Source organism: Anabrus simplex, chromosome 1, assembly GCF_040414725.1.
Source record: "Anabrus simplex isolate iqAnaSimp1 chromosome 1, ASM4041472v1, whole genome shotgun sequence".
Taxonomy (NCBI): Eukaryota; Metazoa; Arthropoda; class Insecta; order Orthoptera; family Tettigoniidae; genus Anabrus; species Anabrus simplex.
Genome location: NC_090265.1, coordinates 865,945,686 through 866,089,864, shown reverse-complemented (window position 1 = coordinate 866,089,864; position 144,179 = coordinate 865,945,686). Strand labels below are relative to the sequence as shown.

The 144,179-nt window shown below is 39.3% G+C and overlaps 1 protein-coding gene across 1 annotated transcript; it reads right to left on the bottom strand.

Moving 5' to 3' along the window:
* Nucleotides 1-31,960: 31,960 nt before the first annotated feature.
* On the bottom strand, nt 31,961-98,856 carry LOC136857659 (zinc finger protein 836). The gene is made up of 4 exons (XM_067136484.2): nt 98,556-98,856; nt 77,432-77,701; nt 44,734-45,001; nt 31,961-33,753 (listed from the first exon to the last, which is right to left on the bottom strand). Exons 2-4 carry the CDS (start codon nt 77,692-77,694, stop codon nt 32,254-32,256), a joined length of 2,031 nt encoding a protein of 676 aa, XP_066992585.2. The 5' UTR covers nt 77,695-77,701; nt 98,556-98,856; the 3' UTR covers nt 31,961-32,253.
* Nucleotides 98,857-144,179: the final 45,323 nt, after the last annotated feature.

Sequence of the window (144,179 nt, the reverse complement as noted above, 5' to 3'; positions counted from 1 at the left end):
TCTTGACATTCATAATCTCAGGGCTGTTTCTCCTGGAGATCGCAACATGATCAATTTGGAACTCTCCGAGAGCTTGGACGGGAGAACGCCAAGTCATTTGCTTTCTGGGTAGATGGCGAAAGTGGGTCGAGATGACCTGCAGGTTGTGATTTTCGAAAATGGTCACCAGTCTTTTGCCGTTGGGATTGGTTCTTTTGTGAGCCTTTAACTTTCTTGTACTTCTGCTCACGACCTAGTTGGGCATTGAAGTCACCCAAAAGAAGCTTGACATGGTGTTTGGGGATTTTGTTCAATTTTTCATCCAGTAGGTCCCAGAAATTATCAACTTCGTCTGGATCAGACTTGTTCTTATCGTTTGTAGGAGCATGTGCGTTAACTAGGGCGTAGGTTTTGTTCGCGCATTTAATTGTGAGTATAGACAATCTGTCATTCACAGGTTCGAAATTTGCAACCGATTTAAGGATCTTGGTTCTAACAGCAAACGCGGTTCCAAGCATCACAGCTCCATTGAGGATTCCTCTTTGCGCATTGCTCTTGAAAAATCGGTAGCCTTCAGATTCAAAAATCTCTTCATCTGGGGACCTTGTTTCCTGTAGGGCCACTATGGATATCTCATTTTCGTGAAGAGCTTTGGTGAGGGTTTTCAGCTTGCCAGTTTGTGTAAGTGAATTTATGTTGAAAATTCTAGAAAGGTTTTAGATTTTGGCCTGAGTTTTTGACTCTTCGGGGTACACCGAGACGCTCCGACTCGTCTCTTGCATGATGTCGAGTCTCCCCCAGAATCCGAACGAGACTCGTGCGCCGTGGCGTTCACGGCGAGGGATTTATCCGAAGATTTACCCCCTGGGGTATGTTTCTTGAAATGTTGTGCCATCATGCTTTTTGACTTGACTTTGCTATGGACAGGTACCCATCCTTTTACAACTAGGGTTGTTAGCCCTAGAGGTTGCCTCAAGATGTTTTCTGGCTTCTGGTCATTTACCAGTCTTCGCCGTAACCCTGGCAAGGGACCAGTTTTTTTTTCACGGTGGTATTTTATTTCCCGACTATCCTCTGACTCTGCTGGCGGCAGAGCCAGCGAGCTTCCCCAATTCCAATGGGGCACGCCCGATGGAGGTAACCGGTAAATCCCCACACGGGATTATTATTATTATTATTATTATTATTATTATTATTATTATTATTATTATTATTATTATTGAATATCCAAAGCAGTTTGGAACCCTATTTTACAAAGTATACTAGGGTTATAGTAAAAATGCATATTCAGTTTTACAGTAAAAATGAATTCATGTATCTAATCAGCAGAAAATAGTGTGGATGAAGTTAATAAAATATTTGTAACAGCATGGCTTCTTAAACAAATGATACAGGGGTTTTGATAATTCAGTGTTGCAATAGTTGAAATGAGAGTTCAAGTCATGCCTTCTTTCAAATGCAGCACGTTAGTAATGTTATTGTCTAAACAGGAATGTTTTCTAATGGATTTTGGCAGTTGATTGATCTAAAGTGATCTAATGCCTCCAATGTAATAGATTTTATAGTTTCGAAACATTTCCAAGCACTCAGTCAAATTATCCCACAAGTTCATAAAGATGTTAATGTTGGAATCAGGTGTTCGATGTACAGACATGTATAAGCAGCAAGTGTTTGCTCAAATGAAAAGTATAATTAAACCAAGTGATAAAATCAGTGAATATAAAAAGGTACAGTATTACGTGAATGAATTAGACTCAAGGTACCATGTGTCGATGGTGAAATACTTAAACTTGTGTTTATACACAAAACAAGTTAAAGGCATTATCTTCATTATAGCTGTTACGCCTTTTAGCATTCAGTCTGCAAGCCTCTGCGAATTTACTAAATACCACCACAATCCTCTATTTGTAACAAGCTCTGCGGCATTGTTTTGTTCTATACCTTTTCCCTTTAAATGATTAGAAACTGAGGCTAACCATCATCGTCTTGGTCCCCCTCAAGGTCTCTTACCCTCCATAGCCAAGTACATTATTCTCATAGGTAACTTATCCTTCTCTATTCACCTCACATGACCCCACCAGAAAAGCAGGTTAATATGTAAAGTTTCATCAGTTAAGTTCATTCTGAATAACCTCATGCCATTGTTTCCACCTGTTTGATCCTGTGATTATTCTCCCTACTTTCATGTCTGTTACTTCTGACTTATGAATAAAACATCCTGAACCAACCCATCTTTCACTTCCATAAAACAAAGGTGGTCTGAAAACCGATCGCTGTAAAGGTAGTTATGTCCAGGAGCTGATTTCTTTCTTATAGAATACTGTTGATAGCAACTGCAAGCTCCATGCATTAGCTTTGCTGCACCGTGAATCAATCTTACTTACCATACTACCATCGTAAAAACTTGAAATGATCTACCTGTTACAGCTTTGTATTCCTAACCTGACATTCAATTCTCTTAGATTTCTTACCTGCTGCCATTACTTTAGTCTTAGAAAGACTTATTTTCATATCATACTCATTGCATCTATACAACATAAGCCAAACTACATTACCACCTAACTGAATCCATCCCTGCAACTTTACACCTTTCAGTAGATAATCCATGTAAACTATGAACAACAAAGGTGAAAGATTGCAGCCCTTATCTAAACTCCACAGGTACCCTGAAACAAGAGCTCATTCACCATCAATTCTCACTGCAGCCCAATTGTCAACATAAATGCCTTTGATTTATTTTAATAATCTACTCTTAATTCCATAGTCCCCCAATAAGGCTAACATCTTCTCCCTCGGTACTCTACCATCTGCCTTCCCCAGATCTATGGAACATAAACAAAACTCCCTATTCCTCTCATAGCATTTTTCAATTACTGTACCTGACTGCTTTCATCCAACCAGCAGTTATCTTACTAACATTCCATGCTAATCTTATTAATCTATGAAACCATTTCATCCATACCTCCCCATTACATTTCATCATTTCAGGTCTAGTTTCATCTATTTCTGCTGCTTTATGACAGTAGAGTTTATTTACCATCCTTTCCACTTCCTCAAGTGTAAATTCACCAACATCATTGTTCTCCTCCCCATCAGCTAGCTCGGTTGTTTGCGATGTCACCAGGAAGGTTTCCTTTTATGACGAGATTTTAAAAATATTCCTTCCACGTGTCAAGACCTATTATAAGTTCACCTGATTTACCCAAAACACTTATTCATTTCCTTTTTCCTTTTCTTTCTAAGAAGTTCTTTATTGTTTGACAACTTTTCCAGGTTATTACCAAAATCTTCCCAAGACTTCTTGAATTCAATAACTATGTGTTTTGCTCCATTTCTTTTGTCTATGTACATTTCCCTGTCCGCATCAGTCCATGTTTGGAGCCTTTTCTGATATGCATTCCTTTTACGTTTACAAGCTGCCCTCACTTCATTATTCCACCAAGATGTTAACTTTTTCCCATCTTTACAAACCGTCTTTCCTAGGTATTACCTTGCTATTTTTAGGACAGCATCCCTCTATGCTACCCATTCTCTTTCTGTATCATGAACCTTCTTACTGTCTATGGTTTGGTACTTTACACTGACCATATCCATGTGTTTCTGTCAAATTTCCTCATCCTGGAGATTTTCTAATTTATCTAGGCCTAAAGGTACTTGGTTCACTCCATATCAGATAGTGGTCTGTTTCATCAAAAAATTTCCAGAATACCAACACATTCCTAACATATTTCCTGAATTCACATTTGATTCTGATATAGTCTATTATGGATCTGTTGTCCCTATTGTCCTATGTGCAGCAGTGAATAGCCTTATGTTCGAAGAATTTATTCGTAACTGCTAATCTCATACTAGCACAAAAGTTCAGTAAATGCTTCCCATTCCTATAAGCTTCCATAACTTCCAAATATTTACCCATCACCTTCTCATACTTTTCAGTCCTTTTTCCAACTCTCATATTGAAATCGGCCATTAGCACTATCTTATCCTTGCTGTTGACCCTGACTACATCTGGTCCCATGGCTAAATGGTTAGCACGCTGGCCTTTGGTCACAGGGTTCCTGGGTTCGATTCCCAGCAGGGTTGAAAATTTTAACCATCATTGGTTAATTTCACTGGCATTGGGGCTGGGTGTATGTGTCGTCTTCATCATCATTTCATCCTCATCCCGACGTGCAGGTCGCCTATGGAAGTCAAATCAAAAGACCTGCACCTGGCGAGCCGAATATGTCTTCAGACACTCCCAGCACTAAAAGCCATATGCCCTGACTATGAGGTCATTCAATGCTTCAGAAATCTTGTCAGCTTCATCTGCACACTCACATGGTGGAACACCAAGACAGTTCTCATTCTAATTCCTCCAATTCTCCCCATATTATTTAAGTACCTAACAGAAAACTATGTTGTGTGCAATAGTATTTCTGATGAATATTACTACACCACACTTGGCGTTTCTCTTGTTTGCTAAGTTAAGAATACTTTATATTCTCCAATCTCTTTCACGTTACCTCCCCTTACCCGAATATCATTAACTCCTAACACATTGTCTTTGCTGACTCAGCCTGTTCTACTTCTTTTCTTCCATAAGCCCCATTAACACTCAGAGCTCCCCACTGAATTACATTTTGTTCTGCAAATTGTTGTCAAGGAGTCCCTTGCCTGTCAAATGGAAGTGAGACTCTGTTACTCTCATAGATCTGAAGCTTGCACAAAATGTTCTGAGCTTGGTAAATTCTGTGCTGCAGGATACTACCTTACTTACACATAGTCCCAGTGAGGATCTCTCTTCTAATGAGTTAGGGAACACAGTGGATTGTAGTCCTAGCCACCTGGACGCAAGGAGGGCCATGCTCTATTGGTGAAAAATATGTAATTCCCTCCATGGGAATTTAGAATTTTCCGTGACTCAGAATATGTCGAAGATGGCCACTCCTATTCCATAGCAACTGGTATCCCAACTCTTGGGGCCACTTACTACACCACTCTACTATTGCCCATAGTTCACAGACTAGGACATGACTATGGTAACCCACACCACGAACCATGCATTTTACATGTTGTCCCATCAAAATTGTGCTTTCCACGTAAATAATAATGTTTCTTCTAATAGCCAGTGTCATTCCTACAATACGTGTTATTTTCAAGAGATTGGTGAGGACAGATTCAGATTTATTCAGCCAGGTGTTGTGGCAAACTCGAGTCATTTTGTTTTATTTTGTTTTATCTGTCATGGACAACAAAATGTTTTTGAATAGGCAATTTTGGAAGATGCGAGATCACGTGATATACTGTCCTGGCTCAAGGCTAAACTTGTATCTATTGAGTGTGCACGATGTGGAACATTCTCTGAAGCAAGTGAACCAATTACGGGAAGTAATTTTGTACTAAAAATGCCAATCATAATGTTCTAAAAGCTGATATTTAACGCTAGTGACACCGTCTAAACCTTCCCTTTTTATTCGAGACATTCTTGAAATATTCATCTGGGTGAGCCAAATTAAGTTTCGCTTGAAACATAAGAGATTTATTCTGGTCTGGCTCAGACTTTATGTAATTCTCATTTGTCAGTTTCAGCTTATACTCACTTTATTCGGAAAAGGACTACAGACCCAGGATCGAACGACAGTACCAGCTTTACAGTCATCGTCATCATCATTGGTTTGCCTTTCCAGCGAGCCGGGCAGGGTGTTTGAAAACGAGCGCCTTCCAAAATTGCCTATTCAAAAACATTTTGCTGTCCATGGCAGATTCCCAATTTCATCCTCTTCTCTCCACGTCTTCCTTCAGTTGATCCATCCATCTTTTTCTTGGTCTTCAAGCTGGTCTTCTACCTGTTATTCTCTTTTCCAAATAAGCGCATGGTAACCTTGTGCTATTCATTTGTTTAACATGCCCAAACCATTTAAGTCTGAATGACCTAAGTCTTTCCTCCATCGATTCATTTAGACTTGGGTTAGATCGGATCTCATCATTTTTCACGTGATTAAGTCGTATCTTTTGGAGGGCAGTTCTAAGAAATTTCATTTCACAGGCTTGAATTGTACTACAATCCTTTGATGTTAAGTGTGCAGGTTTCCAGAGAATATGTAAGGATGGGAATGAAATATGACTTGTACAGGGTCATTTTTGTTCTTTGTGGGACCTTCACATCCCATAGTAGGTGTCGAACGATACTGTAAAAGTTAGAGCCTTTGGTCACTCTGTTTGTTATTTCTTTCTCAGCTCTATTATTCCTAGCCATTACGCTTCCTAAATATCTGAATTGGTGTACTACTTCAACTTGGTGGTCCTGTATTTTTATGTTGCATTCTGCTGATTTTCAATGCTGGGTTTATTTTCATTCCATAATCATCAAACTTCTTACACCATGCATTCAGATTATTTTGCACCCCCTCCTCTGTTTCATCCCATGTTGCCACATAGTCTGCAAACACCAGATCCTGAAGATCTTTATTACCCTTTTGTTGTGTGTCCTCCACCTGGGAGCTCCGCAACCCGCTCCCGCATGGAGTCTTCTAGATGCTACAAGGTGTGGACAGCAGTGCGCTGACGTAATTGTGTGTGACGTCAGCCAGCATGTATATATTTGGGCGACGTCTTCACCGCTCCAGGCATTCAGCTGTGTCCAGCGATCAGACTACACCGTATGTCAGACACGGAGGTACCTTGTTAAAAACGTGTACTAAACAGGTGGACTAACTCTGGTCAGGAGGTTTCACCTCAGGACATCTACGCCTCAAGATACCCACCTCCTGTATAACTGACATACACCTGCCTAGCATTATGCTAACACAAACTTTGCTCCAAGTTCCCTGTAAATTTCTCAAACTACAGATAGCCATCTGCTATCGCGAGCATTCACTCCTTTGGACATCCTATATCATCAAGATAGATCTTGTTGTACATATAGGCTGTACATATATAGTCTGTACATATATTCCTTTCGACACACTGTCACCTAACTTATGTGTTATCTAGCGTGTACAGCATTCCAAGCAGCAAGTCTAAATTCCTTTCATTTTGTACATACTGTATGAAAGACTGCAAACTAATAAACTTTTATGTTGTGTTTTGTATATAGTGCGTCTTGTATACAACACAACAAAATGGCGATGAGGAAAAGTCAGAACTTCATCATTCATGACAGTATGACGAGAACAAGTAACATATTCGCCACTGTGCCACATTATGTTCCCTCAGCTCACTAGGACGAAATTACATCGCCAACACTTCCGCATTTGTGCAGTGACATTATTCCAGTCCTACAAATTTCACGAGTTTATTCCAAGTGTGTGCGCCCAGTTGAACAGCGAACACCAGGCAACATTTCACGTCAATGACACAGCACTTGTTTCTCCTGTGCATTCATTCTCCGCCCAGGCACTCCCCCTGCGCCCGCTGAAGGTCACACGTACAGCTCATTCTACTACACCCTGCTTGATAAGTTGTGCCAACTGTGTCATACGTCTTATACGTAAGCATGGCGAATACAGAACAATTAACAGCTATACTGCAGGCTTTGCAACAGCAGCAATCAGTATTGATTACAGCCCTTCAGGCTCTCTCTACATCCCCACAGACCACTGCCATTCCTGCCTTTGACCCAGAGAAAGAAGAATGGTCAGTATATTTTGCTCCCCAACAACAGCACTTCATCTGTCATGCCATTACAGACGAGAAGTGCCAACGAGCTCTCTTCCTCAGTTCTGTAGGAAATGCAACCTGCGAATTACTACAGAAATTAAGCCCAGAAGAGCAGATATCGGAAGTTCCTTTCGCTCATCTCCTAGCTCGCCTTGATGAGCACTATTCTAAGGATCCCCACATTGTAGCAGCTCGCTATAAATTTTTTCAGTGCCGAATGAAACTGCACCAGACTCACACAGAATGGATTGCGGAATTACATTGTCTCGCCAAGAGCTGCAAGTTTGTCTGTTCTAAGGATGGTTGTGGCACGCCCTACACTGATTCGCTCATTCGGGGCATGGTCATTCTACATACGCTCCAAGACAAGGTCCGTTTCGACGCTGTCAAAAGCAGTAACCCTTCTTTAGAAGAAGTACAGCGTATTGCCATAATCTATGAAATGACTACTAAGACTGCAGCTGAGATAGCTCCCAAATATGAAGTCGCTCAGGTGTCTCATATGGCCAGTCAGCATTCTGCTCCTTCGAAATACCAGGTCAGCTCGCTCGCTTCGAAGCGCTCCCGCCAGGTTCATTCTCGCTCTTCTCCAAAGACACACATCCATAAGCAAGCTCCTCAGCTCCTGCCTTCCTGCAGAGGATGTTTTAAGCATCACAAACGCCGTGACTGCCACTTCTTCAAGTCCACCTGTGATCGCTGCCATACAATAGGGCATATCAAGACTGTCTGTCAGAGTAAGTCCCGCCCTGATCGTCCTCCTTCTGTGAAGAAAACTCCTCAGAAGACACGACAGGACATGGAAGTTGATCAAATCAACCTCATTCTACCTACAAGCAATTCTAGTAAGATCATCATTCCGATCACTTTCCCGGATCACTCGACTGATTTTCAGTTGGACACTGGATCGCCTGTCTCCATTATCAATCTTGCTACCTACCACAGCTTAGGATCACCGTCATTCTTTCCCGCTGATGTCCAGCTTGTTACTTTAAACAAGAAGAAAATTGACACTAAAGGCAAAATCACTGTTACCGCGCGTTATAAGGATATTCATAAAGTAGTGACCTTACTGGTTGTCAATAACTACACTGCATCCAACATTCTTGGCATGGATCTCTTCAATCTATTTGGATTTCAGATACATGAAACGTCAATGTCGTTTCCGCCTTGCAACCTACCTCTGATGTCACTAATCTACTAGAGCAATTTCCGGAAGTTTTCGACTCCACCCTAGGCACAGCCAAAGGCTACACAGCTCATCTCCAGCTAAAATCAGGAGCCAAGCCTCGTTTTTTTTAAGGCACGTCCAGTCCCACTTGCACTTCAGGATCAAGTTACACAGGAACTACAGAGATGGCTCGCAGCTGGTATTGTAGCTCCAGTTAACTCCAGTAAATGGGCCGCACCGCTCGTCGTAGTTAAGAAGGCAAATGGTAGTATCCGCATTTGTGGTGATTTTCGCTCTACAATCAACTCTCAAATTGAAACCGACATTTGTCCGATTCCCCGTCCTGAAGACTTATTTCGCCGCTTAGCCAGTGAACAGTTCCTCTCTAAAGTGGACCTGAAAGAAGCTTATCTACAGCTACTCTTAGATGAAGAATCTAAACAGTGCCTCACACTGAATACCCCTCTTGGTCTTCTACAGCTCCAGCGCCTACCTTTCGGTGTATCTTCCTCCGCTGCGATTTTCCAGCAATATTTAGAACAACTTCAGCCTCCATTCCCGGTTGTGCTAATTATCTTGATGACATTATTGTGACAGAAAAAGATCATCAAGATCATCTGAATAATCTATGCCTGCTTCTCACCAAATTGAAAGAAAATGGCCTGCGTGCTAATCTTGTTAAGCGCACCTTCTTTCAACCTCAAGTTCAATACCTAGGTCGTATCATAGATAAACAAGGCATCCGGCCCAGCGACCAGAACGTCTCTGCCATTACCAACATGCCCGCACCGCAGAATATCAAGCAACTACAATCCTTCATCGGAAAAGCTAACTACTATAGCAAGTTCATTCCGCACTTTGCTTCGGTAGTAGCTCCTCTGAATGCCTTACGCAAGAAAAGGTGCTAAATTTCATTGGTCTCAGCAATGTCAGCATGCCTGGCAGACCATCAACAAGACCCTTGTCCACGCTGTCAAGCTTACTCATTTTCAGCCCGGTAAGCTACTCACCCTGCATCGGATTATGGACTCGGCACCGTTCTCTCCCAGAAGGATCGCCATGGACAAGAACGTCCTATAGCCTTCGCTTCCAAGACAGTCAAAGAACAACAACGTTACTACTCTCAGACAGAGAAAGGAGCCTTAGCTATTTATCCTTGGCATTCGCCGCTTCAATGAATATCTGTATGGTAACCATTTCCTTATCATCACTGATCACAAGCCTCTTGTTCACTTATTCCATCCTGGTAATAAGATCCCTGAACATTCTCTACGGAAACTTCAGAGATGGTCAATATTTCTCTCTGACTACTCCTAACAGATTGCATATCGTAGCACATCCCAGCATTGTAATGGTGATGCTCTCTCTCGCCTACCTGCCGGTCCTGATACTACTTTCGATACTCAAGAATCTGAATGTCTTCAGTTAGACATTGAACTTGAAGGCAACGTCTCCAGTTTTCCGATTGACGCCACTTGCATCGCCCAAGCAACTGATAAGGATAGTACACTAGCTACCATTCGTACTTATATCCGCACTGGTTGGTCGCTTCAGCATAAACTTCCTACCAGCCTTGCCCTTTATCATCGTCTTCAGCAGTCTCGCAGTTCGTGCCGAAGTAATCCTATTAGAAACAGAAACAGGCACCCTATTCCGAGTGGTTATCCCACTTAGTCTGCGCAAGCAAATTCTCAGCTTGTTACGTGAAGGTCATTGGGGAGTATCACGCACCAAGCAACTTACCCGTCAACACTGTTATGGGCCTGGTATTAATGCTGACATCAAGAAACTCATCCGCCACTGTGAACCTTGTCAAGTACATCAGAACGCACCGTCGTCTGACCTCGCTCCATGGCCTCCCGCTACTTCTCCGTGGGAACGAGTACACATAGACTTTGCAGGACCCTTTCTCAACTCTATGTGGCTCATCGTGATAGACTCACTATCTAATTTTCCTTATGTCGTGGAAATTCATTCTACCATTCGAGCACTTCAGAAGATTTTCACTGAAGGTTTACCTCAAGTATTAATTTCAGACAATGGACCTCAATTTACTGCCACTAAATTCCAGGACTTTTGCACCCATAATGGCATTAGACATATTTTGGCACCTCCTTTTCATCCACAATCCAATGGTGAAGCTGAACGTTTTGTCCAGACTTTCATGAAGAAAACCGTATCTTCAGGTGTAACCAAGGATCAAGCATTATTACAACTACTAGGAAGATATAGGACTATGCCTGGTACTGACAACCTCACTCCAGCTCACAAGCTACATGGACACCCTCATCGAACTTTGCTTTCTTTGTCGCAGCCTCTTCCTGCCCAGCCGCATCGCTCGCAACCAAAGTTCAACACTGCAGACAATGTATATGTCCGGACTTTCAAGTCCAATCCGCCCTGGATACCTGGTGTCATCTGCTGTACCTTGGGACATCGTCTCTACGACATCCAGACCGCCGAGAAACGCATCTGCCGCCACCAGGACCAGATCCGCCTCCGCTATCGTCCATCTCCCAATGTTGATTCCCTTATCTCACCTCAGAAATCCATCGCAGAAAGAGCTCTGGACCATTTAATCACAATGGGTTCTTTTCAGGACGATTCTACGCTCCACCGCCCGGACCAGGCTACAGACACCACAACAAACACGGCCGACTCTCCAGCCCAGCATCGCTGTCACCACCAGCGCCGTCGCCGTTTCATGCCGTACCGGCACAATTAGGAGGGGAGGGTGTTGTGTGTCCTCCGCCTGTGAGCTCCGCGACTTGCTCCCACATGGAATCTTCTAGATGCTACGAGGTGTGGACAGCAGTGCGTTGACGTAATTGTGTGTGACGTCAGCCAGCATGTATATATTGGGGCGACGTCTTCACCGCTCCAGGCATTCAGCTGTGTCCAGCGATCAGACTACACCGTATGTCAGGTACGGAGGTACCCTCTTAAAAACATGTACTGAACAGGTGGACTAACTCTGGTCGGGAGGTTTCACCTCAGGACATCTACGCCTCAAGATACCCGCCTCCCGTATAACCGACATACACCTGCCTAGCATTCTGCTAACACAAACTTTGTTCCAAGTTCCCTGTAAATTTCTCAAACTACAGATAGCCATCTGCTATCATGAGCATTCACTCCTTTGGACATCCTATCTCATCAAGATAGATCTCGTTGTACATATAGAAGTCAGGCTGTAGATATATATACCTTTCGACACACTGTCACCTAACTTATGTGTTATCTAGCATGTACAGCATTCCAAGCAGCAAGTCTAAATTCCTTTCATTTTGTACATACTGTATGAAAGACTGCAAACTAATAAACTTTTATGTTGTGTTTTGTATATGTATATAGTGCTTCTTGTATACAACACTTTTCCTTTTAGTTCCTTTATAATGGTATGGATAGAAGAGGTGATAAGACACTTCCCTGTTGTACTCCTTTGGTTGTATTGAACCATTCAGAGTGATCATCTCCAATACTGACACAGTTTTTGCAATTAGTATATAGCATTTGGATCTTCCTAATAAGGTACTCCAGTACACCATGTTTTCTAAGACTTTTCCAAATAGTTGATCTAGGAACAGTGTCATCTATAATTCCAAGAGGACCACTTCAGTCAATGTGGAATTCATCACCAACTACAAACATGTGGCACTAAACATGTGCTGCCAGCATCGAAGGAAGGACATGAGGAGCAAGGAACTTAGCATAGCACAGACAGAAATCGAGTTTCATCACTAAATACAAGTACAATTTTTTAATATTATCTGTCCATCTGTTTAGAAAATTTAACGATCTTCTTCATTAGAACTGTAGTTCTATTTGTTACGAGTAGTTTTGAAATATTTTCTTACTTTTTTTTAAAACCCAGGTACAGGTAGATTTGAGAGTGAACATGTGTTTATTGGGTTCTATTAGACTAGAAGTACAGTAGTTTGTCTTCTGAAATATTACCACCTCAGTGTAATTTCTAAAAATAAGACGTTAATAACACTAGCCTGCAAAATAAAACTTTTTTGTGCGGTAAAAACGAAACTAGGTGGGTTTTATGAATTTCCTAACGCAGAATTCGAGAAAAAAATTAGTTTTGGCAAATCACGTCTGGTTTGGTGGCAATTTTACAAAATATTATTTTGTTCTTACATAAAATTGTTGATACTTAGTATTGATTAAATTTGATGTATTTATGTAAATTTCAGCTTGCAAAACGTAATCATATTTTGCATGCATTGAATACACATAAATGCTGCTTTGTAAGCAAGTAGATAGTATGTATTATGTTTTTAATGTATATTGAAATTCGTGAAAGTGAAGCATAAAGCGCCTATTTAGTTTCGACTGTACAGTTGCTTTTAAATTAATATAACCGTACCTTGAATAAAAATTACATGATTAAACATACATAGTTTTGTTACTTACATTATGTGCAGGTTAGATTCACACCTCCGTCTTTTCCCGTTTTCCGTGGAATTTCCGGGTTTTTGAAGTTCTTGAATGATCTCTAGAAGGGTCGTCTCGTGCAATCGACCAACAGTAATCGTCGTAATCTATAATCTTCATTTCCGTATTGACGAATTGCACAATTAAAAATAGGAGAGGATTTCCACCAATCAATACTTATTTATTGCATATATTAAACTACAGGACCGGTTTCGACCTCATATACAAGGTCATCTTCAGCTGAACCATACATACATATTTATATAATGAAGCTTTGATTAAGATTGTGTTGTTAAAGGAATGCATATGATGATGATGTACATTTAGTCACATACAAATGGGGCACGTCTTAGCGTGAACTGGCGTATATGTCATTCTGTACAATATTGCAACTATATGTCTAAAATATCATGTTGAAGGTCTTAAAATTAGTGTATAAAATATGTCTTTACTTAAACTAACTTATATATATATATATGTACAAGATAAATACAATATATAAAAACACTTCATGCATATGAACATTCGTTCTTGCTTGTTGGTCAATACATCGACTAACTTCCGTATTTAAGTCTTATTTAGTTGTACACTTCAGCATTCTTGGAGTTTGTAAAATTCCATGGGTAAAAAAATTTTTTGTCTTCCTGTGTATATGAGGGATAAAACACTTTCAATTTTTAAAAAAAAGGTGCCAAATGTATGGATGAAATTCAACTAAAATATGTTCAGCTCTGCTGTGTGTGTTGCCCTTTTATTGGAACCAATTCATGTTGTCCTGTGGCATCCATAAATTTGGATGACATTGGGTTCAAAGTAGTGGCTCCTTTCCCATTTGTAGCTGTGCAATGATGTTATGTTTATCTGTGGAAGATAAGATTGAATTATAAGTGATATCGTGTTGGAGGATAAGGGTTATGTGTGTGAATTGGAATATGTACTTACTGTTGTTGGTGTAGCTGAGTTGTGTTTGACATGCGAGCCTGTAATGTACTACTTCGTGTTCTTCTTGGGCTCATACTAGCTGCTGTGAAGGGAAGGGAAGGAGGGGTAGGGAGAGTTGTTGTTGTTGTTGTTGTTGTGGGGGTAGGGGTGGAGCTGGGTGTGTTGTTTGGTGTTTTTCTGTTGCGTGTCGCGTTCTGTTTATCGATTAACTTAAGGTAAGGGTTTTTTAGGGCGGGGATAACTGTATTGAAGATGATGTTAGTTTTTTCTGTGATTTCATTTATGTTGTAATTTGGATTGGTGTACTGATCTAGAGTGATGTAAAATTCTTCTGTTATGTTGAGCAGGGGGCCTTTGGGGTTTATGTTTAGGATTTGCATATCGTTATCGATGTTTGTAAAACTGTGTTTATAGTCTGCGACATGTTGTCCTATTGAGGAAAAATGATTGTGTTTCACTGCGTTTATGTGTTCGTTATATCGGGTTAGGAAGTTTCTACCGGTACGTCCGATATAGCTTGTCTCACAGTTATTACACTTGATACGGTATACATCATCATCATCATATGCATTCCTTTAACAACACAATCTTAATCAAAGCTTCATTATATAAATACGTATGTATGGTTCAGCTGAAGATGACCTTGTATATGAGGTCGAAACCGGTCCTGTAGTTTAATATATGCAATAAATAAGTATTGATTGGTGGAAATCCTCTCCTATTTTTAATTTTCAACAGTAATCGGCCATCATATTCGCATCCCAATGTCCCTGATAGCGTCGTTCTGCATCTTTGAGATCCTGGTGAAACCTTTCTCCTTGTTCTTCACTGACAGCTCCTAAATTTAGAGGGAAATAATCCAGATGTGAAGCTAAGAAATGAAGCTTAAGGCTCATATTACAACAGAGTTCCTTAAACTTTACCAACATTTTCCTTACAATTTCTTTGTATTGAGGGTCCTTAATGTTGCCAAGGAATTTAGTCACTACATCTTTGAATGCGTTCCATGCCTCTTTCTCAATTTTGGTCATCGTGTCTGTGAAAATTTTATCCTTCATCTGTTTACGAATCTGTGGTCCATCAAATACGCCTTCTTTGATTTTTGCATCTAATAATGAGGGAAATTTAGTGGATAAATATTGGAAGCATAGGCTACTTTTATCTAATGCCTCGACATACAGTTTCATCAATCCAAATTTAATGTGCAAGGGTGGAAGTAGAATTTTTTCACGGTCAATAAGACTTACATTCAAGACATTTTTGGATTCTAGTTGTAGTTGTTTCCTTTCTGTCCAATTCACTGTATCCCAATGTTTATCCCGTGCCCTGCTATCCCATTCGCATAGGAAATAGGGAAATTTTGTATAGCCTTTTTGTTGTCCCAGCAACAATCCAGTGATCTTCAAATCACCGCAAATTTGCCACCCATGCTGATGATATTTAATTTTTTCAAGCACCAACTTTAAGATCTCGTATGTTTCAGATATTTTTGTGGAGTGTGCAAGTGGACAGATGCCAGAACATTTGTATTATGAAGCAAAACAGCCTTTAAACTTATTTTGGAAGAGTCAATAAAAACACGCCAGTTACTAGGATCATACTCTTTCTCTCCCAATCGACGTAGAGTATTTGAAACATCCGTACAAAATACAACTTCATCTTCTTGAGTATAATACTTTCGGACTGTTATCTTTGAAAGGAAACTGCTTCATCAGTCCATCATAAACATTGCATAAGGGCTGGGGCTTTTAACACGTCTGTTTATTCAAGTGGTCTAACAAACTCTCAACTGCCTTATCTTCAATCCTACATACCTCGCAGTCTATTGCATATCTGGGTGAGTTTGTTACGAATTTACCAGGAAATCCCCAACTACAAAATGAAAATTTCGACAGCAATAAACCTATAATAAAATGCAAATAATAACAAATCAAATCACATAATTGTATTCTAAAAAAGGTTGCGCGAGAACATCTCTCAACATTACATCTCATGAATTCATGCAGATACTAAAACACCGAATTGCGTCAAAACTAGACATGATAGGAAAAAAAAATAGCATCATTTTCGGAATCAGGGCAGCAATTTCCATAAGAATTACATATTTTCTATGTTACCGCAAAATCATGTTGGCTAGTGTAATTTATTACCCTCTCAGATAAATGAGAATTTAGGGAATCATTTCTGAATTTCATGAAACATTGTGGGATAAATTCTAGGTTGTACTTCATTCACTCATTGCCAAGCGATATTGCGAATTGTGTCATCTTCTAGAAATGTTCATTTTAGACGTCTATGGTAGATTTAAAAATCAATGATGATAAAAATAAAATAATTGGAAGTCGGGTTAAATGGAAACATAAAGGTCGTGAGTGATAAATGAAATGAGATTTGCTCATGTGGAATAAGTGAAGTTGTGCTCAGCTGTAGATGTATTTACCTGAAAAATGGTATGCCTGCAGGCAATTGAATAATTTTTGGAAGAATTAGTAATGGGACACAATGCGTTCTGATAAAAGTGGAGCACGTGTTGAAAGGTTTTTCATAATTCGAATAGTAATTTTGACACACTCAATGGCCATGTGGTAGAGTAGAATCAATTTTAACCCAGGTGTTATGCATAGTTACTGTTTCTACCCCGTCTTCTGAACAATAAAATGATTTTGAAATATATCATCGTAATGTTAGAGTAAGATTTGATTAAGTGATAATTCATGTTCAGTCACAAGTCATGTCAGGTGTTGGAAGTATTGAATTCAATAGAAGGTCATCAGTCGATGCAATCCAACTTTCTTTTCCCCTTTAAAGTCACGAATAAAAAAATAAAGCCTAAGATTCGAATATAACTTTGTAAATAAAGTTTGAGTATCTTGAGTGCAAAGAATGAATGTGATTGTAGTTAGAAATATTTTTCAGTGTCATTTATTTGAAATGTGGTTCCTAATCTGACCTCGTTTTCATCACGGTGGGCCAGATTATTCCAGCATTGTCAGTGCTTTTGTTCTTTCATTGTGGACTATTGTTTAGTTTTTAAGACAAAGATTAGTGACAGAATTAATCCAGTTATAAAATTAATTAATTTAAACCGAATAAGATCGATCGATTTTCTAAAAATGAGCAAGTACCAACAAAGAAAATTATTACAATGTAAATAACGTTTTGTAATTCTTATTTAAAGTCATAGTTGACTCTAAATATTCAGATAATAATTTCTCAAGGATATTATGACTCAAATAATAATTCTAATTGGTAATCCAAACTTGTGTCAGTTGAAAGACTATCTTCATTTAAAGAATTTTATCTTGATGCTTTGATGATAAAATTTAGGCCTAGAAAATCGTTGACGATGCAAGCATATGTTTCTCTGTAATAGTGTACAAATTAAGTTCAGGGATAGGATAGTCATCAACCACGTGCACAAAGTTGAACATTTAATTTCTTTTGCAAAGTAATGGAGCTGGTATTATGTTTAAAAATGTCACAATGATCATTCATGGATATTATCAGGCTAGATCAATTATCCAAGGATAGGAAGGAGTTCTTCCATTTATTAATTTTGCACAGTCACAAGATAAGGCTAATTTTTATTATTTATTCTTTTGCAGAACATTCCAGATATGTCATTATCAGCAAAAATCCAGCGATGTGAATATATAAAACATTTATTTTTGAAATTGTAAATTTGTGAGTCATTCAGGCAACGTTCAGCAAGAGATGATTTTTGAATTTTGATTTTATATGTGCATATCTGAAATAAGTCTCAAGCCTGTTTTTATTCCCTTGTATAGTCATCAACCCTTGTCCTTTAAATGCCTCTAAAATTGGGACAGCTAGCAAACGAACGGTCCACCTTGGGATCTCTTGTATGCTCGCTGAGTTAGACGGTAAATAGGGGGCAATATGCATTGCAAATTTTCGTCAGTCTTGCAACAAATGATAGTTCATTTCTTGCTGTATTTCTCAAACGCTTTTATTACAGGACCATTTTGTTGTACACATAGCATTTGCTAATGTTTATTGAGTGTGTTCCTACTTTATTATCTATTGACGAAGTGCTCATGCACAGATTATTGAATAACTTAGGTGCAGTTCCCACCCACTGAATGCTTTTCAGTGGGTAGGGTAAGGCCATAGCAGATGTATCAGTATACAGCCTCATGTACATGCCTGGGGAAAGAAGAGATAGTTATGTCCTATCTATATTCGAGAGATCCATTTTGGTGAACTCTGACACCCGAATTACAGACTTTTTCAGTTAATTTTACAATTTATTAATTTCAAGTTCAAGGCAAAGTAGAATGTAAGTTACAAATGATGTCCAACAGTGATGTATCATTCATGACAAATTCTCATTAAAAAATATTATTTCTCCAACCATTTTTCATTGCAACCTATTTCTCTGGTCATTGATAAGCAAACCAGTATTTGAAAATATTATTTTCCTTGGAACTAATGTTACCTGTATGCAAATATATTTCCCAGCTGAAATATTGTGTTGGGTAGCAGCTCTCATTGTATGATGGATGATTGTCGGTCTGATGAGTATGCGATGTGTCTAATATGTTTGGTGTATGGTGCCATATTTGAGCAGCAACATGGTATAGATTCGTCCGCATGCACATAGCTCTTCAGAGACGTGGCAAGGAACACCACATGGCATGGAGTACATCATCGGCAGGGTAAACCCGCTGAGGCCAGCAGAATGTAGTCAGAGGTAGTGTCACAGTGCAATGGGGCAACTTGTGAACATCAAGTTCTGCTACAAATTGGTGAAGGAGATTCATGAAATATTGGTGCAAGTTTGCGGTAGGAAAGCCGAGAGCAGAAACTATGTTTACAAGTGATTCAAATGCAAAGGGAAGGGAATAACCAAAAATGAGCCATGTTTGGGTCAGTTGTCGTCAAACAGAACTCCAGATATGAAAGAGCGAGTGCGACAAACACTGGCACAAAATTGGCGACTGACCATATGATTGATGGTGGAGGAACTGGACAATGGCAAGGACACAGTGCACCTCATCGTCTGCAATGATTTGGGTAATCAGAAGATCTGTTCCCGATTTGTGCCACACAAGCTGACAGATGAGCAGAAATCAAAATGGATGGAAACTTCTGGAGATTTCATTACAATACATTCTTTCTGCGAACCACCATCACACGGGATGAGACCTGGTGCACCAGTTTGATCCAGTATCCAAGTCACTATCAAAGGGTAGAGAAAGGTCCCCCTATTCAATACCATTAGCTTAATATAGTGCCCTATATAATTGGTAATAGATTCGACCCTACATACACTGAGTCATCTTCAGCCATGATCTAATTGGAAACATATGTTTATATACAATCAATAATAAAGAATACAATTTGGTATGTCTTAATTTAAAATCTAAACCTAAAACACTGATGAAGTCAGACTACACATTTAGAATTGAAACTAAAATGACACATTGAAACTGTTGTGATTGGTGTTGAACTACACTGAAGAAAATGGAAATTGCAACACCCAGAAGGAGTGGTGCTACATTGCTGCAATTGAACATGCAAGACGAGTGTTCAGTTGTGATACGATGATTATACTTTCAGGTCCCTCTGACCGCAAGTTTGGACAACAATCAGTACAGGAGGTGCCCACCACGAGCTGCAATACATTGATGAATTCGTCGAGGCATGGAGTCAATAAGACCCTGGATCGCTTCCTGAGGAATTGTGGCCCATGCTTGCTGCACTGCACGGGTCAGTTGTTCCAGAGTTGTGGGTGGCTGAGGACGGTTGGCCAGTTATCGACCCATCATGTCCCACACATGCTCAATAGGACTGAGGTCCGGGGATCTGGCGGGCCATTCTAAGGTTGTGATATTGTGGAGAGCTTCTCTCGAGATGCGTGCAGTGTGAACCCAGGCATTGTCCTGCTGAAACATCCCATTAGCAATGTTCGCTGTCATAGGGACAACCACTGGATTGAGTACCCTATGAACGTACTGTCGAGCAGTCGTAGTGCCCTCAACAAGCACTAATTGTGATTTCACATTAAAGCCAATAGCTCCCCAGACAATAATGCTTGGTGTTGGCCCTGTGTGTCTCTTGACAGTAAGATCTGGGCAGTCCCTCTCCCCGGTACGTCGGCGCACATGATTCCGGCGATCACTGCGGGCAAGACAGAAGCGTGATTTATCACTAAAGACGACCCTGTGCCATTCGTCGACCCACGTCGATCTTTCTCGACACCAGACCAGACTTACACGTCGCTGTTGTGGGGTCAATGAAACACCTTCTGCATGGACACGGGCTTGTAAGTCAGCTGCACGCGGGCGATTACCAACTGTTTGTTGTGTAACGTGGGGTGCCACAGCTGCTCGAATTTGCACTGCTGTTGCATGGGGTTCCATCCAGGCCATCTGAATGGTGCGGCGATCCTCTCTCACAGTTGTCTCTCACGCTGGGCCTGTGCCAGGTCTATGAGTGTGGGTACCTTCATTTGACCACTGCTGCCATACACGTTGTACCGTAGATGCCTGTCGGCCAACACGTGCAGCGACAGTCCTTAGCGATAATCCAGCCTCACACAGCCCTATTATCCGAGCCCTCTCAAACGGCGACAGTTGTTGACAGCGTGCTCTTCTGTGTCATCAAGGCATGTTTGATGGGGAACACTTCACTGCACAGACTGCAAGTCAACTACGCTACACCAGAGTCCATATACTGGAGTTGATTCCTCCGCGCCCAATCATGTGGGGAGACCTGTAGCACCAATCCAATGGCTCTGAAACTATGATCGTTTACATATCTACGTGGCATCATTTCATATCTTGAAAATCAACACAAACGACCAATACCTTCATGGTGTTGCAATTTCCATTTTCTTAAGTGTATGTTAATGTCCTTATATTAACCAAGTGTTCTTGAGTCGATCTGGGAGTTGGTATTCTTTATCTGTATAATTGAGCCATTTAATTAATTATGTCTTGTTGAATAGTAACATGAGCAATGGTTTATATGTAGTTTGAAGGGGACATTTTCAACTTAAATAGGGCCTAAGTGTTCCTTTTCATCAGATGTAGTGATCTGTTGTTCAGTTCGGTTTGAAATAAATGTCCCTATGTTCCTCGCAAATTGTATGCACTTGGCACGGTCACTAACACCAGACTGACTGTTAAGAGGAAGCAGGGGTATAGCTATCAATAGTGATAAATTGTCAATACGGACCATAATGAAATTCATAACTTATCAGTATCTAAGCGAAATCAAAGAATGGCATTCACTATCTAACTTCCCTACGACCATTAAAAAGTTGTCTGCAAGAGTCCAAGGTCAAAATGCTGTTGATCGCCAATGTAGCAGTCATTGTGGCGGGTAGGTTGTTATAATTATTTACGAAAGATAAGAGGCGATCGTGGAAGCAACATATTCAAATGCTGGGCACTGAGAGGTATACCGTGGATGGTACAGTAGAAGGGATTAAACAGAAATAAGTACGAGTGGTTAAGAAAATATATAAGGACACTAAGGTCAGCAAGAAATGTCAACTACGAATGAACAAGATAGATGTATTCAACAGGAGACACAAGAAGTTAGAAATAGTACAGCACCAAAAACTATGGAAGATTAGAAAACATTTCACAACAGATTTTTACAGAGATCAATTACATAAATATAACTTGGATTATACAATCAATCAATCAATCAATCAATACTGACCTGCATTTAGGGCAGTCGCCCAAGTGGCAGATTCCCTATCTGTTGTTTTCCTAGCCTTTTCTTAAATGACTTCAATGACACTGGAAATTTATTGAACATCTCCCTTATTAAGTTATTCCAATCCCTAACTCCCCTTCCTATAAATGAATATTTTCCCCAATTTGTCCTCTTGTATTCCAACTTTATCTTCATACTGTGATCTTTCCTACTTTTAAAGACACCACTCAAACTTATTCGTCTACTGATGTCCTCCCACGCCATCTCTCCTCTGACAGCTCGGAACATACCATTTAATTGAGCAGCTCGTCTCCTTTCTCCCAAATCTTCCCAGATCAAACTTTCCAACATTTTTGTAACGCTACTCTTTTGTCGGAAATCACCCAGAACAAATCGAGCTGCTTTTCTTTGGATTTTTTCCAGTTCTTGAATCAAGTAATCCTGGTGAGGGTCCCATACACTGGAACCATACTCTAGTTGAGGTCTTACCAGAGACTTATAAGCCCTCTCCTTTACATCCTTGCTACAACCCCTAAACACCCTCATAACCATGTGCAGAGATCTGTTTCCTTTATTTACAATCCCATTTATGTGATTACCCCAATGAAGATCTTTCCTGATATTAACACCGAGACACTTACAGTAATCCTCATAAGGAACTTTAACTTCACCAACACGGCAATTAAAACTGAGAGGGCTTTTCCTATTTGTGAAACTCACAACCTGACTTTTAACCCCATTTATCATCATACCATTGCCTACTGTCCATCTCACATTATCGAGGTCATATTGCAGTTGCTCACAATCTTGTAATTTATTTACTCTGTAGAGAATAACATCATCCGCAAAAAACCTTACCTCTGATTCCACTCCTTTAGTCACATCATTTATAGCTATATATAAGAAAACATAAAGGTCCAATAATACTGCCTTGAGGAATTCCCCTCAATAGAATAGAATAGAATAAACAAACACAAACATGAAATTGGACATATTTTTCCCAATCAACTGTACGAGTAACAAGAATCATTAGGGAACTAGGACAAAAATAGAATAGGAGAATGAATTAAAGATCAGCATTTAAGTTACAAAGTCTGGACATACAGTAGGAATTCACCTGACTAGAAAATAGTGTGCTATTTCAAATAATTTCTAGAAAACACTGGATGTAACACTGAGCATTTAGCCCAACAGGACAAATGTAACAAATTCAAGATAAGACTTTTAAGCAGTACAAAAATGTAAACACATTTTTAAGTACCAGAAATTTTTGAGTATTGACGAATAGAAAGTTCATTTTTACATAAATTCCAACAGCATTCCGAATAAAGGAATTAGACATCCAGCTGCTCCCTTATGGATACATAATCGAGTACAACCACTCAAGAAGATAGTCATGCGAAGTTTACAATACCTCATGGTTGAATACTCAAGTCCCATACTGAGGTGAAAATATACACCAGCGTAACATAAAGATGTTCTCTCTCCAACAGTCAAAGAATGCCTCGAAGTAGCAGGCAAAGAGAGCTAGTTATATAGGCCAGTTGGAGAGGGGACATAGCACATGGCACTAAAAATGCCAAAAACATCCAGGAAGAGAGCAGAGTGTAGAGTTAGAGCTGATGATGTCATCAGAGTCTGATACAGGCGATCGACTGCTAGTAGTCCCATAGCTGTGGCAGTGTGCGGGGGTAACCCCGGAAAGAAAGCAGCGGAAAATTACAAATATGGCAGAGGTGAGTGGACAATGTTACACCATTCAAGATCGTGTGACAGCCATTCTGCAATTGCTTCCTAAAAAAGCCTTTGCTGACAGCTTTCAGAGGCTGTACGGTATTACCATTGCCAAACATGTGTTTTGGAATAGCAATTATTTTGAAGGGCAGTAAGGGAAGGGTTGTATCTTCTAGTTGGTTTGTTTTCTGATAGCATTCACCAATCTTATTACACACACCATATATATGATTCCCTAGAGTACTGCTGTATTTCCATTGTAGCATCTACTCTTAATATTATTACTAGGTTTGTGAATTTTTGTGTTTCTCTTATATTCAGAAAGCGTCTATTATACTTATTGCTGTTTGATATCCGGCCTACGTTCGGGGTAGTTAGCTCGAGAAACCCTTCACAAAGATTGTGAACATTTACCTGATAGGGTCACCATAGTTGTAATAAATATGTATCTAATACGTTTGTCAAAGGTGTAACCATTGAGCATTTAATGCCTTCTCAAGGATGTACGAGGACGGTTTGAAAAGTTCGCGGAATCACCTCTAGATGTCAGTGCTAGAGCAACGAGGTTCCCACGTAATAATCACACATCCTTTGTGAGTGAACATGTGGCGCGTCAGTGCTCTAGCTGCAGCAGTGTGGTAGTGACAACTCTTTGTTGTTGTTCCCGCATAGTGATTTGTGACAATGAAAATATCCGAGATTCGAGCAGTGATTAAATACTTTGTAAAGAAAGGTATGAAAGCAAAGGAAATTCATGCTGACTTTCAGAACACACTGGGGGACTCTGCTCCTTCATTTTCAACTGTTGCCAAGTGGACCAGCGAGTTTAAATTTGGTCGGGAGAGCGTGGATGATGATCCGCGTAGTGGACGGCCAAAAAGTGTTACGACCCTAGAATTTATCGCAAAAGTGCATAAAATGGTCATGGAGGATCGTTGACTGAAAGTGCGGGAGATTGCTGAAGCTGTAGGGATGTCTTCTGAACGGGTATATTATATTTTAACCGAAGAATTGGGTATGAAAAAATTATCCGCAAGATGGGTGCCACAGCTCTTGACATTAGACAATAAATGCACCAGATTGGAAATGTCCGAACAAAGTCTGGCCCATTTTCAGTGCAACCAACAAGATATTTTGCGCTGGTTTGTGACTACAGATGAAACTTGGGTCCACTCCTATACCCCAGACACAAAACAGCAGTCAAAGCAGTGGAAACATGCCGATTCACCACCATCAAAGAAAGCAAAGGGAGTGCGTTCGGCCGGAAAGGTGTATGTATGTATATGTATCTGATCGTGAGGGCTGGTCCCCTCATTCTTATCCCACTGTAGTTCTGAAAGTGTATACTGGTGTGATCTCCTTTAATTGTGAGTTGTTAGGATTTGATACCTTTAAGGGTGTTAAAGCTTTCAGTATTGTATAAAATGAAGCTTGGTGAGTTATTATTAAATAAAGTTTGGCATTTTCATTTAATGCGACTTATTATCCAGCCCCCTGGGCCGCCGCTTTCCTGCCCTTCCCCACTGCCCATTATTGTTTGGGTCATCAGTCCCTAGACTGGTTTGATGCAGCCCTCCTTACCACCCTATCCTGTGCTATACTTTTCATTTCTACACAACTACTACTTCTACTCTAATCTGTTTGTCATATTCATGCCTTTGTCTATCCCTGCCATTTTTACCACCTATACTTCCCTAAAAAACTAACTGAACAAAACCTGTGTGTAAAAGATGTGCCCTATTATTGTCTCTTACTCTAGTCAAGTTTCACCAAATCATTCTCCTCTCACCAGCTCGATTCAGTATCTCTTCATTTGTGATTCGATCTACCCATCTCACCTTTAGCATTCTTCCATAACACCACATTTCAAAATCTTCTATTTTCTTTCTTTCTGAGCTCCAGACGAAAGTATTCAAAAATGTCTTTCTAATTCCTGTATCAATGTTCGAAGTGAGCAAACTTTTTTTCTTCAAAAAGACCATCCTTACTTGTACTAGTCTGCATTGTATGTCATCCTTACTTCTGCCATCTTTAGTTATTTAATTAGGGTACCCAAGTAACAGGGGCTGCCTGGCCAAGGCGGTAAAGGCGTGCTCGGTTCGCATCCCCGTCGGATGTTGTAAAATTTAAGAAACGAGATTTCCACTTCCGGAGGTGCATATGGCCCTGAGGTTCACTCAGCCTACACCAAAAATGAGTACCAGGTTAATTCCTGGGGGCAAACGGCCAGGCATAGAGCCAACCACTCTACCCCATCACGTGCCGAGGTTAACAATGGTGGAAGCCTTTACCTTCCACTCCTCCAAGGGCCTTCATGGCCTGTACGGAGGTGAATTTGCTTTACCCAAGTAACAATATTCATCTACTTCCTTTAAAATTTTATTTCTTAACTTAATATTTCTGGCATCACCCGACTTCATTCAACTGCACTCCATTACCTTTGTTTTGAATTTATTTATTTTTGTCTTGTACTCCATCATGACTGTGTTCACATTATTCAGCAATTTCTCCAGATCTTCTGCACTCAGATAGAATAACAATATCATCAGCAAATCTCGGAGTTATGATTTCCTCTCCTTGGATTGTGATTCCCTTTCCAAATTTCTCTTTGATTTCCTTTATCGTCTTTTCTATGTAAACATTGAAAAGGAGAGGGGACAAACTTCAGCCTTGCCTCACTCCTTTCTGAACTGCTGCTGCTTTTTCATAGCCTTTGATTCTTAACACTGTAGACTGAATTTTGCACAGACTGTAGAAAATTCTTATTCCCAGTATCTAATACCTATCACCCTCAGAATCTAAAATAGCTTGGTCCAACTAACATTATCAAATGCTTTTTACGTAGCCTTGTCTTTCTTAATTCGATCCTCTAAGATCAGGCGTAAATTCAGGATAGTTTCACGTATTGCAACATTTCTTCTGAAGCCAAACTGATCTTCTCCCAACTCAGCTTCAACTTGTCTTTCTATTCTTGTGTAAAGAATGTGTGTTAAGATTATGCAAGCGTGAGATACTAAACTAATGGTGTGGTAATTTTCGCACTTGTCAGCAACGGCTTTCTCGGGAATAGGTATCTGTCTAAAATCGGATGGCACTTCTCCCATATCATACATCTTACACACTAAATGGAATAACCTAGCCAGGCTGATTTCTTCTAAGATGATCAGTAATTCTGAGGGTGTGTCATCCATTCCAAGTGCCTTGTTCCTGTTTAGGTCTCTCAAAGCTCTGACAAATTCTAACTTCAAAATTGAGTCGCCCATTTCATCAGTAGCCTCTTCTTGTTCCAGAACCACATCATCTACTTCTTTACCTTGAAACAACTGCTGGATATGCTCCTGCCACCTTTCTGCTTTGTCTTCTCTTCCTAGAAGTGGTTTCCCATCTGAGCTCTTAACATTTTGCATTTTTGTACTTTCGTCAGTCAGGTATCTCCTGCGTTATCCATTGATTCTTCGTTGATCTTTCCTTTCTTCCTAACTTTTCTTCAGCAGCCCTACTGATCTCATTCTTTCTCTATTGTGTTTCCTTCAGTCTTTTCATTTAGTCCATGTGCAACATGATCCTTGAAAGAATCCCTTACACGGTTTTCTTTCAACTTATCTAAATCCTATCTCCTTGCATTCTTTCTTTTCTTTAACTTCGTACATTTCCCATGTTTAATTTTGTGTTGATAGTTCTGTAGTTGTCTGATCAAAAATCCTGCTCTTCCTGCCAATGTACTTCACTTATACCAATTACATCTAATTTTAGTCTGTCCATTTCCCTCTTCAGATTCTCTAACCTACCACAACGATTCAAACACCTAACATTCCATGCTCTGACGCACAGAATGTCGCTATTCATCTTCCTGATGATTGCCTGCTCCTGTGTAGATGAAGAATAGAGGAATATAAGTGAAGACAAGTCTGCTTTTGTACCCACAAACATTATTCTTAATCATATATACACTAGATGTGTAGCTTATAGATAGTTGTGCTTGCAAGCTGTAATTACCATACGTAAACTGACAGAAAGCGTGTCTCTTATAGACACAGACACCAGTAATACAAGAAAAAGAAATACTGTCCTGATCATTTGTTAACATGTATTCAAGAAATATAAGAGGACAGTGAATGACCACATGATGCTAGCAATACCACTGCTAAGCCTTCGCGCTAAACAATGCAAACGGGTCAGAAGCTCGTGGAAGGAACATCCAAGGCTGTGTTGCGCTGGTCTTGTTAAAAATCTCAAAATCCGTTTTGTGCTTCCCATGCCTAGTATAGATTTTAATGTTAAGATTTTATTTACTTAACGGCATCCAAAGTGAGGTTAAGCAGGTACCCTGTAGATGGTGGCACAGAATACATCCACGGTATTCCCTGCCAGTTGTAAGAAAGGGGGACTCCCCACAGGTTCTCAACCTTGGAGCATGGGTTAGTGAAGTAAGCCAATTTATACTGTATGGACCCATGCCCCAATTTCTTTCTTTCTTCTGAGTTATTGTCCCAATGAGTTATTAGCAAATATTATCTGGACCAACTGTCTTACCAGTTTTCAACAGCTTTCACACTTCCAACTTCAACAGAAATAGGCCCAGACAACTACTTGTTCCTACAGACACACTGGTGTCAGTGGGTTTATGATTTTGTTGAGACTCTTTGCACGTATGATATCTACCATCCTGTTCACTATGGCATGTGGATTTTACCTATGTGCATGTGTTCTTGAGATTCTGCTAATAGACCCATGCTCTTTGTTTTTCTGCTCGACTTAAAAAAATCCATGCCTTCAACTGTTGCTTCCCACTTTTTTCACTTCCTGCTCAAGGAGCATTGCAATGACTTGAAGGGGTTGTCATTATTTCAATATTTTTCACACAATACCTTGCTTGCATTAGTCCCTCCTGTCGCCTTTAAGGATGTTTCATTTGACACCTACAATGATGGATTCTATGAAGTCACTTTAGTTACTGGCTGTTGCCTGTAGTTTCCTTGCAGCCAGTCTCATGACAACTTGTTTAGAGAATCCCACCAGGTTTGAATGGTTTAAAATCCACCTGGGTGAGGGCATGCAATTCACCAGAGCAATTTTCAGATCAGTTTCCTACAGGACTGATAATGTTGACAATTCAGGAAAACTGGACATAACAATATATGTGGTATACATAGGTTGACCAAGGTGATCTTCAGACATAATGTTAGGTCTGGGGTATAGATTTATTACTGATACGAAGATACCATTGTACAATGGTACAAGGGATATGAATTATTTGAAATATTAGTAAAATAGTACTATCTGGACTCTTAGTAGTGATATCTTCCCTGCATACCATTTTATATTGTCAGTACAGTCAAGATTGTGGAAATATGTTTTGTTCTTTTGTAAGATTACTGTCCAAGTGAAAGAGAGTGGTATAAGAATATCACTTGTTGTATCCAACCTGTTTCAGCAATGCCTTTTCAGAACAGTAATTATCACTGATAAACAAAGTACACTCAGAAAAAACTGGTAAATACAAGCCATCAGAAGACATTAGAACAAGATAGATCCATTAACATGTTATAGGGAAAAGAACATTCAGAAATTATAAACAAAAAAGTAAAATATGTTTAATTTTTAATACCAGCTGTACATTTTAAAATTATTTATTTACAACAATTTATTGTTCTTAAAATTCTGTCTCCTACGGATGAAACATTAATGGAAGAGGAAAATTGCAGTATATTAAAGCAAGTGGTTCATATAATGAAAACTTATCAAATAAAGGTTAAGTAAGGCAAAAAAAAAGTAGATGAACTTCATAAACTAGGATGTAAAAAAGAAATTTTCATTGAAGTGAGCAGAAGAGACCAAAGTGGTGTGAAACTGAGTCCATTTCTACATAAGAAAGAGACAAATACAGGGTTATTCATAAGCACCTCTAGGATTTAAAACATTGATAGAGCAATCACTGTGGCAGACACTGCAAAACAACTCATATCAGACAATAGAGAATCTTTCCAAGTTTCCATCCATAATTGGCTCCATGGCATGGTTGCTGATTTAGCTACTAGAGGGAAGTCAACAATTCACTAGTGAGAAAGTTTACCACATCTTAGAATTTGCTAAATGGGAATGGGCTGTGATGGTACAACAGGAATTTCATGCGAAATATCACACTGCAGCACCCATGGACACAACATATCAAGCATGGTTTCAATGCTGTACTTGCAGGTCACTGGATTAGATGTGCTACTTGAGATGAATTCTCTCTCGTATGGTTTCCATGGTCACCTGACTTAACTCCCATCTGATGATTTTGTATGGGATTACATCAAGAATCATGTGCATATCCCTGTATGCCATAAGATTGTGTAGAACTGTCAGACAGGATCACACATGCATTCGTTTGTATTGAATGTGGGATGCTGGGACATGGGTGGTAGGAACTGGAATCTGCCATGTTCCCAAGGATGCGTACATTGAGCATCTATAATGTACATAATAAATTTGGGCGAGAATTTGTGTCCAATGATACAAGTCGTTTTGCTGACATAGTTAACGCAGTATGAGTTTTAAACCCTGCAGGAATTTACGAATAATCCTGTACTAACCCTATAAATAGATAAAGAATGATTAGAACTCAGTCACGGACAGGGGCAGCCCTCAATCTAACTGAAACCTATGTTCTCTCTGGACTTTCTTGTAGGGTGATTAACAATATCATTGGGCAGAGACACAAAAGCTTTTGGTGGAATGAATTTTATTATTAAGAGGCAAAGTGCCTAAAACCTGTATGACAGAAACCTGTGAAAATGGATAATAAATTTCAGAACAGAGGAATTCCCTATGTTAAATAATATTTTAAAACATAAAATTGCCAAACACAGAAAAGGAGCCATTTTTGGGAACCGTTAGCATAAATGGCCCCACGGTGTAGGGGTAGTGTGCCTGCCTCTTACCTGGAGACTCGGGGTTCAATTCCCGGCCAGGCCAAGAATAACGGCCGAGAGGACTCGTGCTGATCAGCGGTCGCTTCAGGGCTGTTGCACCATGGGTTTTATTTGTTAGCATAAATAACTTGATGAAAATAGAACAACTTGAGTTTAACTCCTACTAAACTATTTTCAATTCTATAATAATGATAGCAAGGAAGGCATTCTTTTCGAGCCTGAGTGTACTTTTGACTTCCAGGAATCATTAATCCCACCTTTGGTGAGTGCCTTTTTCAAGGAACCTGAAAGATTCCACAGCACAGTATTCCTGGCAGAGTACTTTTTCTTTTGTGCTACAGAAGAATGCAAAAGATTCCGTACTCTACTGGGCTATAAATAGTGTGCCGTTAATCCTTCGATCCCTCTTACAATGCGCACTGTAGGATAGTTATGGTTTATTCACAGTTTTGTGCTAACAAGCAACTGTGAACCATAGTGATTTCTTAAGTAAGTTTTGCACCATACTTCGATGGAATAAAGATCTTCCTAACAAAAGATGCTTATAGTTCTTGAGGAAAAAAAAAAAAAAAAAAAAAAAAAAAAAATATATATATATATATATATATGAGTGTTTGAAAGGAACAGCAGGACATGTAAACTGTATCACCAAATGTAGAGAAAAGGATGAAATAAATTGTGCCATGTTCAAGTGTCAGTGCTTGTGCCAAAAGAGTGCCTATTTCAAGACCACTGATTTAAGCTAAAGCTTTAGGAACGGCGGTTAAGGGTGCACGGCTGTGAGCTTGCATCCGGGAGAGTGGGTTCGAATCCCACTGTTGGCAGCCCTGAAGTTGGTTTCCGTGGTTTCCCATTTTCACACCAAGCAAATGCTGGGGCTGTACCTTAATTAAGGTCACAACCGCTTCCTTCCAACTCCTAGGCCTTTCTTATCCCATCATCGCCATAAGACCTATCTGTGTTGGTGCGATGTAAAGCCACTAAAAAAAATTAAAAAACTTCCATCTACGAGAATAAGCTGCTTAAAATTCACAGAAGATTTTATGTAGAATGTAAATCAAAGACGACAGGAAAATGAAAACAAATACCATTGAAAGAATGTGTCAATGCACAGTTTTAGTGTGGTAACTCAATTGTGCTACAAATCACCATGTGAAATTTTGGGAACCAAAGCAATTCTTCAAATGGTAATCCAGAAGGTAGTGGTGAGAGAAATGATGTCCTATCATAATGATGAATGAAATACAAGTACATACAATTCATTTGGAAAGTAATTCATCTAATAATAACATACAGATTGGGTTTTGATTGCTCAAATAAAAATACTCACTATCTTTCAGTTATATTGGACATTAGCCTTGAACATCAGATTCAGCTTAGTGGATAACATGCAGATATCTCACAACAAAGATTAATATCACAGAAAATGTATATAGAAAGGTTTATAATTGTATCCCTTTATTCAGGTAATTAATTTGTAGTCTATTTAATATATTTTCTATGATGTTTTGTATGTTTAGATTTGTGTTTCATTAACCAACTTTTTTTCTTCTTTTAAAATGTGTACGTACATACTAACATACTCTTTGGTCTCTTTGGCATTAAGGTAAGAAAGGAAACGAGAGGTCTCATATGTTTGTCAATATACTATGCTCAATGCACTGTATAACTAGATTGCACATAAGTGAACACAATACACTGTTGTTAACAAAAGATTTGAAAGATTGAAACAATTTAGCTATTTTCTGACACTGCAAGTTCAGTTATATTTTCCTTCATAAAATAAACTTGGTTATCAGGAACTTCATTCTCAAGAACAATGTATTCTTCTCCTTCACAGTCACCCTCCATAATGGCAATAGTGGTAGAGCAGCACTGGTCTGCTTCATGAGTAGTCAGTTCTTCTAATGTACCAAAATGTTCTCCGCAGGTTTCACACGTGTGTATTACATGATCATGTTCATGTTTCTTCATATGCAAGTTCAGTTTCCCTTTCAAAGTAAATGCTTTGGGACAGAGTGTACATTTGTAGGGACGTTCTCCCGAATGGAGACGGAGATGACCGATGTATCCTGATCGCCAGAAGAACTCACGAGAACAATACTGGCATTTGTACTGTTTCTTACTCCTGTTGTGAAGCCTCCTATGCATGTACAGAGCTGTAGGACCAGTAAATGTTTTCTGACACACAGGACATTCATATGGACGCTCTCCCGTGTGCTGACGCATGTGAATTGCTAACTGTTGACGTGTATAGAAAGCTTTCCCACATAGTTGGCATAAATGTGGACGTTCTCCAGTGTGTCTACGTACATGTAACTGTAGATTGATCTTTTTTCGAAACTCACGCCCACAATATTCACAGATAAAACTCATTTGTGCAGCTGTCTCTCTGTACTTGCGATGCTGCAAGAATTCCTTAAGTATCTTCTGATATTTTTCAGGTAGATTTTCGTCATCATCCCCATAATGCGTCCGCAAATGAATCAATAATTCATAGCGTTGTTTGAGAACCTCTTCACAAACATCGCATTTGAAAGGCTGTTTATTTGTAGCATCATGGAGCTTAAGATGTCGGGCTAATGCAGTAGGCTGGGAAAAGACTTTCTTGCAGAGCGAACACGTGACCGTTTCTTGACGTAACCGGGCACATTCTTCTTCTCTGGCCATGTGACATTTTTGGTAATGGTCAAGAAACTTCTCAGCAAGACATTCTTCTTTGCAGATTCCACAGGTCAATGTTGCTTCCTTACCTGAAGAATGCTCTTGCTGAATATGCTCTCTCAGATCTGACATTTCTTTGTACCACAGCCCACAATTAAAACAGTTATAATCTTCTGACACTGGATGTGTATATTTGTGCAAATCGAGGGCAGACTTGCGGATGAAACTCTTTGGACACCAATCACACTGATATGGCTTCTCTCCAGTGTGAATCATCTTGTGTCGGATATATGTTGTACGGTCACGTAGTACTCGACCACAAATTGGACATAGGTAAGATTTCGATACTTTAGCATCAGGATGTGTACGTTTGTGCATCACAAGAACTTGAGCATTACAGAACCTCATAGAACAAATACTGCAAGAGTAAGAGGTCTCATCTTTTTCTAGTTTGGTTAAATGGGCCTTCAGCTGATCTACAGTGAAAAACTGAGAGCTGCACACTGGACAGGCAAACATCTCCGGTTGCAGTTGTATTCCTTCAAGCAAACTGTCATCTTTACCAGGGACCTGCAAAATATACAAAAATACAATTATCTTCTATGTTATTTACAGATTAGTAATACTCTGGCCTGAATAATACAGAGTGTAAAAATAATGATAGGAAAGAGCACCAGGGCATTACAGAAGAAGCCATTACAAAATGATTTAATTTATCACAGATCACAATAATAATAATTCCTCATGGGTGGGGATGATGGAATATGCCTGCAGTATTCCCAGTCTGTTGTAAAAGGTGACTAAAAAGGGGCTTTCAACTTGGAAGCATGGGTGGTGATCACGGGTACTGGTTGAGTCTGGCACTGCTTCCACTTACTTTGCTATTGAAACTCCCTTGGGCAATTATTGTTCTCTTCCAACACCGACAGTTGTAGGTTAGGAGGCCCAAGGCAACTTTTATTTTCATGTACTTCATGGCCCTTCCTTTTGTTAATACCCTCGATCTCCAAAGAGTCAGACTTTTTCCATTTTTACCTCTGAGGAAGTGTTAAGAAAAGAAGGTTGGCCACTTGCAGTACAGCTGTCAAAACAAAAGTGGCCGCACTTGAACAGTAAATATATTCTAAGTTCCACTTTGAATCCTGGTGCTGTTACATGATGCACATGCTTGTACATGCGCAGTAGCAGCACTGCGAACTGTACTGAACCAAGGTGAAAAGAAGAAGTAATTTGATATCTGCTTCTCGTGAAACAGCGGTAAAGCACTTAATGTTTTGAAGGATGAGCTCGAGCCTTGTTCTAGTGATAATTTTTATTGTTATCACTCTTCAGCGATATAAATAATATAAATGTTAGGTTTGGAAAAATACAGTTGCATAATATTAGTGTTAGTTTCTTCTTCTTATACTCGTATTATTACATTCATCTACCATGTAATGAAATAAAATGATGCATGTACTTGAGAGTTCAAACCTTGTTCAAGTTGTTATTGTTCTTTACAGATATAAATAATATAAAATGTTAGGTTTGAAAGAATACAGGTGCATAATATAAGTGTTAGTTTCTTCTTCCTCTTCTTATTTTATTACGTTATACTGAATTATATGGAACAGATTATCACTCTAAAATTAATAAGGACACACTACAGAAAACGAAACAAGCCTCTAGTAATAACATTTGTTAACTTTAAGAAGGCATATGATCATATACATAGACCTTCAATTTTAAAAATTGTAAGGAATTTTGGACTCCATCCAAAATTAAACTGACAGAACTTACTTTAACTAATACCAAATCTAAAGTAAAGTTTAGAGGAGAACTTTCTAAACCATTTTTGATTAAAACAGGTTTAAGACTAGGAGAATGTTTATCTTTACTATTTAATTGTTCATTATAATATATAATGAGGGAATAGTACAGGGTCAATCCAACGAACATAAAAATTGGAAGTTCCAAACTAAATTTAAGTTTAAACTGTTTAGGATTTGCAGAGGACCTTGCTCTAATGTGCAACAATATACAGGAAACTCAACACCAAATTCAATCTCTACAAGAAATAGTACAAAAAATAGGTCTTAGAATATCCTTTGAAAAAACTTGCAGATTATGCTTACAAATTCACCACTGGTAAATAAAATAAAAACTGACAGACAAGAAATCAAAACTGTTGACAAATTTAAGTATTTATAATACTGTTATTTTGCTTTACGTCCCCCTAACAACTTTTATGGTTTTTCAGAGACGCCGAGGTGACAGAATTTTGTCCTGCAGAAATTCTTTTACGAGCCAATAAATCTACCAACAAGAGGCTGATGTATTTGAGCACCTTCAAATACCACCAGACTGAGCCAGGGTAGAACATGCCAAATTGGGGTCGGAAGGCCAGCGCCTCAACCATCTGGAGCCACTCAGACCCGCAAATTTAAGTATTTAGAAGAAATTATAACTTATAAATCTCAATGAGAAATCAGCTTGGCATAATAAAATGAATCATCACTATATGCATTTTCCAGGTGTTGGCCAGAATGAATAATAAACTAAACAAAGCAAATTATATTACCAAGACCACACACAACAAAAAAGCTTATTGATAGCAATAAAATGAAGACAGAAAACAGTCACACAGCCAGAAATAACTTATGCTAGTGAAACCATTTTTAAAACTACCAGTACAGCTGAAATAGACAAAATACTTAAGACAGAAAGAAGAATAATTAGAACAAATTATAATCATTATAAAATATTAAAGACATCTTAGTAAACAGTGCTGATGATAGTAATTATTATTATTATTATTATTATTATTAATCATACACATACACAATGGACCTTAAGAGGCCGAAAATTAATTTTAACACTGCTGATGGACCTTAGAGTCCGAAAAACGGTTTGAATTAAATAGTGTGCTAATACGACTGTGTATGATTAATAATAATAATAATAATAATAATAATAATAATAATAATAATTAGAACAAGCATAACTAAACAATATCAAGTTAATGGACAATGGAGAATAGCATCCAATAAAACAGTTGTGTAAGGAAATTGAATCAGTATTGAATGGAACTGGGGAAAAACGTATATCATTCTTTGGATATCTTTATCAGAACACCTGACACCAGAATCAGCAGAACAATTGAAAAATTATGGAACAGCAAGACGAAGATTAAATGGATAACGGAAATTAAGGATGACAATAAAGAACTACAAATAAGAACAGATGATCTTAAAAACAAAACACAAAATGAGGATACTTCAAGACACACACACCCTGTGTTGTGAATAGATGGGGAATACGTCACCGTATACCTTAAGTGACACTGTTTTATTCAACTACTTATTTTACAAGATGGCTACCGCTCAGATCATATATATAACAAAGGATATCCAAAGATATGTCTCTCCCGGGAAGTAGCATCTTTATCCGTTCATCTCGAATCCCCAACATCCTCCCCACCCTGGTCAACCTCCAGAGGTATGACCAGCTGAAGAGGCCTGACAAATCGAGCGCCGTCCGTCTTGGAGAGCACAACGGTCCGGACATGTCCATCTCGTCCATGACGTAACTCCACGACACGGGCCTTATACCACATATGACATGGTCGATGATCTTCCTGCAAAAGAACGATGTCTCCTACTCTGACAACAGGGCGTGTTCCTCTTGGGCGTCGTACTTGGTGAAAGTTTTGCAGTTGCATTAGGTACTCTTTATTCCATTGTTTCCAGAAATGATCCGCCAGTTGCTGCTGGAGCCTGAATTCTTTAATGGGAGAGTTTGCCTGGGGTTCAGGTCCAGAGGGTATTGAAATAATAAATAAAGAGGTTCGACCTATTCAATACAAAAGAATAAGAAATGCAGTGATTACATTCTTATTTAATAATAAGTAGAAGTGGTACCAGTTTCGACCCTAGTCCAGGTCATCATCAGCCGATTAAAACATGAAAAACAATGCATAGGAAAAAGAAAATAAAAGATCAAGTTCATTCCGGATCAGTAGAAGAGGCGATATAAAAATGACGGGGGTAGACACTGTAAAATTCAGAAGAAGTAAGTCACTTAAAAGAAACAGTGCGTAATTTTCAGAACGACAGTATGGCACACGCAGTGTTAAGCAAAGTCTTATAATGTTTATGAAAAGCGGAGAACGGTTAAATGAGCTAGCTTGTATACAATGTCAGGCACAAAGTCATAACACAATCGAACACATATGTAGATCCATAATCGTGCTGAAGCTGAAGAGGTGGTTGCGTAATAAGGTCAAAAGGCGCTTGAAGCAGCAGTATAGAAGTGTTGTATCTCACATCATCATGTGAGTCATCAACTCCACTGTATTCTACGTACCTGATTCTCAGTCAACAACGCTCAAAGATTTATTTTTTGACATTTTTAATTAATCCACGCTTCATTAATGTCAATCAATCTGTACAATCCAAATGTATATCAGATCATTATGACTGTCTCGTTCTACAAATAACTAACGTGTATTTTTAGATGAACATCCATGTACATATAATACTATGACAAGTTCATTATTGAATTTTATTTGCATTTAAGTATTGCCTTTTCCACAAACTAGATTTTATGACTGTTTTATCATGTATTATTATACTTTAATGAGAAACCCAGTTCAGGGCCCTGACTTAGCTTTAGATTAAGTATGGCTGAAGATGCTTACAAAGCCTAAGCGAAACATGTCCCATTTTAACATGTACGTAGTATTTGTATCTTAGACTTAGAGATTTTATAGTATTGGAATGGTGGTTTTTAAATAAATTTGTTTGAAACTTTTACATTCTGTACTCCAATACGGCTATCATAATGAGACTCATAACGTGTAAAATAATTCCTACTGACGTCATTGTAATGACCTATGTTGACTTCAGTTGGGAAAACCACAAAGGCAGTCTTTCTGAGAATTCTGTAGCGAAGCATGGGTACATCAACTAGTCTAGCTGTAAAGAAAGCTATCACAGCAGGCCTTTCTTTAGAACTTAAAGAAACTTTTTTTCGAAGACTTCGAGAGATGACAAAACAAAATACGCAGTTGTTTAAGTTAGCCCTGCCATTTTTGGCCATTGCCTCTTACAGAGAGCTAGAGGGAAAGTTGAATCATCTTGAGCTGGCATTAGTGTGGTTACAGCTGATCATTCCTTGATCAGGGACATCTTTTTGGAAACCTCTTAAATGGTTGGTTTTAGGGCCTTAAAAGGTTGTTTTTGGCATCCCCTAGTCGATCTGCCAAGTATTGTTTCTCACAACAAGGGACATAAGATGAGCTATGTCTGGTCCTTCTACGACAACTTTAATATTTTGCTTATTTTATTAATTTTTATTTTGTACCTGTTACCTCTACAACACTGGGGTAACACCAAACAAGGCACAAACACAGAAGGGGAAGGTAAGAGTACAATACACAATATAAGCAAACACTACACACTCGGAAAAACAGTGCCTAGCATTACTCGGATCTCCAACAAAACATGTACGGAATATCAGTAGGGCCAACTAGTGAACAATAAACCGGGAAGATGAAAAGGCTGGGAACCTACCAAAGGCATGGACATGGCTTAGATAGCGGATTCCGAAATGAATCACCGTGATCCTTAGTTTTTAAAAATATTATTTACAAGATAATTTTACAAATACATTCCAAGTTATGAGCTATAAGTTCAGTGATATACATAGGTTATTCGTAGCCGTGTAAATTCAAATTTCAATCTGGTCCCTAAACCACAAGGTGGTTATCGGCCTGTAGTGGACTATCGGATGTTGAACCGTAAGGTAGTCCTCCAATCTGTCCCACTTCCTGATTTGCACTCTTGTTTTTCTTGGTTTGCCAATGCAAAAATTTTCACCACTTTCGATTTAAATCAGGCTTATTACCAGATACCCCTTGCCGAAGAATCCAAGCATCTCACTGCATTTGCAACCGATTGGAACCTATATGAATTCGAACGCGTCCCTTTTGGCCTAGCAACTGGAGCGGCTGTCCTTACACGGTTACTAGATTATGTCCTATCGGACATTAAGTTCAAGTTTGTTTATAATTACCTTGACGATCTCGTAATTTTTAGCGAAACCTTCGAGGAACACCTACTCCATCTCAAGGAAGTGCTTGAAAGACTGCGTAAAGCAGGTCTAACCCTCAAGGCATCCAAGGTTTCCTTCGCACAACCCCAGATGTCCTTCTTAGGACATATCGTGTCGGGGAGGGGTGTCTCAATCGATCAGTCTCGTACTGCCGCCATCCAGAATTTCCCCCCTCCAAAGGACGTCAAGGCTGTAGCCAGATTCACTGGCATGGTGAATTTCTTTCGCAAGTTTATTCCTAATTTTGCTGAACGTGCAGCTCCATTGAACGATTTGAGAAGAAAGGATGCCAAATTTGTGTGGGGTGATGCCCAACGTGAAGCCTTCATGGACTTGAAATCTGCCTTATGTAATGCCCCTGTACTGGCTATGCCAGACTTTTCTAAACGCTTCATCCTTCAGACTGACGCCTCTTCCTCAGGCATATCCGGAGTTCTTCTACAGGAATTTCAAGAAGGGCGTCGTCCTATTTCTTATGCTTCCCGTGCCCTGAATCCTGCTGAGCGCAATTATTCCATTTATGAGCTGGAAGCCCTGGCTGTTGTCTTCTCCTTAGAACGCTTCAGAATGTACCTGGAACATCTCCCTTTCGATCTGGAAACTGACAATCAGGCGTTGAGTTGGGTACTGGCCAAGCCGCGAAAGACCGGTCGTCTAGCACGATGGGCAGTGCGCATCTCAGCCTTCCAATTTCAAGCCCGCCACATTCGTGGCACGGAAAACGTTGTGGCTGATGGCCTCAGCAGGATGTTCCATCCAGACAGCTCTGACCCTCAATCCGAGCCAGCTGACTCATCTCCCGAACAAGTATCAGCTTTTGTCAATGTAGTTCTCACTGACTCTCCCTTACTTTTCAAGGATATTGCCAAACATCAAGAGGATGATCCTGAGTTAAAAGCCATTGTCGACAGGATTAAATCCGGTGAGCATGTTAAGCCCTATATTCTTAAGAATGGTGTCTTGTGTTGTCCTGCTCGTGGTCGGAGAGACCCCAAAATTGTAGTCCCAACTAACCTGGTCCCGGCTCTCTTCAAATACTTTCATGAATCCCCAGTGGGCGGTCATCTTGGCGTTTTCAAAACAAGAGAAAAAATCCGTAACCACTTTATTTGGAAATCCATGGATAGTGAGATCCGTACCCTTGTCAAGTCCTGTAAGATTTGCAACAGTACCCCCTTGCCAGCCCCATGATGTAGGAGTAGCATGCCTGCCTCTTACCCGGAAGCCCTGGGTTCGATTCCCGGCCAGGTCATGGATTTTTACCTGCATCTGAGGGCTGGATCAAGGTACACTCAGCCTACATGATTACAACTGAGGAGCTATCTGACGGCAAGATGGCAGCCCCAGTCTAGGAAGCTAAGACTTGGCATGCTGACCACACAACACATCATAATCTGCAGCCCTTCGGGCTGAGCAGCGGTCGCTTGGTAAGCCATAGCCCTTCGGGGCTGTTGCACCATGGGGTTTGGTTTGGTTTTTGTGCCCCATTACAACATGAATTTCAAATGCGAATTTGAAATATAACTACCTTTACAACCTGTCCACGTGCCTTATGCGCCTTGATGTAAATTTTGGTACTGATGAGTGGAGGCATTTAGATTTGCATAACATTAAAAAGAAGTTATTTTGATTTCAGATATTTTTGAGGTGTCACACTCACATCCATGGTACCAAAATTATTTGAAAGAGTACTAGAAAAGAGCGAAAAGAAAGGTGGAAGGACAATTACACGAAGAGCAATATGACTTTTGACATGGAAGATCAACACTAAACTCCATCTTCAGTATGGGGCAGTTAATGGAAAAACACTGGGAATATGGAAGAGATACGTGAAACATGTCATGATTTAGAAAAGGCTTATCATAGTGTATCCAGAGCAAAGGTACAGAAGGTAATGCAACGGAAAGGGTTTGGAAAACAAATGACAGAATATGTGAAATGTACAAAAATTGTTGCAGAGATGTCCAGACGTGAGTGGAGAGAAAAGTAGTTTTGGAAGGGAAGGGAAGGGAAGGGAAGGGAAGGGAAGGGAAGGGAAGGGAAGGGAAGGGAAGGGAAGGGGAAGGAAATACCAATGAAGTGTAAAGAGGTGAAGTAAAGAGGTATGAAGTTCGATGGTTTGGACATGTTAAGAGGATGGAAGAGGGAAGGATGCCACAGCAGATGATGAAAACTCAAGACAGAAGGAGGAAGGGCAAGAGGAAGACCCAGACTAAGGTGGTTGAAAATGATCAAGACTAGTATAATTAGAAGAAACCTAGTCTGGAACACAGTTAAGGAGGAACTATGGTGGTTAGATAGAGGACGATGGAAAGGTAACATAAATATCCCACCCTACTGAAACTGGACATGGTAAATGGATGATGATGACAAGATGTATACATATACCTTTAGAGCCATTTTAACCCAGATATCACAAAAATCAGTTCATAAATGTAGAAAAATGAACAGTTTTAAGACAAGTTTGCATCTGATTCACCACAAGATTGCACCTACAAACTGCTGAGACTTCTCATGATGTGGACATTGTACCAACATGGCAAAAACTAAACTTCCAGAGGACTAACAAACAGTTTCAAGTTGGAAATTTAGGACATAAATAAGGAATACCTGAACTCACTTCAGAAAAATAGTTGGATATGAACTTAATTGTTTAAAAAAGTAATAATCAAACTGCTCTTGCTGCCAGAAATCATACACAAGCATAACCTAGAATACTGTGATCCAGATGCACTCATCTGATAACCAAAAGAACATACAAGAAATGCACCAATGTTGGACCAGCACTGAAAGTGTGCAGAAGCTGAATGCAACTCTAATCTCATGCTTGCAATGAAAATGTCACCACATCTACACATAATCCAGTATTTTCGTGGATAATGATAGTGTATCTGGGTGACAGGAATGAGTAGCTGAGCAGGGAATGCTATGTAACATATGAATATGACCAAATTTCAATTTATTCCCCTCAGGTCATTAACAATAATATTAGACAGGTAAACATTAACTGCAAAATGTTACAATTTTAGTGTTATTACAATGAACAAAACATAACACGAGTATTTTGAACTACTCGTTCATAATCATGTAAGACTAGGACTTACTACTCAGTTGCTGTGGAGTGCCATAGGGGTTTGTGACGTTATGCAAAATCGAGTGCTCGCATGCAATTCGACACTAATACAGACACCGCTCACGCACAATACTACGTGATAATCAAGCTAAACATTTAAACTCCAATGTAATTGATGCAATTATGCTGCCAATAATGAAGATTTATCAGTTAAATAAACAGTTTTGTAGAATTTACATTTTAATTTGGACTACCCAATGACTCAAATATGTATCAATATATTGTAACTAGCACATATCTAGGATAGGCCCTATATTAGCCAGGCTGTCTGAAAAACTGGCAGGGCAGTGCACTCTCTAAAAAGGTTCCAGGGAGAACACTAATCTATGACTTAGTACACACATGATTGACAGAAAAGTTGAGTAGAACACTGAAAAATCCACTATAGAGGTAGTAAAGGCACGTTCAATACACCTTGAAGACAAAGGTTTGATTCCCCGACATAGGCTAAAGACTAAAGATTTAGATGTAAGTTCATTTTTTTTAATATATTTTTTTTTAAGATTTAGAAACACAATTTCTACTTCTAGAGAGGCATATGGCCCTGAAGTTCACTTGGCCTAGTGGTCTGACAAACCACTATCTGACTGGACAGTTCTGATGTGCCAAGACTGAGGCAAAGCTAGCAGTTCTAGAATTGGTCTCTTCAGACGTCTAAGAACATATAATCAGCAACACCAATGCACTAACAATTATATTTGCCAGTGATGTGGCGATTACTTTCTTGTGCAGTTCAAACACACCATGCGGTTTGCAAATGTCTGTAATATAATTTTGTCACCCAACTTTGCACAGTACTGTGTAGACTAAGCTTATGGCTTTTTCATTCACTGTTGCAATTCAAATAAAAACTTACTTTTAGGTAATATGGGTCTTCACCATTTACATTTGAAAATGCAATAACCTATATATTAACCCTAGAACGCTTACCTGTTTCTGCTACTCACGAACGCTTACCTGGGGTGATGCGTCGCTCCATTCGTTTCTTTCCTGTTTCTGAGTTATATGGACATATTTTGTTCTATGCACTTGGATATAGTTTACACAGAACCCATAGAGCAGTATGATATGATGCGTGAAGTTAAATAGAAATCAGGAACATAATCAATACACTAGCAAATATACCTCCTTTTAATCTAGTAAAATTCACACCTGTAAAATTCTTAATATTTCGAATAGTGTCAGCCACTCTAAAAAAGGTACCATGCCCATAAACTCTAATTATGATAACTATAGTAGTATATACAAAAGCATACTGTATATACAAAAGCATACTGAAACACAATCTTGGGAAATAGCAGTCTGAAATTCAAGGGACAAAGTACACTAATGGCTCTACTCGTTTCACAGTTTCCTTGTGCGTTAAGTCCGGCATTCTAAATGCACCTCTGGTAAACCGAACAAAAGTCACATTTTCACCATTAATCGAATTATTTATCACCTTTTGCTGCACATTTTGTACAAATGTCACCCCTCTGCTGGGAGCACACAAGTCTGTCACATGAAACGCAGCTGGTTTTCGTTTTCCTGTCTTGGGCTCTTGGGCAGATAGCACAACGCCATTGTTTTACATCCTTTGCTTTCAGTCCTGGTTCTGCGTCAACCATTTCTGCACCTAACACAGTTCTGATATTAGTAGCAAGCTCTTTAGAGATTGCTTGAGTCAATCGTTATTGCATATAGAACCTAGCAAGTTCTGTTCCAAGAGTTTTCGAGTAGGAACGGCTGTTCATCTTCTCAATTCGTTTTGCCGTCTTGTAGATTACAACAGGATTGCACGCAGCAGTTCGGGTCCGAGGAGGTGGAGGAGACGACCACATGCGACCATTCCTTCCCTTCAGAACAGTCCCAGGAACGTCAGTATCACCGTCAGAATCCTCCGACGTGCTAATTTTCAGTAGGGTTATCGGAATCCACCTCAACATTATCTTCTGTCTCACTTTCCTGAAATTCACTGTCATTTTCACCTTCACTTTCTTCATGAAGTATGGTGAGAACCTTATCAGTAAAGTTAGTATCAGTCACACTAATTTCCATTATAAAAACGGCAAATACTTCTAATGCAGTGGACAATATATCACATACGTAAACGCTTACCGGGGTGGCTCGTAACCCCACAACGCGTCTCGATTCACTTACACTCAGCGCATGCCTGCGCAACACTGATGGCGTCACTCGGCTTGCTTTTATTAGGGACTACTGAGAAAGGGAAAGACCAATGCGCAAGTGCAGCCACGAAAAACAGAATAAAAGAGCACGGTGGGGTGGCGCGTCACCCCGGTAAGCGTTCTAGGGTTAAATTATTCAATATTACATTACTGTACCTTTAGTTTGCGACCATGTTTGCCTCGCAAGCGGTAGTGTCTGTACAGCTGAATTATGGTACTGAAGCCCTCATTACATTCTTCACAGCCAATAGGATACTTTCCAACAGGGAAATTAACAGGTCCAAGATTTAAATGGTGTTTGCGCTGTCCACAGGAATCACAGCTGATCACCTCACTTCGATGACAAGCCTTTCTATGTGCCACTAGATTCCCCCAGGAGACGTATGTATTGCTGCACAGCTGACACGAAAAGAAGCGGCATTCTCTGTAAAATTCGAAAAGGTTAATGTTTCAAGCTATCCTGACCATTTAAATAAAGAATTTATTTAAGTAACCCAAGTCTGTTTACACCACATATTTATCCTCCATCTACAAGCACTTGGTGTCATGATATTCAGTCTACAGCAAAAGAGGTAACCTCATCTCAAACAACAAAATGGATGAGATTAAGAATCATTTACACACAGAATTGAGATGGTATGGTCATAAACTAATTCAAACATTGCTGAGTTGTCTAATCATCCCTATCATTCCCTCATGGTGAAATAATCAATCAATCAATCAATCAATCAATCAATCAATCAATCAATCAATCAATCAATCAATCAGAACATGAGCAGTAAATGTTCTCTATTAGCTCACTTTTTATCAAAACTTAGTACTATGAGCTTCCGTTCTATGACCATTATGGAATAGCATGTACGCACAACAGACAAAGATTGATAACGGCAGACTTGAACAGAAAGGTAACAGGATAGCTGCTTGGCTACTTCTGTTCTTACATAGTTTGTTGACACAAATGTCCCAGGCAACTCTTGACAAGGTAAAATAATGTACAGTATTTACAGATTGTCGCATCTACGATAGAAGTTGATTTAAAATATAGTTGATGGATCTACGAATAATGGAGTCTCCTTTGCAATGCATGTACAAACAGGCATCTTTGCAGAAATAAAATTTACTTTGCAATGAAAATAAAGTGAGAAGTTACAATAGCTTGATCCTAGAGTCAATCAGGGTGCCCACTAGTAACCTAAGTTTGTTTTCCTTGTGTTTCCTCTGGGATATTCCCATTTTCCCTATATTAAATTTAGTGGGACATGGTACACAAGAGCGTTGCTTGAGTATGTTTGTCTTACTCTGGAATCATAATTTTGAAACACATTGTACACAAACACTTACAGTGGCATAAAGAACTTGAAATAAATGAAATAAATGTATCATAAATCAAACAAGCTAGAACTTACAATGAAGTGCCAATCTGTGAAGTGGGTTATTAGTAATTCCATAGTTGCTGTGTATGATGGAATTACTAATAGCTTGTTTGATTTTATTAGTAATTCCATTGTACACAACAACTACAAGGAAGAATACAACCAATGAAAAATAACTACATTGCTCACAGCAAGCCATCACTCACTCTTCATACTAGGCATAACGTCTGAGTTCATCAGGGACCTTATTTTTGAAATTGGCATGAGTGAGCTTGCCAGTTTCTAAACGTGCTCATAACAGAAACGTATGGGTTAGTGTATGCTGGTCAACTAGTGTGCATAGAAACAAGCACCATTGACACATTCCATTCTTTGTAGCTTAGAATTCTTTTCTGTGATAATTTCACTTTTCCATAACAATTTTTCCTTAACACTGAGGTAAAATCCGTAATAATTACGGGCAATCCGTAATAGTTAGCACCTCTACGTTATTATTATTATTATTATTATTAATAACAACACAGACTGTAGAGTCCACCTACTCAATACTGTGAATTATATGTTATACTAGCTGATGTACCCGTGCTTCGCTACGGAATTCTACATTGAATACAGAATTCTAGGTTAGGTAGTGTACACGTTGCGAGCAAGACTGTATGAAATTGCATAGCTCTTAACGTTACCCTAGAAATGCGCCAGGTAAGTCACCAAACATCTTTCCACATATGAAGACTGAGTTAGGGAATTTTCACCGTAATGGTAGGCCCATTTGCCTACCATCGGTCACATTCAGGTTGGGGAGCTTTCATTATAATGGTAGACACTCACTCTCCGCCTGCCTTTTTACATCCTCTCAGAAAGACTGTCTTTGTGATTTTCCCAACTGAAATGAACATACATTACAATGACGTCAGTATGAATGGCGCGAGTAAAAACAATGCTTTGATATGAAATACTCGATCAAATGAAAAACGACACATTTTCTCACTTTTAATGACCAGGACTAAGCTGCTGGTCTAACAGTCCAAAGTTCCAGAGCTGGAATGACCAAGCCGCAGACAGCCGTGATTCGTGAACACTCTTCGTCTTTTTTTTTTCGGTGGTGGAGGGGTCAAATAGTGGAGAGTCCCAGGGCAAAAACTATGCCCTTTTGCTAATCTGTTTCCTAGGAGTACCTGATGAGTCAGAAAGTATGAATTCACTACACTGGCGGCGGATAAATCTATCTGACTTGGAGGCAAATTTTTCCTCCAAGCCAGAGGAGGAACCCCCTCTTCACTGCTAATTTGGAATAAAATGAATGTAGAATTTAATAAAAATGAAGAGGAAAAAGCTTTTCTTAAGAAACGGCTCTTTTCAGGGTTGAATTTTGAGTTATTTAGTAAATTGTGGTGCTATAATTTGGAATAGCCCTAATTGTTATTCTAGACCAGGCCATACTACTACTACTCTACTAAGTGAGCCTCCGCCTTAAGTATGCCCACTACTCATTCAAAACAGTGCATCAGAGTAGGGATCAAATAGCTGGAATCCTATGATGAACCAGTGTGTTACGTACCAGCTGTATCAGAAATTGTATGAACCAGAGGAATGGCATGCTAAAGAAGAAAGTTTTCTAACTCCCCAGCTATATCCCACCAATATTCAGTCAGACTGTTATACTCGGTACGCTGCAGTAATTCCAGCTCTATCGTAGTTGAGTGGCAGCTTAAGAGACAAAGAACATAACAACAAACAATGGTCAATGTAATGTTATTGTTGATCAATGTTATGCGCTTTCGATATTGCAGACCTTCACATTTAGTTTTCTTCCGACTTTGAAATACCACTTGTATCATAGTCGGTATGTTAAAACTGAATAAAACATAAATGACCGGAAATTTTATTCTCTATAACTTTTGTTATGAAGTACTTTTCAATAGGACCAATAATAAAGGTTTTTAAAAATTATATTTTAGGTGCCTTCCCCTAAACTACCATTTCACTCAGCGTGAATTAAATGATTTATATCCTATATTGTAGTGGCTCATTCTCCGACTTTGCATATAGATTTTCAATGAGATACGACCACTAATAATTTAAGTATTTAAGAATTCATTTTTAGGCCTTCCCAAACTACCATTTCACTCAGCGTGAATAAAATTATTTATAGCCTAGATTGTAGCGACTTGTTCCTCGACTTTGCATACCGATTTTTATTACGACAGGACCACTAATAACATAAATATTTGAAAATAAAATTTTAAGCTTTCCCCTAAACTACCATTTCAATCAGCGTGGATAAAATTATTTATGGCCTAGATTGTAGCGACTCATTCCTTGACTTTGCATACCGATTTTCATTAAATTCTCTTTAGCCATTTTCTAGTGATGCGTATACATACATACATACATACATACATACAGACAGACAGACAGACAGACAGACAGACAGACAGACAGACAGACAGACAGACAGACATTACAGAAAAGTAAAAAGTGTATTTCCTTGTTACTGTGGACATAACGATACAGAAATATCACTATTTCCAAATTCTGAGCAATGTACAGACAAAACTCTTATTATATATATATATATATATATAGATATATTTATTTAATCATTATATATTAGGGACTAGTTTTGACCCTTTCATTGGATCGTCATCAGCAGTAATTACAATTGGAAAATACATTATAAACAACTTACAGTCATCAATATTTGATATATCAAATTGCTTTCTTTTAGATAGATGAAGATAGTAAGAATGACAACCAGTTGGAACAACTGCAGGAGGGTACTCAGAATGAAGAAATAAAAGCAAGTTAGCACTGAATTCTACTGATGAAGCTGTGTGTATAAACTGCTTTTAGTGGTGGAGTCATGCAAGGAAAGCATAACTGGCAGTCATGAATTTTAGTGAAAAATGGAAGTGTATTTCCTTGTTACTGTGGACATAACGATACAGAAATATCACTATTTTCAAATTCTGAGCAATGTACAGACAAAACTCTTATTATAACGGGTTCCAGAAATGATATTCCAGGAATCTTTTATGGAGTATGTGTGATGATTTACAGAAAGCAAAAGTATTTTGTCACCAGTATATAACAATAGTTGGACATAAGGGTAATGTCCAGGTAGAGGAGGTGACTAATACTAGTGAAGTACTAAAATATACCTATGATAATGAAGATATTTACAAAAAGACACAAAAGTTGGAAGCTAGAAAAGCAGCTGGCACTGATAAGTTTTCTGGGGATACGCTAAAGACTCTGGGTTGGGATATAGTACCAAATCTGAATATAATATTTGATAACTGTTTGCATGAAGGGGCTAAACCAAATGAATGGAGAGCTGCTATAGTAGCCAAAGTGTATAAAGGAAAGGGTGATAAACATAAAGCAGATAATTACAGGCCAGTCAGCTTGACATCTGTTGCTTGTAAGCTCTGGGAAAGAATTCTTTTTGATTATATAAGACATGTTGGAAAAATTACTAACTGATTTGATAGAAGGCATTTCAGGTTTCAGAAACATTATTCCACCATGATACTGCAGATATTTTAGATTCAGGAGGCCAAATGGACTGTATTGCTATTGACTTATCCAAGATCATGGCAGACTACTGATGAAAATGAGGATTAATTGACTAGAAAAAAAGAGTGCTTAAAATTATACGCTATAGTTCTAGAAAACAGAACTCAGAAAATTAGTGGCAAAGCTTTATCTGATTCCTTAATGATTAAGAGGGAGGTTCTGCAATGCAGTATAATTGGACCTTTGTGTTTTCTTTATCTACATATATAAAATAAGAGTTTTGTGTGTACATTGCTCAGAATTTTAAAAGAATGGTATTTCTGTATTGGTTGTGTCTACAGTAACAAGGAAATGCACTTTTTACTTTTCCGTAATATCTGTCTGTATGTATAAACACGCATCATGAGAAAACGGCTGAAGATTAATTAAGGAAAAGGGGAATGAGCCATTAAAATTTAGGCTATAAATTATTTTATTCATGCTGAGCAAATTGGTAGTTTAGGGGTAGGCCTAAAATTTAATTCTAAAAATTTTTGTTATTAATGGTCCTAATTCACGTTTTTCTATCACATTTGTGGAGTCATTCTTCAATTACCGAAAACACTGCACTCCACCCACAGAACGCTCTGCAATCGCCGTTATATTTTAGAAGTTTTTCCTTCTTCTTCTGCCAATCACAAGTACACGATTCATCAATATCATACTTTCTGCCGTATATTTCAGCTTTGCTTACAACTTTAAGTTTCTCACACACAGTAAGTGACCGCAGACGCCGTTTTTAATCCAAAACTTACTATTGAGAGAGCAATTTCACGGAACAGATACAGAACTCGAATGTGAGCGAGGTAGACTTCCGTAATCAACAGTCTCAATTCTCGCAAAGAACGATATCCTGGAAGATCGGCTATTCACGCACCCAGCATGCCAGCAACACTTGTGAAACAAATTATGATTGAGCATCCGCAGCAGCGGCTTTCATATTTACCCATATTCTTTGATATACCGTATTTCATTACCTTACATTTCATGTTTACATGCCACTGTAACCGTCTTGAGAAAAAATTTATCTTGTTTTCTAGAATGCAACTAAAACACAATAAGACCTAAATGCCCATTTACACGTGGTATAGTGAGTACGGTAACTGTATTAAAATCTATTTCAATACTCCATGTAAACGTAGTAATATTTACGAGAATGAACGGCTTGAATACGACTCGCACCCAAGATTTAGAACCAATGTTTTGGGGAAAAAAAGTGCGGGTGGTATTCGGGATTATACGGTAAGTGTGAAGGCCTACAATATCGAAGACTCATAAAATTGATCAATAATAACATTACGTTGACCACTGATGTTGTGATGTTCTTTGTCTCTTATGCTGCCACTCATCTCCGATAGATGGGATTACTGCTGCGTACCAAGTATTACAGCCTACCTGAATATTGGCGGGAAATAGCAGGGGAGTTAGATAACTTTCTTCTCTAGCATACCCTTCCTCTGGTTCATACATTTTCTGATTTTGCTGGTACGTAACACACTGGTTCATCAAAGTATTCCAGATATTCGATCCCTACTCTGACACACTGATTGGACTGATCATTGAGCACAATTAACAGAATAATGGCAGAGGCTCACTTATGACCTGGTCTAGAATTACAATTTTGGCCTATTCCAAATTGTAGTACCACAATTCACCAAATAACTCAAAATTCAACCCTGAAATGACCAGTTTCTTAAGAAAAGCATCTTCCTCTTCACTTTTATTAAATTCTACATTCATTTTATTCCAAATTGGCAGCCAAGAGGGGATTTCTCCTCTGGCTTGGAGGAAAAATTTGCCTCCCCTCCAGTCAGATTTTCCCCCACCAGTGTAGCAAATTAAGATTTTCCAACTCATCAGGCATTCTTAGGAGATAGATAAGTAAAAGGGCATAGTTTTTGCCCTGGGACTCTCTGCTGTCTGCGTACTGGTCATTCCTGCTCTGGAACTTTGGACTGTTAGATTGGCAGCATACTACTGTTCATTAAAAGTGAGAAAATTTGTGGTTTTTCATTTGATCGAGTATTTCATATGATAGCATTGCTTTTAATCGCAACATTCCTACTGGCGTCATTATAATGACCTATGTTGATTTCAGCTGGGAAAACCTAAGGCAGTCTTTCTAAGGATGTAAAAAGGCAGGTGGAAAGTGAGTCTGCCATTATAACGAAAATTCCCCAACTTGATTGTGACTGATGGCAGGCAAAAGGGCCTACCATTGCAATGAAAATTCCCTAACCCAGTCTTCACATAAAAAAGACATTTGGGGACTTTCCCATCGTGTTTCTAGGGTATGCAATTTAATACAATCTTACAACATGTACACTACCTAACCTAGAATTCTGTATACAATGTAGAATTCCATTGCGAAGCAAGGATACATCAGCTAGTTTACATATATAAATGATATGAGAAGGAGAAAATAAAGAGACTACTTGCATTTAAAGCTTAGTGCTATAGGAGATTACTGAAAATGAGTTGGAGAGAAATGGTCACAAATGAAGAGGTGTTTAGAAGAGCAGGAGAGAGAAGATGTTTTATGACACAAATAAATAGATGGAAAAAAATTGGCAGGATCATCTAGTAGATGATGTACTTAGACAGTAGGGTTATTGAAGAAAATAATAGAGGGTTCCAAAGAGGAAAAAAATTAGATAGGACGATCAAGATTAGAGTACATGATGCAAATATTAGATGACATGAGATGTGATTCCTATTACGAACTGAAAAGGAAAGCAGAAAAATGTGAAGAATGGTGAGCTGCTGCCACTGCCAACCAACCTCACAGCTGATGACCAGAGAGAGAGAGAGAGAAATGATATGAGCAAATAACTGGAATCACAGACAAGGCTTTCTGCAGATGAGTAATAATATGTTACAAGATTATAAGCAACTCCAAAAAGATATTGACAAAGCTGTGAGATGGACAGTAGATAAACTGCAGATCAACTGGGTGAAAAGTCAGGTTGTTTCAACAAGACAAAAAGTGCCTTCAGTTTTAATTACTGTGTTGGAGCGAATGTGACTGACTTGGGTGTTAATATAAGAAACGATGTTCACTGGGGTAATCACATTAACAAGGTTGTAAATAAAGGTTATAGATCTCTTCTTATGGTTACACTGGTATTTAGGAGTTGCAGTAAGGACGTAAAGGGGAGGGTGGATAAGTCAATAGTAAGACCCCAATTAGAGTATGGTTCCACTGTATGGAACCCTCACCAGGATTACTGGATACGAGAACTGGAAAAGATCCAACAGACAGCAACACAATTTGTTCTGGACAATTTCAGACAAACGAGTAATGTTACGAAAATGTTACAATCTTTAGGCTGGGAAGATTTGCGGAGTAAGCAGACAAGCTGCTCGACTAAGTGGTATGGGATATACATATTGATTCCCATGGGAAATCTGAAATATTTGTCTTGAATGAGTAAATTCATAATTCCAATATAATTTGTTTGTTATGAGGGCTATGTCAATAGTTTTTAGCAGAGTGTGAGAAAAAAATGTAGTTGCAAAACAACAATTACAACTTTTCAAAATACTCTCCACTGGCATGTATACATTTTCCCATTCTCTGAAACCACTTAAAAAACATTTCAGTCCAGGCTTCTTTCGGGATGTCACTTTGTGCACTCTCGTACACTGCAATGGCCTCTTCATCTGAAGAAAAAAAAAACAGCTGCCCAAGAATTTTTTCCTTGGTCTTAGGAAACAGAAAGAAGTCACATAGGGCCACACCAGGTGAATAGGGGGGATGACGTAACACTTCCACTTGTTCATTTTCCAAGATGTCCATTGTTCTGGCAGCCCTGAGTGCAGAAGCATTGTTGTGATGCAGCAGAAGGTGCCCACTCTTGGACTTCGGGTGTTGTGACCTCCATGTAGCGAGGATGGGAAGACAATCATTCACATACCATTCGGCATTGACTCTACGACGTGTGTCCAAGGTCACAGAGGTGAGATGCCCCATTTTTGTGAAAAAGGTTGCCACCATCTTCTTTCCAGAGCTCTGACTTTGGTGAACTTTTGTGGGTAGTTCCTACCCTGGAAACCACCACACAGAAGATGTCTCTTCGTTTCAGGGTTATAATGGTAGACCCACGTTTCATCACCTGTGATGATATTTTAACTGTCTTGGGACTGCCTTCCATCGAATTTTTCTAGCATGAAAGGACACCAGTCAACTATCACCTCCTTTTGGCTTTCTGTCAGAGAATGTGGCACCTAACGGGCACATCTCTTGCTAAGGCCTAAATAATTGTGAACGATGGTCTGCGCTGCTGTTGACCCAATATTTAGGGTCCCTTCAATGTCACAAAATGTAAGATGTGGATTTTCTTTGATCATTTTCCTCATGGCATCAATGTTTTCCTGAGTCACCGCTGTTGCTGGGCGATCGGGATGAGGTTCATCTTCAATTGACTGCCGACCCTTTGAAAACTCGCGAAACCGATTTCCAACTCTGGCCCTAGAAAGGAAAGCCTCACCAAAAACATGCAGCAAAGAAGAATGGCATTCTTCAACACTTCAATTTTTTTTTAAATAATCACAAACATCATTGGACGAAAATTGCAGCGCGACAGGTTCATCTTGCACCGTGTCTGACTCAGCATTTTCTGTGCTTTCTTCCCACACTGTGAAGGAACCACCATTGGGAGGGGTTGCACGCACATGTTCCAAGGTTGAGAAACATAACTTTTTCAAATGAAAAGAATCCCATTGTCCTCAAAATTACAGTTTACGGGCTGCTAAAAACTTTCGACATAGCCTGTGTATTGGACATTATAAATTTTCCAGCTAACTCATTCTTGGTTGCCTACATTTTGCCCCAGTGTGCCAATTTGGGCTCATCAGTTGGTAATTAATACACCTACCTAGACTATGGCTAGTGCATACAGTGGAGGCCACTGCGTATGCTACTTGGAGTTACCGGCAGTGGCAATGCACTATGAGACTGTCTCATTTATAAAAACTCATGCCTGCTAAGGCCACCAGATGATAGATATTGATTCCCATAGGAAACTTGGAAAATGTGTAATGTCCAATAACGGACCAAATATATTGGAATTATAAATGTACACATTCGGGGCAAATATTTCAAAATTGCATGCATCTAGGTAGGTGGGCTAGTTACCAACTGACGAGTCCAAATTGGCCCACTGGGGCAAAATGCAGGCAACCAAGAATGAGTTAGCTAAAATTTTATAATGTCCAATAACGGACCAATTATACTGGAATTATAGGAGGTATGTAACTCCACAATTGTCCAGTCCCAAGTCCGGAATGAGAAAGGAGAAGTGTTAGCTGGCTTGGCAACCAGCTATAAAAACTGCTAATGTCGAGTGTCGAGCGGCAGTAAATAACTCGACCCCCCATAGGGGCCTATGGCTTCGGGTGGATGAGCCCCTGTTCGTGGGGTGATGGTGCCCTCAGTGTAGGAAATGACACTGGAACCCATCATCTGTGTTTTTGGCCCAACAGCAAAACAGACGGAGGAACCTCCTTTTTGTGGTTCTCAATGGTCGTGGAGGCGGATGAGGTCATGCCACACGGACTGGCTGTGAAGGTACAACTCAATGGTATTTCGAGTCTGTGGCAGTCTGTTGCAATCGTGGTACTAGAACTAGAACCTGCACATCGCATTTCTTTTGTGCCGCAGGGTATAGTTCCGAGATCATACTGTGTGGGTCACTTCCTTGCAAGCTGTGATCCACCTTAAACAAAATTCCACTTGTAGCACTTTTTCCTGCTGTCACGCCCTTCAACTCAAGTCCAACGGCGATGGGATAAGGATGGTGGAGACAGGTTTTCGGGTGAAACTGGAAGTCTCTAGTTTGGACCTGCACATTGGCAGCAGATGTGTGATGGTCGTCTTTTTGAGACACCCGTGACTACTCAGGAATTTGGTCCTGCGTCTGGGTTTGGGCAGGCCCATTTAGGATCACCGCTGCCCACCATGAATGGGGAAGGCCCTAGAAAATGTGAGCTAAACATCGGTAGTCACACTCTCAGCCGGCTGGGAGGCCGCAACAGCAGGTCACCCCTTATGCGGTTGAAAAACGAAGATTACCAAAACTTTGATTATAGGAACCTGGAATGTTTGAACCCTACTTCATTTGAAAGACAGTAACAGACCTGAGAGAAGAACAACGCTTGTCCCCCATGAGCTTGGACGAATCAACAATGATATTGCTGCCTTAAGTGAAAACAGACTGTCCAGCGGAGATAAACTTACAGAGTTCAGCTCAGGATACACAATCTTCTGGAAGAGAAAAGATGAAGGAGAACACCGCATTCATGGTGTTGAATTCGCTGTGAAGACCACATTGGTGAATGATTATCAGCACACTCCAACCGTTGTCAGCAAAAGGATTATGACTCTCCGAATCCCATTCTCTGGAGCCAAATCTATGACACTCATCTCCGCATAGGCTCCCAGCTTGGACGCTAATGCAGAAGCTAAAGACCAATTCTACTACCTGCTGAGCACTACTATCACCAAAGTACCACCAAGAGACAAACTCTTACTACTTGGCGATTTCAACGCGAGAGTTAGTAAAGATCAATGATGGGGCAATGTGATGGGGAAAACATGGACTTGGCAACTGTAATGCCAATGGTCTACTATTCCTTGGTTTATGTGGTGAACATGAACTCCTGTCTACTAATAGTCAGTTCCGCCTGCCTAATCGCTACAAGACCACTTGGATGCATCTTCGCTCAAAGCACTGGCACATCCTTGACTATATCATCACCAGGCAATGTGATAAAAAAGATATCCTTGTTACAAGGATCGCAAGAAACGTCTATTACTGCTGGACAGATCATAAGCTCCTTTTTTGCCGGTTGAGAATCTCAATCTGTCACAAACCAAAAATATTCATCAACAACCTGCCCAGAAAGAAATTCGATACTTCTGAACTTCAAATTGAAACCATTGCTACAGATTACAGAAATGCAATCTCAAACAAACTGGCTAGTCATCCAGTCAGCAGTGATGGTACAAATCAGGAGTAGACCATGCTTCAGAAGGTCATCACTGAGTCAGCTGAGGAAACAATTGGTTTTGTGAGGAAAAACAGACAAGACTGGTTTGATGAAAATAATGAAATAAAATGTCTGATCAATGTCAAACAGGAAGCCCATCTATCCTATCTTCAAGATCCTTCTTCCAATGTGAAGAAATCACATTTCTTGGAACATAAAGAAACATGTCAGGAACAAATTAGGGAAATCAAGAATAACTGGTGGCAACAAAAAGCTGAAGAACTGCAAAGACTATCTGATGCCAGTGACCTACAAAACTTCTATGCTGGCATAAAGGAGATATATGGTCCAATTCCATCCACCCCGGGGTCATTGAAGACTGCTGACAACTCCATAATTTTAACTGATAATGGAGAAATGTTAGAGCAATGGAAGGAACATTTCTCTGTGCTTCTAAATCGTGGCTCCAATGCTGCTGAGGACTTTCTTCGCAATGTCCCTCAGCAGCCCCAACAACCATGGATGGCAGTTCTGCCCACATACAGAGACTTCACCAAAGCACTCAATCAACTAAAACCAAGAAAGGCTCCTGATCCTGATGAAATCCCTCTGGAAGTAATACAAAATGGAGGTACCTATACACTTGAAGACTATAGACTTTTCACACTCATCCTCTTAATTTGGGAAACCTGAGAAGTACCTGACGACTTGAAGAATGCTACCATCATCACTATCTTCAAGAAAGGCGATCATAGTGTAAGTGGGAACTACCGTGGTTATATCGCTTTTGTCAATTACAGGTAAAATTCTTGCACGAATTCTATTAAACCGGCTCCAAATTATCTCGGAGAGGATTGTGCCCGAGTCTCAATGTGGTTTCCGAACCTCCAGAGGCACAACAGATATGATCTTCGGTGCTAGACAACTCAAGGAAAAATGCAGAAAGCAAGAGCAACCTGTGTATTTAGTTTTCTATGATCTGAAAAAGCCTCTGATTCAGTGCCAAGATTTACTATGTGGAAAGTATTGAAACATTTTGGATGTCCAGAATGTTATGTGGAATTGGTTCAAGTTCATGATGGCATGTCTGAACAGGTTCTTCATGGTAACTCAGTATCAAATTCATTTCCAATCACTCATGGATTGAAACAAGGCTGAATGCTTGCTCCTACACTCTTTGCACTCTACATGGCTACCATACTGCATGAATCATCTGCAAACAATTTAGGCATGGAGATTAGATTTAGTTTTGATGGAGGCCTTTCCAATCTGGCAAGACTCCACTCACAAAGGTGTACTCTAGTTACCCAGGTGACAGAACTGCAGTATGCCGATGACACCGCATCTCCTGCTCTTAACACATGCAGAACTACAACAGAGAGTCAACTGCTTTAAAAATGCATGTGATCACTTTGGTCTTGCCATTAATGTGAAGAAAAAACCCTAAGGTATTTGCACAACCTGCCCCAGGATTAACTCTTCCTGAGTTCAGTATCTCCATCTGGAACGATTGATCACTTTTCATATCTTTGAAGCATCTTGTCTAAACGGTGTACCTGCGAACAAGATGTTGATAAAAGAATTGGGGCTGCTTATGCAGCATTTGGACGGTTAATACAAAGTCTTCATGAATAACAACCTAAAACTCCATACCAACTCATGGTGTACAAAGCTGTTGTCATTTCCACGTTGCTGTATGACTGTGAAACTTGGAAACTCTATCGCTGTGATATCAAAAACGTTGAGCACTTCCACCAACAGAAAATGAGATACATCCGGCAGTTCTCGACAAAGCACAGCTAAATAGCATTGAGGTAACAATCATCGCTCATCAACTGAGATGGTTAGGTCATGTTCACCGCATGGGTGATACCAGGCTTCTCCACAAAATTCTTTATGGTGAACTTTGCTCCGGCAGTAGACCTCATGGAGCCCCTCTTAAACGTTTTAAGGACCAGCTGAAACACATTATGAAGACAACTGGTATAAATATACAGACATGGGAAGAATGTGCTGTGGACCGTTCACTGTGACGGAACATTACATCCACCACTAACAACTTGTTTGAAAGAGAACGCCGCAGACATCAAGAAGCCAAGCGACAAGCAAGAAAACTCCGTCAATTACAACCCCGCCCTTCTGCATCCATCCAGTGTGATTTGTGTGGGCGTATGTTTTATGCCAGGATCAGTCTGTTTAGTCACTGCAAACATATCCATAAACTGAGTTGAACTGCCCAATGTATGCAGGAAGAAGTTATATATACTCGGATCGAGTTAAAGTCCACGACGATATGAGGTATGTGCCGGGCTGTCAGCAGTAAGGTGGCGGGGAATCACGTCAGAAGATGAATTAGCTTTAGTGGAGTTTTTAAAAGTAGGAAAGACCATAATATGAAGATAAAGTTGGAATTCAAGAGGACTATTTGGGGCAAGTATTTGTTCATAAGAAGACGCATTAGTTATTGGAGTAATTTACCAAGAGAGATGTTCAATGAATTTCCAACTTCTTTGAAATTATTTAATAAAAGACCAGGTAAACAACTCATAGGAAATCTGCCACTTTGGTAACAGCCCTAAATGCAGATCAGCTGTAAATAAATAAATATGGAGGAAGATAGGTTACCTAGGACAATGATGAACTTGGCCATGCAAGGTAAGAGAAGCAGAGGGTCACAAGACAAGGGTTTGAATTAGCTTTAAAATATTTATACATAAGAGGGGTACAACTGAATGAAGACGCAGGGATTGTAGAGGTGCATAGTTAACTCACAGAAGCTTGCAGACTATATGCTAAAATGTATAACGATCTATAATGAAGATGCATATACAATGAAACCTGTTTATAATGGAACCTGTACATAGTTGAAACCTGGTGTTACTGGAAACATTCGTGCCCCCTTGAGATTAATATTAAAATTTATACAAAAATACCTGTACTTAGTGGAACCTGCCCAGGGCAGAAACGAAAACAGTTTCTCAGTATACAGCGGAAAATATACCAGTTTATCTTTGGAATTTTTCATTCATAATGAGAGCTGTATTGTTTAAAAGTTTCACATGCTTTTGAATTTCTTTGAATCTTCAAGGAATGCAAGGATATTGGCAATTCCACAAGTTATGTCCAGAAATCAATTCTTGTATATTTAACAAATTGTAGTTGTTACAAGAAATTCAATTTCCTTCAAAACATAAAAAGTGTACCCAGCAACCTAAATTATAAGGTAAAACGGCCGTGACCACCCGGATCCAGGCTCTTAGGACCTACGCTAAGCATCAATACTCTAGTCTGCTCAATACAAAGGATAAGATGAAGTCGCATGTATTTATTAGGACACTAATTAATGAACATGCACTTGAAATTGAGCAAAAGAGAAGCCCAGTAATTCTATTACTAATATAGGCAAATAAATAATTAAAAGACTGCGGCGCAGGGCCCATGAACACTCATCAATAACATAGGTATACACAGGGTAAAGGATACCAGGTTGATGGTATAACTTAAGGACTCTTCTTATATTTATTGGAGTTTTAAGATTATAAGGGGGAATTCCAATCATCTGTAATTATCCCTCCTGAAATCACTCTTGTGATTTATGTTGTTGAATAATATTAATCTAATTTACGTTTCTTCTCATTGCCTTTTTTTCTTTCTTTCTTGTTTACCACAAAATTCGTTATTACAGTATTCTGTTTCCAAGACATTTGCAGCTGGGCAAACATAGCGCCACATGGAGTAAAATAAAAGGGCAATGTCTAAAAAAAAAAAAAAAGTTTATGTCTACCCGGGGCGTTTGACGTTACGATAACAAAATGTCCTTCCACAAAAGAAAAGGAAAGTAATGCACCAGCACACAAAACTGAAGTATTTAAAACAGAAGAGTAAATATCAAACAAGGCGAGATATTTACACAGTCATTCAGCAATCAATCACACAAGTTGAGAAACACAAGAGGGGACAGGAGAAAAGCAAGGAGACCAGAAAGTTACCAGATCCGGTACACAAATAGTCCACATGTAATTAGAGAATAAGATTAATTAGCGCTTCATCAAATACGATGGTAGAATCTCATCACTCAAATACCATACAAATATACATTTTTCTGCAGCAGGTAGAATGTGGTAACAGATATGCGGTGGAGCATGCACGATTGAACCATCGGTTGTGCAAATATATATATATATATATATATATATATATATATATATATATATATACACATTTTTTTGCTGGTTGCTTTACGTCACACCGACACAGATAGGTCTTGCTGGGAGGCCTGGGAGTTGGATGGAAGCGGCCATGGCCTTAATTAAGGTACAGCCCCCCCCCCCCAGCATTTGCCTGGTGTGAAAATGGGAAACCACAGAAAACCATTTTCAGGGCTGCCGATAGTGGGATTCGAACCTACTATCTCCCGGATTAAAACCATCTTCAAGGCTGCCGACAGTGGGATTCGAACCCACTATCTCCCGGATGCCAAGCTCACAGCCGCGTGACCTTGACTGCATGGCCAACTCGCCTGGTACATGCAAGGAAAAGGCCTCTCCAGAAGATCAATGGCACAGTAAAAGAAACAGGCAAAAAACCAAATAACACTAAAATATCTTGCATTGTTTATATTGTAGATACAAGGCACACTGAGAAGGGATAAATGAAAACAAGGATACTGCCACTCGGAATTGGCTGGCAGTATAAGAAAATGAAGAATAAAATTGAAATGACTAAAACACATCAGATAAAGGAAAGCAAAAGGAAACAATATATCAAGTCATCATGCCCGTCAAGATCCCGCATAGATGAGAAGGAAAAAAATTGACTCTCGCATGAGGTTAAGAGACTACTGAACATAAATTATGAACTTTCCACCTGGAACCATGCCTTACATAGGCCTACCATGCAAATTCGGAACTTCTTAGAGTTTTCTGCATAGTTAGGGATAGTATCATAACGCTTATTAAAGGAAACACAATCTTCAATCAGGATTGTAAAAAGTTGCCAAGCTGGTGAACAATATCTTACAGAATAGAATATTAATTCAGGAAAAGATATAATACAAAGGGCATTAGGAAAGTTTTGCAATGTGAGTGAACGCTTTAGATCTTTTCAAAATAATTTTGACCACACTCAATACACTTCTCCATACATCGAAACCAGTCACTGTACCACCTCTGCCACTTTTCTTCGGTTACATTTTCACACGCTTGATCCCATGCTGCCAGAAGCTCCTCGTCAGATGCAAAACACCGCCCGTTCAGCTTCATCTTCACTTCTGAGAAGAGTGCGAAGTCACATGGGGCAAGATCAGGACTGTATGGAGGGTGATCAAGCACAGTCAACACTGATCTGGCAAGAAAATCCATTGTTACCTTAGCACGATGTGCTGGAGCATCGTCATGATGCAAGAGCCAAGTGTTGAGCTGTGACCTTGGACGGAGCTGCTTGAGAGCCTGAATGACCTGAGGCAGACAAGTCTCACTGTACCACTTCACAGTAACTGTCCTCTATGTTTCTAGCACAATCCAAGTCAGGATGCCCTGTTTAGTGAAGAATACTACAATCATCCTTTTCTTCACTGACCTTGACTTTCGCACAGTTACAGTAGTACCCTCCTCTTCAAACAGCCACACCTTGTTCTGGGATTTTGTTGGGACATTGTAATCATAAAGCCAGGTTTTGTCACCTGTAACAATACTATTGACGTTACGCAAAGTCTCATTTTCAGCACCATTTCACTCGATGTGCCCTTTGTTCCTCTGAAAGTGAATGGGGCACCCAAAGGGAACAAACCTTTCTAACATGGAGATGGTCGTGTAGAACTGAATGAATAGCTGGTGCAGAGAAGTGGAGGGTCTCTTCTATCTGCCGATATCTCAACCGCCTCTCTTGCTGCAACATTTTCCTCACAGCTTCAATGTTTTCCCCAGTCACTGATTCAGACGGTCGTCCAGAACCAGGATCGTCTTCAACCCCAAAATTTCCCCTCTGGAACTCTTTATACCAGCAGAAAATTGTTGTCCGATGTGGACAGTCTTTCTCCAGCACAGGAGTCATTTCCTCCAAGCACTGGTCAACAGTTAATCCACGAGCAAAATTGTAGCGGATAATTGCGAGATATTCACCTTTAGACCATACTGACATCTTACCTTGCTTTCAATCCCACGGCTTGGTAACAACTGGTGTGAAGGCTGTGCCTTGCTGTCTTCTAGACCGGTTTTCAACCCTCTTTTCATCCCTCACCATAACAGGGGTGTTCAGCCAACCGTTTTTGCGTATTGCAAAACTTTCCTAGTATCCTTGTAAAAGAGACAACGGAGATCACAAGAGTGATCTCACTGCCGTCTGCTGAAACCACCATATCAAAGTCTTACGGCATTAGTAATACCTAACAGATATTAAAGAGTCAAGAAAAGGTTTCTTGGCTCAAAAGGAGTGAAAAGGAAATTTATTGTAGTGTCTCTCTTGTGTAACGATTAATAGAGTAGAGCATGTTTTAGCATACAGTAGTATGTTGTTTATCGTAAGAGGGCCACAATGTAGTAAAGTGACTAGAAGACATCACAGACTACAGTGCAGAACCCCAGTACACAATAGTGAGTGCTATGTACTGCACCCGTCATGCCGGGCTCAGCTCGGCCGGTGAGCGAGGATCTCCTGGGGTAGATCGTTCGCTTATCGGCTGTGCGAAAATTTTAAGTGCAGGGATAGATAATGAACTAGTGGCAAATGTGAGAAAGCCAAAAAGGTTTCACACATTTATTACAACTACTGCTCTTCTCAAATTCTACAAATAATTTACAAAATCTAGGAACTTTCATATGACTCATCTTCTTTTATGTCGTTACCAACATGGACACTCCATCGATAAATGGAACAGCAAATGCCTGAGCCTGTAAATATAATATTTAGATCTTTAGTTGAAAATTAATTAAATGATTAATAATAATTAATTTGAGATTATCTCTTCCATTAATAATTAAATGATTTGAAAAGAAAATTTCCTTCCTCAATGGACTTCATTTAAATCGAGTTTGAAAATGATCATTTTCACTCCTTTCTAAAAATTAAATTAAAAAAATTTTCTCCCATGAAATTATGGTTGAACCGTCTTCCTTGACCTTTAAACTAGTTAATAAATTCCCTTTCTGGTTCACGAAATAATGTTCCAATTCACAGTAGAAATAAAATATTCTCCCTTAAATGATTTTTACCACTTTTGAAGGGGACATTTTCTCCCTTGGCTGGTTAATGATTTAGTCGGAAGATGAAATCATTAATGCTGGAAATAGACCCTTAACATGTTCCCTGAAAAATTTTAAGTGGTAAACATGTGTCACACTTCTAAGCCGCATTTTCAGCTCTTGTTCCGGCACGTAGCCTCCTGTTGTCCGCTTCTAGTGCTGCGCCCAGTAATCGAAGTTGATCCATTATCTTGTTCTGCATTACTTGACATTCCTCACAGATTTCTTCTTGCAGGTTGACCTGGGTCGATGCATGGTGGTACACTGCATCCTCACTTGCATCCCATGACGTTTCCTCTTCCGCCATAGTGTTGACTTGGGCATCATTTACTGGTTTAGGGCAGTTGTAGCTTCGTAAATTTGAGGCATTATGAATTCCCTCATAGCTCTTATCAAGACTTTGAATTTTATAGGCATTGTTCCCATATACTCGGATAATTTTGTAAGGACCGACGAAAAGAGGTGCGAATTTCGCGTAGAATTTGCTGGTAGGTTCCGAAATGGCTGTTTTTTTTTAAGAGAACATATTCATTCAGTCTTAGGGGTCGATGAAACTTTTTATCCCTTACTCTCCGTTGTCTGCGCTCAGCTTGCTCCCGTAATGAAGTAGCAGCTTTTTGAACGTTCTCCTCTAGTGTTGGCCTTAAGCTACCGGGGCATTGAATGATGTTATCCCAAGGTCGATTTGGCAGTCGGTCGAAATGGAGACTAACAGGGATTTGTGCCGTAGCCTCATGCACAGTATTGTTCAAACACTCCATCATTATAGGTAGAGCGTCGACCCATAACCAATGTGTATTTCCACAATAAATCCTGCAGAATTTAGCTAGTTCCTGCATCACCCTTTCTGCCGGGTTGCTTGAAGGATGGCGGATAGAATTCAGAATGTGTTTAATCCCAAGCTGTTCCATGGCTTCACGAAATTCTGTAGATGTAAATTGGGACCCATGGTCAGTGAGTAGTGCCTCTGGCTTTCCCATATCTGGAATCAGATTACGAGTGATGCGCCGAATTATTGATTTCGAGTTAGCTTTCTGGATCGGGTACAAAGTTACGTATTTTGAAAACACGTCGACGGTGACGATGACATGCCGGTTGCCTCGCTTCGATGTCGGGGCGGGTCCAAATAGGTCCATTGCGTATAGTTGTTTAGGCTTAGAAGGGATGATCGGAATGGGACTGTGTTGGAGCAGATGGGAGCTCGGTTTCACTCTCTGGCAGATGTCACAAGTTCGGACTAAGTTTCTTACAATTGACCGGAGTTTGTCCAATGTAAACTTTTCTTGTATCGTAGCTAGCGTCTTGTCAATGCCACCATGGCCGGTGATTCTGTGAGCATGCCATATCAATGGCTCACGTAATTTGGAAGGTACCACTACTTTCAGCTTCGATTTCGCTGTATCCACAAATTTAAATAAAGTACCATCTAAGTATTGGTACCGGGACACTTTCCTTCTTATTCTTCTGTACCCAGGGTCCTTAGGTTTAATTTTGTTTGGCTCTCTGGTATTCTAAGCTCTCGGCGCCGACCATATCAGGATTGACGTCTTGGTCGTGGATAGCACGGTGCCATTTCCGTAGTTCTTGGCTGGACTGTTGGAGTTCGCGGAGATATTTTTCACGCTCTTCTTGCCTCCAGTTCCTCTTCCGGTTTTCAAGTCTGCGGTCGTTTGGTTCTCTTCTCCAGCGATCTCTGTTATTTTCATACGGCCTTCTTCGATTGTTCCGCCGGTAGTAATTCCATTCTCCTTCGTTCCTATAGCCTGGTCTTGGAGAACGATCCCTGGACGGTCTTCCCTCATTTTCACAATTCCAGTTTCTCCCTTGGCCGGTAAGGTTCCTGTCGTCTGGTCGATTGACAGTTGCATGGAACACCTGTTGTTCTGGATTCGTACTTCGCCTAGATGGTTCCCTGGATGTCATATCTAGCTGCCTGAGAATGGCCTCAGCTTGAATCGCCGTCTGAACGTTTGAGGCTATCATAATCCTTTGTATATCCGCAGGTAGCTGTCTTACAATGACTTTTATTAGTTCAGTTTCTGTTGGTGGTGCATCTAGCTCACGCAATTTGCGTAATTGGCTTGAAAAAAATTCTGAAAAGCGCGTGGGCGTGGATAGAGCATATTTCTTGGCGTACAGTTCTGTCTTAAGCTGGTCCTGAATATCTGAATTCCAGTACTTCTCTAAAAATGCTCTTTTAAAACCTTCAAAATCGTCAAACGAATATCTGAAGGCTGTAAACCACGTCAACACTGAGTTTTCTAGGTATCTTTCGGTCACTCGTAGTTGGCGCTCTACAGGAATCTTATTGTCCCGGAAAAACTCCTGCAATTCGTTAATGAAACTCTTGGGGGTTATTCCTTTTATATTATTAAATTTCTTTGGGTGATCCTCATGTAATCGTATTATATTCACGATTTGGGTTTGACCAGAAGTGTTAAGTTGACTCGTTTCCCCTCTAACAGGTTCTAAAAATGGGTTAGTGGTATTTACAGGAATGTTTAGAATTACTCTTTCATCGCTCTTGGGAGTTGAGAATTGGACTTCCCCAGATACACGTTTCTCCAGTTGCCCCTGCCGTTCTAACAGAGTATTAGCCACAATGTTATTACTTTCGCCTTGTAACTTGAGTAGCTTTAGTTCCTTGGCAAGCTCCTGTATTCCTCCCTGTAATTCCTGTTTGTAGGCTTCCGAGCTGGCTCTAACTTCACTTATTTCCTTGTCCACGGTCGTTTTCATTGTTTTAAGACTCTGCTGGGTCTCCTCGATCGTCTCATAAAAGTATTCGAGTCGTTCCGAATTAGTGACCTGGGCTACCTTAATTTCGGCTATTACGCCCTTCCCCACTTGTTTTACCGTTTCATAGATTTCGGTGAACTTCCTGCCCCATGCGGTTTTAGTTGCAGACAAGTCCTCGGCATTGTCACTAATTTTCTCCTCAATGGTCTGAAAATTTCCCTTCACTTCGTCCTTGTACTGGTCTAGTCTGTGCAGTATTCCTGTCTGTACTTTGGCTAGCCTCTCGCTAAACTCATTTGACATAGCTGACATGGAGTTATCGATTCCGGCCTGGATTTCCCCTTTTAGATTGGAAAACTTTTGCTTGACGGACACCAACTCACTTTGGACCGATGCTAATTTTCCGTTAAATAATTTAACGTCCATGTGCAATTTCCTAAGTTTTCGTCTGTCCTAGTTTGAATTTCCTCCAGGGCATCCTTAAGATCCTGTTTTAGTTTGTCCTGTCCTGCATTCAGTTTTTCCGTTAATTTAAGTTCTAACTGAGCATTATTTTCAGTCAATTTGAGTTCTAGTTGAGCATTATTTTCACTAATCTCACGCTTTAACAATTCACTGTTCTCACTTAACTCAACTTTTAACTCCTGTTTCAATAAATTACCGTTTTCATTTAACTCAACCTTTAACTCCTGTTTCAATAAATTACTGTTTTCACTTAACTCAACTTTTAACTCCTGTTTCAATAAATTACTGTTTTCACTTAACTTTTGTTCTAAACTATCTTTCAAGTCTGCAGTCACTACATCTAGGAGCCTGCGAAGGTCCTCCATAGTAACAGTACTCATTCTTATTCGAGACAAATGGCAGTTCAGACATTGGACGGACAAGGTTCGATGGTCTAATACCCGAATTCAGATCGACAGTCACGTGTGGATTGAAGTCACAGTCATAAAAGAAGATTATTATCGCATAAAATAATATTTTATAATTTAAGTCCAAACTATGCGGGAATCTGCCGCAAAAAAAGATAAATTTTGAAAATATCATCCAGATTTTGTTTATAATATAGCACCAAGGCCCTTCCTAACCTTTAACACGAGCGTAGTTCGCCACAAAAATTTGGGCTAATAAATGTCACAATGTAAACCTGAGAAATTTTAATTTGCCACTGCATCTTGTTTTCATCCAAATTCTGGACTACAAGATCGAGTTCTCTTATTGGTACAGCCAATAAATCGGGCCTTAACACGTTGGCCGCCAAATCTATACCTGCACCCGTCATGCCGGGCTCAGCTCGGCCGGTGAGCGAGGATCTCCTGGGGTAGATCGTTCGCTTATCGGCTGTGCGAAAATTTTAAGTGCAGGGATAGATAATGAACTAGTGGCAAATGAGAGAAAGCCAAATAGGTTTCACACATTTATTACAACTACTGCTCTTCTCAAATTCTACAAATAATTTACAAAATCTAGGAACTTTCATATGACTCATCTTCTTTTATGTCGTTACCAACATGGACACTCCATCGATAAATGGAACAGCAAATGCCTGAGTCTGTAAATATAATATTTAGATCTTTAGTTGAAAATTAATTAAATGATTAATAATAATTAATTTGAGATTATCTCTTCCATTAATAATTAAATGATTTGAAAATAAAATTTCCTTCCTCAATGGACTTCATTTAAATCGAGTTTGAAAATGATCATTTTCACTCCTTTCTAAAAATTAAATTAAAAAAATTTTCTCCCATGAAATTATGGTTGAACCGTCTTCCTTGACCTTTAAACTAGTTAATAAATTCCCTTTCTGGTTCACGAAATAATGTTCCAATTCACAGTAGAAATAAAATATTCTCCCTTAAATGATTTTTACCACTTTTGAAGGGGACAGTACCTTATGTCATAGCTGCCTCTGTGGATCAGTGGTAGAGTGTCGGCCTCCGGATCCTAAGATAGTGGGTTCAAATCCGGCGGAGGTAGTCAGATTTTTGAAGGGCGGAAAAAATCCATTTGACACTCCATGTCGTACGATGTCGGCATGTAAAAGATCTCTGGTGACACAGTTGATGTTTAACCGACAAAAATTATTAAATCTCAGCCATAGACACCCAAGAGAGTTTTGGTTTACTCGGTCTGCCATCTAGTAGGCCTAGAGTAATACAGAACGTCGAAATTGTCGAGCAGACAGCCAGATGGTGTCAAACTGAAATGTGCACACGGTAGCTGAGGCCATATGACTTATTACCTTACATCACGCATACCTGTTCTCAACAGAAACCTGTACGCAGTGGACAAGAAACATGGTACCATGAGATTATGTTGTGTACAGGTTTCATTGTATCTATATGTAATGTAATGTTATGCATGTACTTATTAAGACCTCTCATTCATGTGGATTAAAGGGGGTGGACGGCCATGAATGTAGTCATGGTGAAATATGTAGTTCGGTGCACAGAACTATTGTAGAAGAATGATATTCTATTATGTGTATTCGTGACGAATCAGTAGGCTAAGATGTCTATTGTAGTTGATGTACTGTATGGTTGAAAATAATTATTACAAAGTAAACAAATTAGGAACTAGATATTAAATGAATTATAATACTTGCTTTACACTAGTATCAACAGTGGAATTCTATGAAATTAATACATCTAATTGCACGCAAGACTTTAAATGACAAATAAACATAAAGCTGATCTTCTTCTTCCTAGCATTTTCCCACTGGTGCAGGGTCCGTTTTTTTAATCCTTGCTCGCCATTTTGCACTATCTTGGGCATAGTGGTGTCTCAAGTTGAGAGTTTTCATGTCAGCATTGACTGTGTCATGCCAGCGCTGGTGTATGGTGTCGTTTCTGACATGATGCAGGAGTGTGATGCCCAGAGACCAACAGAGTATAAGCATTTCCATGCTATGTAACTGGCGCCCTGTAGCTTTGTCAGCTGGTCGACATTCAACACCGTATAAAGCAAGAGGACGCGCTACTACACTGTATATTTTGGTTTTCAGATATAGTGGCACCCCTCTGTCGTAGAGTTTGCCTATGACTTCCCTCCATCTCATCCAAGTTGTCTTGATCCTTCTTCGCACCTCATCACCTATCCTACCATCAATCTGTATGCAAGATCCTAGATTCCTGAAGCTTACAGTCTTCGGCAAGGTCTCTCCAACTTGGATTGAGCTGTTGCTTGGGATGGTTTCCAGTTAATCGGTCTTCTATTTGTTCAGTCTAAGACCGTAGTGTAAGAGACAGCTGTTCCAATCTTTAACTTGACACTGCAATCCTCTTCTGTTATCAGCAAGTGCAACATCATCTTCATATTAGGGAGTCCTAGGGAGACTCCTCTGCAGGTCTTGTGTGATTGTGTCCATGATGAGGACAATGGAAACAGTGCGAAACCTTCATGTATACCAACTTTCACTGTAAAATTCTCTGAGATGCTGACAGCGCAAGTATAAGACTTGTGGTGTTCATGTATATATATCCAATTGATAAGCATTTCCCTCCCTGTGCATGGGGGCATTAGAATCACACCCACAGTATCCCCTGCCTATCATAAGAGGTGACTAAAAAGGGGACCCAGAGGCTCTTAAACTTGGGAGCATGGGTTGGTGACCACGGGGTCCTTAGCGGAGTCCTGGCATTACTTCCACTTACTTGTTCCAGGCTCCTCACTTTTATCTATCCTATCCAGCCTCCCTTGGTCAATTCTTGTTCTTTTCTGATCCCAACGGTATTAGGTCACAAGGCCTAGGGAGGTTTTTTTTATTTTCACGCCCTTCACGGTCCTTGTCTTTCCTTGGCCAATTACCTTCATTTTTCGAAGTGTCAGGCTCCATTTTTTCTCTCTGATTAATGTTAATAGAGGATGGTTGTCGAGTTGTACTTCCTCTTAAAACAATAATCACCACCACTGATAAGCATTTCTGGTAAACAATGGTCATGAAGTGTATACCAGATCACACTATATAGATACGGTCGAAAGCCTTTTAAAGATCAAGGAAGACAATATCCAGTGGCTGTTGTTTCTCTCAACGCTTTTCAATGAAGCCGCACTTGTTGGTACTAACGATGAGAATGTATGCATTTGTTGATCAAGGATCCTCTTAAAAATCTTCATTGTGTGTGACAGGAGGTGAATTAGACAGTAATTTGCACATTCTGCTGGATCACCTTTCTGCTTAAAGATAGACACAGTTATGCTTGTAGCCCAATCACTGAGAACAGAGTCAACTAAGGCATTAAAAAGTTGGTCAGCCAGTTAATCGCAGGTTTTTTAAATTCCTGAAACTTCCAGAAGTCTGCCAAAAAGTCACGGGCGCTTTTTGGTTCTTCATACTCCTGGTGGTGCTGGTGACTTCCTCTGACGTGTAAGAGAGGACCTGCTGTTTGATTATCTTCTGGAATAGGAGGATGTGGGAACTAAAAGTTGAAAATCTCTTCAAAGTGTTGTTGCCAATGTTTGATGATGTCCTGTTTGTTCTGCGATCGCTTTTGTCTCTTATGCACACGTAGCGATCAAAATCCTGTGCTGACTCTGTTTTAATTTTGGTCAGTCGGAAGATATTTATCTCTCTCCTTCCTCTGAATCCAGTGTTGTATACAGGTCATTATAGTGACTGCACCTGGCTTCAGAGAGAGCTTTCTTAGCCTCATGTTTGGCTGTGACATTTCTTTTCCTGTTCTCTGGAGTCTTTTGTGAAACCCAGTTTCTACAGGCTCTCTTCTTTTCATGCAGATATAAACATCAAGAAATGTGGGTCGAAAATCAAGAAGTTAGCATCGTGTGCTATTTGTTGCTAACATACTTTTGTCAGTTCAAGATATTTTGTAATACAACAGAAGATATTACTTGCAAATTAACATGAAGATGGAGACAATGCATCATTTAATGGTGTGGCAACCACCAGACGTGGAAGTGATGGATTGTTGATACACTGTCAACTTTCAACCAAGGGAATAGAGAATGAAGCTACGGTCAGATAAGTGGATATAAATTTATTTTCTTAGTGTCTTTTCTTTTAATCAACTTGTGTAAAATTTCTGTCCTCACTGGATATTTTACGTTGTGTATTTATGTGATTTATTCTGTATTTTAGATAGGCATAATAATGCATGTGAATTAATTTGAAGGAGACTTTAATGGATCCGTAATGATAAAGCAAAGCAAAGTCACCTGCGTACAGACCATGAATGTCCTTGGAGGAGTGGAAGGTAACGGCTTCCACCATTGTTAACCTCGGCACGTGATGGGGTAGAGTGGTTAGCTCTATGCTCGGCCGCCTTTGCCCCCAGGAATTAACCTGGTACCCATTTTTGATGTAGGCTGAGTGAACCTCAGGGCCATATGCATCTCTGGAAGTGGAAATCTTGTTTCTTAAATTTTACGACTTCCTGGCGGGGATTCGAACCCACGTCCTTCCAGGCGGACCAAGCACGCTTTTACCGCCTTGACCAGGCATAAAGGAGATAAGTATTATTTCTATGGACAGTTGTTGGATTCAATACTTTGTGAATTCCCCTAAATTTTGTAGATAAATATATTGTCATTTTAAAATGTGACTAGAATAATGAGGTGTTGATGGGATCCTAAGATGCCAAGTTCTTTTCAAATTTCAACACTGCACACATCATGAAATATTCAGGGAATAAATGTTGTGACAGAGTCTGCCAATAAATGGGAAACGGTTGGAGAAGTGTAGGAAGTTCTTAAGTTTATTATTAAAGTTTTAGTGGACAATATTTGAAAAGGTATGGATAAGGATGTTAGAGAACGTAGTTCTTGAGTAATGTAATTTCAAATGTGATTAAATTTTGATAATGTGAATTTTTGAATAAATATACATGATATTTAACGAGTGTCTTAGAAGAGGATAAATGACGACTATCTGAGTAAAAGTAGCAAGGAATCTTAGAGTAATTAATCATTGAGGAATCTTTTTTTTTTTTTGCTAGTTGCTTTACGTCGCACCGACACAGATAGGTCTTATGACGACGATGGGACAGGAAATGGCTAGGAGTGGGAAGGAAGCGGCCGTGGCCTTAATTAAGGTACAGCCCCAGCATTTGCCTGGTGTGAATATGGGAAACCACGGAAAACCATTTTCAGGGCTGCCGACAGTGGGGTTCGAACCTACTATCTCCTGAATACTGGATACTGGCCGCACTTAAGCGACTGCAGCTATCGAGCTCGGTAGAGGAATCTAGTGGATATAAAATCCACGTATGTGAATGAAAAGAATTATCGGTGACCCTTATCTGTAGCATCTGTGTGAAATTTATTATCACAGTTGAGATCTCTATAATTTAGCCAATTTTAGTTGAGGTATAGCTACGCACTTGTTAGGAGTGACTTATCTTCTTCATGTGTCAAAATTCAATTAGCTCAGATCAAATCAAAGCAAGATGAGAATAACAACAAGATACCAAAGTCTTTAGATAAATCCACACGTGTGGATAAATTAGTTGAAGAACTACATTTATGTTTCTGTTGTAGAGATGTTTTATGCAGCTTGTTTTCTTTGATCAGTTTTACAGCTGTTAAGTTTGTTTTCATTTTAACCCAGGGCGATGTTGGTTATGTCAAGATCATGATCATGATCATCATCATCATCATCATCATCGTTTTCCAACTCTAGTTTGCTGGGTAAGGTGTACAAAGCGCTCGCCATCTCTTCCTGTCTGCATAAATCTTCTGTTCCAGGACATCTTCCCATTTGAGATCTCTCTCTTCTACACCTGATTTCACTGTGTCTATCCAGCGTTTCCTTGGCCTTCTCCTTGGACTCTTTCATTGGACAATAAGGTCGAAGTATTGTCTGGCACGTCTCTCACTCTTCATTCTCATAATGTGCCCATACCACTGACGTCTACGCTTCTTTATTATAATGGCAATAGGGACCTCATTGCCAGCTACCTTCCAGTTTACTTTATTCTTGATACAGGGTTATTTTTGCTTTTTGTGGTACAGTATTTTACAGTCTCAGAGTAGATATCTGACTTGATTGTAAAAGTTTGACACTTTCTGTGTCCTGCCAAGTATTTCCTGCTTGATAGTGCTGTCTTTGGAGATTGTGCCTCCGAGGTACTTGGAGTGAGAAACTGATTCTAATTTTGCTCCTTCCAAAAAGAGCTTTAAGTCACGATGCATGCTGGAATTTACAAGGACCAATTGCATCGTTCTAATCATCGTTTCATTTTACTTCATAGGAATCGTGTTTCATATTGTTATTTTCTTTTCTTTTGAATGAGAATATACATTACATCAGATGGCAGATAAGTCTAGACAACCATGTACTTGAATAATCATGCCAGTAGGTAAATGGGAAGCTTCCCAAATTTATTTATAAAACTGGAAAAAATTGAATAAATTAAATAAATTAAATCACTGACAACAAAGTCAACTAAAGCACTGAAAAAAGTTGGTCAGCCAGTTAATCGCAGGTTTTTTAAAATTCCTGAAACTTCCAGGAGTGTGCCAGAAAGTCACGGGTGCTTTTTGGTTCTTCATACTCCTGATGGTACTGGTAACTTCCTCTGTTGTGTAAGGCCGAGTGCACATCGAGCGCTTCGCATAGTGTGTAGCGTGTTGCTCAACGCTAAGCGTCACACTAGGCGTAACCAGTGCTTTGTTGCTATGCCAGGTGTTCACACAGCCCGCGCTCTGCTGCGCTGAACGCCTACCTTACAGCTAAGCGAAGCGCCAGACAACGTGCAGTGTTGGTTAATTGCTTAGCGTTACATAGCTTGTTCTGAAGCTATGGAAGAAGAAATTATTCATGCAGTGTTTCAAAGAGAAGAAATATGGATCCCAAGACACAAAAACTATAAAAATGTAACTGTTTTGCAAAATAAGTGAACTTACGTATCTACAACAGTTTTATCGCATTCCTACAGTAAACATATACAGTAATAGTACTTCTACTGTCACACTTTACTGGGCTTAACATTGTGACAGGATGAAATTGCGTATGGATTTTAGTGTTGGAAGTGTCCGAGGAGAAGTTTGGTTTGCCAGGTGCAGGTCTTTTGAATTGACGCCCGTAGGGGACCTGCGTCGTGATGAGGATTAAATGATTATGAATACACACATACACCCAGCCCCCGTGCCAATGGAATTTACTAATTATAATTACAATTCCCGACTCTGCCGGGAATCGAACCCGGGACTCCTGTGATCAAAGGCCAGTACGGTAACCATTTAGCCATGTAGCCGGACACTTTGTGACAAAGTGCATAGAATCTATAATTTTGCAAATGGAGGGTGGTAACATGAAGAATATCACTCTACAGGCTAGGAGTGGGCTTGGAAGTAAATATAATATTCATCACACATTTACTTCACTTTTGTTACGATGATAAATTGTGTATGCTAATTGTAACAGTATTGTAAAATACTATTTATAATTATTTTATAAAGAGCATGATTTAGCCGGAAATTAAATTTCCACGTGTTTGCTGCACGGTGTTCCTGGACAATTGGGAAAATTGAATTTCTCTCAATACTTCTCTGCTACTTATCGCCACATTTCAGTTGTAGGGTTTGGAAGGTCAAAAGGTATTTTTTGTCATTCTTATGTAATCATAAAATTTATCGCCATAAAGTCTTGCATCTCTGTACAAACGATGGAATTCTCCGAAAGTAATTCGTTCTTCATTAAATTCATGAATCCACTTTCGATTCTTCTTTCTAATTTTTAATTTTAGGTAACTGTTATCCATCAGTAAACTGTTTCTAGTGTACTTGGATAACGGCATTAGTTTGTGACGACCCTAAAACGCCTCGTGCCAAACTAAGCTGAGAGCATGGCGTAGAGTTTTCGGTGTGAACAGCAAGCACGCCTTGTGCTATGCATAGCATTTCACGCTACACACTATGCGAAGCGCACTCGGTGTGCACGCGGCCTAAGATGGTGGTGGTGATGATTATTGTTTTAAGAGGAAGTACAACTAGGCAACCATCCTCTATATAACACTAATCAGAGGGAAAAATGGAAGGGATCCGACACTTCGAAAAATGAAGATATCGGTCAAAGAAGGGCCATGAAGGGCGTGAAAATTAAAGACTCCCTAGCCCTCGCAAACCTAATAGCGTCGGGGTCAGAAAAGAACAAGAGTTGACCAAGAGAGATCGGATAGGATAGATGAAAGTGAGGAGCCTGGCACAAGTAAGTGGAAGCAATGCCAGGACTCAGCTGAGGGCCCCGTGGTCGCCAACCCACGCTCCAAAATTCAGAGCCCTGGAGCCCCTTTTAGTCGCCTCTTACGACAGGCAGGGGATGCCGTGGGTGTTATTCTACTGCCCCCACCCACAGGGGGAATGCAGCCTAAGAGAGGGCCTGCTGTTTGATTATCTTCTGGAATAGGAGGATGTGGGAACTCAAAGTTGAAAATCTCTTCAAAGTGTTTTCTTCTTATGAGAAGGAATTTTTCCATAAAAGACAATAAGAATTTCTTCTGATAACTATGAGCTTATGGATCATGTCTGTCTGTTAGGTCATCAGCCCAGAGGCTGGTTGGATCCTCAAATAGCACCACCAAAGGTTATGCTTTTATAAGGAAACCACAAAACCCAATGGCAGCACCAAAATGAGGCGTACTAGGCAAGACGAGGAGTGCGGTAGTTTGCCATTGCTTTCCTCACTGGGTCAGAAAGTGCTATTACAGCACGACTGACCCTATGAGCAACACTTTTCATAACACTCGGATGCACTAGTCGTGCTCTGAATGTCATTACTCAGCACCACCCATACCCCAGCAACTTCCATATTGTCACAGCCATGATGAGACTGGAACTTCGGTGAAAGCTACACTTTACTCTGGCATGTGCCAAGAGATGGATAATTATATAATTGAAATCCATGCTGATATTATAATTGTGTTACCAAAGTAATTATAAGATTTAATGAGACTCAATTTTTGTTAATATTTAATTGCCACTCTATGTTGTAAATGGGCCAATTGATACTACAGTCTGTAACTTATCTTCTTATTATGTTAAAACAAAGCCATTTATTGTCACTGTCATTGTAAGATACATCAACATCCACCCGTTTAATTTATTCAATTATTTTCCATTTTTATAAATAAATTTTGGAAGCTTTCCAATTACCTACAGGCATGATTATTCAAGTACATGGTTGTCTAGACTTATCTTCCATCTGACGTAATGTATACGGTAACGATAAGGCAATTAGCTGTGATGAAGTTACCCTTATAACTGTCACCACCGAGGTGAGTCCCATGACTTGATTCAGTTGCCATGGTAAAATAAAATGATGATAAACAGGTAACTTCCCAGGAGCTCAACATTCAAGCGCATCATACAGGTGCAGTATGTAAGTATGTATGTATTCTCAAGAACCTTTTGGTTTTAAGGTCATCCTTTTATTGATAATCAAGTAGGAAGTTATCATGACTTATATACCCAATCAAAGAAAAAGTTGAATTCAATTCTGGATGTCAGAGGTAAAGTATCATAAGTAACATTTTACTAACTTTACAGGAACAGAAAGGTGTTGAGGCACATATTTTACTACCTTTAAGGTCGAATTGACAGTTCTGACCATGATAAACTATCGTCAAAGCCAATACGATAAGGAGTGCGGCGGATGGCATAAGGTTGAACTGTGGTACGATCATTTACCACTGTTTTTTCACTGAGTTCACCTTGTACATGCGATAGTATCACATAGCTTATCTTCATTCCTGGGAAGCATACACATGCAACAGTGTACCCATAAGACGACACAAGCAAAACAAGTCACATACGATAAACACCTCAAAATCGTTGTTTTTGCATTTATGATAATATTTACCTGACGTCCAGAATTGTAAACATTAGGCCTACAAGTACTAAAATCTTACCTTTACTATACCTGAGTAGACTGAAAAATCAGAGACAAGTAAGATTATTTTAAGTATTTCTTCAAACTCATGGTAGACTGTTTATACTTACGAATGGTGTGCCATGTGTTCATCAAACTTATCCAAGTCCATAAACTTTTCTGGGCAAAAATCACAGGCCACTGGTAATTCTACATCTATGTTGTGAAGCTCCAATATTGTATCTAGGCTTACTCTGACACCTAGTCCTCCTTCATCTTCATTGTTATCTTCTCCTCCTACATAATGACATTCCTGAGATTTTTCGTTCAGCTCCACATCCATTGCCTCAAACTCATCTTTACTTTGCAGTGGAGATTGGTTATTCTGAAGCATTTCAGTCCTGAAATAAATGCAACAGCATTAAAACCTTTCCGGGTGGACACTCCTTTGCACAGGGTACCTTACATTAGAAGAATCAAACTTTATAATTTACCCATACTGTACACTCCTTTAACTAGTATACCGAACGCCCTCAATCCTGGAAATTGAAAACAACAACAACAATAACTACTACTACTAATACTACTACTACTACTATAATATTAATATTAATAATAATAATAATAATAATAATAATAATAATAATAATAACGAAGAAAAGAAGAACACCAAAAAATAGACTGAAACCAATAAACCAGCCAGAAGAGATAACACGAGGACATAGAAAGAGTGAACAAGGGCTCAAGAATGACAAGACTAAAAGAAATGATCAGACTTCAGCTAAAATGATTAAATGAGGAGGTACCAATCTGTTAGCAAAAGTAATCAGCCTAGGAAAAAGAGATTATACCAAAAGATTGGAAGAGGGCAACCATGTTCTCTCTTCAAGAAAGGAGATCCCAAAGATACGAACAACTATAGAGGAATTTCCCTGCTTTCAGTTGCATAAGAGATTGTTTCAAAACTCCTATTAAACAGTAGAAAAACATGCAGGAGGCCAGACCGGTAAATACCAAGCAGGGTTCTGAAAGGGCAGATCATAAATCAAAGTGATATACTATACATCCTTAAGTCCATTGTAAGGATTAGGAAACTAAGACACAAACACTTGATTGTGATCTTTGTTGATTTCCAGAAGGTCTATGACTCAAAAGACACAGAGTTTGATACTAGAAACGCGCGCAAACACTGAAGCTAAAGTACGGTTCCAAGGAAAGGTATCAGAAACATTCAAGATTAGAAAAGGAGTAAGAAAGGGCGACAACCTCTCCCTGATATTATTTAACTTCAGAGCTTGTTACAAATATAGGATTGTGGCAGAGTTTAGTAAATTCACAGAGGCATGCAGTCTGAATGCTAAAAGACATAACAATCTATAATAAAGATGTATGTATGTACGTATGTCGGCATGTATATATGAAAATTCAACCACTGTACTCATCAGAAGTTGAATCTTGGGACACCAAGATAGAAAGCTTTAATATATACATACATAAGACTGCCGATTATCCAGCCTAATATGACAGAAGCACAGGCTGGATAACAAAGAAGCTGGATAGGCCAGAGTTTTATAAATACTCGCTTCCTGCCCCACCCATACCTTTGAATACCCTTTGATACCAAAACCCACCCGTATTAATATTTTCTGACATCTTAAAACAGGCCTGTACTTCATAAATGTTTGTTATGTACAATACTTTTTAAAAATTTATCACAAAAAGAAAGTCCAAGAATTAAAATGTTGTACACATTTTAAGATAAATTTTATAATGTATGTAATATATCTATGAGTATGTATATAATGCAAGAAACATAAAATCGTGTACACTGCACAGTACATACAATTTTAACCCATTAGTGCCTGAATTAATTTTTTTCTGAGATTTGCTTACTTATTGTGTTTTGTAGCATGTTTGAGACCAAAATAAACTAATAAAACAAGTTTCAGAATTTTGGAATCGCTAGGTCATAAGATATTTGACGTTGCCATATGGTAACGCTAGGCGTTTGCACTACCTATTTTTAAACAATGAGTTTTGAAAGTCGAATTTAGGTTGCAAAGTGGGTTTTTTTTCGTTTTCGTGCAATAACAATGTTGAAATATCTTAGCATTATTTATTGTAAGAATATGGAATATCAGTTTTTATTCACACCACGGTAAAAAAGTAGAATTATTGAACAAAGGAGAAAATATTTGTTTACAGTATATAGACACATATGTACAGTTCATTGCCTGTCAAAATAAAACACTCACTGGAACAATAGAATAAAATAAAAAATACGAAGAAGAAGAAGAATCAAAGAACTTCAGATGCAGTTACAAACTATTAGTCTATACTTTCGGAGGCATATAAAAGCCCACCCTCAATACTTGCGCGTTAGCCACAGAGATAGAGAATGACAATCTTTCACTGTCTTCATATCATCCTGCGTGTCCCAATAAGAACGCTTGGAGGGCAACCTATTATATCCAGAAATGAAAAGTATGGCGACAAAGCAACGAATTTCATCAGAAGTTATTTGTGGGTCCATACAATTTGAAAACACCCCATACATTTTAGACTCTCGAACTAAATGTTCGATCAGCTGGTTATCTGTAAACAATTAAAAAATGTCAATAACAGTCATGGATTTTCACTTGCTATAACTAGGCTCCGGAAATGTCAACAGTCGCCCAATATTGAAATCAGCCCCATCAGTCTATCTTGGTTTTTTAATTGATTTACTATTTCCTCTATCAGTTATCCGCTCTTTCGCAGCATCGGGTATTGAAACAGATCTTGCATCAGTAGAGAGAAAAGGCACTCCTTCCTCTGGTATCACACCTTCACCATCGTAACTAATCCCGATTCTTTCATTATTTACAAGCTTCATTTCAGCACTGACACATAACTTTCGAGAGAGAGATTATCAACAAGCCCACCATCATCTTCATCAGCAGGAGCCCTCATCTGTAAGTACATTTACATAGTGCGGTTCCACAAAAATATCACCATCGAGATCTTCAGTCAGTAGCATATCCAGTGCTTCTAAAAGGGAAAATCCCTTCCTGAAATGAAGATGTATGAATCAGTATAAAGTATCATGATCTGACAGCTGCAGCTATTTTACTGAGTATAAGCGCCTAGCGTTGCCATATGGCAACGCTAATGATTCAACAAGCACTACTACGGCATTGTGCGCCCGTACTGTTTCAAATGCTTACAACATATATAATGAAGTGTGCACAACACTACTGTAAACATAATCCAATGAAAGAACTTCACTTATACATTTTATATCCTTCTTACGTGAAGCCGGCAGCCATTTCGCAGGAATCTTAAAATAACCAAGAGTCCACCAGTCTTTATGTCATAACAATAGATTTTAAAACGAAATAAACATGATTACTAGATTCCACAAACCCTTCTCTAACTGTCGGATGACACCACAATCTTCCAGATTATTTCTTGTTGCCTACAGCATTAAAAGAAAAAGGTGCGAAAATCGTTGCCATATGGCAACGCTAGGCGCTAATGGGTTAAAATAAACAAAACATTAACGTAAAATGTAGGCATTGTGCATTGATAAATGATTGCGCAAATGTGAAAAGGAAGGTCTAAGAAAAAAGAGTCAAAACTTGGTTTTTGAAAAAGTCCTTGATAGATAGCAACTTCTCCCTTTTAACCCAATTCCACGATGTCATATCCCTTCACTTACACAAGCAGACATCAACTGACATTGTTTCCTCCTGCTGATTCATTTACTGCAGCGGCTCAATCGTCATGAACCCTTCTGAATGGGGGACAAACTTTTCCTGTCCTTTAAGAATGCCTCCTTCTCTTTTTCTTCTTCTATTACTTCACCCTGTGTCACCATTTCCACAATATCATTCGTTTTTTGCCATGCATTCTGTAATGTCCTCTGAATTGACATCATCACAGCCCAGTACTCTTTCCAGCAACAAAACAAGTTTATCGTATTCATCTTTCACTTTGGTTTACACACTGATTTAAGGGTGAAATATCGACTACCATGGCCCGAAAGTCCATCTCCATGGCAAAATGGTCAGCATGCTGGCCTTTGTTCCAAGGGGTCCCAGGTTTGACCCAGCCGGGCAAGCATTTCAACCTTCATTGGTTAATTCCAACAGGTTGGGGCCTGTGTGTGTGTCGTCTTTAGTATTAGAATTCGTCCTAGGTAGGGCCGCATCCTCACAGATACACAGGTCACTTATATACAGCACCAACTCTAAAGACCTGCACCGGACCTCTTCAGAGGTCACACGCCATCTATATATTTAAAATACTAGACTGATTTTTGTTGCATCGATTTTGAGAGAACGGCTGAACAACTGAGATCATAATGCATTCTGACGAAAGCTCATGGTCTGTAGATTTGCAGTGTGTCATTAAAAGCATAAAAATTACTGGTGTGTATTTTTAAATTATTAAAGAAAAATGTAGCATTCTCACTGGTCAGTGTGCTCGCCAGTACTTCCAGGCTGCCTGAACTGTGAGAGCGCTGAGCAGGTGGCCCGATAGGGGAGGTGTAAAAGATTAGAAACACGGGCACAGTCTGACATCTTTGTATACAAACATGCCGGGTGGTTTACTCCTCACTCTGCGCTCATAACAGTGCTCTTCACCCATCACTCATCATTCAAAGTTGCCCATAGCAGGAGACGAACCCTCACTCTTCTTCATTAAACAGGGAACATTTTCCATCCAGTTATGATTGTGCAGCATTCACAAGATCACATTGTGTTCTTTAAATTTAATTTCACCGGGCGAGTTGGCCGTGCGCGTAGAGGCGTGCGGCTGTGAGCTTGCATCCGGGAGATAGTAGGTTCGAATCCCACTATCGGCAGCCCTGAAGATGGTTTTCCATGGTTTCCCATTTTCACACCAGGCAAATGCTGGGACTGTACCTTAATTAAGGCCACGGCTGATTCCTTCCAACTCCTAGGCCTTTCCTATCCCATCGTCGCCATAAGACCTATCTGTGTCGGTGCGATGTAAAGCCCCTAGCAAAAAAAAAATTTAATTTCGTTTTTATGTAAATGTTCGTAGTTATCTGTGTACATAATGGTTAAGTAGAATAGCAACAGTGATAATAAATTTACAGTAGCAAGCAAACTGTACTTGATTTCAAGTTCTGACAGAAGGTACACCGTGCATCCAATTAATAAGAGAAGGCAGAAATTCAATTAATTCCACCATTTATACCAGGAAATGAAAAAAAAGGACCCATTGAGATTCCACGACTATTTAAGAATGTCAATGTAGACATTTCAATGTCCAACTCCTTGGCAGAATGGCCAGCATAACCTATATCTATATAAATAAAATTGTAGGGGGTCCGCTGTCTGTAATTTCTTTTGTTTTGCCAATTTTTCAGATATTTATCCGTTTTAGGTCAACTCAAGACCGAATCGGTGGTTTTTACGTTTCGCGTCTGTCTGTCTGTTTGTCTGTTCCACCATCACATCGAAACGGCTGGATAGATCTCAACCAAACTTCATATTTAGAGTATACTCATCCCGGGGAAGGTTTCGATATGCATATCATTTTAAAATCTTTGAATACACGGGGGGTTTATAGGAAAACCAGAATGGTTTTTCCACCATCACGTCGAAACGGCTGGATAGATCTCAACCAAACTTCATATTTAGAGTATACTCTTCCCGGGGAAGGTTTCAATATACATATCATTTTAAAATCTTTGAATACACGGGGGTTTATAGGAAAACCAGAATGTTTTTTCCACCATCACGTCGAAACGGCTGGATAGATCTCAACCAAACTTCATATTTAGAGTATACTCATCCCGGGGAAGGTTTTGATATGCATATCATTTTAAAATCTTTGAACAGACGTGGGGTTTATAGGAAAACCAGAATGGTTTTTCCACCATCACGTAGAAACGGCTGAATAGATCTCAACCAAACTTCATATTTAAAGTATACTCATACCGGGAAAGGTTTCAATATGCATATCATTTTAAAATCCTTGAATAGACGGGGGGTTTATAGGAAAGCCAGAATGGTTTTCCCCCATTTTCTCTTATACTATTGATTTTCTGTAAACTTCGTTTACCGTACGTGAAACGTCTCTTCATTATAAACAACTTTCGTTATGTTCATAATTTACCTTACTCTTCACATGACGGAGAAATTTACAATTTTCCGCTGGTATCATGCTCTGCATTGAGTGACCGACAGACCGACAACGAACCTACAGGTTACCATGGCAACGTCTCTGACTGCATGCCAACAGGGAAGTAACGTATTGCCATTTTCCTCATCATGCTTTTAAATTCGTGGTTGTTCCTTAGGTAGAAGGCAAGAGAGGCGTCAATCGGCCTATCTGCGGGATATTGGCGGAATATCGTTGGATGTTATAACCGCCCTCGAATAGATTAAATAATAACACCATTAGTCATCATCTTATTATTTGTTTACCTAGGAATCACTGGACCTAAATTTCTCCTCTTTTACCGCTTTATTATATCCATAACTCACACTAGCATAATTTATTGAGGGGCATTTGATTTTCCAATACATTAACTTGGCATTTACATATTTGTCGTTATCCGACTGTCCTCAGTTATAATCCATTTTCTATTACTTTCAACTTTCTTAACTGTATTATTTTCTTCCTTAATTACGCCGTATGTACGCGAGTGCTACAAACTACTGGATGTATTTCCACCAATACTCATATTTAGAATACACCTGTCCTTGATAGGTTTTAGGGCAAATATTGTTTCTAAATCCCTGAACTGACTGGGGGTTTATATGAAACCGAAACAGTGATTTTGCACTTCCACAAAATACACACAACCAACGTTAATTTAAATCTACCTGCCTAGGTAGAAATTAATTTCTAAACCTTTTTTCTCATGTGCATCATTTCGATACGAGGACTAATAAGGGAGACATCATTAACGGACCGTTTTTCTGTACAAGTCCCATCGGACTTAACTCACGAGCAGGTGCGTGTAAAGCGTATTCCTTACAACTTGAAAACTACTGAAGACATTCGAACCAAAATTTATATTTAGCATCCACCTGTCCAAAGGTAGGTTTTAAATGTAAATAACATTTCATGTTCCGGAATGGACTGGCGGTTTATAGGGAACCGAAATGGTGATTTTACTCTTCCACAATATATACAGAACAAGACCAACCTGACTGGAAATCGACCAAACGTGATGGAATTCCACCTCTAAACCTTTTTTTCATGTACATTTTTTCGTCAGGAGGATTAATAAGGGAGATATCTTGAATGGTCAGTTTTGCAGGTTAAGTCCAACGGACATAGCCCAAAAGGTGTTTTACATGGAGCAGATTCCTTATCTATATAAATCAAATCGTAACGACTATGTGTCTCTACACTGACTATTTTGGCGAAATTTACGTACAGCTTTCCGTTTAAGGGGTAATAATGACCATCTGCATAATTTTTGGTTTAGTTTCCTAAAAGTCCTAATTTTTACCCGCCTCGCCCAAAATCCAGATTGCGGCATAATCTGCCAGAAGGAAAAGAAGATAATTGAAATTTCACAAAATTATACGTTTTAGCCTGTAAGGAACGGAAAACATCCATGATCATCAAATTTTTCACTTTTTATCCCCGAAGAATATCGAAATATGCAGGCAATTTTAATTATGGTGCAGACCTTCGGAAATTGCTATCACATAACAGATTGCACAATCTCCGTTCAATTTGGAATGATCTACAACCTTGGTCTTATGACTTTTTGTCGTATATGTATCCCTTTTACGTTTCTCTATTAATCGATGTTAAGTAAATTTGGACTTTTCACATGCATAATTCATACTTTCAGTCACTTATAAGAAATATAAAATCATCAAACTCTTCACGAAAATTGGCCCACCCAGTAGCCATATGTGAGCCAAATGCTATGTATGTAGCTGTCACATAATTATCCGAAAAGTAATGTAATGTGAGATAATCTTACAAAAACGTTACCCTGTTGCACGTTTCTAACTCAATCTGACCCAAGAATAGATGACATATCATAGGACCAGCCATTTAGGCCACTAAATCCGGCGTGTCTTTTGGTATAATCCTTTGTCGATTTGACGTACGTTTAGTAGCAGTTAATATGTAAATGAAGGTCTTCAGTATTGTAAACACTCATATACTTTCGTATGTCGATTTATATATATTCACTGATGTCGATTTGTAGCGATTGAGAAAGGGTGGGTCTGCTATTATAATCAGTACTCCCCATAGCGACTTTGACTGGCAGTATGAAAGGGTTCCTTCTCCAACTCCTGTGTAACTGTCATTAGTAAGGAAGGCCTACAATTGTAATGAATAGTTCACTTCTCGATTTGACTTGCAGAAGGCAAGTGAGCATGCAGTTTTGTTTAAAACTCCCCTACCCGATTGTGTTTGGCAGTAGGCAAGGGTACCCGCCATTATAAAGAAATGTCCTCATCTAAAACGTGACTGGCATTAGGCATAGTGGCCTGCTATGTTGATGGAAACTCACCAACTTGGTGTGACTGGCAGTAAGCTGGCTGGAAGTAGGAAAATGGGCCTGACATTATAATGATAACTGCACAACTCAATTTCGAGTGATAGTAGGGTAATTGCCTGCCATTATAATAAAAACTCCTCAACTGTAATCTGTCTGGAAGTAGGAAAAGGGGGCTGCCATTTTAACGAAAACTCCCCAAATCGATTCTGTCCGCGTAGTAGGCAATGGGCCTGCAATTATAATGTAAACTTCCCAACTCGATTGTGAATGGCAGTAGGCAAGTGAGCCTGCCGTTGTATCATAAATCCATAACAAACACTTTACATTGGAAACAACGTACGGGGACCTCCCCATGCTCTTTCTCGGATAACGCTAAGAGACATGCAATTTTAAAACAATCTTATTTACTGCATGTTCACTATTTACTTCGATATTCGAATACAATGTAGAATACCGTAGCGAAGCACGGGTACATTCGCTAGTATAAGAAATAAATTGACAAGAGGGCCTTTTCAATACAATATACTGTATAGTAAATAATATTAATTCAGTCATGGGACTAGTTTCAGCGACTTAGTGGTCATCTTCAGCCAAATTAAATTAAACAGATTATGGTTTTTTTTTCCTTTTTTTTTTGCTTTACGTCGCACCGACACAAATAGATCTTATGGCGAAGATGGGAGAGCGAAGGCCTAGGAATGGGAAGGAAGCGGCTGTGGCCTTAATTAAGGTACAGCTCCAGCATTTGCCTCGTGTGAAATGGGAAACCACGGAAGGAGAAAAATTATTTATGAGACTCACCTCTAATGTCTGATGTAGATCAAGCACTAACTCGCTGGAGGAAGCAGGCAAGCCATGTAAACAAAGGCATGTATAGGGAACAAGTACTGACTTCTTGTAGGAATGAGGCAATGTAAAGAAAGGGGTAGATAGGGAGAGGAGGGGAGGGGGTAGAGAAGGGAGGGGAAGGGAAGGGGAGAGGGAGAAGGAGAAGGAAGTGTCTAAGGTGGGGCTGAAGGATGCGGAAAGAACGCTGCTGAGAGGGGAATTTAAAGAGATTATAAAAGAAAGAATTCTTTCTTTCTGAGACATGATTACTAAAGATAGGAACTGAAAGGTCAAATAAAGTGTTTGATTTCCCTGAAATTTAATTTAGATTGAAGTTAGGATTGAAAAACCGTTCCAGATGGATAAAACAATTTTTCATAATATTGAGCATGGGGCCTTTTTGTATAACTTTGAGAATTTTCATGTCTTGGTTGATATTAGTGAACTTATGGTTAGTATCACCCATGTCCTGTCCGATCACCAAAAATCTGTTGTATTTCAGGGCGTTAACATGCTCCAAATATCTTGTATGGAAGCTCCTAACTGTTTGACCGACATAATATGCATTACAATTATTACAATTGTGTCAATAAATACCTGACTTGGTGAACTTATTGCTATGATTAATAAAATTCAATTGGTATTGTGTAAAATATCTGTGTTTCTGCTACAAGTTTTGAAGGCTATTCTGACGTCATGCTTTTTAAATATTTTTGTGATTTGGTAGACTTGTTTATTATTAAACGTATAAGTAGATAAAAAATGAAATTTATGGCTTATAAGAATGAACAAGCGCCAAGGCGTTCAGTTCAGAGGGTCCCGGTTCGCTTCCCACCCGGGTCGGGGATTTTAATCGTATGTGATTAATTCTTCTGGCTCGCGAACTGATTGTTTATGTTCATCCCAACACTCTCCTCTTCATATTCAGAGAACACATCACACTACCTACCACTGCAGAACATGCAATAGTGATTACATCCCACGTCCTAGCCACATGGGGTTGGCGCCAGGAAGGACACCCAGCCGTAAAACTGACTCAAATCCACATGTGCGACACAGTTTGCACCCGCAACCCCATAGGTGTGAGAAAAAGCAGTAGAATAAGAGTAAGAATGCAGACATGTCAATATTTGCTAAAATTAATTGAAAGCAATAGGAAACCACGGAAGTACAGCAACTAACATATCAACCTTATTTCGATTAAAGAAAAACTGGTCATTACAATTATAAACGCAGTAGTAATGTAATATTACTCTCCATTTCAATCTTCTTCTTTCTTCCTAGGGGCTTTACGACGCACCGACACAGATAGGTCTTATGGCGACGATGGGATAGGAAAGGCCTAGGAGTCTGAACGAAGCGGCCGTGGCCTTAATTAAGGTACAGCCCCAGCATTTGCCTGGTGTGAAAATGGGAAACCACGGAAAACCATCTTCAGGGCTGCCAACAGTGGGATTTGAACCAATCTCTCAGATGCAAGCTCACAGCCGCGTGCCTCTATGCGCACGGTCAACTCGCCCAGTCCCTTTAAATAATGTAATCTGTATTTTATCAGAAGATTACACTTGTAGAATATAAAGACAATATTAAACAAGTAGGCTACTAATTTAATATTGATATTTTACCTTCAATGAACATAGGCCGATAATATTATGAGTAGGCAGCCTTTGCCTTGAGTCAACCAATCACAGAACAGCACTCAACAAGCACATCGCTCCAGAATCAAACCAATTTGATTCTTGAGGGAGGAATGTAGAGAAGAGGGACGAGTGAAGTGCCAGCATGAACGCCACTATTGAAATATATGGGTATGTTTCGTATCCCTTAGCTTTGTGTGTGAAGAGAAAGCAGTGATGAACGCTGAGCGAGGAGTAATCCAACCAGCATGTTCATACCATAACTCATCAGCTGTATTTTGTGGACAGGAATAGTCGTCGTTTTACTCCCCAGCAGTTGAACAGTGCACATTACACCCAAAATTCCTCTAAATTTAAATGACAGTTCAGTGTCTGGATTAAAATTAAATTCCAAAGCAGCTGATGATATTCGATAAGCATGGCTCAATATGGGATAAAGCTCCAAAGGCAAATAGTCATTCATTAATGTGTGTGAATCATCTTCTACAATATATCATAGGTAACAATATTCCATTCATTCTGGTGCAAAAATTATTATTCTTGGGGGAGATTTCATAAAGGTTCTGCCACATGCTTATCGCCAAACAATTATTTCGTTATAGTTGTATTAAAAAATTGTCTCCTCTTTGACCCTTTTACAAAATATGCTGCTTACTTAAAAATATGCAGGCAAAACCACAAAAAAATGGAATCTGCCCAATTTTTTTTTTTTTGCAAGAAACTGGTAAAGGCGACTACTCCTCTACAGATGGTGATGGATCAAATGTTATCAAACTGCAAGCCAGAATTTTAGCACATGATATCATGATTGAAATTTATAGCAAAACATCCACTACTGCCAGAAAAGACATAATTTTCTCTAAAGTTGCCATTCTTAATTAATTTGAAAGTTTTTGGGCTTATACCTGGTAATTCAAAACGATACACTAGCGTCAACAGATAATGAGGATAAAAGCTAGCTACTTCATTTTTCCTACATAATTCTCGAATTCATTCGAATCAATGGTTTGCCCCCACATATTTATTACTATTATTATTATTATTATTGTTATGGAAATATTGTGGATCAGAGAGGTGCAAGATGATGCCGGGGTGAATGGGCGGACAAGGAAATGATTGGAGCATAAGTTAAAGCACTAAATCTTGAAATTTTATTTCTTTCCATTTTTTCTTTTCGATTTTAAGACTTGGAACAAACAAAAACAAACAAGCTTGTCAGCTCTGATAACAACAGCGGACTATTAGTCCAAAAATCAGGTATAATAACAAGATGAAACGAAATGTCGTACCGCTTTTAGTGCCGGGAGTGTCCGAGGACATGTTCAACTCACCAGGTGCAAGTCTTTTGATTTGACGCCTTTAGGCGAACTGCGCATCGTGATAGAGGATGAAATTATGATGAAGACAACACATACACACAAGTCCCATGCCAGAGACATTAACCAATTAGGTCAGAATTCCCGACCCTGCTGGGAATCGAACCCGGGACCCCTGTGACCAAAGGCCAGCACGCTAATCATTTAGCCATGGACCCGGACAAGAACAAGATAATATGTAAGGTATGAACATTATAGTTCTGAACAGCTACGCTATTATAAAGAGCATGTTTGCTCCACTAATTTACATCTAAGGAGACTGAGCTCCAAAAGTTACTACAGTCCAGGCTCTCCCCCCGATTTCACTTGGTCAACTCTTGTTCTTTTCAGACCCCGGCGGTATTACGTACGAAGGCCTAGGGAGTCTTTCATTTTCACGCCCTTCATGGCCCTTGTCTTCCTTTGGCCGATACCTTCATTTTTCGAAGTGTCGGACCCCTTCCATTTTTTCTCTCTGATTAGTGTTATATAGAGGATGGTTGCCCAGTTGTACTTCCTCTTAAAACAACAATCACCACCACCACCACCAGTCCAGGCTCTCAGAGGCACAAGCTTCTTATAAAATTACGCCTGATAAACTTCAAATACTGAGTTTACAGTCACTTCTGCTCAACAGTCTTTTGCTATTTGCTTTACGTTGCACCGACACAGATAGGTCTTATGGCGACAATAGTACAGGAAAGGGCTAGGAGTGAGAAGGAAGCGGCCGTGGCCTTTATTCAGGTACAGCCCCGGCATTTGCCTGGTGTGAAAATGGGAAACCACGGAAAACCATCTTCAGGGTCGCCGACAGTAGGATTCAATCCCACTATCTCCCGAATACTGGATACTGGCTGCACTTAAGCGACTGAAGCTATCGAGCTTGGTCAACAGTCTTTTATATACTCGTCTATCAAGAGTGCCCAAACTAAATGGCCTTAACTTAATGTAAAAATAAAAAGTTTAACACGATCCGCCATGGACAAAGGTTAGGAGGCGAAACACTTGCACTCCCTTTAGAAAAACTCTTAAAACCCTAAATGGGCTTAGGCCCAAAATTGCAGAGGCTAAGCCTATAATACAGAGGGGTGACTAAACGAGAAATATTAAATGCAGAAGGAGAGTGAATAATTTAGAGGTTGAATGGAATCAACACAGAGTGAACACTCTTTGTTCCTTTAATTTACATGTTTCCCAACAGGTATTTGAACAGAGTCCTCAGACTTCCTGAAAATCTACATTTAAAACCTAAAATTAAAGAAGTTTGAAACCTTCCCCTTAAGCTATCTGCCTGGAGCTATCACACGTTAAGAAATTCTGCCATTACCTCGAGTAGTTAGGCCTTATAAACGCCGACCAGCAGCCCCTGCCTCCTAATCACGCCACACTCGCTAGACCGGAACGATCAAGATGACAATACGACCCTAAAGCGCCCAGCTTTTATAGCATTTCCTAGGGGAAGTTTCCAGAACTCTTCCCAGATAGGCAGGATGCCTGCACACACCCCCAATTTTAATTGGCTAGAGAAATATACACGAAATTCCTGATTGGTTCTAAGGAAGAAAGAAGCCATAGGAGTTTTTACAATTTGTTTTACGTTGCACCGACACAGATAAGTCTTATGGCGACGATGGGATAGGAAATGGCTAGGAGTGGGCAGGAAGCGGCCGTGGAAAACGATCTTCAGGGCTACCAACAGTAGGGTTCGAATCCAACATTTCCCGGATGCAAGCTCACAGCTGCGCGGCCCTAACCGCACGGCCAACTCGCCCGGTAGCCATAGGAGTGTCGAGAAGTTTGACACATGAACAAAACAATCTTCACAAACTTAAGGTTTGCCACCTTTAAAAATAGAAATTTCCTTAAGAATTAATTGTTCTCAATCCGCCAGAGGAGGCATAGGCTGATGGTAGGGACATCTAATGGTTGAAGGTCCATTACATTATACATTAGTTCCCAGATTCATAGCACAGATGGCCTTCTAGAGGGTGCGCAGATCAATGGAACGGAGAAGATGTACCCCTGGTACAATTATTATTATTGCCCAAAAGAATTTTCCAAGATCTTACCAGTGATATGTTTGGAATCTCTTCCCATGGTTTGGGAACCATCCTTATGACATTTATTTCAGAGTGGTTAAGTAATTTCAATTATCAATTGCCAATATCAACAAACCGAGAAGACATCGGCGATATTTTTTGTTTTGCTACAACTTTATAGCTTACGTTGACTGAATTGTAATGAAGTCAGTAGTTAGTTAAGACCAAACATCGGTTTTCTTCAACACATAAACTGTAGTTGCATAAACAATTAAAGAAATGATTCATGCTATATATTCACATGGAATCGATCGCGTTAATAATACATTGATTTTACTATCATACTTACTGTATTACATCAACCATGTTTACATAAGGAGAGGCTGTTAAATCTAGCGTTTTTCAAAAAATTCTTTTGTCTATTTCTTTCAGAGGTGGAAATGACATCACAATCTTAAGCAGAAACTTCTGCACTTTTCTCGTTAGTATAAATGCATGTTCTATCATACCTAAAAGTCGCATTTCTTTCTTTTTCTGGTCTGTACTTCATATATATTTTTATTATAATACGTAACAGTATTTACTGCTAGACTTGTAGAAAGTGTACCTTACCCTATTTTCTTACAGTTTAGAGTATTGTTCAATTTGTCCAGTGCCCAGACTTTTATTTGAATTGTTTGCCTATTCATTTTCCACCCTCTGCTGGTCCAAAGAGAACACATCAACTAAGGTTTTGTGGTATATGTAACTCGCATTGGTAGTCTTATTAAAAATACCAGCCACATCATTAGAGTAGTGCTGTCAATTCTGCATACACTGTTACTATTCAAAAGCAAAACAAATTCAAAGGATGGGAAGTAACGTCAATTGAAATTGTACAATCAGGAAGGAAGCATTTTCTGTCTATTGTGAAACTGTACAGAAATTTTGACTAGATGGCAAGGAAGCCAAAGTTGAAGTTTGGTTGTGTCTGCAGAGCCATTTTAAATCACGAAGGGCTATTGATGAGAAACGATAGCCAACAAGTTTTTCAAAGCGATTGCTTAGACATGGTGTTGATACATGAATTAAATTGTTCTTGTTTGGATTGAGATTTTTTCATTTAAGTTATGTGTTATTATTACTCCAAGATATTTAAATTGAGTTACTATTTTGATTTTATTACCATTTATGGTAACTTCTTTTAGTTGTGTTGGTTTTTGGGGCATAATTTCTGTTTTTTTCAAATGATATTTTGAGGCCAATTTTATTCGCAATGTTTTGAAGTTCTGATATCTGGGTTTATGTTTCTTTTATGTCAACTGCTCGTAATGCTAAATCATCGGCAAAACCAAGGCAATTTATTTTGATTTTTCGGCCAATCTTTATTTCTGGGGGACATTTCCTAAACCATTCCCTCATTACCATTTCTAGAGCACAATTAAATAATAGTGGTGAGAGCCCATTTCCCTGCCATAATCCAGTTTTCATTTCAAATGACTGATATTTCACCCCTAAACTCCACTTTTGATTTGGTGTTGGTGAGAATCAATTTTATCATGCTCATTAATTTGGGGTGTAGTCCCAGGTTTCTTAAAATTTTAAACAGAGATTCTCAATGGATGCAATCTTCCCAATATCTGATCTCTCTTTTCTGTCATAAACTTCTCAATTTCTGGAGAACTGACTGAACAAAGATGAATAACTGGATCTACCACGAAACTTATTTCCTTTTGCCATTGAGAACAGCCTTTAACACTGGTGGGTACTAGCTAAACACAAAAATAATTTCACATGCAAATCTGTCAGTTTCTATTAATCTACTACTAAAAATCAGGGACACATACCTGGATAAATATGTTCTTCAAATTTGAATTGCACTGAATCTCAATCACCTCCGACTGCATACAATCTGGCACATTTTGTATGTTAGTTGAAATAAGGGGTGAAAAAGAAAAGTTGTTTTCCAAAGATTAAAATCTTCAAAATATTTTTCAAATTCACTCGTCATCCATCCACGTTTCCTGGAGTACTTTTTATATGAAACAGGTTCCCTTATACTGGTTTTGTATGCCTCACAAGTCAGGAAGAATGTTAAGACTTCCTTATCAGTATTTCCCAAAAGGTGGTGGCGGTGGTGACTGAAGATGAAGTATAACTAGGCAACCACTAATCAGAGAGAAAAATTGGAAGGGATCTGTCACTTCAAAAAACGAAGGCATCAGCCAAAGAAAAACAAGGGCCACAAAGGATGTGAAAATGAAAGACTCCCTAGGCCTCGGGAACCTAATACCGCCGGGGTCAGAAAAGAATAAGAGTTGACCAAGGTAGGTTGGATAGGATAGATGAAAGTGAGGTGCCTGGCACAAGTGGAAGCAATGTCAGGACTCAGCTAAGGGCCCCGTGGTCACCAACCCCCCACTCCTAAGTTGAGAGCCCCTGAGGCGCCTTTCAGTCACCTCTTACGACAGGTAGGGGATACCGTGGGTGTTATGCTACTGCCACCACCGACAGGGGAATTTCCCAAAAGGAGGGTAACTTACGTTCATGTACGTTATAAGTTCATCTTTTCCTTAAAATCTCAAATCCGAATCTGACAAAAGGCCTATGTGGTTGTGTCACCTCACATGCCTGGCACCAATTGATGACTCCAGCATTAGAAATATCCTGCAGGCCATACTCAGAAATTCAGAAAGTTTTCTTATACAAGACAGACAAGATCCATTATTGTGGTTTATGTTCATTGTGTTATGTGTGCTAACAAGTATTGAGTAGTTCAGCAGTATACTCAAAACAGTGTTTGGAACATATTTTTTGAGAAGGAATCTTAATAGTCATAGTATGCTAGCCAGTTTTCACCTCTCTCTCGCAAAGTATTTTTCTAATAATCATGGCTGAAACAACTCGATAGTCCCTCACAGGATACTGCACCAATAAGAACATCATCAGTTATGGAAGAAATCAGCTATTTCTATTAAAATCGTAATAAAATTTTAGATAACATTAAATATCAGAAATTCCATTTAAACCATAATTCATCTATGAGCGCACTGAATGTTGGCTGCTTTCACATATTTACCTAGTACAAGTGGGGCCACAAATTTAACAAGTCGGTTAAATGGTGATATTAATTTGAGCACGGCATCATGGAATGCTTACCTGTCTTGAAACACGCATAGTTCTGACTTTCCAGCTTGTTCTATGGTCCTTGTATGCACTCGGTAATGACAACTACTGCCCTATAGGCCTATATAACTTGCTGCAGTGACGTTTCTGTGGTTCATCTTTAGTCAGTTACATTTTCCCATCAGTGACATATGCAGCTTTAATTTATTGCAGCGACATTTCCGTAAGCCAATTGCGGGTAAAATAAATTACATGAAACAATACCGGTATCTGAAGTGGCACAGAAAAGAGATCCTTCCTTTATGCTTGCCAGGGACCCACAAACCTGCTCCTAGAAGTATTTTTAAATAGGCCTACATACAAGTATTAAAACAGAGACTGTGTAAAAGTCAAAAAACGCTCGACATAAATTCAAATTTCCATTCGGTAGACTGGTATAGCTAATACAATATTACACTTAGTATGTCCTTTGGACCATTGCTTGATATACCATGGCAAAGATATCATGATATAGCCTACCTTCATATCCATATCAAAACAGCATTTCATTAGCTAATTAAGGCCAGTGGTTGCAAAGACAGGGTAACCACAGCTGGTCCTAGACTCTGCATTCAGACTGATTAACTGAGCAGAGGAGCAGTGGCCACAGCTTTACTGTGGCTATTTGCCTCTGCATTCAGGAGACAGAGATGGGCTGATCCCCACCATCGCCTGTCCTGAGAATGGTGTTCCTTCCTCTTTCACTAAGGCGAATGCCAGGGCAGTTCCTAGTGTGGGTTAAGGCCAACACTCTCACCTTGACCACAAATCTCTTTCTCCACTACAAATTGCCTGGCCTGAGAGACGGCATTACCGTCTAAGAGGTCCGCTTCCCCTTCAGGGGAGGAATGAAAACATTCAGTAGTAGTAATGATAATTAAGTACAGGAAGGCAGTCGAGGTGTACAAACAATACAGAGGTCTAAGTTTGAAAATGCTCCATGACAAAATAAGTAACCTCAAGAAAAATATTTAGCCTATGAGCAAGTCCTAACCGTTTGATTAATCTCTAACATTTTCAATCTTCTGGGGAAAGTATGCTTTCTAACTCAATGTTAAGTAAAGTTAACATCGGCGAGGACATTTCTTTTTTCCAGTAAACAAAGGTTTTTCACCAAAATTTTAGATTTAATAATAATGAATTAAACACACTGGGTACTTTTAACAAATAGTGGTTATAAGGTCCCTTGAAAGTTATCATCGTTTGCATAGAAGTTCAGGGAATTTATCCTCTCCTTACAATCGATCCAGTGGTACTGAGGGCAATACAAGCCGCAGAGAGTACAGGAACACTGGGTTGAAGCATGATGGTAACCTCGTTGGTGACAAATTCTGTGATGAAAGCCATGCGCTGCAGTCCGCGTGAAGACATGTCGGAGTTCAAAGTTGGACTCTTTCCATACATCTGTGTTCATTGCTGGAGTTTCATAGAAGTCTGGATCTATTGCTGCAAGCTTTTGCTGTCTTTGCTCGATGTGGGCTTCATATGCTGGGGTGGATTCTAGATTATTGCTTATCATTATCTCCCTTATGAAAAAGTCTGTGTCTACCAGTTTGTACACTAACCGTGTCCGAACTGTTCTGTGTAGTCGTAGTGCTCTTTTCAAGTAGGTGGCTTTCACAGCTTCCAGTCTCCCCAGGTTGGCCATAGTGAGGTGCTTCCATATTTTGCTGATGGCATAGCAGGCTATAGGAGCTATCTTAATGTTAAAGAGAATGAGGGCGGATCTTACTGATAGTTTCTCAATGCTCTTTATTTCAAATATGGATTTGATCGCTGCGGTGCAACGTTCCTCTATGTGTTCAGTAAACGTCTTCCCAGTTACTTGCAAAGTTAAGCCTAGATAACGGTACGAGTTTACCAGCTCTATTTTGTTATTGCCGCACTCAAAGACATCTTCTGTGGAGATATTTCCTCCTCGCCTAAATTTCATAACTTTTGTTTTGCTGGTATTTATCTCTAGATCATTTCTCAGTGACCATTCGTTTAGCTTATTGAGTCCTTGCTGCAGGGATTTTCTGTTTTTTGATAGCAATATCATGTCATCAGCGTACATGACCATTGCAATATCTTCCGAGGCCACCTCATTGATGACATCGTGAGTCAACAGATTAAAAAGCATTGGGCTGAGAGGGTCCCCTTGGAGTACGCCATTAGTCTGGGTTATAAGTCCAGACCGGCCTACTTTATCACTAACCGTAAGCCAGTTAGAACTTAGTATATCTTCCAATAAGTGCAATAGTGGATTCCCTGGTCCTAAGATAAAAGATAGTTTCCTAAGTAGAATGGTTCTGGTAACTCCATCGAACGCTTTAGTGTAGTCCACAAAGATAGCGTATACGAAGCCTCCAGATATGCTTGTAGCATCCCATATAATGCTAAGTACCCTCTCAATTGCTTGGATTGTTGATCTACCGACAGTAAATCCATACTGTTCTTCTGGTATGTACATCATGGCTTGTGGTAGGATGCGGTCTAATATTAACTTGGTAAATACTTTAAAAGGAGCACATTCGAGGGCTATCCCACGATAGGAATCTGGAGTCCTTTGGCCCTTTTCCTTTATATAGCACCTGGATAGTAGATTCCCTCCACCTCCTAGGGATTTTCCTCTGTACGATGCATTCATTGAATATTGCTGTCCATATAACTACAGTTAGAGGAACTGATTCTTTTAGCAGCTCGTTTGTGAGGTTGTGCGGACCTGGCGCTTTTCCTTGTTTACATCTTTGAAATGCATTCCATACTTCTTCCACTGTGATTGGCACGATTGGATCCTGCTGCGTGGTTTGAGTCTGTGTGACGGCCATTTGGGTCATCCTGTTGGTTATCATTTCCAATTATAATTTAATTTCTGCACACATTTCCTTCATAAGTATCCTTAATGAACTTTCTTTTACATGAAAAGTTAAGTTGAGGGTGGGGTTTTTATTTTTCCTTAGAGTGTGATTTTGCACGGTAGCCGATCGGTATCAGTCAACTGCATGTTCCATTTATCACTAGACTTAAATATGTAGTTGCCAAGGTAATTTGATTAACCTTTGATATTGAAGTGCCTAGGCCTGTAAGGAAATTATGTACGAGTGATTTGATTCCGAACTATACCTGCAGTCTTGAATTCATTAATTTTTCACAGAAGAAAATTGAGTTGATATATTAAGGTTTTGAACTCTCATTTGATTCCTAAACTTGCATGACAAACTGCATTTGCACATATTTATACTGACATCCCAGTAAGATCAGTTATCTCATACTATAGTGCGATATTTGAATTCACTGGTCCACAACCTGAATAATCACTCAAATACAGTAATAGAAAGTTATATAACGACTAAAAAAAAAAATTTATATTTCCTACTCGAAAGAGTCGTACTGGAGTGCTCCGTTTTTCTTCTGCAACCAATTCTTTAATGGAAAATAATACGCATTCCAATAAACAAAAAGGCTATGAAGTGAAATTTGATTCACCAACAAATTAACTATAATGTTGATAAATATAATAAAATAAATGGGAGTAACAAACAGGACATGCAGCTGCCCTATATCATTAGGATATCCATTCGTGACCAATCATTAGGACGTGAAAGTGACGGTAACAATAGCTGCAAGAACATGGCGCTTGGTAATAACCCATGGCATATCAACTTCCACAGCATAGTTTGCCATCAACAATTAAAGGCAAAGAAGCAAACCTATAATGAGCAAATTATACGAACATATTAATAAATAAACAAATATATGACTACTCATATACTTACTGCAGAATGGAGAAGAAATTCGCCAATAAAAGAATGATCAGAAGATTGGTAAATTTTCAACTAAATGCACGAGTGTAATTTTCAAAATTCGTTGCAATTTCAAACAAGTTCCTTACTAATTCAATTCACTCATATATAACAATGTATACTTCTATTTAAAACGTATGTTTGTTCGAAATAATAGCACGCATATCCCACTTTTTACAAACATGTACTTTTAATTTGAATGTTGGACATACTGATTTGGAACAAATTACAATACACCGGCAAATAAAACAATATAGCGATTCCCGTGATCAATATAGACATATATCATTAAAGAAAAACAGACCATCGAAAGTAAATTAAAAATCACGTTTGACACTAACACTGTATCATAGTTTACATCTCACAATACTCTGTGAGGCATATCTACATCCCGCAAAGCTAGGTGGTATCTCATAATCTGAACAACTCAAGTTGCACTCGGCAGTTTCATCCGGTTCAAGAAAGTGACCCTTAATTTGTGGTGGTAACCATGCACTGCCAACCTTATCTATACATGGCGGAGATTTCGATTGTATCCCCTTCAGTTTGGTATTAGCAGTGCAGTGAGCTAGTTGTACCAGTTCGTGTGCTGCGTGTGATTCCTACTCGAAACAGCCGTATTGGAGTGCTCCGTTCTTCTTCTGCAACCCATTCTTTAATTGAAAATAATACGAATTCCAATATGCATCCCTAGCTAGTAAGAAGTGTCGTTGCCTACGAGAGATACAAGGCCGGGAAGTGGACCGATAGAAAAGCGGGTCGCAAGTAGTTTTACGAACGTCCGCTAGAGGTCTCGACATCGTGCTATGTTGCTCGCGCGAAATACATTCAATTAATAGTACATGTTGGTTTTTAAAGACGTAAAAATCTACAAATAATGAAGTTAGGACCACCTAAATGTGATTTCGAGTGATTGGATGTAAAGTAAAGCACATTTAAGTGGTATTTGGAATTATTTTAGGCGAAGTCAATTGCAATAAATAATAAAATAATACATTAAAAATGACATGATCTTCCAACTTAAAGGCTCTGTCCTGAAGTTCGTTTCCAAGTCATGAGCATCTGTAATTGTATGAGCTTCATTGTCGAGTATTGGTTTTAAAAGTTTTGTAATGAGAGTTGCAGTCAGTGCTCTCTGATTACACTTGTCACATTTGAATGCCTCAGTGAACTTTGGAACAACAAAAACGTCAAGTTTTTAAAATTAAATTCATATTTCCCAGATAACGTAATGAGTGACGCGTAAAATTCAACATATTTTGCAGGGAGTAAACAAATTTTTGAGGGGTAGCGTAATGCTCCACGATCTTTCATTCTAATGAGGCACATCAATGGACTGTCAGTAGTGGCCTAGGATATCTGTCCCAAGCATGATTCACAGTTGGAATTTTTCTTCCGCAACTCCGACAAGATAACCACATAACATGGCAAAGGAAGACAACTCCAGAGTGACAGGTTTTTCTGAAAAGGTATGGTGTCATTCTTAATATCAATAGTATCTAAGATAATATAAAACTAGCGAGCGAGTTGGCCGTGCGGTTAGGAGCGCGCAGCTGTGAGCTTTCATCCGGGAGATAGTGGGTTCGAATGTCGGCCGGCAGCCCTGAAGATGGTTTTCCGTAGTTTCCCCATTTTCACACGAGGCAAATGCTGGGGCTGTACCTTAATTAGGGCCATGGCAGCTTCCTTCCCACTCTTAGCCTTTTCCTATCCCATCGTCGCCATAAGACCTGTCTGTGTCGGTGCGACGTAAAACCAATAGCAAAAAAAAAAAAACCTTTCAGATATTTCGGGCCTATTAAAAATAGTACATCTGAAAGAAAATACAATAATCGCCAGAATTGATTAGTTACCTTACCTTCGAGCCTCTGGTCAAGTAGGCCTATTTCCAGAACTGTTGCTGATCAGGATTACGATTATAGTTTACTCTGGACTTGATAGCCATTTCATCTATAATAAGGGATCCTAACGTTTCCTCCACGCATGTCATATACATGGCTTCGTAATGGAGGTTTTCTTTAATGAGGTGGTGGTGGTAATGATTATTGTTTTAAGAGGAAATACAACTAAGCAACCGTCCTCTATATAACACTAATCTGAGGGAGAAAAATGAACGGATCCGACAAGTCGAAAAATGAAGTAATCGGCCAAAGGAAGACAAGAGCCTCGAGAAAATGAAAGATTCCCTAGGCCTGGGGAACCTAATACCGTCGGAGTCGGAAAAAACAAGAGTTGACCAAGAGAAGTCCGATAGGATAGATGAAAGTGAGGAGCCTAGCACAAGTAAGTGGAAGCAATGCCAGGACTCAGCTAAGGGTCCCGTCGTCGCTAATATACGCTCCAAAGTTCAGAGCCCGTGAGTCCCCTTTTAGTCGCCTCTTACGACAGGCTGGGGATACCGTGGGTGTTATTCTACCGCCCCCACCCACAGGGGAGATCTTTAATCAGGGATGTCATTCTAGGTTTTCCATTCGAAAAGTCAATATAGGCCTAATTCTTAAGTGTCTTTTGACGCGGTAATCGGAGGCAGTGAAGTGATCTAATGAATCTGTAACCCATAATCTGAAGTCTCAATATTTAAAATGTAAATTACAGACTCTGGATGACGTCCCAGGCGACCAAAGCGAACCTAATTTCCCCCCTCTCTTCCCTCCCACCCCTCTGTCCGGATGTAGCAATTATCCACTTCTCCTTTAAAACTGGATCGGCTGGAAATGATTGAAAACTCCAATTGTTCTCCTTTTTCTTTTTGACAAAATGGACGTACAGTACGATATAGGCCTACCATATTTTATAGTGTATATGAAATTCACTTGGAGTTCATTTGAACACTAACAGTAAGTGAAATCTATAAGTAAACGTATTAAAAACACGTTTCTCCATATGTTATTGCACTACAGCACATGCAAACTATAGCACGATGTCGAGACATCTGGCGGCGGTACTGCGAACCTGGTTGGGGACGGTTTTTATGCTCAGAACTAGCGCACACTTCCCGGCCTTGTATATCTCGTAGGCAACGGAAGTGTACAGGATGGATGTCTCCAATGGAGGAGGTGGTCAGTTTGCAAGGAATAGTTTATTAGTTAGTAGGGAAGACGACGTCCCTTTGAATTTAGAATCTTTTGGAGACCCCATATCTCAACAAGCTACGAACGATACGATATCCTCACAAAGAATTAGAAATTATAGTAATACCTTACAAGTCCCAGTGGAATAGGAATATTATTATCATTCACATCGTGGTCCATACATTGCCTTTATTGAGTCGACTGAAAACAAGAATCTTGGTCAGCTGCATCCTATGACCTTGGGACGACACTTCTATGACAGGGACATTTTTAAGCAATCAATTTCACGTAAGGGGAAAAATAGGCTACAGATTGTATTTAATAAGGCCGAGCAGACTAATAACTTCTTAAGTAATTCACTTCTTGAAACATTAAAACTCAAGGAATATATTCCTTCGTCAAACGTCTTGCGTGTGGCCAATATTCGCGATGTCGATAAAATCTTATCTGACGAGGACATTCACATGTACTGCACATCAAGGGTTCCCGTCAAAGCAAGTCCAAAGACTGAAAAGGAGAGTGGTTACTAATGATGCCACTGATTATCTTCCAACAGGTTCTATTAAAATCAGATTTCGTTCTCAACAGTTACCACAGCAAGTGTCACTCTTTCGGGTGTGTCTCCGTGTTGAACCTTTTATTTCTTCACCCATTATTTCTCGTAAACGTTTACGTTATAGACATGCTCTAAAACAATGTAAGGCGCAAGCATTTCGTTGCGGAAAGTGTACACTGGGACACACAACTGAGCAGTGCAAGGCCCAATATCACAAATGTGTGTGTTGTAAGGGTAACCATTTAACCAGAACATCGATCTGTCCAGAGCAAAAATATCAGCAGGAGATCAGAAAAGTGATGAGTGTAGAATATATTTAATTTCAAGAGGCTAAAGCGAAAATCACATTACCAGTGTATCACCCACAACAAAATCCTCAGGACTTCCCACCTCTCTCTCAAGATGCTCCCTGTACTTCCAGTTCCCATGAATATCCGCGGAAAAGGAAGTTTACGCAGGTAGTACAGAAAGCTTCAAGACCCATGCCGGCACTAGGTTTTGGTAAAAAAGGATCATATGGCGTTGCTACGTCAAGAAACATTCATTTCGCCTCAGACACAAAACACAGCTGTACTTCTACGACTACTACTTTGTCAAACACGGATCCCTAGTTAACCGACCTTGCAGCAAGATCAGCATTTATGTATCTGATATATGTTAGCTTTCCCATTTCATCTTCCCGCCACATTCCATTTAGAATAAATAGATTTTCAGAGGCACATAGTTCTACGAGTATATCCCCATATACATTACGTTCTTTATCCCCGCTATTTCTATTACCTTTCATGGCCCTTTTCCTTCTTTACTATATGCTGGAATTGACTCCCCAATTAGTGCGTTCCAATCCCCAACATAATAATTCCTGCTTCTTCAAATTTACCTCTCATTAAGTTAATCTCATTTATTAAATCCTCAAAATATCATATTCGTATATGGTGACACCATAGAATGGTTATATATAAAGCCGATGCAGGTATCTCCCTGTTTACTCCCTTCCAGTTTCAGTTTGATCCAAACTACATCTTCCATATCGTTAGGTACCGGTAATTCTTCTACCTCATTAATGAACTCCTCCTTCATCAGAAGTGATATTCCTCCAGGAGTTCTCCCTCGAGCCCTTCCCTTTCTTTTCATTACACTTCTCGTAACATACCCCTTCCACGATAAAATCTTCCATTTGGGCATCCATGTTCCTAAAAAGGCAAATACGTCAACATTTTCCACAAGCTCAAACACTCCATCAGTCCCCAGTTTACTTAATAAGCCTTTTGTATTAACAAAACAAATTCTCAGTACTAGTTATTTCGCTTTAATGTTGTCAGAAATGCTTCCTGTTTTGCTACGTTTTTAAGTTAAGTCTTAACTCAATACGGAGCCCTTCCATGAAGTTTATTACTTTAAACGTGTATTTATTGTTTTATCAATTTGGACTATACCTCCATAAGGAGAACTATAAATTTCCCCTAAGTAGGTTTTAGCAAACTTGTCGGCACGTGCTCCGTTCCTGTTTCTTGCGCGTCATCATTTCTTCTTCCGTGTTGTGCTGGTACCGCACTTCCTTCTCGCGCCAAGGCTTCCAACTGGGATGACTAGTAATTCTTTCTCCAGCCATCGCCTATGATGAATAGTCTTTTACCCCTTATGAACGCTGTAAGGTCCTCTATTCTTGCCCTCCCCATGTGAAATCGAACTCTTATCTCCTTTCCTTCTTCAACTCCCAGGTCTATCTGGAACCAAACTTCCGTCCCTTTTAAATTCCTGGCTTCCGAAGGATTTGATAGGTTTTCATCCCGGATACCAGTTGTACATTAATCGGCCTATCCCTTGGGTCATTACTATTCTCTGCACGTCATCCACATCGGATTCCGTGCAATTTACTTTCATTCCTACCGTGAGCACTTCCAACACAGAAGCTAGTAACGCCAGTTTTCCCTCGCTTCTATTCTCCCATGTATGAAGAGGCATCTGCTACGTTGGACAAACATTGACCTCCGGATCTGCATCTCCAGCTCCCGTGTGCATTGCTCCAACACCAATCGATGTTCCTTTGCGATTTCCATTTCCTTCTTGTATTTATCCAGCGTTTCTTTTATACCTGCCATGTCACCCCTTGGCTATCATTCATATCCTGAATGTTCTTATTCTGCGCCGTGATGATCTCCCTCGTTGTGTCTGTTTAGCTGACCTTTCTTCTTACCTCCTTATTTTATATATCCTCCCAATTCAGTGGGCCAAGGTTGCTTTCCACTGCTTTCCATCGGCCGATGACCGATCGGTAGAGTTCTAACCCTATTCCCATTTCGCTTACGCCACAACACTCAGCACTCACGCACACAGGTATGTTTCGCTTGCAGGGCTCCAATCCCACATTTATATATGCAAAGGGCTCATTTATAGCAGGGAATTCAACAAATTCTCTTCTCGTTACTTCAGAATTTGCCAGATGAATCGCCAATATCCCCCATTATTTATCAATTACAGGAGAGGATTGCCCATATAATAGCCCTTCATGATTCGCGTTTTAAAATGGAACGCAAGGAGTCTAATATCTAAAAAATATGAACTGCAGTTATTGATAAAAGAAACTCTTGCTAACATACTTGCCATAAAGGAAACATGGTTTTCTGCTGTCAGTAATTTTCATATTCCAGGATTAAATCTTGAACGAAAAGATGATAATGGCAGTACAGGGGTAGCGATCTTCATTCATAAGCGTATTTCCTACCATCTTTTTAATTTTCAGTATCAAATACCTAACACGTTTGTTCTTGGCATCATTTATAACATTTTTCATTTGATTAACATATACTGTCCGCCAGATGTGTATATATCAGCCCCTCAATGGTCCAGGTTTTTTGGACAATTTGATCCGTTAGAACTTGCCATTATATTGGGCGATGCAAATTGCCACCATACGTTCTAGGGAAGTGAGAGGGACACTGTTAAAGGAACAAATTTATTATGCGAGTCTCAATTACATGACTTCATTATTCTAAACGATGGTTAACCAACGAGAATTTCTCCACCGGGTGCACCACCAAGTGCAGTTGATCTAACTCTATCTAGGTATCATATGACCCCCAATATAACATGGCAGACGCTTGGTGACACCCACTCTAGCGACCACTATCCCATATGCGTCACACACGGTAGAGGTAACTCCCGACTGATATTGTGCCATTACACTGTCCTAAGATGATAGTTAATGGAGCTAAAATGGACGCAATTATCGATATCAAACATGATGCATGAACTCAGTCATTCATATCAAGGAGATACGATGGAATAGAAAAGATCAATATGGCAGTGGTAGAGACAAAGAAAGGATTCAGCATTGTTGAGACACTGTACTACACGTTCCTTAAGCGCAGCAAACCGAACAGGTTGTGTCGTGTGTAGGTAGTGTACTTCGTGTGTTTTTGTGGTGCCAGTCAGTGCGTCTCATCTATCGTATAATTCCACTGTGTGTAATACGTGTAATGACAGCCTCGTGTAGAGGAGTGGTATTATTAGACAATTTAAAGTTGCCTATAGATAATGAGGTCACAGTGCCCATGGACGACGAGACTTTGGATAACCAGTCTACCGGCCAGCTTCCTCAGGAGGAAGTACATGATAATCAAACTGCTCACCGTAGTAAAAACGCCACCACTTCCCGCTACACAGGAGTTTTATACCCGGGAACACTATGGGCCATATATCGTCTTAGTGGAATTTTTAAGTGATAAAATGTAGGTCAACTCCATCCAATGGCTTTAGGCTGACTTTATTATGATAAGGACATGCCTGTAAAATCTATTACACGCAATGGGAGAAATCGTTTGCAGGTTGAATTCGGTTATGCTGTTCAGGCAAACTAATTTTTGCGCCATGATTTACTCGAAACCATCCACGCAAGAGCCTAAATACCAAGTTCAAACATATTCCGTGTTGGAATTATACGTGGTGTGGATAAGAACCTGACAGAAGAGGCTATTCTCCAACACCTCAAATCAACTGAAAAGGTAAACTCTGTCCACAGGCTCCATCGTAAGGCTGTTCTCAATGACACCATTGACTACATACCCACCGGTTCCATTAAGGTGGTTTATCGCTCTCAAAACCTTCTACGTCAAGTATCACTCTATGGCGTCTATTTAGATGTAGAACCATTCATTTTCACCCCAATTATCTGCAAGAAATGCCAGCGATATGGCCATGCCGCACGACAGCCTCGAGCTCAAGCCTATAGATGTGGCAGGGGTTTAATGCCGCATGCTACGGACCTATGCACCGAGCAGATCAGAAAATGCGCACACTGCAAAGGGGACCATCCAACAGGACACTTTACATGCCCGGAACACAAGCACCAGCAACTTGTCAAAAATATGAATAATGAGAACATTTCTTTTCCCGAAGCTAAATCAAAAGTTTATCCCCCTGTATATAATCCTAACCAACATCCACAGCACTCCCCCCCCCCCAGCTCTCCAAGGAATCATACTTCCCTTCCAGTAAAAATCCGAGAAAACGTAAGTTTACTCAAGTTCTTAAGCAGTCCCCTCGACCTGCACCCACTCCTGGATACGATAGAGCTGGTCATATGGCTATTCTAAGAGATCCACATATTCCGCATATACCGCCTGTGAGTATAAACGCTCCAACTCCACCTCCTCCGCAGCCCCTACCCTCCATTCCTACTACTAACGATATTCGCCCTATCGCTCTATTATCACACACTGAGCACCCGGTCCACCGCCAAAAGGTGCACTTTCAGAAAGATATCCAAAAAATACTTCTACTTTTACTCCAAGCCTTAGGAAACCATCTCACAATAATTCACGTCGTGTATCAATTAGGAGGCCGTTTATGTGACATTTTTATCTGTTATGATCAATATAGTTCAATGGTATGCCAGGAGCGCCCTTAATTAAAAAATGCGAAGTCCAATTAATTATAAACGAAACGTGCAAATATTCTTGCTTTACAGGGAACGTGGTTCACGGCCCAAACCTATTTTTCTATACCAGGCTATTATCATGAGCGTCACGACGGCCCAGGATATGGTGGAGCTGCCCTTTTTATTCATCTTTCTATACCTTACCAACCCGTATCCATTCATGATTATATCCCCCATACCTTTGCTGTCGGCATTTCCTATAACCAGCTACACCTTATTAATATTTATTGTGCCCCCGACGTCCATATCATATCCGTATCCATATCCATGGTCACAATTTTTCCATCAATTCGATCATTTATCGAATATCATCTACTGAGGTGATTTCAACATACGTCATACAGCATGGAGTGGCAACAGTGATACTCCTCGAAGCTCATACCTTCTCTTATCTTCACAGCATTATGATTTAACCCTTCTCAATGATGGATAACCCACGCGAATCGTTTTACCTGGATCACCACCTAGTGCTGTTGATCTCACCTTTTGTCGTTCTACCTTGACTACTCTTCTCACGTGGACAACGATTTCGGACACATACACCAGTGATCATTATCCTATCTGGATTACATATGGTGTTGGCAGGCCCGTGCACTCCTGGCATCCTCCCATGTCCGCAAGAAATATTCGATCATTGCGGCATTTTGACGTCCAGACATATACCTCATATCTACAATATCACTTTCAATGCTTATAGGAACCCACTTTCACGTACTAGTAGCTTTTAAAACTTCTCAACCAATATCTTGATAGTTATCATCCCCGCAAACCCTTTATTACTCCCCCCCGTTGTAAGAGGATTTTTAAGAAAGTTTTGCGAGCTCATGATCCCAGGACGATTCCACGATAGTTCTCCGGATCCGTGGGTGGTTTTTTAGGTTTAAGAATTGGAATTAGGAATTAGGAAAAAAATAATTCCACTGGGGAGGGAAATGAATAGTAAGTAGTATATTGTTGTATAGATGGAGAAGGACTGGCATTGCGCGCGAAGGTAATAAGCGGAGCATGTGATATGTGATGTAATCCGAACCGGGGGAAGATCTGGTTGCTGAATGCACTCTATATTAGTGATTTAGAACATCTATTTCGCAATATGCTCGAGTGCTCATTTATGTGGACGACATTGTTTTATATACATCTCATGATTGCATCGATGAAGCATGAACACTCATGAGAGATGTAATGAGTACAGTACATACGTGGTTTCATGATAATAGACTCCAGCTTTCCATCGCTAAATGTGCTGCAATGCTTTTTACTCATAAGCGCTCTTGTGATCGCTCTCCACTCACTTTCAATGGCTATTTCCTTTACTGCTCATCATAAATATCTCGGGATAATTTATGATCAAAAGCTCACTTGGCAACGACATACTACATCGTCATGTCAAAAAGCTGATGGATATCTTAAAATTCTTCAAACTGTCGTACGGCATCAATGGGGCGCGGATCCCGTCACCGCCCTCTCATTATATATAGCGACTATCCGCATCTATATGGGTTATTGCGCTCATATAATAGACACTGCATCGTTTACATCTCTCAAGCCGCTTAACACCTTACAATTTCACGCCTTACGTATCTGTCTTGGAGCCCTGAAGACTACTCCCACCAACGCATTACTGGTAGAAGCAGGTAGATTTCCGTTTGTAATTAGACGGTATATGCACGCACAAAAGTACTTACTTAAACGTCTTGCCTGCTCGCCTTCCCCCTCATTACCGAAGTTACATGAATTTTATCAAAAACGCCTGCCTTGTTCCGGACGAGTCCCTGCTATATACACTGCTTATATTACCTAAACGGTTTTCGAGCTCCACTTCTCAAGACCCCTACACTACCAATGTATTTCTCTCCCTTTTCCAGCCAACACTATACCCCTAACATTATAATTTCTCCTAAATCATTATTCTCCATACCCACGAGTGGTTCCAATCTTCCTTTTCCCCGTCGGAAAAACTTCGAATAACTCCTTCTGCCCGTGGTGTTAACATCTATACTGACGGCTCAAAGAATTCTCAAGGAGTTGGTGCTGCTTTCTTTATTTCCCATTCCCGAACGATTGAACGATTCCATCTCCCGGCTACTTTTTCCATCTTCTCTACTGAATTGTTTGGCATCCACCAAGCTTTAACTTATACACAACAATGTACCTTCACAAAAGCGTTTTTACAGGTATTATCGTCATTTTCCCCCTCTTTAAACTGATATTTATAGTGTCAAATCTCTACTATATCAACTCGAACGTGACGGAGTACATTTAACGCTTGTATGGATACCTCGATATTTTAATATTGCCGGTAATGATCAAGCTGATTTTGCTGCCAAAAAAGCCAGCCGTCTTCACGCCCCTCCCCTTCCACTAGCCATACCACCCCTTGATTTCTACGGTGGTGATGGTGGTGATTATTGTTTTAAGAGGAAGTACAACTGGGCAACCATCCTCTATATAACACTAATGAGAGAGAAAATGGAAGGGGTCCAACACTTCGGAAAATGAAGGTATCGGCCAAAGGAAAACAAGGACCACGAAGGGCATGAAAATGAAAGACTCCCTAGCCCTCGCAAACCTAATAGCGTCGGGGTCGGAAAAGAACAAGAGTTGACCAAGGGAGGTCGGATAGAATAGATGAAAGTGAGGAGCCTGGCACAAGTAAGTGGAAGCAATGCCAGGACTCAGCTAAGGGCCCCGTGGACGCCACCCCACGCTCCAAAGTTCAAAGTCCCTGGGGCCCCTTTTAGTCGCCTCTTACAACAGGCAGGGGATACCGTGTGCGTTATTCTACCGCCTCCACCCACAGGGGGCTTGATTTCTACCCCCGTATTTAAGAAACTGCCTACCGGGTTTGGCAAGAAGAGTGGAGCAATCAGTACGTTTTAAAAGTCATTACTATTATCAGCTTCAACCATACATCCCATCGAAACCTTAGTTTGCCAAGGGTACATATTCACGTCGACATATTACTAACATTATACGAATAAGATTCAATCATGGTCTTACCCTTAATATATATTGTACCAGGAAGGCCTAGGTCCTGGTCCATATTAATTGAAAGAAATGTTATTTCCAGCATTAAAGATCCGACCGACGTACGAACATCCATGTAAAGAATATTCCAGTATGTGCCAGACCCTACGAGTACGCTAGGCGGAGTCAAGTGACGTCACCTGTCGCTCGAAGCTCACCTCCCCTAGAGATATTTCTCGAAAGAATTTTTCTTTTAACAGCTTTTTAACACCTTAACCAATTTCAACGGGACAAACGCTGAATTATAGCAAACATCATAAAAGTTAATCCCTGTAAATTTCAAATTAATTCATCAAACGGTTGTTGAGTTATAACAATTTAAAGTCTCAACGAAATTACGTAATTACGGTCACATGGCCGAGAGAGAGCTGCCACCCCTCCCTGCGCTGGTATCTATATATGTCAAGGCCAGATAGCCCGCAAACCAGTACAGTGCAGTACAGTACAGTACCGTACAAGGACAAGCAGACAACTGTGTGAGTGAGATAGTGAAGAAACCGGCCCGCGTACAGTATGTTCGCGCAGTCACGGTAGAAGTACTTTCGTCGTATCTCCAGAACGCGAAATTCTATCGCCGATAAAGGACGTCGCACTGCAGTTAGTATGTCGCGTCGCGATTACAATATAATCCTAAAAAGACATTTAAGACTGTAACACGAGTGAACTTATTGGAGTACAAATATTAACTATTTCATTACGTGTGGACTTAGGCAACGTCAAGTAACATTAAACTTCTACAGAGCCTAATACTTAAGAATCACCAGAACTTATTTTTTTTCTCTCGAGTATTGCATTATATTTCTTTATTCACGTCACATCAATATTTTGAATGAAAAAGTAAGAACTTTTCTGAGTTAATATAACAGGATTAGCAGAAAATCTAACTTAATGACTGTGTTCACAGACTGTGCTTATCGACTTGCTTTCTTTCTTTTTCTTTCTTCAAGTGTGAACTGTGTGATTAAGAACGTTTCAATAACGACTGTAAATAGTATTTAGTACAGAAAGGACTGTGATTCTTCATACGCCATAAATAGTGTTCAACAGTGTAAGTGATAACCAGTCGCACTAAATGAATTTTCGTGTGCGAAACTCAACAGTTCCAGCTGTCATCACCTCATCGGGAACGTCAACATCGCCGATCCTGATTCTACATGGAACATTCCAGATGTCCATCTTTCGACATTTGGTAACAACAGTTCTTGTCATAAGTGAGTAACAAACTGACTAAACTTTTTCATTTATTTTGAACAGTGAAACTTCAGTGTCGCGTGTGAACAATTTCCATAATTTCTCAAAAGTGATAAATTTAATTTCAATTTCATTTCTCGTAGAAAGGCTGTAGGATTTCAAGTGTGCTGTATAACGAGATTGACGAACTGAGAACTGAAAACTTTTAATAATTTCTCATATCCATTTACCATTATAAAAGTGTGCTTAGGTTTAAAAAGACTTTAGGTGGAAATTCACACATATGAAAGACTTTGAAACCAATGATATTTATGCCATTTTTTTTTTCAAGAAGATTATTTTCAACATTTAATTTCAATATAAATTTTGAGTCAACAATCATACCGCAGGGTGAGAAATTAATAAATTGTTTAAAAAAAATTATTTACCATCTATTATTCGCTCTGCGAGACTATCCTTCTCTGTATCGGCTCCAAAACCCAGTTCCACTCCCTGAGGTCCTACTCATGCCCTTTGCCCACAACTTTTCCTGGTACAATATATACCGTATTCGTTTAGCGAATATGCCTTATTGTGTGTGCGGTGATTCAGACGGGGATCTTAATCATTTACTTTTCCAATGCCCTGCATATTTTCTCTCTCGCCGTAAATTACTCGCTAGTTTTTCACGCATGGAAATTCCTTTCCCTACTAGTCTACCCTGTTTGTTATCTGACCTCTCCCCCGCCACCATACATGTAATTAATCAATTCTTGGATGATGCTCAATTGAATTTGTAAAATTCATACTTCTCTTGTCTACCATCAGACAGTACGCTCCCGCTTCCATTCGAACAACATGCAAGATCTTTTTCGTACGTGACCTGTGAATAATTTGGCAATATTGACAGTTTCCAACAGTTCTATATATCTTATTCCCTATGAGTAGATTTCTCTTATGTGTGCGTTTACGTACCCCTGTTTTTCGTGTGATTTCTCCTATCAACAAGTGTAGTGACTGGGTACTATTGCAAAATGATAATTGGATGAGCAAGCTTTAGGAACGGACGGGTCGATCTGAAGAGGCTAAAAACGCACATATAATCTCAAGAGTTGCAAGAGAATCATTAGAAGAAGAAGATTTGCGAGATTTACGTCTATTAGAGAACGTGTAACTATAATAGCCGTCATAAAAACCGCAAAATAAGAAGAGAACTAAAAAAGAAATTCATACATTGAATTATTGTCACGGTGAAGAATTGGCCATGAGACATTTACAAGGAAGAAAATGTCGAGATTAAGCAGAAATAGCTAAATCAGTTCATAAAATAACAACTACAATATATATATACGAGACAAGGGTAGACATATTGGTAATCTGCAAACGTTGTTAAGATTAAAGTCAAGACGAAGGAATTGTCATTGAAACTAAAATGTTAGAAGGCTATGGATTCAACATCATATATATATATATATATATGTACCGGTATATTTGTATTTTATTTGCGCAAGATCTGGCTGCCATGCATTTCTAAGAAGGCGATGGTGAGATGTCCTCTTTCTAGCTCGTTGTCCGGAGCCTACGAGCGGTGCCTACGAGATACACAAGGCCGGGAAATACAGCACACTAAACTTGTCCTCGAGATACTTCCGACAAGCGCCGCTAGAGTTCTCTTTACTATTCTGTCTCGCCCGCTCATTACAACACGTTCGAATATGAAAAACTAAAAAAAATCATTAAAACTAGTAATTTCAGAAGGCAGCAAACAGATATGAGATCAAAGATAGACCAAGAACAATTGTTTGATTTATTTTCTACAACGTATTTCTTACAATATGCTTAAACGAAATAAGTAATTCACGAAAGAAACAGAGAAATCTGATAGCGAGTTTGTCACTTCTTACCGATTCCTTTAATTGTGCCTCAGAGTATCCGATAAGCGGATCGAGATTGCGGTCATAAATAACTTTCGGTTTAATCGCCCTTTCACCAATTATCAGCGATCCAATCTTTTCCTCCGCACATCTGATATTTTGACATTCGTACTGAAGTCGCTGATTGGTGAGCGATGTTATGCCCGTTACGCTATATTTAGCGGCGTTTACCCGTATTTCTCTTTTTTCTTCCCGTAAAATTATATTTGTGTTCGCCTCTGTGGTGTAGTGGTCACTCCCGGAGGTCCGGTTTCGATTCCCGGCCCTGCCGCGAAATTTGAAAAGTGGTACGAGGGCTGGAACGGGTCCACTCACCCTGGGAAGTCAACTGAGTAGAGGTGGGTTCGATTCCCAACTCAGCCATCCTGGAAGTGTTTTTCCGTGGTTTCCTACTTCTCCTCCAGACAAATGCCGGGATAGTACCTAACTTAAGGCCACGGCCGCTTCCTTTCCTCTTCCCTGCCTGTCCTTTCCAATCTTCCCATCCCTCCACAAGGCCCTTGTTCAGCATAGCAGGTGAGGCTACCTGGGCGAGGTACTGATCATCCTCCCCAGCTGTATCCCCCGACCCGAAGTCTGGTGCTCCAGGACCCTACCCTTGAGGCGGTTGTGGTGGGATCCCTCGCTGAGTCCGACGGAAAAACCGACCCTGGAGGGTAAAGGGAAGAAGAAAGAAGAAGAAAAATTCGTTCTAACAGGAACAAAGCTCCTAAATGACCCATTTTAGCATGCTTTTCAATTTGGTTTGCATATTTCTTTTGGTCAAGTTCAGATACCGTGTTTTTTTCTGATTTCATTACCCGTATTCTACTTCTCAATTTACGGATGCTTTTCTGTAATCTGGTATTTAATTTTCTCATCCGTGTTTTCTTTTTTTTTTTTAGATTTAAGAGATACTCGTAGACTTTCTTTGATATAGAAACGAGACTTGTACTCCTTTTTCGTTTGTGGCTGATGTATGAAGATATGATATGTTCATCGTTATCTGAATCGGAACTTTTACTAAATATTGAAGGACCTGGCGGGTTGGCGGTGCGGTTAGGGGCGCGCGGCTGTGAGCTTGCATCCGGGAGATAGAGGATTTGAATCTCACTGTCGGCAGCCCTGAAGATGGTTTTCCGTGGTTTCCCATTTTCACACCAGGCAAATGCTGGGGCTGTACCTTAATTAAGGCCACGGCTGCTTCCTTCCCACTCCTAGGCTTTTCCTGTCCCATCGTCGCCATAAGACCTATCTGTGTCGGTGCGACGTAAAGCCACTACCAAAAAAAAAATTTTGATGGCAATACATCATTTTTGGGAGCTGGACGCTTCCTGCGTTTGACACTTTCCTGTTTGTGAACAGGATACCCAATGAAAACAGAAGGAATTTTGATTGATGTGCTTACACTGAAATCTGTTTTATGAGAATTGCTAGGTACCTAAAATAAAGAGATCCTACTATATCACCTTGCCTAAAAATACTTTGCTTCCATTTCTCCCTTAAACCGCACACGGGAAACTATGGAACGTCGATTTTCATGCTTTTTTAGTGTCATCCGAAATACATAGAGAGGTACACAACAGTGCACCTTCTTCTCAACCTCACAGACACTCGCCGACAGAAATAATATTCACAATAAATTGCACAAAATCAACATAGCATCACAATTACTCCGCATATCACAATGTTAAATTGTCCGACCCGTTGGCCGAATGGTCAACGTACTGGCCTTCGGTTCAGAGGGTCCCGGGTTCGATTCCCGGCCGGGTCGGGGATTTTAACCTTAATTGGTTAATTCCAATGGTCCGGAGGCTGGGTGTTTGTGCTGTCCCCAACATCCCTGCAACTCACACACCACACACAACACTATCCTCCACCACAATAACACTATCCTCCACCACAATAACACGCAGTTACCTACAAATGGCAGATGCCGCCCACCCTCATCGGAGGGTCTGCCTTACAAGGGCTGCACTCGGCTAGCAATAGCCACACGAAATTATTATTATTAATGTTAAAGTCTGCCAAGAACAGAACGGAAAGCTGACATCTAGCAGCCAAACCGTGAACACGGTCGGACCGCTTTTTCAGCGACAAACTAGTAGCTATTTCCCGGCCTTGTATATCTCGTAGGCAACGGCTGAGACAAATACTTTAATATGGCAATACCGGACAGCTTGCTGTTTTCAGCGAGAAAGTCGATAGTGCTGCTATCTACATGGCTTGGTGTGACCTTCAATAACATATTGCCATCTTATGATTCTTGGCGCACTGCCGTGTTGTTTATAATATATCAGTTTTTGTCACTAAATAATCTTGCATTGCAGTTATATTCCAAGATAAGTATTATGCGCTGAGGAAATTGTCCAGCAAGATAATGGGCATGGGAACTGATAAGGACCCCAAGTATTAAATAAGGTAATGACCTCGCATCTGTGTTGAGGTTACGTTCTATGCCCCTTATATTAAGAAAGTCAATAAAATAGGTTACTCTACAAAAATGTTAGTGGGGCGTGAAACCAATAATATTAACAAATATGGAACTCCAGTATACTCAAACTAGAGGGTCTACATTGTTAAATTTCACAATCAAAAACTTGTGGGCCTGCAGCGTACATTAGTGGTTATCGCGGTAGTCTTGAAATTGAAAATTGAGGACCATGAGTTTTGAATCCAGTCACCTTTTTTACTGTAAGAAAATAATAACAAAAATAATAATTTTCTTTACGTCCCACTAAGTACTTTTACGGTTTTCGAAGATGCCGAGATGCCGGAATATAGTCCCGCAGGAATTCTTTTACATGCCAGTAAATCTACCTACACAAGGCTGTCGTATTTACGCACCTTCAAATACCACCAGACTAAGCCAGGATCGAACCTGCCAAATTTGGATCAGAAGTACATCGCATCAACCGTCTGAGCAAATCAGTCTGGCGTAAGAAAAACTTATTTCAGTGTATTATTGGCATAGGCTTGAGCACCAGCCCAACTAATGTGCAACTATTTGATGAATACTGATAAATAAAATCATGAATAAAAAAATATATAAAATTACTCAAAAACGTAATAAAATTCATAATCATAATTAACCGAAATGTCCGTAGTATAGGCGCCAGGGTTCACCAGAATGGATCCCTCGAATTTTGATAGAGCATCATAAACACTATATCTCAGGGCGTGTACTATACGCGCACTTTTTCTTGAGCCCGGAGCTCTCTAGTGCTGAATCGGTATACCTCGGTTATCTTCGACATCCATATCGGCAACCTTTGAAACACAAACTATGAATCGCTTATTCATCGCTGTGCGACATCTGGCGTACACATTGCAAACTAGTACTGTTGTTGTTTACACAGCAAAGCCAAACTATATAATTCATGCTAGTAACAAGATTCGCATTGAGAAATGTTATGTAATGTTAAATAATGTATGTGTGACACAGTTGTTGACGTAAGATAATAAATGTTTAGAAAATTCATATCGATCGATCATATTATCGATTCAATTCAGATTTCATTTCCATCCAGTTGGCAGTACAACCGGAACTGGCAGCACTCCCTCCTTGCTCCTCACCCCGTAAAAATCGGGCTCAAGAAAAAGTGCGCGTATAGTACATAATGCTGCTTACTGGTACATCTGTTGCAGGCCTTACCTAACCTCCTGAAAAAGAATAAATAGGTAGGAACTGCACTTAGGTTCATCAATAACTCCACTGATTCTAAAATAGCTAACTATATTCTTAACAAAATCCGTGCATGAGAACCTCATCAACACACACAATTATACATATACTACACACACAGGACATTGCTGGAAGACACCATATTTACAACAACAACAATAATGAAAACCGTGAGAAAACGAAAGCGAGAACTAAGCTACCATTTGTAGATAGTTCGATGAACAATGTACATATATGTAGATAAATACCCTTCACTGTGTCTGTATCAATACTACTTGCCAATTCTCATAATCAGCACTTCTAACATCACACAGATACTGTACCTCGTAATACTGTGTTCACAGACTTTAACACTTCTTGTAAAGTAATATACATTTAAGTAACACACGCTTATCGATCCTGAACATAAATTATGGAAAGTCTGAGATAGCTTTCACCAACATATAATGCCAGGCCGCCACAAGTCCTACAATACTTAATGCGCAAGCACTCCACAATCATCCACTTTCCACGAACATAACAAGACTACGCTCCACGAACGTTTGAAGTCCAGTCCATTGCAGCCGTGTCACTCCAGTACCGTGTATCAGCACCACTTCCTTCCCGTACATTGTGTCAGTTGTGGGTCTCTTCCGTAGTGATTGTCTGGTTCCCTCCGTTTGATCAACGTTTATAGACATCAGCATTCCCCTTCCTCTCAGATAATACGTCAGGATTGGTCCTTGGCAGCCAATCATCAGTGATCCTTGTAACAAGACAATGCCCTGAACTTCCCCTTGCTCCCAAGAGATAAACAAACCTTGGGGTTTATTACATGAGTCATCGAACTTCCCTAATACAACAACAAGCTCATCTCATCAGGCTGGGATATATACTTGACTCATAGAACTTCCCGACACAAGTACATCACAACAAACACTGGGGTAGCCACATGACTCATCCAAATTACCAGAGTTATTAAAGCAATGTTTTCCCACTCGTGCAAAACAAATTACTCACCTATAGGATACCTTCCAGCTTACAAAGATTAATGACAAAATATACAAATGAAATACTGATAATAAAATAATAATAAATTGAATACTGACAATAATATCTCGCACTTCTACATATAATTCGGGGGTGTGATATATGTCCTATCACAAATGTAATACGTGTGTATGGTAATTCTTCATGCATAAATTTGTGAAAGAGACTTTACAAAATTATGAACACTTCTTCCTTGTCAGGAACATCGTTGATCACTCACGCAAACCCAGTATGTGTTATATATATATTATGTATTTCTGTCTTCAGAGGTAAAACAGAAAATTCAAATTACAGCAAGAGCGAGATAGCAGCGTGAGGTGAGTTCCGCTGTAAAATTCGGGAAGATCGGCCGCACCGAAGAAGTCAAAAATAATGGACCAAAAATCCTGTTCCTTAATTACAGCTTCTCTTTCCCAAAATCTTAATAAATCATGGATGTTGTTATCTGCCTCCTCTGGCGCTTTGGCTGGATAGTTAGCGCTTCGTTCCCCCCTCCCCACACTATTTTTATGATACCTTCATTCTTCGGAGTGTTTGACCTCTCCCATTTCCCTTCTGATTAGTGTTAATAGAGGATGGCTGGTCAGTTGTACTTCCTCTTAAAATCATCATCGAATGGTGAGCGTACTGGCCTTCGATTCAGAGGGCCCTGGTACGATTCCCGGCTGAGTCGGAGAATTTAATCGCGTCTGTTAATTCCATTAGGTCGAGGGCTTAGGGTTTGTGTTCGTATTCATACGCATCTTCAAGTATATACAACACATCATACGAAAGACAATCACAGAAACATGCAATAGTGAGTACGTTTATATCCCTCCACATACGATTGCTGTTAGGAAATGCATTCGGTCAGAAAACTAGGCTAAGTCCATACAAAATCCTACGCTAGGTAATCGAGAAAAGGCTAGAAAGAGGAGAGAGTAGTTGTTAAATATTTCCCCCAGAGTGGACTCTCAAACATATTCTGCTTTATAATTTTTAAGACATAGCGGAAGGCGCGGCTAACATAATGCTCGTTTGGAGGTTTATGAAGGAGGCATTTCATATTTTAAAATTTCATTCTTAATTATTATGATTATTCAATTATTTTAACAAAAATATTTCCAATAAGTGTAGTGCATTCCTCTCAACTGTAGCATAGACAAGTATGCAGTTCACACCAACACGCTAGATATCACCACCGTCGCTGTTCGCACTCCACTCAATGCTGTTGAGATAGAGCTGCCCGGTATTAGTGTATTAAAGTATTTGGCTGAGATGTTGACAAAGGAGGCTTACAATCCCCAGAACATCCCGATGACCAACGGCAGGATATGACTGCCAAGCCCGAGCCGCAGATATCGAGGATAAACTAATTCAATCCCGGAGGAGCCGAAGGGAAAAGGTACGTTTTTCTTAGTAATGTAAGATAAATAAATGTTGAAAATTTTAATATAATCATTCATATTTAATTTTGAATAAATGGTTAATCGTTGTAGTCCTCAAAATATCTCAAATATGTTAGAATTTCACGGATTAACGTTACATTTTGTCAAAATAGATGGATATAGGTAGTCATCTCAAATACATAACCAATCCTGTTTAGAGAATGTGAAGTGAATTTACGTTAGTGGCATTGCTATGACATTTAAGCATATTGAAAGGTTATCCTATATGAATTGTGAGATATATATCGGTCGAATGTTTAAGGTTAATGTGGGTGATGGTTATAATCTTGGAGTATGAAGGTTGAACATTGACATATGGAGTCAGAGTAGGATAATATATAGATATGAGAATAATTTGAAGTGATAGTGAGATTAATTAAGAAGAGTTTGGATTAATCAAGTGAATAATTGAGAGTTAAATGATTCCAGTGTTCGCGAACCGCAATCTTCACAAGATATAGAACAATGCTGTGATAAAGAGGAACTTCAAGGAGGGATTATTAATGAAGTGTTTCTGAAAGATGAAAGTGACAGAAAATACATTGGCATGTTCTTAATGCAAGAAAATATATGTGACACTCTTAAGTGTGAATTTTTGTAATAACCACGGGTCCCATAAGTAACCAACGATTTTAAAGGTGATTTGCGAGCTGGAACCAGCCGCGCTTTCAGGCAACAGTGGTTGAAGCATTATTCTACGTCGCTATACTATTCTCGAGAACTGAAGGGCGCTTTATGCCGAACGTGTGTTCTATTTGAGCCGAGCGTTAAAGGAGCTTCAAGGTTCATTCAATACGAAACTTTTCACAAAGCATAAGGTCTTCAATGCCAGCGTCAAGGACTATATAAAATTAAATTGGCATGTAGAATCATCATAAAAGGCGAAAACCTTTGTAGACATCTATGAAGGAAGGCAACTCACGGTAGCTGATCAAATCGATAGTAGTCTCCATCATCAGATTGAACATAATAGAAAGAAGCTGGAATCAATTTTGCCAACAATGATTTTCTGTGGCACCCATGGTATCCCACCTCGAGGGAGAACGTCAGGCAGCGGAATTATCCATGATCTATTGGAATTCCGCCTGGAGGTGGTAGATGCTTTACTACAAGAACACCTCTCAAATTCTGCAAAAAATGCCAAGTACCCTTCTCATCGAATTCAAAATGAAGTGACTAGATTTTATGAACAGGAATTACGAGAGATACTGGTTACGAAATCAAATTAATGCAATGCTTTCTCAGTTATAGCTGACGAGACAGCTGACATATCTGGAACCGAGCAGCTGTCTATTGGAATTCGGTTCGTCAAGAATACATCTAGTGATGATTTGAAAGTATGTTAATAATTCCTTGTGTTTCACCCTCTGGAAGAAATGAATGCCAAGTCAATCGCAAATTCTATTTTTAAATTTTTACAAGCTCTGGTCTGGATTTAATCAAACTGTGTGGTCAAGGATACGACGGTTGTGCTACTATGGCAGGACGTGAAGATGTAGTTGCAAAATTAATACAAGATAGATATCAAAAGGCTATTTTCTGTCACTGTGCTAGTCATAAACTTAAACTGGTAATAAACGACCTCAATGAACTCTCTGTTGTGAATAATGCGGCAGGTACCATCCAGGAAATATTTTTTTCTCTTGAAAGTCCACTCGGAAGAAAGCAGATCTGCAATTTACCTCTTTTCTGTGAAACAGTATGGTCCTCAAAGTACAAAAGCATTAGGCTCTTTTCAAAAAACGTTTCCACTATAATGAAGGCCCTCGAAAATATTTCAAACTGGCAAAGTTTCAATTCCAAGACTTGACAACGTGCACATAAACTTCGCTGTTCAGCATCGAACTCGACCTTTATTTTTGCAATGCACATAATGGCAAAATACAGTGGCATTTTAGAACCCGTAACAAACTCCCTTCTAGCGGGAAGACTGGAGCTCTTCAAAGTTAGAGAACATATCTTGTTGCAACTGGACCTTTTTAAAAAGAGCGATCAGACGCAATTACCCACTTTCAAAGAATAATGGTAGATGCTGAGGACACAGCTTCTAATAGTGAATTTGAAATAACGCTCCCTCGCCTCGCTGCCAAACAGCATCACAGAGTGAAACACAATCAACCTAGGGCTGAAGACTATTACAGATTTTCAATATACAGTACATTCCATACATGGACTCACTGATAGAGTCTCTAGAATCGCGATTTGGAGAACAAAACAATATTATAATGATGCTGTATTCTCTCCATCCTTGTGTTATGAAGACATGAAGAAAGGAAGAATTTTTTTTTTCCATGACACTTGTTTGTAATATCTACAAAATAGACAGGTTAATGGTGGACGCAGAGTTGTCAATCAATCAATCAATCAATCAATCAATCAATCAATCAATCAATCAATCAATCAATCAATCAATCAATACTGATCTGCATTTAGGGCAGTCGCCCAGGTGGCAGATTCCCTATCTGTTGCTTTCCTAGCCTTTTCCTAAATGATTTCAAAGAAATTGGAAATTTATTGAACATCTCCCTCGGTAAGTTATTCCAATCCCTAACTCCCCTTCCTATAAATGAATATTTTCCCCAGTTTGTCCTCTTGAATTCCAACTTTATCTTCATATTGTGATCTTTCCTACTTTTATATACGCCATTCAAATTTATTCGTCTACTAATGTCATTCCACGCCATCTCTCCGCTGACAGCTCGGAACATACCACTTAGTCGAGCAGCTCTTCTTCTTTCTCTCAGTTCTTCCCAACCCAAACATTGCAACATTTTTGTAACGCTACTCTTTTGTCGGAAATCACCCAGAAAAAATCGAGCTGCTTTTCTTTGGATTTTTCCAGATCTTGAATCAGGTAATCCTGGTGAGGGTCCCATACACTGGAACCATACTCTAGTTGGGGTCTTACCAGAGACTTATATGCACTCTCCTTTATGTCCTTACTACAACCCCTAAACACCCTCATAACCATGTGCAGAGATCTGTACCCTTTATTTACAATTTCATTTATATGATAACCCCAATGAAGATCTTACCTTATATTAACACCTAGATACTTAGAATGATCCAAAAGGAACTTTCACCCCATCAACGCAGTAATTAAAAGTGAGAGGACTTTTCCTATTTGCGAAACTCACAACCTGACTTTTAAACCCGTTTATCAACATATCATTGCCTGCTGTCCATCTCACAACATTTTCAAGGTCACATTGCAGTTGCTCACAATCTTGTAACTTATTTATCACTGTATAAAGAATAACATCATCCGCAAATTGCCTTACCTCCGATTCCACTCCTTTACTCATATCATTTATATATATAAGAAAACATAAAGGTCCGATAATACTGCCTTGAGGAATTCCCCTCAAAATTATTACAGGGTCAGATAAAGCTTCACCTACTCTAATTCTCTGAGATCTATTTTCTAGAAATACAGCAACCCATTCAGTCACTCTTTTGTCTAGTCCAATTGCACTCATTTTTGCCAGTAGTCTCCCATGATCCACCCTATCAAATGCTTTAGACATGTCAATCGCGATACAGTCCATTTGACCTCCAGAATCCAAGGTATGTGCTACATCTTGCTGGAATCCTACAAGTTGAGCTTCAGTGGAATAACCTTTCCTAAAACCGAATTGCCTTCTATCGAACCAGTTATTAATTTCACAAACATGTCTAATATAATCAGAAAGAATGCCTTCCCAAAGCTTACATACAATGCATGTCAAACTTACTGGCCTGTAATTTTCAGCTTTATGTCTATCACCCTTTCCTTTATACACAGGGGCTACTATAGCAACTCTCCATTCATCTGGTATAGCTCCTCCGACCAAACAATAATCAAATAAGTACTTCAGATATGGTACTATACCCCAACTCATTGTCTTTAGTATATCCCCAGAAATCTGATCAATTCCAGCCGCTTTTCTAGTTTTCAACTTTTGTATCTTATTGTAAATGTCATTGTTATCATATGTAAATTTTATTACTTCTTTGACCTTAGTCTCCTTCTCTATCTCGACATCATCCTTGTAACCAACAATCTTTACATACTGCTGACTGAATACTTCTGCCTTTTGAAGATCCTCACATACACACTCCCGTTGTTCATTAATTATTCCTGGAATGTCCTTCTTGGAACCTGTTTCTGCCTTAAAATACCTATACATACCCTTCCATTTTTCACTAAAATTTGTATGACTGCCAATTGTGCTTGCCTTCATGTTATCCTTAGCTGACGTCTTTGCTAGATTCAATTTTCTAGTAAGTTCCTTCAATTTCTCCTTACTTCCACAGGCATTTCTAAGTCTATTTCTTTCCAGTGTGCACCTCCTTCTTAGTCTCTTTATTTCTCTATTATAATAAGGTGGGTCTTTACCATTCCTTACCAACCTTAAAGGTACAAACCTGTTTTCGCATTCCTCAACAATTTCTTTAAATCCATCCCAGAGTCTGTTTACATTTTTATTTACCGTTTTCCACCGACCATTGTTACTTTTTAGAAACTGCCCCATGCCTGCTTTATCAGCCATATGGTACTGCCTAATAGTCCTACTTTTAAGATCTTCCTTTCTATCACATTTATTTTTAACTACCACAAAACTGCTTCATGATCACTAATACCATCTATTACTTCAGTTTCCCTATAGAGCTCATCTGGTTTTATCAGCACGACATCCAGGATTTTTTCCCTCTGGTTGGTTCCATCACTTTCTGAAACAGCTGTCCTTCCCATATTAACTTATTTGCCATTTGTTGGTAATGCTTCCTGTCGTTCGCATTTCCTTCCCAATTGACATCTGGCAAATTCAAATCTCCCGCTACAATCACATTTCTTTCCATGTCCTTTCCCACATAGCTGACTATCCAATCATATAATTCCGAATCCGCGTCATTGCTACCCTTACCCGATCTGTACACTCCAATTATATCAAGTTACCTTTTACCTTTAGAAATGAACCTTACACCTAGAATTTCATGTGTCTCATCTTTAACTTTTTCGTAGCTTACAAATTTTTCTTTCACCAGAATGAATACTCCCCCTCCCACCATTCCTATCCTATCTCTACGATACACACTCCAGCGCCGTGAGAAAATTTCTGCATCCATTATATCATTTCTCAGCCATGATTCAACTCCTATTACAATATCTGGTAAACATATACAGTTGAACCTGCTTTATACGTAACTCTGTTCTACGTAATTCGTATTTGTACGTAATTTCCTTTAGATCCCGGCAAAATATAATATAAATGCGTCTTAATTAAACCTTATTTATACGTAATCCGTTTATATGTAATTCGATGTTATACGTATTAAGTGTCAGTGAAATATAACTGAATTTTGCGTAATTGCAATGAGAATGTACTTCTTAAAAAGAAACTACTGTACTTACGAAGTTTCCTCTTTGCCGGCGTAGGTGGAAGTAGAGCGATCGGGTTTCGGTGCTGAAACAGAACACAGAGAGTTTCGCCGAGTGACATTGTTGATCCTTACTTACTGGCGGCTTAACAAAGGCGAGTCCCATTCGCTCCCTCACTACCTTCGTCGTTTTTGACACGCCGCTAAAGATTGAGATACATGATAAGCAAAGTGGGCGGTTTTGGTGCGGAAACAACATAAAATACAGTAAATTTGTTTGAATATGAGAATTTCTTTCGTGGGAACAGCAGCAAATTTCAAAGTATCGTCGCCATAAGACCTATCATTGTCGGTGCGACGTAAAGCAACTTGCAAAAAAAAAAAAATTCAAAGGGCATTATAGAAAAATGCTGATTCAACATTTAATAACACTGAGTGATGCAGAAAACGAACCTCTCTCCATTAATTTGCTACAAGCCATGGATTTTATTTCGGCTGCCTGGAAGCAGGTCTCATCCTCCACAACCAGCAAATGTTTCCGCAAACCGGGTGTCTTACCAGAAGAGGCTGCCTCTAATGATGATTATGGGGACGAAGGTTTGTCTAACAATGAGCTAACCCTACCGGAGGGTATAGAATTCGATACTTTTGTGCTTTTCGATAATAATCTGGCTGTATGTGGAGAACTAACCGGATGAAGAGATTATTGCTGATCTATGCCAACAACGCGGCGCTTGAATCTTGACTCCTAAACTGAGTGAAGTGTTAAGTGCAATAGAAGTGTGTAGGCGACACATCAGTGCGAAGAGTTGTAGTGAAAATGCTTTGAATTCATTACTAAGTTTGATAAAGGAGATTTATACTCTTAATGCAAGAAAAGTGAAACAAGCCAAACTATCTGATTTCTTTAAGGCTGGACCAAGTTCAAAATAATATTTTCTGTCTTAATTTATTTATTATTTGCAAGGATTTACACATGTAGGTCTATTCATTGGTTTTTCAGTAAATATGAGATGTATTGTGTAAGTCTGATTTGTAAGTAATTCTGAGTTAAAAGTAGTTTCTTCTCTTCCCCTTGATATACGTATAAGTCAGGTTCAACTGTATATATATTAAATTACTTAATTCTATTCCTTTCTTTACAATACTTCTACAGTTCAACACTAACAATTTTATGTCATCCCTACTTGACTTCCAGTTCCCTGTTCCCTTATCACCGCTCCCTAGGACATCCCGTTTCCCTGAACGTACCTCCCTATTACCCTTCCAAATAAATTTCCTAACTTATACGTACCACTGCGGTTTAAATGAAGGCCATCCGAGCGCAGATCCCTATCTCCTACCCAGTTATTAGGATCTAGAAATTTCACTCCCAGTTTCCCACATACCCACTCCATAGTCTCATTTAAATCCCCAATCACCCTCCAGTCAGTATCCCTCCTACACAGTATTCCACTAATAACAATCTCCGCTTTCTTAAACTTCACACTGGCTGCATTTACCAGATCCCACACATCTCCAACTATGTTGGTACTTATATCAGCTTGCCTTACGTTGTTGGTAACAACGTGAAACACTACCACCTTCTCCTTCCCCTCCTCCCTCTCATCTACTTTCCTCAACATCTGCCTCAACCTAATTCCTGGATAACATTCTACCCTGGTTTCTTTTCCTCCACACACTTTCCCCACGTGTCTAACGATGGAATCCCCCATGACCAGAGTCTCAACCCTATCCACCTCATTTGATCCCCTCCCCTCCTGGTCAGCCCTATCTTTCCTGATAGCTGCAGAAGCTACTTCCTCCTAACTTTTCTCCTTCCCATGACCCTGTTCCACCTGTCTTTTCCTATCCTCTACTTTACATTTCCCTTCCTCCTACTTCCACACATCTCAGCAACAGTTCCCTGTCCCTCATCTTGCCTCTGTTGTTCTACCTGGAGTGACTCGTACCGATTTCGCACAGACACCTGTCCTGAATTCTGATCCTGAATAGAGCCCATAGCCTGCAATCTCCTTCTGCTTAGAACATTAGACCACCTGTCTTCTACAACTCCTCCCTTTCCTTCTCCTCCCTCTTGTACACCTACTGTAACCTGTACATTGTTTGAGGGAGTCCTATCTTCCTTCCTGTCTTTTGTGAGAATCCTAATTATCTCCCTCAAACTTTCCAACTCCTCCCTCATTCCCCTCAATGCCTCGCCACAACCACAATAAGTACACTCGCACTCCTTAGCCATTCTTTACGGTAAATAAAATGAAATTAATAATAAAATAACTTATTTGCAAAAAAATAAATGAACGGAGGGATATATTGTCTGGGAAAGTACACATAAATAAGGTAATTAATATACGACTATTCTACAATACTACTTAGTCGTGCTCTATTTTTTTATCCTACAAACCCTAACTGGATAAAAACTGCTGTTAATTACTGAATATCGAAAGTAATACACAAGAACTACACAATTCCAAACTGCAACTAAGCCTACCCTAATTACAACAACAGTATTTTAGTAAGAGTTTCTACGGATACCTCTACTACACCAGTACTACACAAATATTTTACAATAATAAAATAAGCACACTAAATTCTAATAGGATATTACTCGTATACTACTGTACAGTACACTACAGTAATGTTTAACTACTTTCAGACGTATCCTAATTACGATACCGGTACCGTACGGTACCGTATGTCACTACTAAGCACAAGAAAAATGAAATTTGCAAGAACTACTGTACAAAGCTAAATGCTTAGACAAATTATTATTAGTATTAAGGTCTAATAGATACACACGAAAGATAACACACGAATATAGCAGGCAAGATACGGCACTATCTAAATGTACTCTATCTATCCTACAATGTATCTACACTACACAACACTGCGTTTGGTTAAATGCTTAAGTATCGACAGGATTGCCGTACACGAAGAAAAACACTAATATAACTGGCAAGATACTATCTAATGTATTATACCTTATCTTCACTACAGTTCTACTGAAATGTGGTTATGCGATTATTACAGCTGGTGGATTACTATTATTTTCCCTACTCCACGGGACGGAAAATAAAAGTGCCCTTAATTAGGCCTACTGAAAAATACGAGGTTGTCTACAATAATTTCTCAAATATTTCTATTAACACTACTACTACTACTACTACTACTACTCCAGGGACTTGAACTGCAATTACTGGGATATATGAACTTTATTATTATTATTATTAGCTAACCGCTCATAAATACTGAAAGATCGAAGGAGCGAAATATAAATTACGGATACTTTAACTACCTACTCAGAAGTACAAATGAATGGAATACAAGGTCAGCTGATTTTTATTTATATTTGCTTGCCTACACTACACCTTTTGTTCACGACTGTAGCCAACAATGCAATATTTGAATATGAGGAGCGACAATAATCAATAACAATACTGTAAGGTTAATACTTTATGTTTAATCTCCTTCAAACATGTCCTCCTTAAATTGTTAGCAGAGGTATACATATCTTTGTCTGTGTACCTCTGTATCACGCTGCTCTCATTGTGGCTATTTTCCTCCTTCCCCCTCCACTCGCTCCCTATTACTAGCGATAACGGCGGGGCCTTGACTAGTGTTGTGGAAGCCATTTTGCATTTTGTTTCCTGTCCTTGTACGGGACGGACGTGCCATGTGAGGGTTTATATTAATCCAGGGTTTTTCCTTGGTTTTCCCCCTTTTGGGGTGTAACTTTGGTAGGTTCTGACCTTTTTTTAACTGTTCTTATTTTGTTTACGTAAATTCTACTTGTGTTATATTATTCTGTTCTGATTCTCCTTCTGACCCGTCATTCTCGCTAGTCCATAACTGACCCCTTTTCAAAAACTCATTTTCTTCTGGTTCCCGATTTATTTTTCAGTGGTCAGCTATGCTAATTTAACCTTCCCTTTATGCAAGGTATCAAAGTTGTTCTATTGAATGAATGTAATTATGTATAGGGTTATACCCATTTCAAACTTGGCAAGCTAAATATGCCTAACAGATCTGTAAGTTTAAACCTTTAACACCAACCATCCTGGGTGGTAAATTGTTATTTCTTAACGGAGCTGTGAAAAATGAATTCCAATCCGTACAACGGTGTTTGGTTACTCGTTGACCGTCTAATTTTAATTTTGTTCGCGGTTGTCTTGGTGACATTTATTGTCATTGAGATTGATTGACATTGTTCGATTGAAGGAGATGACTGATGTTTTTTTGCTGGAGACTGACACGGCTACGTTTACTGTTGGTTCTTGTGAACTTGACTTGGAATTTTGGGGAATTATTATTATTATTATTATTATTATTATTATTATTATTATTATTATTATTATTATTATTATTATTATTATTATTATTATTGATTTCTTTATTTCTCCCCGGTAACTGATTTCTTGGTGAGATCCGTGCGATCTCTATGGTGATTTGGTACGTGAAGTGTTGAATTTGGGAGTAACTTCTCCGTTTCCTGTACGGCTCTGGTTGAGTCGGTGTGGTATTTTATTGTAATTACTCCTCTGCGCTTGTGACGCCCTTCTGATTATGGGCATATGATCTAACCTATGAAATATTATATCGAGCGGTTATTCCTGCTCACGCCGATAAGCTCCTGAAGTATTGGTAAATGTATTACCGTGTTTCCCCTTTTTTTCTGGTCTCCACTGGCCCTGTGGTGTCACACATTGAAATTATTTCTTAAAACTGTATTCTGCTATTTCTCGAGTTAACCAATTTGTTTTGTGCCTGTGCTGTACCTCTGGTTTGTGAGGTTTCACATGTTTCGCGTTTTGGGGTCTTCCCTGTTTTCTGTGTCCTGTTAATTTATGCAGGTATTTCCAGATTAACATCGTGGTAAGGATAGAATTCATTTCTCTCCTTGTGATTGTGAATTCATGTAAATTATTATTAGCTCCACCCTTTGAAACTTTAATTTCGCAAACCTCTTGGTTAATCTTCGTTTACTTCAACCTGGTGTAGTATTTCATTTTGTGTTTCAATTAAATTTCTATATTCCTAAACCTCGGCTTTATCCTTTCGTGTTTATGAAAGTGCACTAATTGCTAAATTACTATGATACTGTAATACTATTGGTCACGGTTGCCAAGATCTAAAAGCACCTTCTACATACCATCCTCGAGGTAAGTTGTTGTTTTGGTTTTTTTTAAAAAAAACTTGCATTTACTTATTGCTTTAACTGTTTCTATGTGGTGACTCTGAGTGATAAATTACTTGGACCTTCTGGGTGCATTATCTTCGGTAAACGCTGTGCACCGGGGTACTTACTACCATTGAACTGTCACTTGACTATCGCCTACTACGTCACTGTGTCTCGAGACTTACCAGTTACCTTGGTACCAAAGGATTATTTACTAGTGAGTCGCTCTGAGCTTCTAGTGTTATGTTTGTTGACCTAGCTCCTTATTGTGCTAAAAGTGTTTTCATATCGTTGTACCAAACTCGTTCTAATTTATGTACTGACCTAACCCGTCCATCACTGCGTGTCTATAGTCAGCCTTAGTGTAGCAGTGCTACGGATACTGTCTGAGTTTCTAATTGGTCCTCACCGTATACTTGTAATCAATCTAACTGTAACTGGGTATATCTCTTGGTATTTTAACTAATTGTCGTGACACCTTTAAGTGTAACCCACACCTAACCTTAAAATAATTGCATTGTCACTATTCTTATTAACGCACATCACAGTGTCATTGTATTTAAGTGTGCAGCACGTTACAGTGGTAGCAGAGTATTGCAGTCGTGACCTTGTCATCTTTACCTAATTTGTTAATTAATTATTTCTGTTAACTGATTTGTGACCCCTTTCTGCATTGCTAATCCTGCTGTTCTCTTCCCCTTACCATGACTGCACGGAGATTACCAATTTTAAGTTTCCTTCGTAAAGAGGAGCTTGAGTATGAAATTTGCATCAGAAATCACTCTTCTACTGGTACAGTGGCTGGTGATATTAAACTGTTAAAAGATTTAGAGGATATATCCATTGCGATACCTGATAGTATTGAGAAGACTGCTGGTGAGTCATTGTCCTTGATTTTAAATAGAGTTGATGAGATTCAATCAATTTTTAATTTTCTTAAACAGGGTGAATCTTCAGATATTCAATTTAGACGTATTAATAACCGCCTGAAACATTTTGTCGATCGAACCAGAGATCTTTTAACATTTGATCTCCCTTCCCATCTTAAAGATGGCTGTAATCATGTTCTAAACAAGTCCATTACCTTGCTGTGTGATATTAATGACCTTTTAGACAAAGCAACTAATGACACAGATAAGTCTGACCACCCTACCCCTGATGTTAGTGCTAGAAGTATCAGTCAGCACATTAATCCTGATTCTCTGGTTTGTAATCCTGTCAGTCAAGTAAATTCTGATCACCCAGACCTTTCTGGAGCTCCTTCTAAGGTCAATGACCATAGTGCAACTTCGTTGGGGACTGCTGATAAATCTGAAACTGTTCCCTATGATTTAGTAGGTGGATTTCAAAACCTGTGTATCGGTCAACAGACATTCAGAAATTTACTTCACCCAATTTCGATGCTTCTAAAAATATTTCTAAGTTATCTATTAGTTCCTTAGAAGAAATCGTTTCCTTTCTGAGATTTTTAACTGAATTTTGGGATGTAGCTAAAGTGTTCAATTTCTCATCTAAACAATTATTCCAGATTATTTACCCCTATTCGTCTGGCATTCTATCAAACCTGATTCTTGACGCTATGTCCAAGAATAAAACTGTCGAGAGTTTTCACTCTGAAATATTAAGTACTACATCCCATATAGGGCATTGTCTTCCTTAGTGCAGAAATATCACTGTCGAGTTCAAGGAATGAATGAGAATCTTGCTGATTATATCCAGGACATACTACTGTATACCAAAGTGTTCCAGTTGGATATTTCTGAAAGGAACCTAGTAAGCAATATTATTGAAGGAATCTCACCTGCATATCAGTCGTACCTATGTTTTGTTAATAAACCTAATTCTATTAAAGAACTCCAAGAAATTTCTGTAACGGCTGAGAGTGTAAAGTATGCTGATTATTCTAGACAATTTAATACCCCACCTCCCTTAAAATCCTTACCACCTACCTCCCACCATGTCCAACTTACCAGCAATAATCAACGTAAATGTTTCAATTGTGGCTCTAATAATCATTTAAGGAAGAATTGTCCTAGGAAAAACCAACCTAGAAGAACTAATGAATATAGTATGAATCATTTCTGACTAAAAGGTAATATGGTTAACAAGCATATGAATAATTCTAACATTCATCTAAATTATCCTGCAAATTATTCTGTTAATGACCTATGTTTGAAAGATTTTCCTAAACCATCACCTACCTTGCCTTATGTATGTGCACACATCAATGATGTTCCTGTATGTATGTTACTTGATTCTGGCAGTTGTATTTCTGTGTTAAGCCATTCTTGGTATTTAAAATTTAAATCCTTATGCAAGTTTTCTGATATTAAGAAGGTTGAATCTTCATTTCGGTCTGCAAATTCTACTGCTCTGGAAATCTTGGGTTCAGTTGAAGTAAAAGTTAGAATAGGAACATATACTTGGAAGTTCAGTTTTTTAGTTGCTAGTCACTTATCCTGTGATGGTATACTAGGTGATAATTTTCTGTATCATACTGGTTTAGTGTTAAACATCCAAGATCAGTATTTCTTTTTTAAATTTTCTCCTTCGGTTAATTTTCCCTTTTGTCAACATGTTAAGTATAACTTGGCTCATGAAAACAACCTTGTTAACCATGAAAATGTAATTTCTGCTTCAGTTTCTACTAAGAATTTTACTTATCAGGGTCAGATGCCCCTTGAGAACAATTTGATTAGTCCTGACCATGTAACTTCTGATTGTCATAAAGTTGAAAATATTTATTTTGATCAAAATAAGGTGCCCTGTGAGGACTATTTTGATGATGATGAAAAGGCTGATCCTCTTCCATTTAATCTTGAACATCTCAATGACCTTCAAGCTAAGAAAATCAGGGATTTGTGTAACGAGTTTCCAGATGTCCTTACAAATAGGTTAGGGGTTACTGATGTAATTAAATACAAGATTGTATTAACTGATCCAACTCCAGTGAGATCTCCTCCATACCGTCTATCTCCACCTAAAATGAAAGCATTAAGGGAAATTGTTGACCAAATGCTAGAGGAAGGTGTTATCAGAAAATCCACCTCTCCTTATTCTTCTCCTATTTTCCTAGTTCCCAAAGCTCAGGGGGGATTTCGATCTGTCGTTGATTACAGAGCCGTCAACCAGAAAATAAGCATTCAGTCCATCCCTCTCCCTGACAGCCATTCATACTTCGCATGGTTTGTTAATGCTAAGGTCTATTCCTCCTTCGATTTAAATCAAGCCTATTTCCAAGTTCCTTTAGAGGAAGAATCTAAGAAGATTACTGCCTTCGCCACTGACTGGAACCTCTATGAATTCAATCGGCTGCCCTTTGGCGTCTCCAGTGGCGCAGCTGTTTTGACAAGGCTGTTAGACAACATTTTTTGTGACATTAAATTTAAATACATCTACCATTTTCTTGACGATCTTGTTATATATAGCGAATCATTTGAGGATCATTTGATACACCTCAAGGAAGTATTGACTAGACTTCGCAAGGCTGGATTAACTGTTAAACCCTCTAAGGTCAAATTTGCATCTTCTGAAATTCCTTTCTTAGGTCCTATTATTTCTGGTAATGGGGTCGCTATTGATCAGAGTCGGACTCTTGCTATTCAGCAATTTCCACCACCTAAAGATGTCAAAGGCGTTGCCCGATTCATTGGCATGGTAAACTTTTTCAGGAAATTTGTTCCCAAGTTTGCAGAGAGAGCTGCTGCATTAAATTCACTAAGAAAGAAAAATGTAAAATTTCAATGGGGTGTACCCCAGCAGGAAGCCTTTGATGATCTGAAACTAGCATTATGTAATGCTCCTGTTTTAGCGATGCCAGATTTCAATAAAGAATTCATTTTACAAACCGATGCTTCTCACAATGCTATTGCTGCTGTACTACTGCAAGATAGTGAACTTGGTAGACGTGCCATTAGTTATGCATCAAGAACTCTTTCCGATACTGAATGTAAATTTTCTGTTTATGAACTTGAGGCACTTGCTGTTTTATTTGGACTTGAAAAGTTTAGGCTTTACCTTGAACATGTTCCTTTCATTCTGGAAACTGACAATCAAGCTCTTAGTTGGGTACTAAGTAAACCTAGGAAAACTGGTCGCATTGCTAGATGGGCTGTAAGAATTTTAGCATTTAAATTTCTAGCCAGACATATTAAAGGCACCGACAATGTAATTGCAGATGGTCTTAGCAGAATGTTCTGGTCTAAAAATGTAAATAATAATCTAGGATCCTCCTCTGAGAATATCACTAAACTAACTAATCCTGTCAATCTGCCTCCTACAGATAGCCTAAAGTTAGGATTATCCTTAAATAATTCAACCAACGCCATATTAACTGATTGCCCATTCCTTTTTAAGGACATTGCTAAGACTCAACTAGAAGACCGGGAATTAAAAATCCTTATTAATAGGATTAATAATGGTGAAGTCATCAAACCTTATGTGCTTAAAGATCAGGTCTTGTGCTGTAAGGCTAGAGCTGATAACAAGTTCAAAATTGTAGTCCCTGCTATTTTAGTACCTGCATTATTTAAGTACTACCATGAATCTGTTTTTGGTGCTCATTCTGGAGTTTTTAAAACTAGAGAAAGGATCAGAAAACATTTCATTTGGAAAGGAATGGATAGTGAAATTAGAGAAAGGATTAAGAATTGTAAAATTTGTTCCATTAGCAAACCTTCCCTGAATAAACACATTGGCCTCTTGTCATCATCTCAAGCTCAACGACCTATGGAAAAGTTGTTTATCAATTATGTGGGTCCATTCCCCCGTAGTTCACGCGGTTCCAGATTTGCACTTGTGTGTGTTGACGGATTTACCCGTTTTACCTGGATTTTCGCTACTCGGGTTGCTAACTCCCAAACTACAATTACCTGTCTCCAACAAATTTTTTCTTCCTTTGGAACCTGTAAGTTTTTAGTTTCTGACAATGCCCAATGTTTCAAAAGTCAGTTATTTCGCAAATTCTGTTTTGACTTATCTATTGCTCACATTACTACCATTCCATATTATCCTAATGCTTCATTTTCTGAACGTGTCAATCGAAACCTTAAAGCGGCCTTGATTGCATATCATCATTCTGACCAAGCTAAATGGGATACTTCCTTACATTGGCTGGCCTTTGCTTTCAATTCTGCTATACATGAATCCCACAAGAAGACCCCCTTTTCATTAATGTTTACCTTTCCTCCTAATACCCCTCTTACCAATTTGTGGTCCATCAATGATCTTCTTCCTGAAAAGATTGATGCTGGTGAGATCCGCAAGGTGTGGAAGCAAGCTAAGAAAGCATTAAAGGTTTCATATGACAAAGTTGAAAAACAGTATAATAAAGGACGAAGAGCCACCAAGCTCTCTGTCGGCGATAAAGTCTATGTTAAAACATACTACCAAAGTTCTGCTACTAATAATTTTTCTGCTAAGCTATCACCTCGTTACAGAGGACCTTGTACCATTTTGGAGTTTCTCTCTCCTGTATCTGTTTTGGTCAGGGACGACGAGAACAATCGAATTAGCAGATTTCACCTTTCTCAAATTAAAAATGCATGATAGTAAATGTTAACTGTGGTGTACCTATCTAATTGTTGTAACTGTATTTATTTACTTCTATCATCGTTTATGGGTATATTGTAAATTCTAAACTCCTTACTTGCTTATGTATTTTACATATTTGTTATCCTGGCTGGTGCATTCTATTAATCCTATTTGTTTGGTTTTTATGTTCTGCCTTGGGTTTCCCATCCACTAACACTATGCATGGAGGTTGAATGATGTTTTGTTGGAGCAACATTGATTTAATTCTTATGGAGATGGTTTGGTGGACATCACATTGCTTTAAGTGTTTGATATTAAATTTGTTCCCTCCTGGACTGGGAATTCAACAACCATGTAAGTCTGTAGTCTTAAAATTTAATTTATTATTGGTATTAAAGTTATATTTGTTTTTTTTTGTTCTCCTTGTTCTCTTAACCTTGTTTAGGTATTTTTTCTAATTGAAACACTATGTGGATCTAACCAACGTTATCCCTCTATTTTACCCGCTTGATCAGTATATCACCTATGCAGTCCTGTAAACATCTTGGAAATATCCCTCTGTCGAAGTATATCATAGTGTTTTATCTTGTCCTAATCTTACATTATGTTTCCCTAGCAGCTGCCTGAAATTATGTCGAGATGCTGTTACCTATTTAATTTATTTATCATGCCATTTATTTCAGCATTTGGATCCCTGCTTATTTTGGGTTTTGGTAAATTATATTCCTTTTCTCTCCTTGTAAATGTTGTCCTTGAATCATAATACCTTATGTAAAATACTCCATTTACAGTGTCCTACTAGTTACGCCTTGTGTTATGAAGTTGTGATTTGAACCTACCCTTACCTTTAGCATCCATATGTTGGTTAATCTTGGTTTTAAACCTGTTAAGGGAATGTATTGAGGATTATTACTCCTTTTAAGTGTGAATGGTTTAGTGTCATGTAGGTAAAGTACCTGCTACATTAGTTGCATGTATTGGTGTGTAATCTTGCAGTAACCTGAAATTAACCTTGTAAACTATTTCCTGAATTATTATCATCATTTTGGGTCTGGTTCTAGTGGTAAATTTGCTCCTGCCTGTGTGCAATTTTTTGTTGTGGTTTTTCCCTTGGCCTGTTATCCTAAATTTTAATTTTAAACATTTATTATTGTTATCTATTACTGGTAGTTTGTGGTAATGTTATGGGTGATAGACCCAGCCTTATTTGGTGTTGTTCTTGCCTGAACATGGTCATGTGTTATAACAATCTTTGAAAATTTTTCCTGTAGCCCTTGTCTTGGTGGGTAGTAAATTCTATTGCTTATGGTGTCCTAAATTTTCTCCTCCTTATGTTCTGGTGCTCCTTAAGAGTACTACCTACCTAGTTTTCTGTTCTGGCCTCATATCCTGAGATCTAACCAACTCGTGTTGGGTTATTTTCATTTAATTTAACACCATGGTACGAGGTATGTTTCTTGAACAAGTTTAATTTTATCTGGTGTGTACCTTGGCAGTGGGGAGGATTCGGTTCATGTTAGTATTGTCGGTTAGGGGATCTTCATTACCGACTCTGATATTTTTGCTTGTCTTGCCATTTGTCATCGTTTACCCATGTCATGGCTGGTATATTTTATTTAACCTTGATGCCTAGTATTAGGTAAGGTTGTTACGGACGGTATGGGACGTCTCGTATGTGAGTTTATTCACTTTATTTTTAGTTCAATGTTTCCCCTGTGTCCCTCTTAGGGAATCTGACGTTCTTGGGTATGCATCGACCCCTGACTTACTTCGAATTCGGTGTGTTTCGGTATGGAACATTATGTTCTTTCTTAATTTGTATCGGATCACCCGGTTTCTTGTGTAGTCACTTGGTTCTTTCAATTCAGTTAGGAGAACATCAACCCACCCATTGCCTTCATTCTCCTTCTGTACCCTTGTATTATACCCTTCGCTGGTTCTGCTTGTCCTGTCTCTCCGTGGGTTAATAGCTACTGTATTCCTTAACCCTGGCCTGCCTATGGTATCTTATTCAGGTAATAGGTTTTTTATTCCTTGGATTGGTGATAGTTGTTGTAGATTTCGTGTGGATTAACCTTTGAGCTCTCTTGTACACCTATGGAATTCCAAATATCCCCACATAATCTCCTTCTGTTTTCCTTCCTGGACATAATCGGATGCACATTGCTTACCTGTGGATTTAAGATTGCTTTCTTCCTCATTTCTTCAAACAATTTACCGTTTTGAATGTTTTTTTCTTCTCGCACACCTCCTAATCCTCATTTGTACGTACCAGTTACAATTATCTGTGAAAATATGCCATGGTAATGTGTTTTTTTGATAACCATGCCAATAGGTAAGAAATATCTCATGATCTAATCATCTCATTTACCCTGCGCTACTAATTTCTCTCTGTGAAACTCGTGGTTGCATGTTATTGTCTCTTGAATATTATACCAGTAAAATTTGATTAAATTTTGGCATCCTGGTATTATTGCTTGTGGTATGTAGTTGGGGTTTTGGTCCTACCTTGGGATCTGGCATGTTCCAAAGAAGGTTATAGCTGATATTTTGGGAAAACTACTGTTGGTGATCATTTCTGGGTTACATGAGGTTACCTAACATATGTTATCTGGGGATATTCTTCAAATTTTCCATTGTGTTAATTCTTGATGTACTACTGGCTTCATGATTACCCTAACCTTTTTTAGGATTGCCCCAAACCTAGGGTTTTTCTTGTGTGTTCTTATGTGTAATTGGAGTTTTGGTGGTTTCCTTACCCTAGTTGATATTGAATGTATTAAGGGAATTGTGCTGAGGGTTCGATGCCCTTTTAAACAATGGTGCAACGTCTCTTCTGATTGTTTTGGTTTCGGGGGTAAGGCATGGTAGATATGTAGGCTAGATATGCTTTAGGTATGTTATATGTGGGATGGTGCGGTTTGCCATCTCTGATCTGTTTGGGGTTCTTGGGGTAAGCGTCGTGTTCATGATGTGAATTTGTATCTTGTTTTTTTAAAAATTGGTTTTTATGGTGGAAATGTTGTAGTTCTCTTAAAATTACATGCCTTGTTGAGGGTCTAATTGTCATGTCAGGTTGTTTGGTATGTGTGCATGCCTCTTTCTGTCATCGCCTATGTTTTCGTGTCCTATTTCCTCCTCGCATATTCCATTATTTATATGGAGTGTGCCTTGGTCTGGTTCCCTTATTCGGGTGTGGGCTGTCTGTCGTGCCTCATCCGTTTATGACTCGGTGAGATCCATACAGTGTGCACTTGCATGTAAAGTATTCCTAGATTGGTTGCGTTGTGCATTTGATGTTGCGAAGACACAGACATTTGGGTTGTTGACTAATAATTAAAGACTTTTGGTCAATTGTTGGCCTTGTTATATGCCAGCCAAACCTACTCCATGTTGTTATGTAATTCATTTAAAATGTTACATATTAGGGTCACCCTCGGTGAATAATACTATAGAATGCAACCTTCTAAAGGGAATGTACTAATTATTCACTAACCCTTATGTATGTTAACCTCGGGGAATATTGTTGTACGTTTAATTTTGAGACTGTTTGCTCCAAGGAGATGAAGTTAATGCGAATTAGATTTCCTTGTGTCACTTAATAGGGCTTATTATTATGATGTGGTGTCACATGAGTTATTTTTTGTTTTCATCCCTTGGAGAATTTCATTTACATAACACAGTCCCGGGGGGAGGTTTTTATTCAATGTAAGCATTTAAGTCTACTAGATGTAACCTTGCTTGAAGTCTGAAAGATAAAGTTTTCTTTCCTCGGTGGTCATATTACAATTATGAAAATCTATTACTTGCCACTTCTAAATTACACTTGCTAAAATTTTGTAACATGATACCTTCAGTTATGGCATATGACATTTCAATATTACTGCGTTTTAGTCGCATTATGGTTGTTCTGGTGGTGCTGTGGCCTTCCCCTCTTGTTTCAGAGCTGGTCTGGAGCTCTATGTTCGTGATATTCAGAAACCAGGACCATGGTACATCATACCCCTGATTTGATGGAAGTCTACATCTCCCTCGATCCTTCAAATGTATTGCTATCCACGTTTAAAAAAAAGGAAGGCCACATTGTGAAACCTCGAAAGCCTTTGGACGTATACTGGTGCCTGTGTATCCATGATCGCTACTCATGTTATATTAATTTTATTATTATTGGTTCATTTTCTGCCCCCTGGGGGGTTTTTGGGGGGGGGAGTTGTAAGGTTAATACTTTATGTTTAATCTCCTTCAAACATGTCCTCCTTAAATTGTTAGCAGAGGTATACATATCTTTGTCTGTGTACCTCTGTATCACGCTGCTCTCATTGTGGCTATTTTCCTCCTTCCCCCTCCACTCGCTCCCTATTACTAGCGATAACGGCGGGGCCTTGACTAGTGTTGTGGAAGCCATTTTGCATTTTGTTTCCTGTCCTTGTACGGGACGGACGTGCCATGTGAGGGTTTATATTAATCCAGGGTTTTTCCCTGGTTTTCCCCCTTTTGGGGTGTAACTTTGGTAGGTTCTGACCTTTTTTAACTATTCTTATTTTGTTTACGTAAATTCTACTTGTGTTATATTATTCTGTTCTGATTCTCCTTCTGACCCGTCATTCTCGCTAGTCCATAACTGACCCCTTTTCAAAAACTCATTTTCTTCTGGTTCCCGATTTATTTTTCAGTGGTCAGCTATGCTAATTTAACCTTCCCTTTATGCAAGGTATCAAAGTTGTTCTATTGAATGAATGTAATTATGTATAGGGTTATACCCATTTCAAACTTGGCAAGCTAAATATGCCTAACAGATCTGTAAGTTTAAACCTTTAACACCAACCATCCTGGGTGGTAAATTGTTATTTCTTAACGGAGCTGTGAAAAATGAATTCCAATCCGTACAACGGTGTTTGGTTACTCGTTGACCGTCTAATTTTAATTTTGTTCGCGGTTGTCTTGGTGACATTTATTGTCATTGAGATTGATTGACATTGTTCGATTGAAGGAGATGACTGATGTTTTTTGCTGGAGACTGACACGGCTACGTTTACTGTTGGTTCTTGTGAACTTGACTTGGAATTTTGGGGAATTATTATTATTATTATTATTATTATTGATTTCTTTATTTCTCCCCGGTAACTGATTTCTTGGTGAGATCCGTGCGATCTCTATGGTGATTTGGTACGTGAAGTGTTGAATTTGGGAGTAACTTCTCCGTTTCCTGTACGGCTCTGGTTGAGTCGGTGTGGTATTTTATTGTAATTACTCCTCTGCGCTTGTGACGCCCTTCTGATTATGGGCATATGATCTAACCTATGAAATATTATATCGAGCGGTTATTCCTGCTCACGCCGATAAGCTCCTGAAGTATTGGTAAATGTATTACCGTGTTTCCCCTTTTTTTCTGGTCTCCACTGGCCCTGTGCTGTCACACATTGAAATTATTTCTTAAAACTGTATTCTGCTATTTCTCGAGTTAACCAATTTGTTTTGTGCCTGTGCTGTACCTCTGGTTTGTGAGGTTTCACATGTTTCGCGTTTTGGGGTCTTCCCTGTTTTCTGTGTCCTGTTAATTTATGTAGGTATTTCCAGATTAACATCGTGGTAAGGATAGAATTCATTTCTCTCCTTGTGATTGTGAATTCATGTAAATTATTATTAGCTCCACCCTTTGAAACTTTAATTTCGCAAACCTCTTGGTTAATCTTCGTTTACTTCAACCTGGTGTAGTATTTCATTTTGTGTTTCAATTAAATTTCTATATTCCTAAACCTCGGCTTTATCCTTTCGTGTTCATGAAAGTGCACTAATTGTTAAATTACTATGATACTGTAATACTATTGGTCACGGTTGCCAAGATCTAAAAGCACCTTCTACATACCATCCTCGAGGTAAGTTGTTGTTTTGGTTTTTAAAAAAAAATCTTGCATTTACTTATTGCTTTAACTGTTTCTATGTGGTGACTCTGAGTGATAAATTACTTGGACCTTCTGGGTGCATTATCTTCGGTAAACGCTGTGCACCGGGGTACTTACTACCATTGAACTGTCACTTGACTATCGCCTACTACGTCACTGTGTCTCGAGACTTACCAGTTACCTTGGTACCAAAGGATTATTTACTAGTGAGTCGCTCTGAGCTTCTAGTGTTATGTTTGTTGACCTAGCTCCTTATTGTGCTAAAAGTGTTTTCATATCGTTGTACCAAACTCGTTCTAATTTATGTACTGACCTAACCCGTCCATCACTGCGTGTCTATAGTCAGCCTTAGTGTAGCAGTGCTACGGATACTGTCTGAGTTTCTAATTGGTCCTCACCGTATACTTGTAATCAATCTAACTGTAACTGGGTATATCTCTTGGTATTTTAACTAATTGTCGTGACACCCTTAAGTGTAACCCAAACCTAACCTTAAAATAATTGCATTGTCACTGTTCTTATTAACGCACATCACAGTGTCATTGTACTTAAGTGTGCAGCACGTTACAATACAACGACTGTTAACTATTACCGCGTAACTCCTAGACTCGTTGTCGAAGGTGTACACAGGGGTTTTGGCGAATAGGATAACAAATTGGGCGGAACAGTAGGGTAGGATATCTGAGTACCAAAATGGATTTCGGAAAGGAAGGAATACAGTCGATAATGTTTGGATTCTGGACACTTTGATTACAAAGTATGTGAGGATAGCAGGGCGTAAATTATTTATAGCAGCGATTGACTTAGAAAAAGCCTTCGATACGGTCAGTAGGGAGGCGCTATTTTTGAGATTAAGGGAGGTTGGAATGTCGAAGAAAATGAGGGTGGCAATAGAAATTATTTATGAGGAATTGTTTGTGATGATTAAATTGCAGGATGGAAGGTTGAGTAAGTGTTTTGAATCGAAAAGCGGGTTGAGACAGGGGTGTAAGCTATCCCCGATATTATTTATATTATGTATAAATAATATTTTAGCGGGGCATGGTCGAGACGCATGGCAATGCCCTTGGATAGGGAAAATGGAGGTTCCGGGGTTTCTATTCGCGGATGACTTATTGATTTTGGCTTTGACGGCAAGTGGGTTGCAAAAAGGATTGGACAAGGTAGTTGAGTATACTAGGAAATGGTCTCTCAGAGTAAATGTAAGAAAGACTCAGATAATGGTGTGTAGGAAAAGGGGTGGGAGAAAGAAATAATAAAGAAGCTTGGAGGCTAGATCAGGAAGAAATTAGACCAGGGGGAAACATTGAGTACCTAGGTGTAATAATTAGTAAGAATGCTTCTTGGAAAAATCAGTGTAAGATGGCAAAATTTAAAGGAAGAGGAGCGCTTGCGGCAGTAGGGGTATTAGAAAAGAAATTTCCAGACGTTAAATACAAAATTCAGAAAACGGTGTTTAAATCACTGATAATGGGCAAAATGCTATTTGGGGTTGAAGTATGGTGAATGGAGGAGGGCAGGGATGAACTAAACCAGGTGGTGGCGAAATTTAGTAAGATCATGATGGACCTCCCAAATTGTACAGCCAATGCCGGTGCCAGATTAGTCTGTAAATAATCGATAGAGGTTGAAATATCTAAGAGGGTGTTCAAGTACTGGATTCGATTGGAGGAAGGGAAGGGTGGGGCATTAGTACAAGAAACGTTTAGTTTTCAGAAAGGTATGACAAATGAAGCTTACTTGGTGAATAAGTGCAAAAAATGGTTACAAAAGATTGGATTGGCGGTATATGGAGAGGTCTGGGGGGGGGGTAGGAATAAATGGGTATGGGTACAATTTCCAGAAGGGTACACAGTCTATCGTAGAGACCGAGGAGATAAAAAGGGAGGGGGTGTTTATTCTGGTGAAGGAAACATATTGTTCACATGAATGGTTTACCGATGAAAGGGATGAAATATTAGGGATAAAATTAATTTGTGATAATATGAAGGAGGTGGGAATTATAGGAACATACAGGCCTGAAAGAGAGGAAAGAGACATGGAAATATTTGAGAAAATAATAGATTATACTCATAAGAACAATAATAATGATGTGGTAATAATTGGGGGAGATCTAAACTTGCCTGAGGTTGAATGGAATGGAGCTGTAAGTGTAGCCCATGAACAGAAACTGGCAAATTAGTTAATTTGGGAGGGAGGATTTACACAAGTAGTACAAGAACCGACTCGTCTCAATAACTTACTAGATGTATTCTTGGTTAAACCATGGGAAATTGTTGATAAAACTGAGGTAATTGGAGGAATAGGTGACCATAAGGCTGTAATAATGGATGTAGGACTGGTACCAAAAAGGCTTAATAAGAGGGTCACACAAGACAAGAAATTGTACAGAAAAACTAAAGTTGATGAATTTGGGACTTACCTTAAATCACAATTCAGTTGTTGGATAAGTGAAGGGAGTAATATGGATACACTTTGGGCTAAATTCAAAGAAATCATTTGGGAAGGAGAGAAGAGATTTGTACCTGTTAAGAAGGGTAAAATGACCTCAGACCCTGTTTATTATACAAGGGAAATAAGAAAATTAAAAATAAAATGTAGAATAGTAAACAGGAAAATCAAAGAAGGTAGGGAGAGTAGAGAAAGTAGAAAAGAGCTAATGAGGGAACTGAATAGAGTGAAAAATGAAGCAAAAGAGAATTACATGAATGGCATACTTCAAGAGGGCAATGACCACAAAGGGAAATGGAAAAAAGCTGTATTCATATATCAGGAATCAAAAAGGAAAAGGAATCCAAATTCCTACAA

Excerpts from the sequence above, each read along its gene's own strand:
- LOC136857659 (XM_067136484.2), bottom strand. The coding sequence starts at position 77,694 with ATGCTTCAGAATAACCAATCTCCACTGCAAAGTAAAGATGAGTTTGAG. Across the intron at positions 45,002-77,431 it reads GAACACATGGCACACCATTC|AGAATGCCGCTTCTTTTCGT; the intron begins GTAAGTATAAAC and ends CGAATTTTACAG. Across the intron at positions 33,754-44,733 it reads AACATGGTCGCAAACTAAAG|GTCCCTGGTAAAGATGACAG; the intron begins GTACAGTAATGT and ends TATATTTTGCAG.